Here is a 144,179-nt window from a genome sequence, read left to right on the forward strand (position 1 = left end):
TATCTTATATACTGGCACACATAGGGGGCACTATGGAGAATAGGGGAAAAGGAGCACTATTGGGGTTATTATATAGGGGCATTATACTGGCACACATTATGGGGGCATTTTATACTGGCACATTGTCAGTCACCATAGGGACAAGGGGAGGTGCACTTATGGTACACGATATAGGAGTATTTTATACTGGCAAATTATAGGGCACTATGGGGACTTTGGCTCAACGGGGGGGCACTAAGAGTGATTTTTGGGCACAGAGTAGGGGGCATTGGCACATATTATGATGGTACTATGGGGACATTGGCTCTACAGGGGGCACTAAGAGGAGGTATTTTTTATACTGCCACACAACAGGGCACTTTTATGTACTGGCGCACATTATAAGGGGGCATTTTTCTACTGTTACACAAAGAGTTATAAAGAGAATTATTACTACCGGGGGCATTATTGTGGGTTTTATTACAGTTGAGGTACTATGAGGAACTTGAATACTAGTATGAGCACTATAGGAGCATTATTACTTCTGGGAAACAGTGGGGAAATTATTACTGTAGGGGCACTATTACTACTATGTGTTGTCTGGTAGATAATTATTTCTATTGGTGGGATTTTGGGGAGCACTGTTACTTTAGTGGCCACCCTGGCACAGTATCAGCTTAGCGCAATTATTTTTGTGGAACATTATGTTTACATTATTAGTGTCAGGGACACTGTTTCCCGGGCGCAGTTATTTTTTAGGACACTGTGTGCCAATAATTATTGAAGGGGAACTATCTGTGTGTAACTAGCATATGGAGCACAGAAAGCACAGTATTAGAGGGGTGTTGATTAGGTGGGAGGATGATGGAAAACTAGGAAACTAAGATGTCTGTCTGTCAAACCCTGCAGAGAGAAGAGATGAAAAAAATCATCATGGCGGTGTGGTCTGAAAGGAGAAGATGAGGACAGAGAACATCTACATCAAAGAAGACATCTGAGTTAGTGATTCTGGCAGGCTCTTCTAACAGCCGGCCAGAATGCTCCAGCACTGCTGAATGCAGACAGAATATCTGCCGGCCCCATTAAAAGGGTTGTCTGGGATTGAGGACTTTGTTCCATTAGTACAAGACAGGCATACATATAACATACATCCATGTCCTACCTTTTCCATATGTTTCTGAAGCCCGTTTTGTTATAGGAAATTCTTCACCGGAAGTGACGTTTTCTGAGACTCGGTGACGTACCGGATCCCTTGCAGGAGCGCTGAAGCCTCTTCTTCCGGCTGCTCAGGGTGGGCTTTAGTGCTGCTCTAGCCAGTAAAACGGCTAGGGCAGCGCTAAAGCCCTCCCATCAGAGCGAGTGACGTCACCAAACACAATGCCGGGCGGAAGCCTCCGCCTGGCAGTGTGTTATTGTCAACAAAAGAGCCTTTGCCCTGCGCGATCTAGCGCAGCGCAAAGGAGAGCATAAGAGCATAAACTGCTCCTATGCTCAAGTCAGGGGGGCTGCCTGGGTGAAAATAGAGGTTTGCCCGGGTTCAGCTCTGAACCCGGACAACCCCTTTAACAGCCACAATCTTGCAAAAATGCAGAGAATCAGCGGGACACAAGCCGCTGCATGCCTGAGTTTGTGTACGGCCAAGTCCTTGCATTCTTTACCGGATCAGGTGGCCGGAGTGTAGTGCTGCAGGTGTGAAAGTGCCTTACCCTGTATGTTTTGTATTGCTATAAGTAATGTTAGGACGGAATTGTTTATGTTGAGAACTTGGCTTGGAGGGGAGGGGGCCCAGGCACATTCTTTGCATAGGGGCCCTCTGCTGTCTGTGTCCGCCCCTGGTGTAAGCGAACGTTAAAAATGGTCCCATTGATTAATAGGCTGAATGGGGTTTTAACATAGCGATTCATGATGAATTAATTTGTAAGGAATCAAATTTCTTGCCTAATCGAATTTTTCTAAACTTCGCTCATCTCTGCTTAGAATTGAAAACACGATCGCTTTATTCCAAAAATAGTGCCAAACCCTGTCTACAGAAAACTGTTTTACTACACTCAACCCATAGCGAGATGTGGCACTGTTTATAGAAGAAAGCAAGCAAGCCATGATCGTGTGCAACCTCTTCTACACGCAAGCATTCTGGCATCAAAGAAATCCGAAAACTGATACTTGCCTAGTTTAGGTACAGCTTTTGATTTGAAACAAAAAAATAAAATGCATACGCCTATATTAATTAACAAAGCATTAAAGAAGATGGGGCAGATTGGTATCTTCTACTGACTGCTCTTGACACAGAAGATCACACATGCGGAAATATGAGGTGCTACATTATCTGAAATATATGCAACAATTTCCCGCATCTAGACGTTGGCTGTGCACTTTATTATGTGTAGTCATAGAGAGTAGGTGTCAATAGCAAGTGAAGGTGACATGACTCATTGGCATGATAGAGGTTTGTTTGTTCCATGTTGTTGCTAGACACATTACTGGGTAAAAAATAAAAAATCTGCTGTTAATTTTGTCTATCTTTCTCATAGTTATTTAGTTAGTCATTTACACAATTGGTAGATCCATCAAATTCAACCATTTTATACTTACTAACCTAAGATGATCCAGAGAAATGCAAAATCCACTCTAGATGGAAGAGTCCCAATTCGTCATAAAATTAGATAAATTCAGCGTCCCTGGGCAGTTGGCATGATGACATCATTGTATAACTTCCCTGTGCCAGGAGGCTAACTGTTCAAAGGTGACTCGTCATGGGATCGAGGTATGGTGAGTGCAAGGTTTACATTTTTTTTCTGGTAGTAATTGTCTGTGTGGCACGGGGAGTATTATTATTTACTCTGGGAGCACAAGGGGCATTAAAATGTATTCAGGGGGCACAAGGGATATTATCATTTATTGAAGAGGCAGATGGGGCATTATCACTTTTTGGTAGGGACACACTATTTATTATTAGGGACACACAAAAATATAGGATGTCCGCACCCATCTTGATTGAAGAAAACCCGGCAAAGGACCTGTGGTGAGTGTGATGACGTCGCCACATGATCACGCTGGCCGCATGTGGTGACATTATCACTGATGGCGTCACCTTGCATGGTGAGCGTGATCACACAGTGATGTCATTACACTCACTGCAGGTTCTTTGCTGGGTTTTCTCCGCAGTCATTATTTTCAGCCATTATTTTAGGAAAAATTGATTGGTCATCATACAAGCTTTATCATTTTTTAAGGGGCACTCATAGGGTTCATTATTACTTTCTAGGGGGTACAAAAGTACAATATGAGGGAAACAGCAGTGATCATTATTATTTTGAGGGGACAAAAAAGTTGGCACTGTTACTGTGTGGTTCACTATAACCGTCTGAGGCACCACTATGGATCTGGCACTATAATTTGTGGGGGTACTATTGTTTTTAATAATGCTATCTATGTAGTATTATTTTTTGGAGGTAATTATAATTATTACACTATTATATCTGAAGTATGTTTGGGGCGCCATACCATGCAGCAGGTACAGTAATGGCGACAGATAGCATAGAAACTGGCACAAAATCAGCAAGTTGGGGAGTCTGTCCAGGTTTGAAAGTACTGGTGAATGCTAGAAAAGTGGGGAGCAAAAGATGTCTCTGTCGCAATCTCTGCAGACGTAAACTATGGATGGAGGAAGTCATCATAGTGATCCGGGCCAAAAGGAAAAGATGGGCAAAGTGAATTATTCCAATCAGAGGCTTCACCTGTAAGTCATTGTATATACTGTAACTGCACTGTAATCACTTGTTCTACAGAATACCTGTGTAAAAATAATATCTATCCCTTTATGGTCGCTGTATAGTGGTAATATTGGTCTTTCTATACTGTTTTCTTTAGCAACAGTATAGCGGTAATATTCATTCATTCTCTAGGATACATTTGGGGAGATTTTTCAAACTGGTGTAAAGTAGAACTGGCTTAGTTACCCATAGCAACCAATCAGATTCCACCTTTCATTTTCCAATAGAGATGTGAAAAATAAAAGGTGGAATCTGATTGGTTGCTATGGGCAACTAAGCCAGTTCTACTTTACATCAGTTTGATAAATCTTCCTCAGTGACTTCTAACCACCCAACAAGTTCCAGAACTGAATAAATACAGTCGTGGCCTGCAGGTAGTGTTTCCAGCAATGTCTATCTTACCATCCTTTGTCATTGTGATGGTGGTTCACAATAAAGCAGCATTCCCCTCTCTCCTTGGTGCATGTTTCTCTGTAGTATGCCCTTCTCCTCCTGGAACACATTGGCTGATGGTTGGCATTTCAGCATTCCTCTGAAACACTCCCATACTCCTGGTCAGATATACTTGCGCCCATTCAAAATGAAGCAGCTCTCGTGCTTTACATCTTCCATATTTTTACATAAGACACACCGTTAAACACCTATATCTCACTCAGATCCCTGTATTCCATACAATGAATTTCAAAAGTCTTCATTTTTTTTCACTTTTTTTCACATTTATTTACGTTCCTGCTCATTCTGGTCTTTGTCCTGCAGGAGGTGGTCCTACCACTTTGGTGTACATATGACTTTTTGACCACTTTTTATTCAATTTTTTTAGGAGGTGAGGTAGAAATGAAATGCAATTCAGTGTTTTTTATTTTTATTATGCTTATACGGTAGTTTTATTCATCTTTTACTACTTTTGCATCACAAAAAAAATCGCCTTTTTATATATATTTTTTTCTGGCGCTATTATTTAAGACCCAGAATTTTTCCATCAACTTAGCTGGGTGAAGGCTTGTTTTTTGTGGGACTGTCTGTAGTTTTTCTTGGCAATAGTGATGAGCGAAGTTTTAAAAAATTCATCAAGAAATTTGATTTGTTACGAGTTACTTCATCACAAATTGCTTTCAATTGTATGGAGCAGGTGCAATGACGGGGAATGGTGATCGCGCCGTTCCCTGTCATTTAACCCCTCAGATGCTGCGTTCAACGTTGATTGTGGCATCTGAGACTCACATTCAGGTGCTCAGGAGGTTAATCTGGGGTTAAAAAAAATATAGGATGTCCGCGCCCATCTTTATTGAAGAAAACCCGGCAAAGGACCTGTGGTGAGTGTGATGACGTCACCACATGATCACGCTGCCCGCACGTGGTGACATCATCACTGATGGCGTCACCTTGCATGGTGAGCCTGATCACATGGTGATGTCATTACACTCACTGCAGGTTCTTTGCTGGGTTTTCTCCGCAGTCAAGTGGATGAGGTCACTATATATATATATATATATATTTTATATTTTTTTATTTTCAGCCATCATTTTAGGAAAAGTTGATTCGTTAACCCGAAGCGTGAAGATGCTTCGATCCGCTCAACACTAACCATTTTGGGACATATATGGCTTGTTGGTTGCTTTTTATATCATTTTTTGGGAGATAAGTTGACAAAAACAGCAATTCTGTCAATGTTTTTTAAAAAAATGTATGCCTTTCACTGCACAGGATATGCAAGTATTGTGATCCTTTTATAAGATCAAGTCATTAAAGATGTGGAGATACCAATTGTGTGTAATTTCTTTTCTTTTCTGTTTTTTTTAACCAATTAAATGAATGCATATGGGAAAAAGCTATTGAAAAAATATAATTTTGACGATTTTCCAACTCAGAAACTTGAAGATACAGTGGTCTGATTGCTTGTATAATACACTGCAATAGTCATTTCTTGCCGTGTATTGATTGTTTTACATGGCAGGCCCAGAGGCTTTTGTAACTCCCCTGACTGCCATAGCAACCATCGGGTCCCTCTAATCTGTAAACTCCTTAGATGCTGCGATACTGACCGTGAAGGGGTTAAATGGTGGTCATTGGTGGCAATAGCACACAGTGGCAAACAGTCTCTCTTAAGGCAAAATATAACTTGCAGCACATCCAACAGTATTAAAGGCTATGTACAAGTTCGGGGGCACATTTTTTTTTTATGATTGCATTTTACTCATATGGGGCTAAAAATCTATGTTTCAATTGGTCTTTTTTTTAAATATTGAGCCATTCTGTCACAAATGGTTAACTGTTTTTCTAGATTTATTGAATCATACTTCCACTTTCACTTTGTGCCAGTCATCTAATAACTCTTATCTTTAAATTACTATGAGGTCATAAACACTTATTTAAGGCTACTTTCACACTAGCGTTAATATTTTTCGATATTGAGACCCATCATAGGGTCTCAATACCGGAAAAAAACGCTTCAGTTTTGTCCCCATTCATTGTCAATGGGGGCAAAATGTAACTGAACAGAATGGAAAGCTCCAAAATGCATTCCATTCCGTTTTGTTGCATTCTCAAGCTGCTGCGTTTTTCTTTCCGTCGTGGCATGCAGAGCAAGACGGATCCATCAATACCCACAATGCAAGTCAATGGTGCCAGATCCGTTTAACTCTGACACAATAGAAAACGGATCCGTCCCCCATAGACTTTCAATAAGGTTTGTGATGGCTCCATCTTGGCCATGTTAAAGATAATACAACCGGATCCGTTCATAATGGATGCAGATGGTTGTATTATCAGTAACGGAAGCGTTTTTGCTGAGCCCTGCCGGATTCTGCAAAAACGCTAGTGTGACAGTAGCCTAAAACAGACTAAACTGTGTAAAAATTGTGTTTTATTTTATTTTTTGTATCAAGACAGAACCTCTTTCTTTTTATTTATTTTTTATTTATTTATTTTTTTGTAGCGGAAATCGGAAAACGCAAATTTCCTTCATTTTTTGTAGTTTAACATATTTAATGAAGTATCCATGTGAAACCATCTCCGCAGAGTCCTACTTTTTAACAAGTCTTGGGATAAGACAAGGGATAATTAGTTTATATAATCAAATCTATATCACAAAATAATCCTGCCCATTTAGCATTTATTCTGTGATATGGACACATTACATTATTAAATATGATTTATGTCCATGTAAATTGTTGCAATGACACAGGGAATAGCTCATGACAGTGCTGTGTTGGAGTTGATGTCAGAATGTTATTTAATAGACTTTTATTTATTTATTTTTAAATATTTTTTTGATTGTTTAATTTATTTATTCGTTTTTTAGTTTTCTGTTTGTCTGGAGGAAGCAGGAATAGCAAAGTCTGTGTTACTCCGGCATTCCTCTGTATGCAGATTAGAGATAATAGATATGTAATGGCTTCTGGCCATTAGATCACAGCAGTGATTTGTATACAGAAGACGGCTTGGAGAACAGAGATCATGACCTCCTAACATGGTCCTCTCAACAGTCAAACAAATAAAAGCTTGTAATCTCATCAACTTGTTGCAGGTTTCAATGGCAACATTGACCAGCCCAGTATGGAGATTCACTGGAAGTGCTCCATGGTATTGGCAATGATCCATGGGAAAACAGTAAGCAAAGAGATATCTCCCGAGGAAAGAGAGCTATCTTGTTAGCGCCACCCTAGCGCTAGCTAAGCCAGATATCCATCTGTAGACAACTGTTCCAGGGTGCGTGCCCCTCATCAGTACCGAGTAGCTCGGCTATTTTCCCTTGTCATATCCCAAGGCTTGTTAAAAAAAATCTGACTCTGACTCATAAGGAGCCCCTTCCACAAGGTGGTGCTAGCGAGATGGTTCTCTTTCCTTGGGATATACCTCATAGCTCTCTGCTTTCAGGCTTCCCTGCAGAGCACAGTGCCTGTTGCTTAGCATATTTCATGACAGTTACATGATCATTCCTGTCCTCTGTCACTTCAGAAGGATTGGGCTGACACAGTGTGACTATATGCTGCAACAGTGTCAATTGATAGCTTGGTAACATGAGAGGGTTAATGGATGGTGAAAATCACTCCCTACTTAGAAGGCATGTGTGTAGACAATGAAAGATCCAAGTATTATGGACGAATATGGAAGCAAACACTCATTAAAAGGAATTAGTTTAACCTCCTAATGACTGTGCAATTTTAAATTTTTTCATTTTTGTTTTTTACTCCCAGCCTTCCCATAACTATTTTATTTTTACATTCACATAGCCGTATGAGAGCTTGTTTTTTGAGGGACAAGTTGTGCTTCCCATTGGCACCATTTACGGTTAGAGATGGCTTTACGGTTGGCCCAGCGGTCATTTCGCGGCGAACTTTACTAGTTCGCGATTCGACGAACATGCGAACATATAGCGATGTTCACATGCGTCATATTCTTTTGCATTGCACCGAACTTTGACACATGACACATTTATCAGGTGGGACAGGACAGCCAACTGAGAACATTCAGCACATGGACACACCCCCACCCTATAACAGAACCCTATCTGGCAGCCATTTTACATTCTGTGTTTTGCCAGTGTAGGAAGAGGTTGCTGTGTGGAGCAGGGACAGACTTTTAGGGACACCAAACGCTAGCTAATAGGGCCACAAAAGATCTTTTAAGGACTGGTATAGGTGTGCTATCGATAAGTGTGACATACTGAGGGGTGTGATATACTTATAATATACTTTCTAACATAGAAAGTATATTATAGCGCATTTGTATTGTGCAGCAGTTGTGTGCGGTTCTGCTGCGATACCGCAGCTATATAGAAGGACAAACGCTATTGGAATAACTTATTGCAACTAGTGTGATATACCTGTTGCTCCAAAAAAAAACTGATTGAGGGGTGTGAAATACCTATAATATACTTTCTAACATAGAAAGTATATTATAGTGCATTTGTATTGTGCAGCAGTTAAGTGTGGTTGTGCTGCGATACTGCAGGCATATAGAGGGACAAACGTTATTGGAACAACTATTTGCAATAGGTGTGATATACCTGCGTCCACAAAATACTGATTGAGGGTGGGATATACCTGCTTCTACAAAATACAGAATAAGGGGTTCTATATTCTTGCTTCCATAAAATACTGATTGAGGGGTGCGATATACCTGCTTCCACCAAATATTGATTGAGGCCTGCGATACACCGACTTCCACAAAATAATGATTGAGGGGTGCGATATACCTGCTTCCACAAAATAGTTATTAAGGGGTTTGATATACCTGCTTCCACAAAATACAGATTGAGGGGTGCAATATACCTGCTTCCACCAAATATTGATTAAGGTGTTCTATATACCTGTTTCCACAAAATACAGATTGAGGGGTGCGATATACCTGCTTCCACAAAATACTGATTAAGGGGTTTGATATACCTGCTTCCACAAAATACAGATTGAGGGGTGCAATATACCTGTTTCCACAAAATAATGATTAAGGGGTTTGATATACCTGCTTCCACAAAATACAGATTGAGGGGTGCAATATACCTGTTTCCACCAAATATTGATTCAGGTGTTCTATATACCTGTTTCCACAAAATACTGATTGAGGGGTGGGATATACCTGCTTCTACAAAATACTGATAAGGTGTTTCTATATTCCTGCTTCCACAAAATACTGATTGAGGGGTGTGATATACCTGCTTCCACCAAATATTGATTGAGGCCGGCGATACACCGGCTTCCACAAAATACTGATTGAGGGGTGCTATATATCTGCTTTCACCAAATATTGATTCAGGGGTTCTATATACCTGTTTCCACAAAATACTGATTAAGGGGTGCAATATTCCTGCTTCCACAAAATACTGATTAAGGGGTTATATATACCTGCTTCCACAAAATACTGATTGAGGGGTGCGATATACCTGTTTCGACAAAATATTGATTAAGGTGTTCTATATACCTGTTTCCACAAAATACTGATTGAGGGGTGGGATATACCTGCTTCTACAAAATACTGATTAAGGGGTTCTATATTCCTGCTTCCACAAAATACTGATTGAGGGGTGCGATATACCTGCTTCCACCAACTATTGATTGAGGCCTGCGATACACCGGCTTCCACAAAATACTGATTGAGGGGTGCGATATACCTGCTTCCACAAAATAGTGATTAAGGGGTTTGATATACCTGCTTCCACAAAATACAGATTGAGGGGTGCGATATACCTACTTCCACAAAATACAGATTGAGGTGTGCAATATACCTGCTTCCACAAAATAATGATTAAGGAGTTTGATATACCTGCTTCCACAAAATATGTCTGTCGTCAGACCGCTGGGTGGTGGCCATTGCTACCTCCTCTTCCTCATCCGATGCCAAGAATGGCTGCACATCGGTAAGGTCTGGGAATGGATGGGAAAATTATTACTCTGATTCAAGTGGTGGGGCTATAGAGGTGGTGGTGGTCCCCGCTGTTGCTGCCTACTCCGAGTCTCTAACGTCAGTGGTGGTAAAGGTGACGATGATGACGTGTCGATGGACGTCACATGGGTGCCTACAAGAGAAGAAGAGGAGGGGAGTTCAGAGGGAGAGTCGGAGCAGCAGATAGGGAGGAGAAGCAGGCAGAACTCGCAGTGCACAGGAGGCAAAAATCAGACTGCAAATGTATCTGGAGCGAGCCATCCACCATGCACCATCTTGCGCTTCCAGGACACCGGCACATGGCTCCGCAGTGTGGGCTTTTTTAACGTGTCAGCTGCTGATAATAGTGTTGCCATCTGCAGTCTGTGCTGTCAACGCATAAGTTGCGGTAAGCCCAACACTCACCTAGTGACGACCGCCTTAAGAAGGCACCTTGCCTCCCATCACCGAGCCCAGTGAGAGCAACGCCGTCAGAACCCACAAAGCCACACTCCCGGTGCTCCACGTCCTGCCTCTTCTCCTCTCTCCTCCCATTTGTCCTCCACTCCACCTTCCACCGTGCCGTCGTCGTGTTCATCTGGCAGAAGGCAGGCTTCCATGGTCCAAATGTTCGAGTGTAAAAAGTGGATGACGCCGGATACCCTTCTTGCCCAATGGCTGACAGCTGGCTTGTCAGAACTGCTAGCCCACCAACTACTGCCATATAAACTGGTAGACTCGGAGGCCTTTAGAAAATTTGTGGCCATTTGCACACCGCAACGGAACGTCCCCGGAAGAAAATATTTCTTCCAGAAGGGCATCCCAGATCTATATGGCCACGTTCAGCAGCAATTGAATATATCTCTGGCACGGGGCGTGGCCTGACCGGGTATGTGAACGGACGTGCGGCTCAGAGCTCCAGGCCGAATCTCCTACAAAGATCCTGATTACCCACCGGCACTACCAGCCAGTGGATGTGTTCCCCCTGCGCTTCGCCATCTTTTCACAGTGTTATGACAAGCCAGAGGGCCAAGGAGAAGGAGGGAAGGGAGTGTGGTCTCACCACTCCGGTGAAACAAAATGGCGCCCCGCACGCTGCAAAACTCTCTCATGTTGGCGGCTTGAGAAATTTGCCAGCTCATCAGTACCACCAGTGCACGCTCTGGTCCCAAAAGATGTTAAAGAGGTGGACCCTCTGGTTACATCTGAAAATAATACTCCTGGTCTGGTGTCAGAAGTGTAGAAGGAGGTTAGTGCAGCGCAGGACGGAGGGGCAATTCTGGAGGCAGAGCCCACCATCAAAGATGTATATGCAGCGGTGGCACAGTGTAGCATGGCGCTCACCACATTAAACACTCACATGGGGGATCTCAAAGAGGACATTCTGATCATATGACAAGATATGAGGCAAGTAGAGGAGCATGTTGGCAAAAAGAAGGGCCATGTCAGTGCTATGGAGGATCAAATGCCACCAGTAAAAAGGGATCTACAGCATGTAATACATAATGTCACACTGCTCATTTCTAAATCAGATGATCTTGAAAACAGGTTGCGGCGCAAAAATGTCTGAAAAATTGGTGTGCCTGAACATACAGAAGGAACGGATGCTTTGTCGTTCTTTAAAAAATAGCTTGCTGACAAAATTGGGAGAGATAGATTATCTCCACTTTTTGCTATTGAGCGGGCTCACCGTGTACCATTCCGCCCACCACCACCAGGGGCGCCGCCGAGGCATGTTCTGATTAAAGTTTTGCATTTTAGAGATCAAGATACAATCCTGAAAGGAGCAAGAGACTGTGTGGATCTTACTATAAATGGAAACCGTATCTTGCTGTTCCCTGACTTCTCTGCAGCAGTCCAAAAGAGGAGAGCACGCTTCCTAGACATCAAGAAACGACTGAGAACCCTACAACTTCCATATTCCAACCTGCGGGATTGGGGGGACTTTGAGACAGAGTATATGCTTACTATTGGGCCATATGGTGGCCTCACGGGGGTGAGCAGCAGCAAGCGCCTATTTTTCTGGTTTTGGTTTGATAATAGGTTTCCTTAGGATCATTGCCTGGAATTTGAGGGGAATGGGTTAGACTTATATCTTACATTTGACAAAATTCATCTGATACACAAAGCATGGATGGCGCATGAGTTTCATTCTACTAATTCTACCCATGCACGTGGTGTTAGTATCTTAATACATAGATCTATTCCCTTTGTCGCTAGAGACACGTGCATTGACCATAATGGAAGCTATATATGTGTAGACTGCTCTATTTTTAGATTGATCTGGGTGGCAGTATACATTCCCCCGCCGTACTCCAGCAAGGTTCTGACAAAAATACTAGTGTTCACGGCCAGGTTCCCTGGTGTCCCTGTGCTGATGGTGGGGGACTTTAATATGTTCATGGACAAGTCTCTGGATAAGTTCACTTTAAATGCTGGTGTGTTGGGCCCCTCACCCTCAGCATTGGCTAGATTGATATCAGAGGTACATATGTGCAATCTCTGGAGGGCTAAGCATCGGGAGGAAAGGCAATACTCTTGCTAATCTTCCTCACATAATTCCTTGTCCAGAATTGATCTAGTATTGGGATCCCTGTCCTTATTGGAACTTGTCCAAGAGGTCTCTTACCTCCCTTGGAGTGTATCTGACCACTCTCCCATCCTGGCGCAATTGAAGTTAGGAAACCTGGGGCAAAATTTAAGACCTATTTGGCGTTTGAATCCATTCTGGCATCAACTCATGGATACTGGCGGTACCATCTCTAATGCACTGGTGGAATTTTTCACTTCCAATATTGTAACTGCCACTATACCGATAGTATGGGATACGATGAAGGCATATATAAGAGGTGTCTATATTAAGAGTATTAGTGCCAACAAGAGCAAAAGTAGGGCTCTCTCTGTAGAGCTATCCAATAGAGTATTGACCACTGAATCGAAATATATAACAAACCCAACGCAGGAAAATGCAGCTAATTGGAGGGAGGCGCAAGGGCTGTTAAAGGAACATCTAATGGAAAAAGTCAGGGATAAACGTTTTTTTACGACCCAGAGGTATTTTATGGAAGGTAAGTGCTGGTCATTTATTAGCCACTGTTATTAAAGCATGGAATACCCCCAAAATATCCTTATCCTCGGTAATTAGGTCCCCATGTACATCCTTAATAGAAGTTACACAGGAGGGGCCACCTCCTGTGTAACTTCTATTGAGGATGTACATGGGGACCTAATTACCGGGGATAAGGATATTTTGCGGGTATTCCATGCTCACTTTAAGGACATCTATCGGTCTAGACTGACAGTTAGCCCGACAGAGAGAAGTAAAATTTTGATGGATATTTCCTTGCCCATTTTAACTGTGGAGCATAGGGAGCCATTGGATGGAGATATTTGGCTAGAGGAACTTGAGCTGGCGTTGAGATCTTTTCCTAATGAAAAGGCACCTGGGGGGATGGCTTGCCGGTGGAATTTTATAAGAAGCACCAGGAGTTTCTTCTCCCGCACCTACTTAATGTTTTTATAGACTCATATTGGGCAGGTACTTCACCCAGTTTGATGAGGGAGGCGATTGTGGTAGTGCTTCCAAAACCAGGCAAGGATTCTACACAGGTAGATTCTTATCATCCTATTTCACTGTTAACGGCAGACGTAAAAATATTGGCCAAGGTTCTAGCTAATATACTATTAAATGTTGTTAGTACTATTATTCATGAAGACCAATCTGGCTTCATGCCTAAAAAAATCTACATCCTTAAATCTTAGACGCCTGTTCCTGAATCTCCAGTTGGATAAGGAGGAAGGAGGGAATTGTGGGGCTGTGATCTAACTCGATGCTGCCAAAGCTTTTGACAGAATCGAGTGGGATTACCTTTGGGCAGTTTTGTCCAAAGAGGGATTTGGGCAGTTTTGTCCAAAGAGGGATTTTTAATGGGTGCAACTGCTCTATAACCAACCTAGAGCTAGGATTAGAGTAAATGGAGGGTTTTCTCCAGCGCTGGCACTAGAAAGGGGGACAAGGCAGGGCTGCCGACTGTCGCCTCTCTTATTTGCTATAGCGATAGAACCGTTGGCTTGCCTCCTTAGAGTCACACCGATTTTCCATGGCCTTAAAAGGGGGGACTTGGAGGAGAGTGTATCGCTATATGCAGATGATATGCTGCTATATGTAGGTGACCTGATCTCTTCCATAGACCCTATTATCTCACTTATCTCTGAATTTGGCAGGCAGTCTGGACTGCTTATCAACTGGAATATGTCTGTGATACTCCCATTGTCCCTGGTCCCGGAAAATGTCTGTCTTGATCATACTAAACTTGGGGTAGTATCCTCATTTAAGTATCTGGGAGTTGACATCTCCATCAATCCCCATAGATATATACCAGATAATTTACTGCCTCTACTAAGTAAGTTTAAAACTAAGGCTGCCTTGTGGCATAAACTGCCCATATCCCTAGTGGGTAGGGGTAACCTAAATAAAATGGTGCTGACGCCGCAACTCTTATATGTGCTCCATAATTCTCCAATATGGATCCCTGCACATTATTTTTACAAAATATAGCAAATATTTCCGTTTCTGTTTTGGAAGGATAAGAGAAGTAGAATTAAATATGAAACTCTACAGAGGGCCAAGGATGCGGGTGGTTTGGCGCTACCTAACCCCTTATTATACTTCCTTTTAGCTCAGCTGAAACACTTTAAGGGATGGAATACGACAGGGGGAGTAAGGAGAGGAGGTAGGCTAGCTGCATGGGCATCTGGTTGTTATTCGCCACTAGCAGTTCTGGAGGGGGATGTAGACCCTAGGTTTAAATTTGCTCCAATTCTGGGGCTTATGAGGAGGGTGTGGACTAAGGCTAGAGAGATCTTGGGTATCTCAGGACTGTTGAATATCTCTCCCATCTGGAATAATCCTCTTTTACCTGAACTATCCCAATTAACGGGGTTCTCCCAATGGGGAAGGAATAGAATTTGGAATATTGGCCAGTTATACTCCCAGGGACTGTGTTCTGAGTTTGGCCTCCCCTCCACGGATTTCTATAAATACTTGCAGCTGAGGCACGCATTGGATGCACAATCCAGACTTTTCATTGCGTTAGGACTACTTGATAAAATTCCCGACTCAGATTAAAGCAAAATGGAAAAAGGATGTGGGAACAATTGCTGACACCCAGTGGGAAGAAGTGCTCGCATTAACCTCACATGTATTCCTTAGGGAAGCAGCCAGGGCTGGCCAACCTGTGGCTCTCCAGCTGTTGTAAAACTACAATTCCCACCATGCCCTGCTGTAGGCTGATAGCTGTAAGCAGTCTAGGCATGCTGGGAGTTGTAGTTTTGCAACCGCTGGAGAGCCGCACGCAGGTTGGCCATTTCTGAGCTAGGCTATCGCAGCTGTTTATGCTATATAGAGTATATAAAACCCCGGTATTTCTCTATAAAATCGGATATATAACTGATTCCTGCTGTCCGAAGTGTGGGGAGGCAGGGGCTGACTTACTTCACATGTTGTGGAGCTGTGATAACCTGAAAGTATACTGGCATGGCGTTGTACAACTAATAAATAAAACATACAGTGCAAACTTTTCCCCTGATCCTAAAAAATGTCTGCTTGGTATCTTTGATGCGGACAGCTTACAGCCGCCTATTATCATAGGTATTAATAGAACGCTATGCCAGGCACGTAAAACACTGGCAGTGAAGTGGATACAGCCGCTTCCTCCAGTTATAGCAGAGTTTATTGCTAGGTTGAATGTAGTGATTCGATTGAAAGGGGGGGTATATTTGAAATGAAATTGTCTTTCAAAATTTGAGAGTATTTGGGGTCTATGGATAGACAGATCCGGAGTGAGTAGTCCTTGGCTGGCTCTTATCAGAGGCATAGTACGCATTATGGGATAACATTGCTCAATGTGTTAAGTGAGTGGAGGCTATTGATGGAATGCTGACGCTGCCCCTGGGGGGCGCCACCGCCTGTGTTTTCTCATTAACTGACAAAGAAATGAATGCTATTCTAGCCTGCTGCTATTTATGTACGGGTTATATTGGCTAAAAACTGTTATGTTTTGTGTCTCAGCGGGCAGGGGGGGAGGGATTGGTTGTTGTTGTGGGATTGCACTCACGGTTTATTCTTTGACAAAGGCCTCATGCACACGACCGTTGTGTGCATCTGTGGCCGTTGTGCCGTTTTCAGTTTTTTTTCGCGGACCCATTGACTTTCAATGGGTCCGTGGAAAAATCGGAAAATGCACCGTTTTGCAGCCGAGACCGTGATCCGTGTATCCTGTCCGTCAAAAAAATAGGACCTGTCCTATTTTTTTGATGGACAACGGTTCACGGACCCATTCAAGTCAATGGGTCCGTGAAAGAACACGGATGCACACAAGATTGGCATCCGTGTCCGTGATCCGTGGCCGTCTGCATAAAAGCTTTTTCATAGCTGAGTTTTCACTTCGTGAAAACTCAGATCCGACAGTATATTCTAACACAGAGGCGTTCCCATAGTGATGGGGACGCTTCTAGTTAGAATATACAACGAACTGTGTACATGACTGCCCCCTTGGTGGCAGTGTGCGCCCCCCCTTCCTCCCTCTATTCTTTTAATACATTGGTGGCAGTGTGCGGCCTCCCCTCTCCCCCCCCCCAGATCATTGGTGGCAGCGGAGTTCCGATCGGAGTCCCAGTTTAATCGCTGGGGCTCCGATCGGTAACCATGGCAACGAGGACGCTACTGCAGTCCTGGTTGCCATGTTTACTTAGCCTTAGCAATAGTAGAAGATTCATACTTACCTGCTGGCTGCTGCGATGTCTGCGTCCGGCCGGGAGCTCCTCCTACTGGTAAGTGACAGCAATGCGCCGCACAGACCTGTCACTTACCAGTAGGAGGAGCTCCCGGCCGGACACAGAGATCGCAGCAGCCAGGTAAGTATGATGCTTCTACTCCGCTGCCACCAATGATCGAGGGGGGGGGGGGAGGGGAGGCCTCACACTGCCACCAATGCTATTATTACAATAGAGGGAGAGAGGGGGGGGGGGCGCACACTGCCACCAATGCTTTTATTACAATAGAGGGAGGGAGGGGGCCAGCACACTGCCACCAATGCTATTATTACAATAGAGGGAGGGGGGGGGCGCACACTGCCACCAATGCTATTATTACAATAGAGGGCGGGGGAGGGGCGCACACTGGCCACCAACAAGTTAACTACAGGGGAGGGAGGGGGGGGGGCCCACTGGCCACCAATGAGTTAAAAACAGGGGGGGAGGGGTCTGCCCCCTGCTGCCTGGCAGCACCTGCCAGACAGCAGGGGGCAGTCATGTACACAGTTTTTTTGTATATTCTAACCTGAAGCGTCCCCATCACCATGGGAACGCCTCTGTGTTAGAATATACTGTCGGATCTGAGTTTCACGATGTAGCTCATATCCGACAGTATATTCTAACACAGAGGCGTTCCCATGGTGATGGGGACTCTTCAAGTTAAAATATACCATCGGATTGGAGAAAACTCCAATCCGATGGTATAAAAGAACTCCAGACTTTACATTGAAAGTCAATGGGGACGGATCCGTTTGAAATGGCACCATATTGTGTCAACGTCAAACGGATCCGTCCCCATTGACTTGTATTGTAATTCAGGATGGATCCGTTTGGCTCCACACGGCCAGGCGGACACCAAAACGACTTTTTTTTCATGTCTGTGGATCCTCCAAAAATCAAGGAAGACCCACGGACAAAAAAAACGGTCACGGATCACGGACCTACGGACCCCGTTTTTGCGGACCGTGAAAAAATACTGTCGTGTGCATGAGGCCTAAGGCTACATGCACACGACCGTGATGTTTTTGGAGGTCCACAAACCGCGGATAGGCAAAAAACGGAAGCCGCCCGTGTGCCTTCCGCAATTTGCGGAACGGACGGCCCATTGTAGAAAGAATAGGACATGCTATATTTTTTTTGCAGGGCCACAGAACGGTGCAACAGATGCGGACAGCACATGGAGTGCTGTCCGCATCTTTTGCGGTCCCATTGAAGTGAATTGGTCCGCAACCGAGCTGCAAAAACGGCGGACCAAAACAATGGTCGTGTGCATGAGGCCTAATTATGATTGAATTGTCTACACAATGTCTTTTTGAATCCAAATGACTTATATATTGTGATCTGAAGTGCACTTGTTTTGTACATGTTTTATAAAAAAGAAAATATTTTAATCAATAAAAATTATCTGATTAAAAAAAGAATATATTTCTCGCTCACAGTGTCGGTGCCAAGATACATCTGACCACAGACACGTGGTCTTGCAAACACGGGCAGGGAAGGTACATAACTTTTACTGCCCACTGGGTGAACCTTCTGAAGGCCGTCAAGCATAAAACCCGTGGCACTCGTGTGGATTTGGTGTTACCACCACGGATTGCATGCTGGCCTGCCTCTTCTTCTCCTCCTCCATCCTCCGTCTCCTCCTCGGCTGACTCCTCTTTTTTCACTGCTACCGCCTCTTCCGCTGCGCCCCCCCAAGATTCCCAGAACCTATTCGACGTGCCAGGTGAGAGGTTGCCATGCTGTGCTGCGTCTGTTGTGCCTGGAAGCCAAGAGCCACACCGGTCCTGCACTGCTTTCAACTCTGTGTTCACAGGACGATCAGTGGCTAACCCCGCTCAATTTGACAGTTGGTAAAGTAATGTGCAACAATGGTGCCAATCTGCTGAGCGCGCTGAAACAGGGCAAAATGACACACGTGACATGCATGACACACATCCTGAACTTAGTCGTGCAGCGATTCGTTGGCAAATACCCTGGGGTCCAGGACATCTTGCGGCAGGCTAGGAAAATCTCTGGCCATTTTAGAAGATCTTGCAGGGCCATGGCTCGCCTTGCTGACGTTCAGCGGCGACACCACCTGCCCGTCAGACGTCTGATTTGTGATAGCCAGACGCGCTGGAGCTCCACCTTGTATATGCTTGATAGGCTGTTCCAGCAGCAACGTGCCGTTAACGTCTACCTGTATGAACTCTGCAGCAGGACAGGTTCTGGGGAGCTTGGTTTCTTTTCACCGCCCCAGTGGCTGCTCATGCGCGACGCATGCAGACTTCTGCGGCCATTTGATGAGATCACCAAACTGGTCATTCGCAGCCAGGGCACCATCAGTGACATTGTACCTTATGCCTTCTTTCTGGAGAGTGCATTGCGCTGTGTCATTGATCAAGCCGACGAGGAGCAGGAGCTGGAAGATGAGGAAGTCGCAATGCTGAATGAATTCCCAGGGGGGCTACTCCATCTGAGACAAGTCAGCAGGAGTCTGAAGATGAGTCAGAGGAGGATGGTGGCTGGGGGGAGGAGGAGGAGCAAGAAGAGCAGGTTTCGAGGGGATCCCTGGTGTTGTCCGTGGCTGGGGGGAGGAGACCGAGGACGACATTCTCCTGGGCGATAAGCAGGAGCCAGGGCGCTTCACTGCTTCCAATTAATTGAAAATGGGGGCCTTCATGCTCCAGTGTTTGAAGAGGGACCCCCGTATAAAAAGCATAAAGGGCAAGGACTAGTACTGGGTGGCAACATACTTAGATCTCCAGTACAAACACAAAATGGCGGACATGTTATCAGCATCACAGAGGGCTGTTAGAATGCGATTTCCAGGCCTTGCTGCAAGAGATGCTGAATTCTGCTGTTGCGGGCGCTGGTAGAGAAATTTCCACCCACATCGAAACAGGTGCGGGTACCAATCCTACCGCGCCTGCAAGAAGATGATGGTTTGAAGATGTGTTGGTCACTTTGGATATGAGATCATTCTTGCAGCCAACCCATCGAGAGCCGCCCTCCGGATCCAGCCTCAGGGAATCCTAGACCAGACATGCTCAACCTGCGTCCCTCCAGCTGTTGTAAAACTACAACTCCCACAATGCCCTGCTGTAGCCTGATCGCTGTAGGCTGTTCAGGCATGCTGGGAGTTGTAGTTTTGCAACAGCTGGAGGGCTGCAGGTTGAGCATGCCTGGCCTAGACCGTCAGGTGTTCGACTACATTGGGTTAACGGCCGATGTGGACGCTCTGAGAAGCGAGGAACCCCTGGACTACTGGGTGTGCAGGCTTGACCTGTGGCCAGAGCTGGCACAATTTGCCATGGAACTCTTGGCTTGCCCTTCGTCGAGTGTCCTGTCCGAAAGGACGTTCAGCACAGCAGGGGAGATCTTGACCGATTAGCGCACCCGCCTAGCTCACGACATTGTGGACTACCTCACTTTTCTAAAAATGAATGAGGCATGGATCTCAGAGGAATTCAACACCTGTGACGACCGCGTGTAATTGAATTTACTCATGCCAGCCCACACATATCCGCCAAAACCCAGAACAAAGAATGGTCCTTCTCTTATGTATATACAGTGGCATAAAAGGCCTTTTCTGTCAGGTGAATGCCTATTTTTTGGGGCCTCTACTCCAGTGGCCTAAAGTAAAAAATTTATCCAGTGACCACCTAATGTACCTCCAGACACATCATCACAAGTTCTTTTCTGTCAGCTGAATGCCTATTTTTTGGGGCCTTTACTCCAGTGGCCTACAGTAAAATTGTTATCCACTGACCATCTAATATACCTCCAGCCACAAAATCACTTGTTCTTCTCTGTCAGGTGAATGCATAATTATTGGGGCATGTACTCCACTGGCCTACAGTAAAATTGTTAGTCAGTAAACGCCTAATGTACCTCCAGCCAAATAATCACTTGTTCTTTTCTGTCAGGTGAATGCCTAATGTTTGGGGCCTGTACTCCACTGGTCTACAGTAAAATTATTATGCACTGACCGTCTAATATACCTACAGCCACATAATCACTTGTTCTTTTCTGTCAGGTGAATGCCTAATTTTTGGGGCCCGTACTCCAGTGGCCTAAATTAAATTTTCCTAGGCTCCAGCAGGGCACATTTTTGAGAGTTTCCCTTTGAGACGCATAAAACTGGCCCCTGATTAAAATACATAATTGCTGCCACTGATCCCGCTCTGGTATGTCACTGTCCATGTTGTGGGACTATTTGTGCACTTCTAGTAAGTATTCGGTGGCTGCGAATATGACCTGAAGGTTTTTCAGGTTTGCCTGCCATTAAAGAGAATGGGGCCCGCCGTGAAAGCGCGATTCGTGAACATTTGATCGCGAACGTGTGTTCACGAAACGTCCCGGCCGATGTTCGTCCATCACTATTTACGGTTGCATATAATCCATAACGAAAAAAATTCTAAATGGGATGGAATTATAAGAAAAACCCAATTCCGCCACAGTTTTATGGGTTTTGTTTTACAGCATTTCCAATGTGGTAAAACTGACCTGTTACTTTAATTCTATGGTTCAGTACGATTGCAACAATGCAACAAATGTATCGTTTTTCTTGTTTCGTAATACAGAAAAAAAAAAAAAAATTTTTTTTCTTTGCATCAACTTTTTTATTTTTATGTGTACGGAACTGTGTGATGGCTAATTTTTTGTGGGACGATCTGTAGTTTTTATTGATACCATTGTGGGTTGTGAACACCTTTTTGACTTTTTATTTTTTTGTGGGCGGCAAAGCCAATGATCTGTAGTTTTCATTTATACCATTGTGGGTTGTGAATTACTTTTTGACTTTTACATTTTTTTGTGGGCGGCAAAGCGACCAAAAAACAGCGATAAATATTTTTACATTTTCAGTTTTCGCACATGGCGATGCCCATGTTTATTTTTTTAATTGTTTATGTATTTTCATTTTGGGGAAAGGGGACATTTTTATATATATTTTTTTTTAATATTTAAAAACTTTTTTTTTTTACACTAGTAAACTACATGCCTGTCCGAAAAAAAAAGTCACCACCTTGATTTAACTAAACAAATAGTTATGAGCCGCCTATTGGATAATTACTGCATGGACAATTATCTTTCAGCTGGCAACAAGTTATTTAACCCCAACTGGTGCAATGAGTTGCTTCTCATTTCTTAAACAACCATGTCGAAAGACACATCTCGTGGTCGTGGAAAAGATGTTAGTCTGTTTGAGAAGGGTCAAATCATTGGCATGCATCAATCAGAGAAAACATCTAAGGAGATTGCAGAAACTACTAAAATTGGGTTAAGAACTGTCCAATGCATTTTTAAAAACTGGAAGGATAGTGGGGACCCATCGTATTCGAGGAAGAAATGCGGCGGGAAATAAATCCTGAATGATTGTGATCGGCGATCACTTAAACTTTTGGTGAAATCAAATCGAAGAAAAACAACAACAGTAGAACTCAGGGCTATGTTCATTAGTGAAAGTAAGAGCATTTCCACACGCACAATGCGAAGGGAACTCAAGGGATTGGGACTGAACAGCTGTGTAGCCATAAGGCCTCTTTCACACGGGCGTCAGTTTTTTTGCCCGGATAAGAGCCGGGTGCGTTGCGGGAAAATGCGCGATTTTCCCGCGCGAGTGCAAAACATTGTCATGCGTTGCACTCGCGTGAGAAAAATCACGCATGTTTGGTACCCAAACCCGAACTTCTTCATAGAAGTTCGGGCTTGGGATTGATGTTCTGAAGATTGTATTATTTTCCCTTATAACATGGTTATAAGGGAAAATACTAGCATTCTGAATACAGAATGCATAGTAAACCAGCGCTAGAGGGGTTAAAAAAAATAAAAAATAATTTAACTCACCTTAGTCCACTTGATCGCGAAGCTGGCATCTCCTTGTGTCTCCTCTGCGCTGAGCGGCTGAACAGGACCTGGGGTGAGCTGCTCCATTAAATACAGGTTAAGGACCTTCGATGACGTCACTCCGGTCATCACATGGTACGTCACATGATCTTTTACCATGGTGATTCACCATGGTAAAAGACCATGTGATGACCGGAGTGACGTCATCGAAGGTCCTTAACCTGTATTTAATGGAGCAGCTCATCCCAGGTCCTGTTCACCGCTCAGCGCAGAGGAGACACAAGGAGATGCCAGCTTCGCGATCAAGCGGACTAAGGTGAGTTACATTTTTTTTTTTTAACCCCTCTAGCGCTGGTTTACTATGCATTCTGTATTCAGAATGCTACTATTTTCCCTTATAACCATGTTATAAGGGAAAATAATAATGATCGGGTCTCCATCCCGATCGTCTCCTAGCAACCGTGCGTGCAAATCGCACGGCATCCGTACTTGCTTGCGGATGCCATCCGATTTTCACACACCCCATTCACATCTATGGGGCCTGCGTCACGTCAAAATCGGACAATATAGAGCATGCTGCGATTTCAACTGAACGCACAAGTGATGCGTTAAAAACAACGCTCATGTGCACAGCCCCATAGAAATGAATGGGTCAGGATTTAGTGCGGGTGCCATACGTTCGCCGCACGGATCGCACCCGCACGGAAAACTCGCCCGTGTGAAAGGGGCCTAAGAAAACCACTAATCAGTGAGGCAAACCAGAAAAAAAGGCTTCAGTTTGTTAGGGAGCATGAAGATTGGACTCTGGAGCAATGGACGAAGGTCATGTGGTCTGATGAGTCCAGACCTTAACCCCATTGAGAATCTTTGGGATGTCCTGGAGAAGGCTTTGTGCAGCAGTCAGACTCTACCATCATCAATGCAAGATCTCGGTGAAAAATTAATGCAACACTGGATGGAAATAAATCTTGTGACATTGCAGAAGCTTATCGAAACAATGCCACAGCGAATGCTTTTTTTTGGTGGCGACTTTTTTTTGGGACAGGCAGTGTATAACAAGCAATTATTAGATTGCTTCTCTCATAGACTCCAATGCATTTTTATTGGAGTCTATGAGAATTACACTATGGGCTCTTGCACACAAACATGTGTGCCCTGTGCCCATGTTGTGGACTGCATCTCTTGGATCTACATTCCGCAAGAGATGGTCCGCATCACAAAAATATTGTACATGTTCTATTGTTTGTGGTGTGGAGGCACGGACCGAAATCCCACAGAATCGCTTTGTAGTGCTTCCGATGGAATTTGATCCGTACCTCTGCTCCGTATCTTGCGGATTATGGACCCATTCAAGTAAATGGGTCTGCATCCGTGATGCGGGGTGCACAGGGCCAATGCCTGTATATTGTGGACCTGCAGTTTGTAGGCCGCGATACGGGCATGGGGAACACACATTCGTGTGCATGAGCCCTAAGTTTCTATGGAGCCCTGCCACAGACAGACCCACCTTAGGAACTAGCAGCCTTGTGTCACTCAGAAGGACCGAGGCTGCTGCACACTACATCCAGCTCCTAATATTTTCTAGGCAAGGAGCACGTGCTACCGGATTTTATCCTCACAGATGCTGTGGTTATATTTGACCACGGCATCTGAGGGGTTAAATGTGTGCGACGAGCGTTATCGTTGATCACATAGATTTTAAACAGAAGGCACCCGGCAGCTTTGGCCCCCCCTGTGTTTGCAAGCGGGCACCATATTTAAAGTCCCGACTGTGGATGTATATAGTCGTAAAACGTTCGGGAACAGGTTAAAAGGGGTTACTCGAGTTCTTGAAAAGTTTAACCAAGAAAGCAGATGTTATAAAATAATTAAAAAAGGTCTACTGATTGGTTCAGATCCCCTAATTTCCGCTGCTATCATTGTTGTTCTTCCTATTGTTCTTTGTTTTCCTGGCTGTGGCAGTGATGTTGTCACAGCGGGAGTCCATGTCCGCTGCTGTCTTGCTGGCCCGGGCAGGCGCTGGTGTTACTGTGCTCTCCCTGTTTGAATTGGGTCTAGTGCTCAGTTAACCTTAACTGTCAATCCTTTCCTCCTGCCCCTGTCCAGGTGCTGGTTAAGTTGCTGATCAGCCTCCCTATTTATCTGGGCTGTTGTCCCACCTCCTTGCCTGCCCTTGAGGTTGTCTAGTCTCTAGTAACCAGCAAAGGTGGGATCTCTTATCTGAATACCCATGCACAGAACCTTGCCTGTCTGCCAATTTTGCTCCTTGCCACCTGCCCCGACCTTGGAACTGTGACCTGGCCTACTCACCACATACTCTGCCTGCCCTGACCTTGGAATTGCTATTTGGAATACGCAAGTACTCTGCCTGGCCCTGACTTTGGACTGTGTTCCGAGTACACTTTTTTTCATGAGTCCTTGGTGCTTCGCACCAGGGTCTCTGGCCTCCATGGGTTTGCCTCTATCTACCCGAGGACTACTTCAGGAGGTAGCAGCCTGGTTGTTTCCCTGCGGCGAAGTCCAGATCCCTGTACAGGGTTTAAAGGGTGAATACCAGGGAACTGCCAGGACAATGCCATACCCCAGTTAACCTTCTTTTATTACTTTATATCTCCCCAGCTCGGGCAAATTTTATAGGAACTCAAAAAAATGCATTTAAAAGAAAATATAATATTTAAAGGCGATACACACATATGGTATGTCCTTCCCTGAACTACACTATTAAGCCCATCTATCCCATAGCTTGGTGGCTTGAACTGATTTCCACTTGAGATGGGGTCAGGAGAATTTTGACATCTCTGAAGGACAAATTCAAATGTCTACTTGCAATTGTAAGGAACCATCCTAGAGGAATTATGTGAAATGAGAAAAGAAGCACCACACTTGACCATGGGCTATGTCTGGTATTGACTCTCATGAACTGCAAAATCAGACATGACCCATGGGCAAAAGTGGGGTTGTTTCTTCTGACTAAAAAGCATTCTAATCTCATACAATCCCTTTAGGTATGTGAGCTTTGTAAATGTTAGTGTGTAAAGATACATCTCATGTGGGATGAAGGTCAATGTTTTTTTTAAAGGGGTTGTCCCAGAATCAACACTTATTACCTACAGTACCCACAAGATAGGTGCCAACTAGCTTATGATGAGTTGTCGTCCCATCACTGAGCTCCCCACTGATCATGAGTCTGTGTCACTCACTTGAATGGAGTGACAGTTGTACATTTGGGCTGGTGCTCCATTCAAAGTTTTTAGGAATGAATTTGCAGCACTCAGCTTTTTTATTCAGTGCCCATTCTAATCACAGCAGGTGGTAGTCCCAATGGTGGGACCAGGGGTCGATTGACCATTAACATAGTGATATGTGGAGCAATAATACTGCTCCACATATTACATAAGGCCTCATGCATACGAGTGCATGTACACGGATCCGCAAAGAATACGAATGACGTCTGTGTGCATTCCGTATTTTGTGGAACGGAACAGCTGGCCTCTAGTAGAATGGTCATATCCTTGTCTGTAATGCAGACAATAATAGGAAATGTTCTATTATTTTGCAGAACATACGGACATACGTAAACGGAATGCACACAGAGTAACTTCCGCATACGATCCGCAAAAAAACCCCAGAATGGACATGGTAAGAAAATACATTTGTTTGCATGAGCCCTTAGGCTGTATATGTGTATGTAAATATATATATTTTTTTTTTCTGGGTTCCATATATACTATAGGACTCTATATATAATAATAATGCTCCTTGTCTCACTGTAGGACAATGGTGCTCCTTGTCCCACCATAGGACTATATAAGCAATGACTCGGTTCCATATATCACTACAGGGCTATATATAAAATGGCGGTGCTTCAAATTTCATATTTCACTAGAGAGCTGCGCATAAGGTTCTGGAAGTGCAATCCTATATTGTTAAAGATGTAATCTACTGTAGTTTCACACTGGCCCCACCTAACACCAGTAATGGCTACAGCATGCAGTTTGCGGAGTCTGCCTACTTGTGTTGGCCCCACCTGCTGCTAATTTAGAACCACCTATAATATGGGGCAACTTTTAGATTTTTATTTTTTTGGGTCCCAAACCACCCTGTGTTGGGATCAATCAGAAACCTTTCACCTATCCTGTGTTGATTTTGGAAGAACCCCTCGTAACTGACTTACTCCCCAGGGTATGGTTATGTATTTTATAACAATGCTATGTCTTTATCAGTGTTCAGTAAGTAGAATGAAGTTTTTTAGAAGCAAAGTCAATGGGAAGAATTGTCTAACTGTCTGACATAGTTGGCTTCTAGCAAGAAGGCAAGTACATCAACCGTAAAGACATGATATAAACAGATTATATCCGTCTGGTATCACAACGCTAAGTGCTCCCTGTCGGTCTCACCTGCAATAGTTGTTTGATGCTTTTATAAATAGAAAAGTGGTGGAAAAACTTTATAAATTAGTTGAACAAGGTGAGGCTGTGAGTCTCTGCCCACTTTTTCGACACAAGCATGTAAAAAAAAATATTACAAGTATGACCATGTTTTTCAGTGAATTTGCACCAGAAAACTGATAGGAATACACATAGGGCCAGATTTATCATTAGCTCAGGTCAGAATAATGGAGTGAAAAAGTCCCCCAAAAAGTCCCAAACGCTAAAACTGCGCACAAATTTGCAACTTTTTTCTGCTCTGCACTATGCTCGCCAGTTTTCTGAAAGTGGGCGTGTTTTCTTATGTAAATGAATCTCTAGACAGATTTACTATTGGGACTATTTAAAAAGTCGCTAAAAAGTCGCAATTTCACTCCAGTGAGGACCATGCTTATCTTATGAGACTTTTTAATAGAACATGCGACTTTTTCATAAAAACGTGCAACTTTTTCGTAAAGATGTGCGACTTTTGTAAAGCTGCTTACTGACGGATAAACTGCTACCGTCAAACCACATTTATTACAGCCTTAAAGGGCCGATCATAAATCTGACTTGGCTAAAAGTGACTTTAGCCATATCAAGATAAATCTGGCCCATACAGTAGAAAACCTAATGCGATTGAGCTGAGATTCACAAAGAATAAACTTATGGCAGTAGAAGCTGTAACAGAGGCTGCTGTGCGTCGCTGTTCCCCTGGTTACCGCTGCGGTCCTGGGTGCCGTGGTCAGTGGTGATCTGCGGCCGGTGCTTCCCATTCACCGCTGCAGTCCTGGGCTCTGTCTGTGTGGGTGCTGTTGTTCTGGGATTCACTCCACAGTTTGCTCTCCGCCCTGGCCACAGCATGCTTGCTGCTTGTTTCCTGCAGCATTTCCTTAAGGGCCGGCACACGTCACTTCCTGGGCTTTATGGGTTAGGCCATGTGACCTTGCTGACCTATCCTAGCCCTCCTGCGCATATATAAGTGGCTCAGCCCCCTTCTTAGATGCCTCAGTGTCAAGGTCCTTGTGCCCTGCTAAGGTACCTTGTTTCAGCTTGTGTTTCTGACTCGTATCTGTATTCCTGGACTCTGCTACCTGTTATATTTCTACCTGCTTGCCTTGACTCTCCTGTTGCTGACCAGGATTGCCTGACCTGTACCTGTGCCGTCTGCCCTGACTTTTTGCCTGTCTGACTACGCCTCTGCCTCATCCTTCGGTTCTGCGCCTCTGGTACCTTTCTCAGGTACCTCCTGGTCTGCTTGGACCAGCTGCCTCGTGTGCCTTTCCTCCTCAAGAGGTAGTGACCTGGTGTTCCCCTCATGAAAGTCTATCCCCACCATCAGGGGTACTGTGAAGATCCAGGGGTTCACTTAGACAACGCCCTTAGAGGATGTAGGACACGTGGTACAGTGGGTTCACACCCGCTGGTTCGTCACAGGCGCTCTCCAATCCCCCCAAGCTCTGATGCGGCCATCAATGGTAAACAATAGTGTTCAGTGATGAAAGCAGGTTCTGGCTTGGTACTAATGATTTCCACATCAGAGTTTACAGAAGGTCTGGACTCCTACTGCCATCATGCATAGTATCATCACCAGGTGTCAGGGTGTGGGACACCATTAGCTACTATGGCTGTTCCAATCTGGTATTCATGGAGGGAACATTGACCAGCCTTCAGTATGTCCACGACATCCGGGAACCAGTCCTACTACCTTTTTAGACTCAGTTAGGAGACGTGGTGTTCCAACATGATAACGTCTACCCACACTTTGCCCGCACAACATAACATGCTCTTCATTTATCCAGCAGCTCCCCTGGCCAGCTCAATTGCCAGATCTGTCTCATATTGAAAATGTCTAAGATTAGATTGGGTGACGTATCTCTCATGCATAGGAGCCAACAACCACCTTGGTTGAACTACAGGTCTAAGTTGAAAGAGCTTGCAATGATGTATCACAGGAGAATATTAAGGCTGTCTGGACCCTCCTTCTGCTGTCTACTTCCCAGAGGGTCCAACCCCCTGGGTCTGCTGTGCCCCTCTTCGCTGGCTGCGGCCTGCTTGCCGGCAAGGCCTCATCCCCTTTGCCAATAAGGCATACACATGACATTCCTCTGTCTCTTAAACGCCTAGTGTGATTGCATCCTAATCTTCACCTGCCAAACACTGGCAACACTGTGGTACTTAAAAGAGTTATCTGAGACTAACAATTGATTCCCCATATGCTGGGCCCCTTACACTGAATCTACTTACCTGGCTCCCTTCGCCGCTCCTGGTCCCCGCACCACCGCAGCTTCTTCTGCCCGTGCACGGATGACTGTGATCTGCCCATGTACTAACTTTCTGCCCGTTTACTGGATTCTGACCCTCAATTGCCTCCCCTGACCTCAGTGTAGACGCCTCCCTGTCTGCCCTGGCCTTGGACCTTTCACCATATAACATGCATTGTACTATTCCAGGCCTGACCTCATTCTGTCCCGACTACGATTCTGCCTGAACCCTCAGTGCCCTACACTAGTGTCTCTGACCCCTGTCAGTCAGCTGTCAATCACACAGAGACTATTCCAAGAGATAATAGTCAGGTGGTTTGCCTGGAGCAAAAACCAGATCCCTGTACCAGGATTTAAAGGATGAATACCAAAAGACTACCAGGATAACGTCCTTAGGTTTAACCCAAAGTCACATTTGTTGGTTGATACAGTGGTTCTACATTCACTGCCATAATATCCAGCGTCTGTATGACCATTACCATGCCAAAGTGGCAACCTATATCACAGCAAGGGGAGATGGTCACCCAGTATTAATAAAGGGTGCACCACCTTGGTTGTGTGATCATTGACCAAACACCACTAGCAGCTTATACTTTGTCAATCTTAGCTCAATTACATTAAAGGGGTTTTCCAAGACTTTAATACTGATGATATAGCCTTTGAATAGGTCATTAGTATCTAATCGGTGGGGGTCCGACACCTGGGACCTCCGCCAATCAGTTTTTTGAGAAGGCACCGACACTTGCAATAGCGCCGTGTCCTTCTCTCAGCTTTTCCTAGGCCAAGTGAGGTCACGGTCATCGGTCACGGTCATCGGTCACATGGCCTAGGCACAGCTCAGTCCAATAGAAGTGATACCAAGAACAGCCACTATACAGTGGATGGCGATGTGCATGGTGAGCAGGCAGAAGGTGCCCCCTCAAACAACTGATCGGCGGGGGTCCCAGGTGTCAGACCCCCAGATACTGATGACCTACAGTATCCATAGGATAGGTCAGTATATAAGTTTTAGAAAAACCTTTTAAGTTTTCCAGATGTTCTTTTTTCATATAGATAAAAAAAAACTAAAGGAATACATATCTTCATAAAATCAAGTAGAGCTTATTAGCCTTGTGTTTGCCTCAGCAGAGGACATCATACACATGGACTTTGTATGTTCTTCCTGTGCACACTAAGGCTACTTTCACACTAGCGTTTTTGCTGGATCTGGCAGAGTTCAGACCAAAACGCTTCCGTTACTGATAATACAACCATCTACATCCGTTATGAACGGGTCCGGTTGTATTATCTTTAACCACTTCACGACTGCCAATTTACTATAAACGTCCTATGGGCGGTCGTTTATCTCTGAATAGACGTTCTGGAACGTCCATTCAGAGATGGCAGCTGCACGCTAATCGTGCAGCTGCCGAGCGGGGGGCCCGCAGTCCCTGCCTTCTAGATCGCTGTATAAATAAGAAAAAGTATACATATTAGGTATTGTCACATCCGTAACGATCTGCTCTATAAAAATGTCACATGACCTAACCCCTCAGGTGAACGCTGTAAAAATAAATAAATAAAAACTGTGCTAAAACAACCACTTTTTTGGTCACCTTGCCCAACAAAGTGTAATAATGAATAATCAAAAAATCATATATACCCAAAAATAGTACCAATAAAAACATAGAAACATAGAATGTGTCGGCAGATAAGAACCATTTGGCCCATCTAGTCTGCCCAATATACTGAATACTATGGATAGCCCCTGGCCCTATCTTATATAAAGGATGGCCTTATGCCTATCCCATGCATGCTTAAACTCCTCCACTGTATTTGCAGCTACCACTTCTGCAGGAAGGCTATTCCATGCATCCACTACTCTCTCAGTAAAGTAATACTTCCTGATATTACTTTTAAACCTTTGCCCCTCATTTAAAACGATGTCCTCTTGTAGCAGTTTTTCTTCTTTTAAATATTCTCTCCTCTTTTACCTTGTTTATTCCCTTTATGTATTTTAAAGTTTCTATCATATCCCCTCTGTCTCGTCTTTCTTCCAAGCTATACATGTTAAGGTCCTTTAATCTTTCCTGGTAAGTTTTATCCTGCAATCCATGTACCAGTTTAGTAGCTCTTCTCTGAACTCTCTCCAAAGTATCAACTCTTCCTGCAAAAAACAAGCCCCTACACAAAACGATCGGCAGAAAAAAAAGGGCATTCAGAATATGGAGACACAAAAACATAATTTATTTTTTTATTATGTAAAACTGACACAAACAAAGAAAATAGACATATTTGATATTATTGCATCCACAACAACCTGCTCTATAAAAATAGCACATGATCTACCCTGTCAGATGAATGTTGTAAAAAATAAAAACAGTGCCAAAATAGCCTTTTTTTGGTTACCTTGCCTCACAAAAAACGTAATATAGAGCAATTAAAAATCATATGTATCCCAAAATAGTACAAATAAAATTGGTACCCTATCCCTAGTTTCCAAAATGGGGTCACTTTTTGGGAGTTTCTACTGTAAGGCCCCTTTCACACGGGGCTGTGCACATGAGCGGTGATTTTACCGCATCACTTGTGCGTTGCGTGAAAATTGCAGCATGCTCTATTTTGTGCGTTTTTCAGGCCCCATAGAAGTGAATGGGGCTGCTTGAAAATCGCAAGCATCCGCAAGCAAGTGCAGATGCAGTGCGATTTTCACGCACGGTTGCTAGGAAACGATCGGGATGGAGACCCGATCATTATTATTTTTCTTTATAACATGGTTATAAGGGAAAAAAATAGTACAATAGGGTTGGAGGGGTTAAAAAATTAAAAATAATTTAACTCACCTTAATCCACTTGTTCACGCAGCCCGGCTTCTCTTCTGTCTTCATCTGTGAGGAATAGGACCTTTGATGACGTCAGTGCGTTTATCACATGGTCCATCACATGATCCATCACCATCATCTTCTACACAGAGCAACAATTTTCAAAACCTCAGTCATTACCTCACCTACCAGATGAGTAACACACAATCTATACCTCCCCTTCACCAAAGGGAAATTAATGAGTAAAGAGATAAAGAAGACCTGTCTCTTCTCCTGACATGTCTGTTTTATAAACTACAGTACTTGCATCCTCCATTTAATACCAATTCTGGAGCATCAATTCTTATCATGATATGTTGTACAATTCCTCTATTATTCCTTCTAGAAGTTATGAATGAAGTGTCACCAGTTGGAGGTGTGTCCCTGCACAGTCTAACACTATCCCGTTAGTGCTGCCACTGTAAGACTGTAAAGGTACACACCCCCAACTGGTAACACCCAGCTGGACCTTTATTGCAGACTGTTGGCAATTAATTCATAAACTTCTAGAAGGAACAATAGAGGAATGGCACAACATAGAGTCATAAGAAAAGATGCTCCAGAATTTGTATACCAAGATTGCAAGTAGTTGTTAAAACAGACACATCATGAGAGTTGACAGGTCCTCCTTATAGGGGTTATACAATTTAGAAATCCCTTTTCACACGCCCTTAGGGCTCATGTACACAAACCTATTTTCTTTCTGTGTCTGTTCCGTTTTTTTTGCGGACCGTATGCGGAACCATTCATTTTATTGAGTCCGCAAAAAAGTGGAAGTTACTCCATGTGCATTCCGTATGTCCGTATTTCCGTTCCGCAAAAAAATAGAACATGTCCTATTATTGTCCGCTTTACAGACAAGGATAGTACTGTTCTATTAGGGGCCAGCTGTTCCGTTCCGCAAAATACGGAATGCACACGGATGTCATCCGTATTTTTTGCGTAAGGCAAAATACATGCGGTCGTGTGCACGAGCCCTTAGGCCCCTTTCACACGAGCGAGTATTCCGCGTGGGTGCAATGTGTGAGTTGAACGCATTGCACCCGCACTGAATCCTGACCCATTCATTTCTATGGGGCTGTTCACATGAGCGGTGATTTTCACGCATCACTTATGCGTTGCGTGAAAATCGCAGCATGCTCCTCTTTGTGCGTTGCGGTGCGATAATCCACGCAACGCAGGCCCCATAGAAGTGAATGGGGTTGCGTGAAAATCGCAAGCATCCGCAAGCAAGTGCGGATGCGGTGCGATTTTCACGCATGGGTTCTAGGTGACAGTCTATTCACTGTATTATTTTCCCTTATAACATGGTTATAAGGGAAAATAATAGCATTCTGACTACAGAATGCATAGTATAATAGTGCTGGAAGGGTTAAAAAAATAAAAAAGTTAACTCACCTTCTCCTCTTGTTTGCGTAGTTCGTTCCCGGTCTGTTCTTTGCTAGCTGTGGGCTTGGGCTAAAGGACCTGTGGTGATGTCAGATCACATGCTCCATCACCATGGTGATGGACCATGTGATTGGAGCATGTGATCTGACGTCACCACAGGTCATTCAGCCCACAGCTAGCAAAGAACAGACCGGGAACGAACTACGCGAACAAGAGGAGAAGGTGAGTTAACTTTTTTATTTTTTTAACCCTTCCAGCACTATTATACTATGCATTCTGTATTCAGAATGCTATTATTTTCCCTTATAACCATGCTATAAGGGAAAATAATACAATCTTCAGAACATCAATACCAAGCCCGAACTTCTGTGAAGAAGTTCGGGTTTGGGTACCAAACATGCACGATTTTTCTCACGCGAGTGCAAAACGCATTACAATGTTTTGCACTCGCGCGGAAAAATCGCGCATTTTCCCGCAACGCACCCGCCTCTTATCCGGGCAAAAAACATAACGCCCGTGTGAAAGAGGCCTAATAGGGAACTCTAGATATAAGGGTGGGGGGCCTGTTCAGGATCCTCATTTCTTGGCCAGAGTGGAGCACGGTTACAAGGAGCATCTCTCACTCTGGAGGAACAGCCCTTTGATTTGGATAGACAGTGTGCAATGCTTCATTTACCCTGTGGTGACGCTGCATCGAAATTAGTTATTTCCAGCTTTCCCCACAGAATACAGCTAATTGCTGGGTGTCCGAGCAGGGGGATACTTTGTGTATCATAAAGGCACCCTTCTAATAAGCAATGGTCATCTAAAGTGAAGAACCCCTTTATGGAAACAATCTGGTTTCAGCAAATAAAAGTTATTCTTTGTCTAAAGAAAAGTTATAGAAATTTCCAATATACTTTCAATTCCTCATGGATTTTAAGATCTCTGCTTGCTGTCTTTCAATGGGAACTTTATTTGCGTACTTTCAGTGGTCACGAGATGGACATGCAGGTATAGGACTGAATACAGTTACATTAAATACTTCAGGGCTGTGTTTTGTAACCATTTGTGACACTGTGTGTTCCTCCCATTACCAGGACAAGAATTTACCCCTAGGGCATTGACGCATAAAGGATTCCTGTTGGATGACTACAAGCAGAGATCTTGAATACTGTGAGGAACTGATACATTAAAAGAAACCCATCGGCATGAAAATGCAGTGTAATTTCCAGGCAGCCTGTTACAGAGCAGGAGCTGAGCAGATAGATATAGGCTTATAGGAAAATAATATAACTTGTACTTCATTTCTTTAAATTCTTGCTCATTCTGGGGTTAGGAGTCCAGGAGGCGGTCCTATCAGTTTCTGACAGCCTTCCCTCTATGACTGTGTATACAGAGATAGCTGTCAATCACTGATAGGACCGCCTCCTGGACCCCTAACCCCAGAATGAGCAGGAATTTAAATAAAGGAAATAGAAGTTATATTGAATATTTTCCCATAAAACGATATATTATTCTGCTCATCTCCTCCTGCTGTATAACATGCTGCCTGCAGATCAGATACCAACGTGACTGTTTAATATTGGAAAATTATACAACTTTTCATTAAGTAAAAATTAACATTTATTGGCTGAAATCCGAATCACCCTTATCGAGTATAAATAATATAATATATAATTTATCCTGCATAGTGAATACTGTAATAAAAAATATTCAAAAAGTTGCCTGTGCCACAAAATGACACCAATAATAACTCAGTTGACGGGTAAAATAAAAGCTATGTGCAAAGCAAAGTTTAAATTAATTCTTCATTTTTTTTAAAGAAAAATATTAAATATCATAGAAAGTATACATATTTGGTATGGGCATAATCTTACTGACATGCAGAAAAAAGTTGTCTTGCTATTTTTACCGCCTAATGAACCAACCAGTGAAAATGAAACTCAACCAATGGTGAATTATTATTCACCCCACAAATCATTTGATTTACAATTTTAAAATACTGTGATAATGTGAACATTGAGGTGTGCAAGTCCCGGGGAAGCATGATAAAAGGAGTGTTGTTTGCACCGGTAGCGTGTCACCAAGGGGCCCGGCCTTGGTGGAGTAAAGGGGCCTAGATAGGTGGACACTAAGCTAGGTGGTGGACACCAATATAGTTAGAATAGTCTGGGGCGGGCTTTTACTGGGAACAGGCAATGTGCTGGGTGGGTGCCTGTTCCCCATGCTCCAGTCCGGGACTTAGGGCATGCTCACGTCCAGGGATTCCATTTAATCTGGTTGCTGGAATTGGGTGGGTCTCACTCTGGAGAGTGTGCAGACAGAGGCCTGGTGAGGCTCTGTTAGTGTGGTCTCAGCTAGGCAAGGCTGAGGGGCCACTAGGCTATGCAATAGCCTAGACTTTGGGGGACTCAGCGACGCCCGCGAACAAGCGTTGAAAGGTCAGAGTCAGGAGGATTGCTAGACCACAACCCCCTCCAAAGGTATTGCACTTGTTACAGCCTGAGGGCTGGTGGACTGTATGTCTGGGGTAAGCCGCACCTGGTTCCATGTGGGAACACTATCGTATAAAGCTGTCAGTATGATTCTGTAGAAATAAGGTCAAGCAGAGGCATTATAAATCATGACAATGCCGTGTGCTCCTGCAAGTGCAGAGCAGAGGATCACTCTCACACACGGAGCGTGATTCCCGCAATGGACTCGCTCGTGTGAAACAGCCCTTAGGAATATGATGTTTATTATGTTTAGGTAGAGGCCAGACGGGCAGGATTTTGTTTTATGCCATGCTGTGTATGAAGAGTGTCAAATAAATTGCACTGTTTGGACCTGAAACCCAGTGGTTATGAAGATAATTCTGTCAGAATGACCCCTGAATGAGACAATCCCTACATATGGTGGAGGATGCGGGCAAGTTGTCCATGAGAGAAGAGCAAACGGTCGGTTGCTAGGGGCAACGGTGAGACTGCAGGTGCTGCTAAAAGCAGTTATTTTTTGCAGTGTGTGGAGTTAAAGGGCTGGAAGCCTTTTTTTTTTGTCCAGTGGAGCAGGTGCTGCTCATAAGAGTGTGGACTATTTTGCTGTGGTGCAAGTAAAACTGCAGTGAATTAAAGGGCCAGTAGCCCAGCAAAAGTGGACTTGTGGCTGAAAGTTTTTCCTGCTACCATGGGTCTCGGGGAAGAGTACGTCCTGCGGCGCTGGCGCATACAGCAGGCAGAAGAAATGGCCATAGCGATTGGCTACACTAAAAATGAATTGGCGAAATTTGATGCAGAGCGAGAGGCTTTGGAGGTGCAGTTGCAGCTGGCCTTGAGAAATGGGTTCTCAACGCTGTATGGACCCTGTACAAAGTTCCAAGAGGTTGGTAGTGTGCCGGGACTATTGGGGGGGAAAGCAAAGATATGCCGTTGCCAAGGGCAACCGCCGGGAAGATAAAGAGGGGAAGAGCGGTTCGGCTCTAAGGAGGTCGACTGTTTCCTACCAGTGGAGACAGAGTCATAGAGAGGATGTGCCGAGGATCTGCGAGGCTGTTGCTAAGGGCAACAAACCACAACAGTGTGCGGCTGCCCAGCAGCTATGGAGCGGAGCAAGTGGCTCATATTCTGTGGCTGGAGATCCCAAGGACAGGTCTCCCGAGAGTGTGACTCCACATCTGGAAGGAGGATGGAGTCACGTCGTTTCTCGTAGCAAACACTGCAGTCAGGAGTCTGCAGGTGATTTTTGTAATGAAGGATCTTGGAGAATCTTTTGCTCCTAGGACTGCCGAACCTGTGACATCGTTGGGTAAGATCGCTCCTGTTATTAATTATGTGGCAGACCCAGTGACAGTGAGCCGGCGGCAGGGGATACCTGCTGGGACAGTGAGTGATAAATCACTGAGGCGAGGAACTGTCTCAGAAGTTTGTAACATTGGTGAAAATGCAGTGTCTGAACAGGCGGGTAAGCCTGTTGCGGTTGCTCCCTCGTAGGATTTTGCTGGGTAGAAGGTTGTTGTGTTGCCCAAAATGCCCGTGACCAAGGCTAGGCATGGGGTGGTGAAAATTAGAGACCCTATGATGGCCTGGGTAAGAGGTAGCACAATATGGAAACCTGAGATTAATAAAGTGATAAATATGCTGGACAGACATGAGGTCAGAAGGACTGTCAGGTAGTTCTCACTGAGTGTGAGGCTATAGTGACAACTGGGACTGATAGACTTGCTGCCGTAAATTTGCACGTACATGAGAGAAGGTTGTTCCGTGATTTGTGGGGTAGAAACACTTCTGCGGTCGGTCACATAACTCCCGCAGAACTGATACCTACTTTACCTAGCACTTTAAAGGAAGGAACCATTAGAAACAGTGGAGCCGAGAAGGTGCAAAGTGATGGTACCATGTTTGCCGAAATGCATAATGAAAATATCAAGTTATGTGAAATATGTTATAATGACATGCTTTTTCCGCTGCAGGGTGTCGACAGGGGAATAGAGCCCCCTGCGGGGAAAATTATAAAACATGCAGAAGTGTTTAGAAGTGTTGAGAGCACGGAGTTGAGTGAACCCACTGTAGTGAATGTGCAGGAAACTGTGGCAATGCTGAGGGGTGTACCCCACGAGCCAGAGGTGGATATGCAGTCTCCACAGGTTTCTACGATTAATAAAATTTCCCAGGTGGAGATTAGCTCATCGGTGCCCCTAGAGGTCAGCGTTAATAATGACATGAGAAGTATATGTGACATATGTGCTGTGACCGATAGCAACTGAGAGAGGGAGGATGCCATGTCAAGACCCTGCGAAACTAAGGTGGTTACTAGTAGCGACCAGATGACAGTTATACCTGACGTGGCGAGAGCTGAGTGGGGAGACGGCAGCCTAGTATCTGAGACCCATACCCAGGCAGGGGTAGATGACCTGACAGGTCAGTACAGCTACAAACTTGAAGATGTTTTCGCTCGCTTCGCACAGTCCCTAGATGCACTAGAAAAGCGACTAGCGGTTCTCGCAGAGCAACTGCAGAAAGCTCCAGAGGAGTCACAGGAAGCGACTCAGAAAGAGATGAATGAACTGAAGTATCTAGAGTCACAAATAGAAGCGGAAATTCTCAAATTTCAAGAGCAAATTTGCAGCTTCTGAGCGATCCAGACGTCATGCAGAGCAGGAAAGGGATGAGCTGGCTGATGAGGTCTTCAACAGCGCCTCAGAAAAATCTGCTCTCTTGGAAGAGAAAAGACATTTGGAAGCCAGGATGGCTCAACTTGATAAAGAGTTGTGTGATCGGATGGTGGACCTGGACCACCAGAGACAAACTGTGTCTATATTGGAGAAGAAACAAAATAAGTTTGACCAGCTCCTGGTTGAAGAGAAATACATATCGGCTCGATATGCCGAAGAACGTGACCGAGCGAAAGCTGATGCTCGGGAGAAGGAGACCAAGGCCCTCTCCTTGGCTAGAGCCAGGGCCGTCTTTAATATTGATTGGACCCTGGGCAAAAATTTACTTGGGCCCCCTGGATCCCGCCTTCCCACACCTTAGCAGGCAATCACGCCCTCCACCACAACACACACACAAAAAATCCACACATCTGGTAGAGTACAGTGAATGACTGTAAATACTTCCAGTTCTGAAGACTCCAGCGGCTCAGGATCAGTGTTCTGGGCAGCTGGGCTCAGGCTGGAAGTGGGCACCGCTCTACAGGAAGGAGACCAGGGCTCGGCTCACCCTAGTGTTACAGTGCACCCCAGCACCCAACAGTATGCAATATAGCACCCTATAGTATACAGCACCACACAGTATGCAGTTTAGCACCCCACACTATACAGTACCCCACAGTATATAGTAGAGCAGTATAGCAGCCCACAGTATACAGCACCTCACGGTATACAACACCTTACTGTATACAGCACCCCACACTATACAGTACAGCAGTATAGCACTCCACACTATACCGCACCCACAGTATACAGTATACAGCCCCCCACAGTATGCAGTATAGCCCCCCCCCCCCCCACACTATACAGGCCACCACACTATACAGGCCCCCCACAGTATACAGCCCACCACACAGTATAGAGCCCACCACACAGTATACAGGCCCCCCCCACAGTATACAGGCCCCCCCACAGTATACAGCCCACCACACAATATACAGCCCATTACACAATATACAGCCCACCACACAATATACAGCCCACCACACAGTATACAGCCCCCCCACAGTATACAGGCCCCCCCACAGTATACAGGCCCCCCCCACAGTATACAGCCCACAACACAATATACAGCCCATTACACAATATACAGCCCACCACACAGTATACAGCCCACCACACAGTATACAGCCCCCCCCCACAGTATACAGGCCCCCCCCACAGTATACAGCCCACAACACAATATACAGCCCATTACACAATATACAGCCCACCACACAATATACAGCCCACCACACAATATACAGCCCACCACACAATATACAGCCCCCCCCCCACAGTATACAGGCCCCCCCACAGTATACAGCCCACAACACAATATACAGCCCATTACACAATATACAGCCCACCACACAATATACAGCCCACCACACAGTATACAGCCCCCCCCCCCACAGTATACAGCCCCCCCCACAGTATACAGGCCCCCCCCCACAGTATACAGCCCACAACACAATATACAGCCCATTACACAATATACAGCCCACCACACAATATACAGCCCACCACACAGTATACAGCCCACAACACAGTATACAGCCCACCACACAGTATACAGCCCCCCCCCCCACAGTATACAGGCCCCCCCACAGTATACAGCCCACCACACAATATACAGCCCATTACACAATATACAGCCCACCACACAATATACAGCCCACCACACAGTATACAGCCCCCCCCACAGTATACAGGCCCCCACACAGTATACAGCCCACAACACAATATACAGCCCATTACACAATATACTGCCCACCACACAATATACAGCCCACCACACAGTATACAGCCCACCACACAGTATACAGCACCCCACTATACAGTAGTTTACAGTATATTAACATAACAGCCCCTGTCACCTTTTTCTGATGTAATCTTTACACAAAAAAAGCTCCACAGTTAACTTCTGCAACACTCAGTAGGACCTGTGATGACCTCATAGCCATGTGACCAGTAATTGCTAGGTTACTGGTCACATGGTGATGATGTCATTAAGGTCCTAGATCCCAACTCATTAAGGTCCTAGAATCCCTAGATCATTAACACAGTACGATCATGATGCCTGTGTAGCCGACAGCCTGACACCCGGGGCAGTAGCTAGCAGGGCTCAAGAGGCAGCTGCCTTGGGCCCCCCAGGAGCAACTGGGCCCAGGGCAGCTGCCCCTTTTGCCCCTTGGTAAAGACGGCCCTGGCTAGAGCCCTTGAAAAGGCACTTGAGGAGCGAGATAAATTTGAGAGGCTGAACAGGCAACTCAGAGCAGAGATGGAAAATCTCATGAGCTCAAAAGATGATGTCGGGAAGAACGTCTGAGTTGGAGAAATCGAAGCGTGCTCTCGAGCAGCAGGTGGAAAATGAGAAACCTGAAAAGGAGAGTCCTCTGAAAGACGTCAAGAAGTCTAAGCCAGAGCCTGTTAAGAATGGGACTGGAGATGGTGGCGCCGACCAAGGCAGAGAAGAAGATGGGAGATGTATCTGCTGAACCAGTTGATGGGGCTGATGTGGATGCAGAAGACAAGAGACTTATGGCATTGTATGGCCAGGACCTGGTCATGAAAGACATTTCCTCTACTGTCAATGCCCTCCAGAAAGCCAGCAGTCTGCTGGGGAAGAAATACGGGGAGACGAATGACCAGTATGAGGATCCTATCTACTACGATGGACTGGCTCTCCTGAATTCTGCCCGAAAGGAAAACAATATCCTGGGTGAGCCTATGGAGAAAATACCAGAAGACGACGAGTCTAGTGAAGACCCTGGTGTCCCCAGTACCTCCAACCTTGATGAGAAAGAGGAGGAGGGGTTCAGATTGGAAGTATATGATGCCGTGTCTGAGAAGGATGAGAAAACTAACAAAGTAAATGAAGACTCTAAAGGAGACTCAAAGGCTGAAAAAGCTAAGGCCGATGAGTTGGAGAAATCCTCAGATATTCCAGAGACCAAGGTTAAGGCTGGAGAGGGGTCTGCTGAAGTGGGGAGAGCCACTGAAGAAGCAGAAGACTCTGAAACTGAAGCCAAACCTGAGGCAACCCCTATGGTGACTAAAGAAAAAAGAGAAGTGATATTTGTTGATAGAATAAAGAAACAAAGTGAGTTTGAACACCAGGGGACATTAGAGCGGCTGAAGGGTGGTTTAAAACTGACCAGCCAGATCTCCAACAAAAGGAGGAGATGAGAGCTCCCTGTGGAAAACGCGGCTGTAAAGGTTGTGGAAGTTAAAGGTTGTGGGCCTAAGAAAAAATCTGGAAAAGAATCAAGCCAGAAAGCTAAGTTCTCCAGCGAAGAGGAGACTGAGGAAGCCCTTAGATGCTGTAGTCTAGGTAGGAAGGCAGTGTTTATGACAAACCAAGCTCTGATGGCCTGGGTCTGGCAAAATAAAGGGAAGCGTGCGACGCTCTTCCAGTAGGAACGTTGAGCTGGAAGATGGCAGTATAATGCAGATGCCCTATAACGAGCATCCGGTTGGTACATGTGTTCACCCCCACAGGTTTGAATAGAGGGGGGATATGTGGTATTGTGAACATTAAGGTGTGTAGTAAAGTACCGGGGAAGCATGATAAAAGAGGTGTTTGCACCGGGAGCGTGTCACCAAGGGTCCGGCCTTGGTGGAGTAAAGGCCCCTAGATAGGTGGACACTAAACTAGCTGGTGGACACCAATATAGTTAGAATAGCATTTTCCAGCTAGTCCAGGGAGGGCTTTTACTGGGAACAGGCAATGTGCTGGGTGGGTGCCTGTTCCCCATGCTCCAGTCCGGGACTTAGGGCATGCTCACGTCCAGGGATTCCATTTAATCTGGTTGCTGGAATTGGGTGGGTCTCACTCTGGAGAGTGTGCAGACAGAGGCCTGGTGAGGCTCTGTCAGTGTGGTCTCAGCTAGGCAAGGCTGAGGGGCCACAAGACTATGCAATGGACTTTGGGGGACTCCGCAACGCACCGGGAACAAGTGTTGAAAGGTCAGAGTCGGGAGGACTGCTAGACCACAACCTCCTCCAAAGGTACTGCACTTGTTACAGCCTGAGGGCTGGTGGACTGTATGTCTGGGGTAAGCCGGACCTGGTTCCATGTGTGAATGCTATCGTATAGCCGAGTTAGGGATACTATGTTTATTATGTTTAGGTAGAGCCCAGACGGGCAGGCTTTTGTTTTATGCCATGCTATATACAGTATGAAGAGTGTCAAATAAATCGCACTGTTTAGACCTGAAACCCATTGGTTATGAAGATAATTTTGTGAGAATGACCCCCGAATAAGAGACAATCCCTACATACAGTACATTATATAGAATATTTATGGACTATTAATGGCACTGTTTAAAAATACATCTCTGTCTTGAAAACACAAACCCTCATATGGCTCTGTCAGTGGATAAATAAAAAGGTTATCGCTCTTGATAGGCAAGAAAGGAAAAATTTAAATGTTGTTGCCAATATTGGCCTGCTCCTGAAGGGGTTAAATGTGGTATTCTGGAACATTACAAAAAATGGAATAAGCATCTTATTGCCATCTGGCTGTGACCAATGAGTGCCTGAAATAGTCATGTAAGGCCGCTTTCACATGAGCGAGTTTTCCGCGGGGGTGCAATGCGTGATGTGAATGCATAGCACCTAGGGTTGTTTTGATACCAAAATTTTGATTCGGTTTCGATACCACAAAAAAGTATTGCGATACTCGATAACACGCCAAAAAAAGCTGTGTGCATTCCACATTTTATGGAACGTCCAGCCCATAATTGAACAGTCCTGTCCTATTTTTTGGGGGACAAGGTGACTTAAAAAAAAAGCGAATCGCGCAGTTTTTCTTTTTCTTTTTTTTTTTTTACGGTGTTCACCGCATATGAGTTTTTTTTATATTTTAATAGTTTGGACTTTTCGGACGTGGCGATATTTAATATTTTATTTATTTATTGTTTATATATTTTATATGTAAAATTGGGAAAGGGGGTGATTTAGGCTACTTTCACACTAGCGTTCGGGGCTCCGCTTGTGAGTTCCGTTTGAAGGCTCTCACAAGCGGCCCCGAACGGATCCGTCCAGCCCTAATGCATTCAGTCTGGCACCGTTTCTCCTCCGCTCAGCAGGCGGACACCCAAACGCTGCTTGCAGCGTTCGGATGTCCGCCTGGCGGTGCGGAGGCAAACGGATCCGTCCAGACTTACAATGTAAGTCAATGAGGACGGATCCGTTTGAAGTTGACACAATATGGCTCAATTTTCAAACGGATCCGTCCCCCATTGACTTTCAATGCAAAGTCTGGACGGATCCGTCTGAGCAACTGTCACATTTAGAATTTTTTCTAAACTATAATGCAGACGGATCCGTTCTGAACGGATCCCATCGTCTGCATTATAGGAGCGGATCCGTCTGTGCAGACACCAGACGGATCCGCTCTGAACGCAAGTGTGAAGGTAGCCTTATACTTAATATTTTGGTGCATTTTTTTTTTTTTACAGTTTATTTAATAACTATTTACCCCCTTAGGGGCTAGAACCTGGAATCTTGTCATCCCTTGTGTCCTATTCACCCTGATAGAGCTCTATCAGGGTGAATAGGACCTCACACTCTCCCTGCTGCCCTGCGCATAGTGCACACAGCAGCAGGGAGATTACCATAGACGGCTTCAGTAGCGTCCTGGCTGCCATGGTAACCGATCGGAGCCCCAGGATCACACTGCTGAGGCTCCGATCAGAAGCTGCCACTGTACTACCAATGAGAGGAGGTGAGGGGACTCTGTGGCCACTGCCACCATTGATTTTAATACTGGGGGGGGGGGGGTGCACTGCGCCACCAATGTTTTTAATACTGTGGAGGAGGGGAGGGCGAACTGCGCCACCAACGTTATTAATACTGGGGATGGGGGGAGGGCGCACTGTGCCTCCAATGATAATTAATGTTTAATATACAAATACAGTCGAAACACATGTAATGTGATAAATGTTAGTGATCATTGGTGGCGCAGTGGCCAGAGCCCAGCCCCTTCCCTCCTCTGCCCCTCTGCGCTCTCATTGAAGGCATCAGTGGCACAGGGGGGAGGGAGAGACTGCTTCCTTCTTCCTTGTGCTGCTGAGGGAACATGGCGCACGCTGAGAGCAGCGAGATCCATGTTCTCTGATACTGGGCTGTGCAGTAGCACAGCCTAGCATCGATAAAAGACAAATCCCGGTATCATATCGATACTGGGCGAAAAGTATCGATTGGGTATCGAAAGTTCGATACCCGAAACGACCCTAATAGCAACCGCACTGAATCTTGACCCATTCATTTCTGTGTACATGACCGTTTATTGAAATCTTGTATGTATTTTCCTCCTTTGCATTAATGATTCTACATTGGAAGCTTCTATCATGCATATCTAAAGGGATTGTCCTACAGAAAATATCCTACATTTTTCAAACCAGCACCTGGATCAAAATTCCTTTAGATTTGTATGTAATTTAAATATAGTAAAGCTATAGAGTTATTCAATAAAATGTATCTGTATGGCGCCACCTACTGTTTGTCCTTTTATATTATTTTTCTTTCCACCTTCCTGAGGTGGCCACACATGCTCAATTACATCCTTCAACTGCCACCAGCCATATCTACTCTTAGAAGCTATGACAGTTGCAGAGAAAGAGAGCTGCAGCAGAAAGGACATGCCCTCAGAGAAAGAACATGCCCCCTGAGCTGTCAGCCTGAAATAACTCTTGCAGAGCAATAAGAGCAAAGAATGGGATCTCTAGATCCATGTGAGGTACAGGGCTGGTTCTCCTTGTTAGAAAGAGATTATCATGTACTATGTGATGTTTGATTTTCATCTTTACATTACTCATGGGATAACCCCCTTAATATATTGCAGTGCTTTGCAATATATGGCCTATCTTAGCTTATCCTGGTCATTGATGCCCAATGTTGTCCACAAGTGTGTGCTATATGACCCAGAATGTGGCTGTGCACCTTTCTGGCTACTATTGATGAATGTGACTGGAAGATGATTATATGACACTTACTAATATAGCCTGTGTTGATCTTCTGCGCCATTGTCTATGTATCATAAGTTGTGCCCCTGTGTTTCCAAGTCTTTTGTGCTGTTCACATAGAGATCCTGTCCATGAAATGGCCTCTGATGGAGGATCATGTGACCAGGCAAATCACCTCCATGTGAGGTCTCCTCCATTCATCTGCCATCTGTACCTGCATCATTAGGAGTTTAGTGCATGTGTGGTGTATTAGAATGGAGGAGGCTGAGTGAAGCCAGAGGGTGGCCAACCCCTTTAAATATCAGGAAGAAACATTGCCCTATACCCAGCGCTGAATCTTTGTAGAGAAAACAGAGGGGCTGCCTAATCTTAATGATTCTTCCCCTATCCCTAGCACCGAAATCCGCGACTTCTCCCCACTCACGCCAGATCTAAATAAGTGGACGGGGAAGCGGATGGGCAGGCAGGCCCGTCTCATTTATCATTTTCTACGCCTGTTTCAGGCGTACAAAAAGGTCTGAATGTAAGACAGTAAGACAGCTCGGAAGCTTGGCTGAAGTTACGAAGAGGCCGGCGCCTCTTTATAACTTTCGGCGATCCACTGCTTTATTAAGGGCTTTATTATCCACTGGTTTATTAAGGGCTTTATTAAGACCGCCGTCTAAAATGCTGGTCATGATAAATGTCCCCACTGTCTCTGCTCCCTCTGTGATAGGAGGGGGCATAAGAAGAGACACTTACTGCTTGAAGAGGACAGAATGGAGTGGGAGCAGTTATATGTTTCCATGCAACTGACCCTTATGGGGGTACTGTGGCAATTGTTTTCGTTGGGGCACTTTTGTAACTGGCACAGCCTAAATTTGTCCATCTCTTATCATTTCCAGTGGGGTGCGACCAGGAAATAAAGCCCACCGGGGACCCAATAAGCATCAGAATGGCGGTGACGAGGGATCTGTGTGGGTGAGGATTCTATTTTTGTTTAAACCATTTTACCCGCTTGTTCCAAAAATAAAATAAATTCCCCCAGACAACTTTAGGCCTTGAATTTGTGGATGTTTTTTTGTCAAGATGGAGAATATCATTGACCCTTTCCATTATTTACATGTATATCTGCGTTCATATTCAGTATACACCAGGACTACTTTGTTCAAGTCAAGCTACGTGTCTACTTTTGAGCAGTAAAACCATTTCTACATTGGAAATGGAACCGATATCACGTGTAGGTTTTCAGATCTTAAATATGTGAGTATGTGAGGGCTTTGTTTCACATCTAAATCAAGTTTCTCATAACCGATATGTGACAAGAGTCATCTTAAAAGAAGTAAAATAGAGAAGGTTTGAGGTTCAGTGAAGCATGAAGCCCCCACAGGTGCTTCCTTACAAAACTAATGTCCTTAGGGGCATGATTCAAAAACAAAAAGAAAATAAAAAGTGAAAAAAGCATAAAAAATTTAACTAAATTTAAGAACTGTTATATAGTTTACATAAATAATAAGATATCCAAAGTTATTGCTTAGTTTACATGAAGACCCTGTTGAATGAATGGATTTGGGTTGTGCTCTCTGCTACCACATCTGCTGATTTCTGAATCCTTCAGAAATAATAAGAGTTCTCCATCTGCACTATAGTTATTACTCTGAACCTGCAGATTTTAGTTTACAGAAGCCACATGGACTAAGAACGAAGATGATTTCCTTTCAGGTCTGTCTTTTTTTTTTTTTACACATTTCTTGTGGTCACGTGATGATGACATTTACGAATCGGGCACTGCTAGTTATAAAACCCTGAAGGAGACATCCTCTCTCTTAATTGTTGAACTGCTATTAAAGGTGAAAAAGGTTCCAAACTGAAAGCCCTCAAACAGTCAAACTGTCTACTTCAAAGAAGAAAAACTCCAACTTGCTGTCGCAGAACATGCACTGGCAAAAATGTAAGTTTCTATTTTTTAATGCTAAGACAGCGGAATATTATAAACCTCCTAATAGTGGAAAAAATGTAAAATCTCTGTTGGGTAAGATATGACCAACTCATAATCGGATTATAAAAAAATAAAATAAAATTCTTCAATTTTTGTTAAGAAGTTCTAATGCACTTTGTATACATTATACTGCAGAATTCTGCACTTAAAAAAAAAAAAATCTGCCTCATTGACTCGTCCATTCCTTTTATGTTTCTTCTATCCAATAAGGGATGTTAAATATGATTTATGTGAAGTAAATATGTATTAGAATATGTGTAACCTTGTTTAATAATATTATAAGCAATGGAGGAACTGTAGAGGAGCGACTCTTACCCCTATAGCTGCACATGGCCCTGGTAAAACTGTCCCAGTGCCACTTTGCTCCATGTTTTTATTTTGGTTAAGTAGCACAAAAAAAATGGAAGATGGACGTGAATTTGTCCTTTCGCTTATTGCCTCAAAGGGAAGATGTCACCTATTGTTTAAATCAAGTTTTTATGTTAAACATATTTTTGAAGAATTTTTGATGGATATACAGTATATATTCCATCTCACTAAATTTAAAAAAAAAATCCTAAAGTCTTCGAAATGGTCTCAAAGGCTAATAATAGGCGTCACAGTTCACTTTTTTTTCACTCGTATCCTTATCATAACAGGCGGGATTACAATGACATATCACCAATACATAGATAACACAGGATCCACTATTCATAAAAAAAGATGATCTTATCAACTCCCTCCCTGTACAATGACCTCTGCACACGTCATGCCTAGAAAACTCTCCCAATGAGTCCTCTCCAGTTCATTGTGTACGGTCCATGGTGGTTGATGTAAAGCATATCTCAGGAACAGCTCAGGAAAGATGGCTGCCCCCGTAATCAAGTTTGAAAATAAGCAATTTGAAAATAAAAAACTGGTTAGAAAAAGGATACGTGTCGCTAACTGGAAAAAAGTATAGGTCATACATTTCCTTTACGTTTTTCCTTGGAAGAAAATAATGTAAATGTGGAGCCCATGATGATAAAATAGCAAAAAACAGAAGATGTAACAGATGAGGCTCTGTTCATATTTCATTTTTAGCTTGTATCTGTAATATACTGTAAGTCACAAGTATTGCATATGGTACACCTATGATGATATGCCTTGTCTGGCATATGCCTGATGCGTGAATGCCTATATGTCTGACATATTACTTGAGAGAGTTTGCGGTGCAAACATGGTTTTATAGGGAGTCTGTTAGCAGTTCTGATCATGCAAACTTACTGTTCTGAGGATAGGTCATCAATAAAATACTTGGAGAACCCCTTTAATTAGTTACAGATCAGCGATGAAAATATATGTGGCAGTTAGATGCTGGCTTCTGCTCGGCAACATACATTTTCATCACACTAATCTTGTAAGTCCTGTCCTTGCACTCGCAAGATCAACAGCCGTAGTCATACTATATTACATAGCCCTACTCCTCCTTCAACTGCCGGGACCAGAGATAACTATGATCTTTTCAGTTTAACTCCTTAGATGCAGCCGTCAATAGTGACTGCTGCATCTAAGAGGTTAGACAGAGAGAAAGAGGCTCTCTTTGTCAGTCCCTCAGTCCTCTGCCACACAATTGAGGGGTATGGAGGGACCTTTCTGGCAGCCAGAGGCCTAACAATGACTTCCATTTCTGCTATCTATGAAAGCCTATTAAACACTTCTAATACACTACTGTATAATACAGAAGTATTGCAGTGTATTATTTCAGTGATCAGTTTGTCATGTATGAAAGTATGAAAAAAAGTTACAAATATGAAAAATGTAAACAAAAAAAGATAAAACCCATAAAAAACTCTGAGTACACATTACTTTATTATGTAGAAAAATAAAACAACAAACAACCCTTTTTTGATAGTGTCAACTCCCCAAAAAATTGATAAATGATCCAAGGCATATGTACTTTACATCCAAGTGGCAAAAATTCATTTATCAACTGATCCAACAAAAAACAAGCCCGCACGCAGCTCTGTTGATGAAAAAATGTAAAATAGTACAACAGTAACAATATGATGACATAAAAATTATATAACAAAAGTATTCAAACAAAACAGAATAAAGATAATTTGTCATCTATACTGCATGGTGCATGCCATAAAAAGCAGACGTATAAAACAAAAAGACACAAACTTGAGTTTTTCATTCCCCTAGCAAAAATAAAAAATTAAATTAAATAAAACAAAATTTTGTAATTAAAAAAGAAAACTTGTCCTGCAATAAGCAAGCCCTCATATGGCTATACTGACCAAAAGATTTTAAAACGTTATGGTTCTAGGACTGAATACACCAATGGCGTTTGGGGTGGCAGCCCCGCCCTGATGTCTCTGTTTGGCCCATCGCTGCCCAAAATGCCCATTTCAAAAAAGGAGAGTTTCCCTCACTTCTTGGGGGTAGGGGGGGGGGGGGTCAGGGTCCATGCCGTCTGCTCACATTCACTGAATGTAAGCAGACAGCCTGGACCACTGCTACCCCATTTGATTTGCCATGCTGGATGCTGGTAGGAAAAAGGACCTGTGATGATGTGACCAGTAACATCGAGATGTCATAGAGATATATACATACTTTGGGGTGTTATATACCATATACTATGGGGTGTTATACTATATACTGCATGCTGTGGGATGTTCCACTGTATACTGTGGGGGTGTTATACTATATAATGTATATTGTAGGGTTTTATACTATATACTGCATACTGTGGGGGGTGTTATACAGTACTATATACTGTGGGGTGTTATACTATATACTGGTTATTGTAGGGCAGGGATGTTTAACCTGTGGCCCTCCAGATGTTGCAAAACTACAACTCCCATCATGCCTGGACAACCTACAGCTATCAGCCTTCAGCAGGGCATGGTGGGAGTTGTAGTTTTACAACAGCTGGAGGGCCGTAGGTTGAGCATCCCTGTTGTAGGGTGTTATACTATATACTGCATACTGTGGGGGGTGTTATACAATACTATATACTGTGGGGTGTTATACTACATATTACATACTAGAGTTGCACCTAAATCGATACTTTTAGACCTGCATCGATACGATACCGGGTTTTACTATTTAACCATACTAGGCTGCGCTGCTGCAGTTAGAGAACATGGCACGAGCCATGTTCTCCTCAACAGCACAGTGGAGAAGGAGGCATTCCCTCCCTCCCCTCTGTGACGCGGGTGCCGCTGCCACCAATGAGACCATAGTACTGAGGAGGGGGGGGGGAGGGCTGTGTCAACTGCACCACCAATAAAAATAATTCACACATTCATTCAAGTGTAGGCAGCGGGTGCCGGCGGCGGTGGTATCACATACCCAGCACCTGGCCTCAATAACTGAGCTGATACTGCTTGTGATGCTGTAGAATAAATAATGTCTTGCTTTTTCCAACAAGATGGGGCAACATGGGGCACCTCACAGAGGTCACTGGCAAGGGTTCATGAACTGTTTATGGAGGAGCGAACTGTGAGCGAGGGGTTATGGCCACCACGTTCCCCAGACTTGTCCACAAGCGATTTTTATCTGTGGGGAAATTTAAAACCGAAAGTGTCCGCTAACAATCCACATCCCCTGGATGAACTCAAGGAGAACATCACAGACACCATCCACAGCATCATGAGCAGTGTAGGCCTACATAATCCAACCTGACCAAAGATGCTGAGACCTGAACGGGGAGCACTTTCAGCATCTTTTGTGACAGTCCATTTGCGCGTTCATCTTGTCATACTATCTCTGGAGGCGGATTACTTTTTCGTGGGCCACCCTGTACAATTAATCCACCCCTGGAACACAGGGTGAAAAAAAATGAAAAATGTTACCTGGTCATTAAGACCAAAAAGACCTGGTCATTTAGCTGCTTAGTATGTGTTTCAGAATGCAGTGGCATTGTGCCAGTAGACATGTTTTCCAAATTTATGGTATATGTTATAGAATATTTGCATATTTGGATCAGTTGTCTTGCAGTTAGAATGACATAAAGGGGGTTGGCAGCTTTTTAATCCTCAGGATAGGCCATCAATATCAGATTGGTGTGGGTGCGACAACTCTGCCAGTCAGCTCTTTCAGAGTAGCTCTGGAACTATACAGCTCCCCCCATTGTGCAGTGGACGGAGCAGGCAAGTGCAGCAGTACTCAATGGCAGCAGAGCTGCAGTAACCAGATCCATCCACTACACAATGGATGGAGCTGTGCAGCTGATTGTGGGAGTGCAGTGTGTGGACCTACGCTGATCTGATATTGATAGCCTATCCTGAGGATGAGCGATCAATATAGAGGGTTATCCAGGAAAATATATTTATGATTTATCCTCAGGATAGTTCATTAGTATCAGGTCTGCGGGGGACTGCCGCCGATCAGCTGTTAGAAAAGGCCTTGTACATCAGTCATGTGGTTTAGTTGTAGCTCAGCCCCATTCAAGTCAATGCGGCTGACCTGCAATACCAAGCACTGCCAATATACAATGCCTGGAGCCTGCATCGCTCCGGTGAGTGCAGTCGCTCCCTAAAGCAGCTGATCCGCGGGGATGCCGGGACTTGGACCCCTGTTGATGTGATAATGATGATACAAACTACAAATTGGCGTGGTATTAAAAAACAGGAGGTGCTCAACCCCATATGCACTGGTGCATCTATACCGGTGGGGGGCAGATCCTGCACTTGTACCACAATGGACATCCTACACAGGATAGCAAATGTGTGGATGTGATAAACAGTAAAAATAATATAACAAAAACAAAGACAGGTGCACTCTGCGGTCTTACTAACACACGTACTGGTGTAAAATTGAGAATTAGCCAACATATCCTGCTTGGAGGACATGTCTGAGCCCGAGCACCACGCCAAGGTTTCTCAAGTAGCTCTTTGTTTTTGTTATATTATTTTTACTGTGATAATGATGACCGTTAACGAGGATAAGTCATCTTATCTTTTCGAGGATAATCCTTTTAAAATCCTGCATTTTGTCACCAACTGTTCATGTTTTAAACTGCTTATATTGTGTTCTTGCACATGCACTCACAATAATAATGGTGCCTTTCTTGTTTTGGTCTAATTCTGTAAAGCTGCTAAAGTGAGTTTATAATGTTTCGCAAATGAGGGCTTGCAAGTGCCCAGGGGCGGCGATCTAGCTGTAAGTGCCCAGGGGCGGCGATCTAGCTGTAAGTGCCCAGGGGCGGCAATCTAGCTGTAAGTGCCCAGGCCTCTAGGCGTTTTCCATGCCTAACTGCTCCGCAGTATATTGTCTGGCCAGCCCTTTTATGTAACATCATCATCTCCAATTCCCAAGATCCTGCATGTGCACACAGTATATAGTATAACACCTCATAGTATATACTATATAGTATTACACCCTCACAGTATTCAGTATTTAGTGTAAGGCCCCACAGTATATAATAGAACACCCCCACAGTATACAACACCCCACAGTATATAGTATAACACCCCACAGTATACACTATATAGTATAACACCTCACAGTATGCAGTATATAGTATTACACCCTCACAGTATGCAGTACCCCACAGTATAACACCCTACAGTATATAGTATAACACCTCATAGTATACACTATAAAGAATTGCACCCTCACCGTATACAGTATATAGTATAACACCTCATAGTATACACTATATGATATTACACCCCAACAGTATTAAGTATTTAGTGTAAGACCCCACAGTATATAATATAACACCCCACAGTATATAGTATAACACTCCACAGTATACACTATATAGTATTACACCCTTACAGTATGCAGTATATAGTATAACACCCCACATTACGCAGTACTCCACAGTATACAGTATAGCACTTCATAGTATACACTATATAGTATTGCACCCTACAGTATATGCGTAGTATAACACCCCACATTATGCCACCCACCCAGCACTTTGGCTGCTCCCAGTAAGAGCCGGCCCGGATCGGCTCTACAGCCATACTCAATAACGAATAGTGTCAGTCAGCACTAACTGCCGCTGACATTTAAAATTACTTGTGCTCTCATAGATGGTGCTAATGCCAAGTCGGGTCTCTCTTATCACTATTATCCTCGATAACAGGTAAGGTCTTTCTCACCGCAAATGTCCTCGGTCCCGTACTTGTCTTTCCTATTTAGTTGGCGTGCATGCGCAGTGTGATTCTCTCCACGCTGAACCTCACCACGCAGGCCTGGTATACAATTAGTATTGCTGTCTGGACATTAACAGTACACCAGATAGTGTATTGCAGATTAACATTTTATTTTTCTATTGGCCTCATTCACCAGACGCGTTTCGGAACAAAGTCCCTTCCCCAGTGGTATTAAGAAAAATAAAATGGAACCATTGTTATTTTTATATGCGTTCCAGGTCTATAATAAAACATGGATGGGACTCGAGATGGATCTGGATGGGACTCAAGACCTTCTACCTAGTTCAGATTTGGCATTTTTTATAGGCTGCGATTTTACACCCTCATTTAACTATTAGCTCACTAGGGAATATCTATATATATATAGTATATATAGTGTCCATCATATGCAAATAATCATACTATAAACAACCATGATAAAAACAATGTTAGAATAATAATAAAAAAAAGCAAAAATACAAATATACAAATAATATGGATTGATCTTGTTGATAGGAGGATGGGAGGGGGTGCGCAGGCCATATCGATGCCTGGTAAACAGCCTGGCATCGACATGACCTGCACCCTTCCCCGCCATCCCCATCAGTTATATAAAACCAAAAACTTCCAGTTCTGCATTCAAACCGTGTGGTATAAGGGACCCGAATTCAAAAATCTTCCTTGATTCCTGCCTGGACATTTTGCATATAAAGTCCCCTCCAATCTCCTTTAACCGATTGTATCGCACTATATTTCAGCTCCATTAAGACAAATTTAGCACCTATATAGGTATTGAAGAAAGTTATGCTGTAAGAAATATTATAATATTGTAAGAAAAATCCGATCCAATCTAGTAATCTGTCTGTCTCAAATTATGTGCACACTGGTGTTAAACTCAAATCAAAGATGTATCCGAGATATGAAATGGGAAAAGAATTGGCAGCGGGGGGCGGTGGAAATAGATATTAGAAGGTTACGTCAGAAACAGCATACAGAGAAGAATGTGAGTAATGAGGAAATAAAAGCCATCAAGCAACTACAGAAAAATGAACAAATAACTATACGCCCCGCAGATAAAGGTGGAGCGGTAGTTATTTTAGACACAGAGAAATATGTAGAAGAATGTAACAAACAATTGGCGGTTACTGAAACATATAGGGTTTTACAAAACAACCCAGTGGAGATATTTGATAAGGAATTATCTGGATTGTGTAAAGTAGCATTTGAAAAGGGTATTTTAAACAAAAGGGTGAAAAATATGATTTTATTCTAGGAACTCTCAAAAGACTTCCAGTATTTTATTGCATCCCCAAGATTCACAAAGATCCCAATAAAGCACCAGGAAGACCGATTGTGTCTGGCATAGGATCCCTGACTTCAAATCTCTCCCAATATTTGGACAGAATCCTGCAACCATATGTGAGAACATTTAATTATAGAAAGTTAGTGTGTCAGCCCCATTGGATTTTAGCTACATTATACGTAAGTTCACTATACACCAGTATAAAACATGATCAAGGTATAAAAGCGTTTAAAAAAAATTTTGACATAAGATAGTAAATTGGAGGAAGAACAGATACAATTTATAGTAGAAAGTATAGATTTTTTTGTTATCTCATAATTGGTTTTATTTTGATGCCAAATATTATTTACAGTTATTTGGTACTGCCATGGGCACCAGGTTCACCCCCAGTTATGCCAATTTATTTATGGCAGCTTGGGAACAAGACACAATCAACCCTAAGCTGGGGGCAGGCCTGGTGCTCTGGCGTCGTGCTACTGATATGGGATAGACCCCATTCTGAATTGTTGGAGTTCATAAAGCAAATAAATTGCAATGATCTAAACCTCAAATTCGTACCACAAATCAGTACCGAAGAGGATGAGTTCCTAGATCTAAATTTTTTTTTTAGAAGATATAATAGTTGTCACCTACCCAGATGGCTACTGGGAGTACCAGGGAGTCGCTTAAAAAGAAACTGTACATATAACACACAATTTGAGATAGAAGCACAGCAAATGAAGCTTCAGTTTCTAGAGAAGAAGTATCCTATAGAACACCTTGAGGAATCCTTAGAGAAAGTTAGGCATTTAGACAGAAAAACTACAAAAAACTACAAAAAAAATACAGTCGATGAGAAGACAGAAGTGTCAAAAATAATTATACCATTTAGTACTGCGTATAAAGCTATAAAAAAAGTAATTAATAAACATTGGTATTTATTAAAAGAGGATAAAATCTTAAATTCCATATTACCAGACCAACCTCCGATTGTATTTACGAGGGCACCCAGTTTGGCACTTCAGATAACCCCAAAGATAAGAAAAAGAACGAACAACCCTATGGGCAAGGTTTATCATGACTGTGACAGCTCACTCCACTTTAACATATGGCTAAAGTCAGTTTTAGCCAAGTCAGATTTATGATCGGCCCTTTAAGACTCTAATAAATGTGGTTTGACGGTAGCAGTTTATCCGTCAGTAAGCAGCTTTAGAAAAGTCGCACATCTTTACAAAAAAGTATCACGTCTTTACGAAAAAGTCGCATGCTCTATTAAAAATTCTCATAAGATAAGCATGGTCCTCACTGGAGTGAAATTGCGCATTTTTTTGCAACTTTTTAAATAGTCTTAATAGTAAATCTGTCTAGAGATTCATTTACATAAGAAAACACGCCCACTTTCAGAAAACTGGCGAGCATAGTGCAGAGCAGAAAAATGTGGCAAATTTTTGCGCAGTTTTAGTGATTGTGCAAAAATTTGCGACTTTTTCACTCCATTATTCTGACTTGAGCTAATGATAAATCTGGCCCTATCAGTGTAACATGGATGACTATGAATGGGTTCCATAGATGTGGCATGTGCGCAAATTGCAAAGTAACAGAATTCCCAAAGAAAACCAAGATTAGTAAATCGACAGTTAACAACTTTAACTTTGGGAAAGGTTGGGAAATAAAGGAGATTTTAACATGTAATACGAAATGGGTCATCTACATTATTGAATGTCGGTGTTTCAAACAATATATTGGCCGTACAGGAAGAGCCTTAAAGATTCGAATCGCAGAACATATAAACAATATAAGATATGATATGAGAAACACTCTGTATCACATCATTTTACAACATCACATGCTAGTAATCCAATGGGGCTGAAATATAGTGCGATACAATCGGTTAAAGGAGATTGGAGGGGACTTTATATCCAAAATGTCCAGGCAGGAATCAAGGAAGATTTTTGAATTCGGGTCTGGAAGTTTTTGGTTTTATATAACTAATGGGGATGGAGGGGAGGGAGGCACGTCATGTCGATGCCAGGCTGTTTACCAGCGCATCGACATGGCCTGCGCCCTCCCTCCCATCCTCCTATCAACAAGATCAATCCATATTATTTGTATATTTGTATTTTTGATTTTTGTTTTTATTATTCTAAAATCATTGTTTTTATCATGGTTGTTTTATAGTATGATTATTTGCATATGATGGACACTATACGTATATATAGATATACCATTAAATGAGGGTGTAAAATCTGAGCCTATAAAAAACGCCAAATATGAACTAGTTAGAAGGTCTTGAGTCCCATCCAGATCCATCTCGAGTCCCATCCATGTTTTATTATAGACCTGGACCGCATATAAAAATAACAATGGTCCATTTTATTTTTATTAATACCACTGAGGAAGGAACTTTGTTCCGAAACGCGTCTGATGAATGAGGCCAATAGAAAAAGGAATTTTAAGCTTTTAATGTCCATGCAGCAATACTAATTGTATACCTGGCCTCCGGAGGTTCAGCGTGGAGAGACTCACACTGCGCATGCACACCAACTGAATAGGAAAGACAAGCACAGGACTGAGCCGAACGGCCGAGGACATTTGCGGTGAGAAAGACCTTACCTGTTATCGAGGATAATTGCAGTAAGAGAGACCCGACTTGGCATTAGCACCATCTATGAGAGCACAAGTGAAAGAGTAACTAATAGTATCAGATATAAACCACCTGGAGCCTTTCTATTTGGTGTTACCGCAACCTCACCGCAGCGGTTTTAAAGCGCCATAGCTCCAGTGTCGGCAACATAGTGCAAGCCGCATTTGGACAGCCCTACTTGCATAGGTCTATGTGTTATAAAAGGGAAAGTTTGCGAACATTCATGCTCATATATAAAGAAATCACACAGCTGTAATATATACCCCATTGGATACAAAATAAGACATTTTTGTAATATTCATAGAGGCAAGCATTTGTCACAAATTCCTTTTGATACAGTGCAAAAGACTGACACAGTGTAAGATACATGGAAAAACATAACATATGTAGTAACCAATACATACTACTTTGTACTGTTGTGGAACATACGAAACTAACAGAAACGCGAACAACAAACGAACAGTTTTAGTGTTGTCCTCAAAAATATAAGTGTATCACACAAATGTATTATACATGCGAGAGCTCCGCATGTTATAAAAGTGGATGGGACCAAGACATTAAAGTATTTATTACATATAGTATATAGTGTTTATCACATGTAGTGAATTTTATTTTATTTTATTGTAATATAAATTTTTATGAATTTTGTATTAACCATGTGGCAATATATGTTTAATTAATGTATTTAATAAATATAATATAATTTATTTTTCATGAGCCGTTGTCTATATAGTATAACACCCCACAGCATACAGTATATATATATTATAATCCCCCACAGTATGCAGTACCCCACAGCATAACACCCCACAGCCTACAGTATATACAACCGGATTCCAAAAAAGTTGGGACACTAAACAAATTGTGAATAAAAACTGAATGCAATGATCTGGAGATGGCAAATGTCAATATTTTATTTGTAATAGAACGTAGATGACAGATCAAACGTTTAATCCGAGTAAATGTATCATTTTAAAGGAAAAATACGTTGATTTAAATTTTCACGGTGTCAACAAATCCCCAAAAAGTTGGGACAAGTAGCAATAAGAGGCTGGAAAAAGTAAATTTGAGCATAACGAAGAGCTGGAAGACCAATTAACACTAATTAGGTCAATTGGCAACATGATTGGGTATAAAAAGAGCTTCTCAGAGTGGCAGTGTCTCTCAGAAGCCAAGATGGGTAGAGGATCACCAATTCCCACAATGTTGTGCAGAAAGATAGTGGAGCAATATCAGAAAGGTGTTACCCAGCGAAAAATTGCAAAGACTTTGCATCTATCATCATCAACTGTGCATAACATCATCCGAAGATTCAGAGAATCTGGAACAATCTCTGTGCGTAAGGGTCAAGGTCGTAAAACCATACTGGATGCCCGTGATCTCCGGGCCCTTACACGACACTGCACCACAAACAGGAATGCTACTGTAAAGGAAATCACAGAATGGGCTCAGGAATCCTTCCAGAAACCATTGTCAGTGAACACAATCCACCATGCCATCCGCCGTTGCCAGCTGAAACTCTACAGTGCAAAGAAAAAGCCATTTCTAAGCAAGATCCACAAGCTCAGGCGTTTTCACTGGGCCAGGGATCATTTAAAATGGAGTGTGGCAAAATGGAGGACTGTTCTGTGGTCAGGCGAGTCACGATTCAAAGTTCTTTTTGGAAATCTGGGACGCCATGTCATCCGGACCAAAGAGGACAGGAACAACCCAAGTTGTTATCAACTCTCAGTTCAGAAGCCTGCATCTCTGATGGTATGGGGTTGCATGAGTGCATGTGGCATGGGCAGCTTGCATGTCTGGAAAGGCACCATCAATGCAGAAAAATATATTCAGGTTGTAGAACAACATATGCTCCCATCCAGACGCCATCTTTTTCAGGGAAGACCTTGCATTTTTCAACAAGATAATGCCAGACCACATTCTGCATCAATCACAACATCATGGCTGCGTAAGAGAAGGATCCGGGTACTGAAATGGCCAGTCTGCAGTCCAGATCTTTCACCTATAGAGAACATTTGGCACATCATGAAGAGGAAAGTGCAACAAAGAAGGCCCAAGACGATTGAACAGTTAGAGGCCTGTATTAGACAAGAATGGGAGAGCATTCCTATTTCTAAACTTGAGAAACTGGTCTCCTCGGTCCCCAGACGTCTGTTGGGTGTTGTAAGAAGAAGGGGAGATGCCACACAGTGGTGAAAATGGCCTTGTCCCAACTTTTTGGGGATTTGTTGACACCATGAAATTCTGATTCAACATTTTTTTCCCTTAAAATGGTACATTTTCTCAGTTTAAACTTTTGTTCCGTGATTTATGTTCTATTCTGAATAAAATATTAGACGTTGGCACCTCCACATCATTGCATTCAGTTTTTATTCACGATTTGTATAGTGTCCCAACTTTTTTGGAATCCGGTTTGTAGTATAACACCCCACAGCCTACAGTATATAGTATAACACCCCACAGCATACAGTATATATATATATATATATATATATATATATAAAATCCCCTACAGTATACAGTATAACAACCCATATTATGCAGTACCCCACATTATAACACCCCACAGCATACAGTATATAGTATAACACCCCACAGCATCAGTACACAGTATAACACCCCACATCATACAGTATATAGTATAACACCCCACAGCATACAGTATATAGTATAATACCCCACATCATACAGTATATAGTATAACCCCCCACAGCGTACAGTATAAAGTATAACACCCCACAGCATCAGTACATAGTATAACACCCCACAGCATACAGTATACATATTATAATCCCCCACAGTATACAGTATAACACCCCACATTATGCAGTACCCCACAGTATAACACCCCACAGCATGCAACACATCAGCATCTCCACATTAAACTTCAGCAACACTTCCCCTGAATGCTGGTAGGGGAAGAACATGTGGTAACATCATCCATATGTTACTGTTCACATGCCGATGACATCATCACAGGTCCTTTCTCCTAGCAGCATCCAGCACTGCAAGTGAAATGAGGCATTGGTGGGCCGTGGTCCAGCTGTCTACTCATATTTAGTGAATGTGCGCAGACAGCCTGGATCCTGACACTCCTTACTCAAGCTCACTTTCCTTGAAAATTGGCATTTTGGGTTGGTGGTGGGCCCTACAGAGACAGTGGGCCTGGTCTACCAACCCAAATGTCCCTATTATAATCCACCATTGAACATCATAGTTTATATCCAAGACTTAAAAACGTGTCCTAGTTATGTAATTGTCACACAGGTACAGGGTTTATTGCAGTAACAGTACACCTATCAGAACTCTGCCCCAAAGGGAGCCCATCACCAGTGAGATCATCACAGGACCAAGGCAGATTTTCACCCCGTCTCAAACTAAACAATGAGAAGGCTACTATTTCCTGACAAGGTGAGATCTCGGCCCTAAATCATGTATAGAAGATAGAATTTAAAAAACAAAGCATGCTTCATTTCAGTAGAGATGTCATAACAAAACCAAAAAATTAAATCTGTCCCCTTTTATGTGACTTCTTTGCATCTGAGTCACTGTGATCGATGTGTCATGAGGATCTGGTTTATGTTTTTGCCCGAATTTGCAGTGTAGCGGTGTAGCACTCTTTTGTTTAATAGTCTACATGATGATTCATGGAATAAACTTCAAATCTTTCATATACAGTATTTAGTATCTATTTGAACTAACTCCAGTTGTATTTATCAAAATCTATGTCAGGTTGCAGTTCCCACAGAGATAGCATCAGTGTATAATGATATGTGCTAATTCACAAGGTACAGTGATCTGATTTCCACTTATATTTTCCTATGGGCGTGAGGTGTGTGAAAAATAAATCTCCCCACGTTCAAGTGTTAACTTCAATACTTCTTCTTTCCTATGTACGGTAACTCTTTAATGGTTTGGCGTACATTGATGAGCCAGTGCTTAGTACCCACCACCACCGTGCAGTTGTGACACTGTAATTGCACAATAATTGACTGACAGAATCCACCACTTTGCAGTAATGGCCAAGATAGGAGAAAACTAAAGATGAGTGAATGAATTGAACCCAAATCTTCCAAAAATTCAGGTTAATACCAAATCCAAATTTTTGGCAAGTTGCTCATCACAAAAGAAAACACATATCCTGGTTATTAGCGTCACAAGGGAGGTGGGTTTGGTTTGCAGCATCATCTACAGCCCAAGCAATAGTGATTGCCATTGTGGACATTTATAAGGGATATCCTTGGAATAAACAACTACTGTCCTATCTGAGTCCCTGTTAGAGCCTTCCTGAGGTATGCCCTAACAGTTAGCAGAGCATTTTGCATGCACAGACACAATTTTTGGGGTCACAAAGAAACATTTTCGTTTCATAAAATAATTTGTTACAGAAAACTTGCAAAAGATTTATGAAGAATGAACACAATTGCATTTGAATTTTGGTTGTTTGGAGAAAGCAAAAATAAACACATAAATGAAAAACATTAAAGATATACATTTTTTGTATGTATTGCAATATAAGGAAAACAGTTTTGGCTTCTGGAGTAAGGTTGTATCTGGAAGGCCAGAATTAACCATGTCCATGAGATGCATCTCTTAAGAACATGGAAATGTTGCCCTTTAGGATGCATCTTATTTCTTCACAGTGGAGAGGAGACAACTTCTTTAATATGTGGCATTTTTGGAATATTGCAGTTGTTTTCTGTGAAGTATTGGAAAAGAAATGATTTGCTGTGGTAGATTTCCTACACTATGGGGGGAATGTACCTTATGCTGGGAGCAACACATTTTTTTAACTGCTTCACAATGTTTATGTCTAGAGATGCTCCTTAAATTTTTACTTAATGTGCCTGCTACATTGTACTATTTTTTGTCAATTGGCCTGTATTAAACAATTCAGCCCCTTTCTCATTAAGAGTCTGTAGTAAAGGCTCAGTGTTTACAATGTGTCCCATCAAGGAACTCAGCTGATGGCTCATGTGAAGCCTTATCTCTGATCTCCTGACAGCTCATTCAAAGCCTTATTTCTGATCTCCTGGCACCTCATGTGAAGCCTTATCTCTGATCTCCTGACAGCTCATGTGAAGCCTTATCTCTGATCTCCTGACATCTCATGTGAAGCCTTATCTCTGATCTCCTGACATCTCATGTGAAGCCTTATCTCTGATCTCCTGACATCTCATGTGAAGCCTTATCTCTGATCTTCTGACATCTCATGTGAAGCCTTATCTCTGATCTCTTGATAAGAATATTGCTTAAATAAGTATTTATGAGCTGCTAGTAGTTCAAGGATAAGAGATATCAATAGCTGTCAGATGAGAGCTCAAATTGAAGGTAAGATGCTCACAGCTAGGCTAAAACTTAACACTAGCACAAAAACTGCTGAAAATTTGGAATAAAGTCGAATAAGAATAAAAAGATTTTTAGCTCAAAACGAGTAAAATGCAATCATAAAAAAACATTGCCCCCGAATGTGTCCCTAGCCTTTAACTAGGCTATTGATAAAAGAAAATGCTTAGACCAGCACCATTAGAGTCCAGCTACATGGGCAGTTTTTATGCAGTTTCTGAAGCTAAAATCAGGTGTGGGTCTTAAAAACAGAACAAGTATTAAGGACAAACACAACTTCTCTTTTTTGAATCGACTACTGGTTTCGGGTTAAAAAACTGCATCAAAAAGCCTGAACGTGTGGTCGTACCCTTCGTGCAATCTGCTGAATTACAGTACTAGAAAATGGATGAAATTTTACAAAATCTCATCCACTCTCTGGTGAAAAGTAGGAATTGGCCTTCAGTCTACAGCATGTCAATTTGTACTGCAGATTTCACCCTTTGCAATCCATAGCGTAAAATCTTTGACAAATTTGCAGCAAGTTCCGTGACCAATTCGCATGCAATTCACATTGATTCACTGTGCATTTTGCTACGGAATCTTCTAAAACGTGCCTTGAGCGGCCATACTCTTGAGGGGGTTGCTCATAAAGACAACTCCAGTCCATAAGCCCTGTTAACCCAGAAACCAGAATGGACACCTGGCTTCATGAGGCAAAGCCTCCAGTATGAAGATATAGTGGGGAATCCAGATCTCACCCAGTCACCCTCCATACTGTATGGGACTTGTAGAGTATATAATGCTAGCGTGGTAGTGCAAGTTACTGTAACAGCTTCATACTGTACAGAATGCGATACCACAACAGAAATTTCACAGATTTTAAAAAAGGGTGTGCAACCAATATGACCGCTTTGATATAATCTGTTGAAGGAAGAATTCTTCAGATGTCTTTACTAATTTACTGGTTGTTGTAATTTTCAGAACAATGTGGTTTAGGTGTTTGCTAAATTAATTTCAATGTGAGCTGTCACTTTTCTTTGTCTTTAAAATCATTGATTAAATGGGTTTTCTGGGCTGTTATATTGATGGCCCTTCCAAAGGATAGTCAATGTGTGACACAGAGAGACAGGCCTCCATCGTGAATAAGATGAGACGTGTTGTGTTCCAAATTGTCAGAATCTGCAAAAAATGGTGGATTTCAATGGTGGATGTAGTTCCCACAGTCATCCTCATTCCTAATCCACGTGTTAAAATCTGCACCTTTGTTTTTTTCTGGTGAATTTGTGAAATTGCACAAACTATTGACACCCTGCAGATTTTAATATCCACAGAAGAGGTCAATTTCCACAAATAAGAAAAAAGCCAAGTGTACAGTGCATGAGGATTGTCTAATTGACTTTGCTGGTACTATATTATGCTGCAGTTTGTCTGCACAAAATCCATGCAGTGGGACTGAGCTTGCAGTACCTTTCCTGGCCACTAGACGGTGTGCAGAGCTAGTGGTCGGGGGTGCTCCACTGATGGAATATGGATGACCTACCCTAAGGAAAGGATAGGTCATCAATATTTAAGTGCCATAAAACAATTTGTCTAAAACCTGTACATTCCTAAGTTCTGCCGCATATTAACACTTTTAGAATGTGGAGGTAAGCTTTAAATCCTTTCAAATACCTATGCCTGACTTCTATGTCTGTAAAGGACTAGAGGGAACGGTGTTCTGGCAACCCTGGGAATTTCCCCTTTTGTCCTACCTATAACACTATATTCACAAGAGGCGGATTTGTTAAAGACATTTCTGCAACTGAAAATCTATGCCATCTAGCTGAATGAGTTTTTTAAACCAGGCACATGCAAGCCCCAACAGGACATTATCGGAAATACCCAGCCCTAACTCGCTCTAACTATGGCCAACAGAGGAGTTGACCGCCTGGTTCACTAATACATTTGGCTCAGGGCAAAACAAGGGAGTGGAGATTAATTAATTAATGCAATGTACATTCTTTACCCTTGCAAGGAGGTACGGACTTTCCCATAAGCATTCCACAGGTTGCTACCACCAGAGTAGTCTCAGTTAGCAAGTGGACGACTCAAAGTTGAAGTTTCCAGGTCACCACACATGGCAGAGAGCAGGAATGGTGCTCAGGTGGACCAGTGGTGGTCATAAATGGGGAAGAGGGAAAGGGCACAGAATACCAGTGGGCAAGGTCATGAGTAGGGATGAGTGAATTGACTTTGGATGAAACATCTGAAATTGATTTGCATAAAACTTTGTTCCAATCTCATTGCACATTTTGCCAGTGATGGACAATTTCACCCGGCTTGGCCAATGTTTGAAAATATCAGACTAATGCTTATTTTGTCCCACAAACATCTGACACCCTAAATTCAATGACAGCTGATGTATAGGTTTATGGTGTTATAAATTAGTACGGTATATGACTGTGTGTGTCTAGAGGGATCTCTCGGAAAAGGCTTGGACTGGCCCACAGGGGTACAGGGTAATCCCCCGGTAGGCTCCTGAGCAAGGTGGGCCCCTAGTCTCCCACCCCCTGCACATTTGGCACATAACACAGTAGTCTTACTGCATTACATACATATATTCAATGTACAGCACCTCAACCAGTCTATATTCATAGAAAAAACTTGATAGATGATTAAAGAAACTCCCCAGTGTATTATTATAGACACGATCAGAGCTAAGATGACTTCTAGGTATAGAGGAAAGCTACCAGTGTCCTCTTCTCCGCAGGACCTACCTTCTCAGAGTTCTTGCAGGGGCCCCCATATTCAATCATCTGGTAGCATCTTGCTGCTGTGTGAGCAGGTAATATTTGAATGTATCCATAGGGTGGGATCCAAAAATGCACCCTAGTCGGACGCAGACTAGGAGCCTCTAAACAGGAGATCTGCTACTATATGATATATTACAAATTCTTTTTCACCTAAATATGAGTTTAGAAACAGCCAGTCAAACTTGCATTAAAAATGGTCTTTAGCATCGGACGGTCTCAAAGAAGGTTGCAAATATGCATTGTCCAAATGATGAAACTGATAACGTCAAAGGGAATACAGTCAGCGTAAGGCATCATGCACACGACAGTTGTTTTTCTCAGGTTCCGTTTTTTTTGCGGATAGAATGGGGACCCATTTATTTCAATGGGTCAGCAAAAGAATGCTGATAGTTCATCCGTTTGTGTTCCGCGTCCATTGTCCGTGTTTCCCTTCAGCAAAAAAAATAGTGCATGTCCTACTTTTTTCGGACAAAGATAGGCATTTATTACAAGGGATCTGTGGGAAAAAAATGGATCCTCCCCAAAAAAAAAAAAACGGATGCCGCATCCGTTTTTTTGGGGCAGACGCACAATTTGCAGACACAAAAAACAACTGTCGTGTGCATGAGGCCTAAAGTGGTGGTCCTCTAAATGAGGTTTCAGTGTCTATGAAGCGATCAAATACTAATTATGTAACACCCAAAACTGTTACACCCAGACCAGTGCAATCTTCTCCTTGTAAACAATTTGGGACTTCACCACTCAAAATAGAGACCCCATTGAATTGACTTTTATATTATGTGAATTTTAGACCATCTCGCAGTTTAGCTATCTATCTTGTATCTATCTTGTATCCATCTATCTCATACTGTATCTATCATTTTCTTTATTTTCTGCTCTTTCTTTTCCTGTAGTAACAGTTGGAGTTAATATCCTCTTTTTGTACAAAATGCATATTCCCTGCAAACAACTCATAAACACGTGACCAAACACATACAGAACTATATATATATATATATTTTTTTTAAACGGCATTTGTAGAGAGAAGTCATAACACGTACAATAAAAACGGAAGATGGTGGTTCACCCAACACTCCTTAAGCGCATTTCTCCTGCGACTTCCTCTGAAGTTGTTGGTAAATCATGCTTCCAGAATTTTAAACACACAAGGACCAATCAGATAAATGATGAATCTTAATTAATGGGCAGAAAAAGCTGACATAAACTGCCATTGGAAAAGGCATTAAGATGGGTGAGCCACTTGCAGCGTGCGAGTGTAGAGACTCTGGAGAAAAATGGACTTGTCTCATGATTGGCGTCCTAGACTCTTAGGTGGGATTCAGTTGGCTGTTCTGATTTCCATCCTCAAAACATGGACGTATGTAGACATTTGTATGGCGGACAGGTGCGTCCGTTCTTTTCTCTACCCATTCATTCAAATAAATGAGCCTCAGATGGAAAAAGGCCAAGACTGGTGCATGGATCAACGGTTTGTCCGGAAAAACTGAAGTGTGAATTGGACCGTTTACTTTAATGCAGGCATGCTCAACCTGCGGCCCTCCAGCTGTTGAAAAACTACAACTCCCAGCATACCCGAACAGCCTACAGCTATCAGTCTACAGCAGGGCATTGTGGGAGTTGTAGTTTTACAACAGCTGGAGGGCCGCAGGTTGAGCATGCCTGCTTTAATGGGTCAGTGCGATATGCCGGTGCAGTCGGGAAAGCACAAGGACAGAAGTTAGTGAGGAGTACGCTGCTGGATGGGGGAGGGGGGTACTCCTCACTCATATTGCTGCAGATGACACTTGACAAAGGTCATCTCAACTGAAACGTCGTCATTTTGTTAATCTGAAATCACAAATCTCTACAGCTGGTATAAAACGCAACGGAGACCTATATGTATAAATAAACACTATAAGGATGCGTGAATAAATACGAAAACTCATAGATGCTTGTGCAATTAAGGCTGGGTTCTTTAGCAGATACGTCATGGATCTGCAAAAACGCATGCATCCGTCATTAACGGATCCGGTTGTATTAGGTCAACCCCATTGAAAGTCAATGGGGGACGGATCTGTTTTCTAGTGTGCCAGAGAAAACGGATCTGTCCCCATTGTCTTACATTGTGTGCCAGGACGGATCCGTTTGGCTCAGTTTCATCGGACGGACACCATTACGCTGCAAGCAGTGTTATGGTGTCCGCCTCCAGAGTGGAATGGAGACTGAGACGGAGGCAAACTGATGCATTCTGAGCGGATCCTTATCCATTCAGAATGCATTAGGGCAAAACCGATCCGTTTTGGACCGCTTTTGAGCGCCCTGAACGGATCTCACAAACGGAAAGCCAAAACGTCAGTGTGAAAGTAGCCTTATATGTGAGTTTTGATTGGGTTGAAGAACCAGTCTACTTCCGCCACGACCTTAGATTGGTGTGCTATTTCAATGTATATACGCTAGAACGGATTTCATGCCACTTATACAGCGGGTTAGTGGTTTTAAGGGCAAATTTGGATGAATGACTCCCTTTAATCTTTCTCTTAGTTCCCTTTCGCATATGCAGTAATACTGACAAGCAGGTCGAAAGTTTTTGAATGATTCATGTTCCACAAAAGATAGTCATACTCCTGGGTAAATAAATTGTTTTTTTAAAATTTTAAGTAACTTACCTAATAAAGGATTCAGATATGTAGTAGACAAAATGATGGCGGTCAATTTGAGGAACACAACATAAACAGTATATTCCCTGTGTTGCTGGTATGCCGACTAGACTGCTGATCAAAAGATTTGAAGACTACTAAAGCAAAGTACATACGAGCAATATCCACCCAAAATCCACTTTAAGCTGCATACATTGCCTGCTATCATTTAATGGAAACGTTCCCAAATTTCTTTTTCTGCCAGTTACCAGACAGTGACACATTTCCCTTTTTCGTGATCTGTTTTTATCATCTGATTGCAGATTTATTCTATTTTCTGACCATGATTATGGGGGCGGCCATCTTGCCCGAGTTGTTTATAACAGCATTTAGAGCATTACTTTTCGGCTGCCCCATGCTTCATAGACAGAATCGTCAGGAGGCGACCTCATTGACTTATATGGGAGAGTTTTCTACGCATGTTCTGTGACCTGTACAGAGGACATGAGGGAGAAGATAAGCTTTGACAATCACCTATTGTGAATGGTGGATCCTGTGTTATCCATACATAGTAACATAGTACATAAGGCCGAAAAAAGACGTTTGTCCAGTTCGGCCTGTCTTCCTGCAAGTTGACCCAGAGGAAGGCAAAAAAATAAATAAAAAAGTGAGGTAGAAGCCAATTTTCCCCACTTTAGGGGAATAGAAAATTCCCTCCGACTCCAATCAGGCAATCAGAATAACTCCCTGGATCAACGACCCCTCTCTAGTAGCTATAACCTGTAATATTATTACACTCCAGAAATACATCCAGGCCCCTCTTGAATTCCTTTATTGTACTCACCATCACCACCTCCTCAGGCAGAGAGCTCCATAGTCTCACTGCTCTTACCGTAAAGAATCCTCTTCTATGTTTGTGTACAAACCTTCTTTCCTCCAGACGCAGAGGATGTCCCCTCGTCACAGTCACAGTCCTGGGGATAAACAGATGATGGGAGAGATCTCTGTACTGACCCCTGATATATTTATACATAGTAATAAGATATTTCCTCAGTCGTCTTTTTTCTAAAGTGAATAACCCTAATTTTGATAATCTTTCAGGGTACTGTAATTGCCCCATTCCAGTTATTACTTTAGTTGCCCTCCTCTGGACCCTCTCCAGCTCTGCTATGTCTGCCTTGTTTACAGGAGCCCAGAACTGTACACAGTACTCCATGTGTGGTCTGACTAGTGATTTGTAAAGTGGTAGGACTATGTTCTTATCACGGGCATCTATGCCACTTTTCATGCAACCCATTATCTTATTGGCCTTGGCAGCAGCTGCCTGACACTGGTTTTTGCAGCTTAGTTTGCTGTTTATTAAAATTCCTAGATCCTTTTCCATGTCAGTGTTACCGAGTGTTTAACCATTTAGTATGTACGGGTGACTTGCATTATTCCTTCCCATGTGCATAACTTTACATTTGTCAGTGTTAAACCTTATCTGCCACTTATCTTCCCAAGCCTCCAATCTATCCAGATCCCTCTGAAGTAGTATACTGTCCTCTTCCGTGTTAATTACTTTACACAGTTTAGTGTCAGCTGCGAAAATTTATACTTTACTATGCAAGCCTTCTACAAGATCATTAATAATATATTGAAGAGAATAGGGCCCAATACTGACCCCTGAGGTACCCCACTAGTGACAGTGACCCAATTTGAGTGTGTACCGTTAATAACCACCCTCTGTTTTCTATCACTGAGCCAGTTACTTATCCACTTTCTCCTAGTCCAAGCATGTTATCAGAACCCACATAATCTAAGAATAATTTGTACTAATCTGCTGCCATGGTGTTAATCTAAAAAAACATGCAGTAGTTTGTCACAATTGAGACAGTAAGTACATTGTCTGCTTTAGTTACAGATCACTATTGTTTCTTCCACTGGCTTCCCAGGAAGCTGCATTACCGCCTATTCATGAAACTTTCCACACCTACACACGTCATTAAAAATAAGGCCCTTTTGAAGATATTGATCTGCGCTCTGAACACTCCTGTTCTGAATACTAAGAACTGGAAAATGAAAGTTGAGCTAATGAGCACGACAGATGGATGAGCCGAGTACAACTGACTGAGCAAGTAGTTTAGTTATTAGCGCTTTGGGTTTAGCTCCTCTCTACTGCATAAGATGACATAATGAATATCTTACATGTATTGTAATTTCTTTTAGGTGTGGTCAGGTAACTAATAAGAATAATGATGCAGCCAAAATTTATATAGATTTGTGATGATTTAGTACTTTTACAAAACAAAAAAACATGTTATAAAAATTACTTTCTTTTTTTGGGGAACCTAAAAGCATGTTTTTTTTGGTTTTTATACCATGTTTATTGTGTGGGATGTTATAATAGTCAGCCATAATACCATGCAGTCAGCCAATCTGCAGGTAGCCATGCCCTGTGATGTCACAGCCCTATAAAACCCTCATCCGGCACAGACCCCGCCAGTGTCCTGTGAGCTGAGCATAGGGAGAGACATGGCAAGCGCTCATGTGCTAGGGACAGTGTTGCTAAAAATGATTAATGGGGACTTCCGGTTCCGGGGCCAGCATGGTGAGACGCAGCTAACCTCGGCTCCGTACAGTCAAGCCTCTGTGGATTATTTCTCCCCCACATACCGGACACGTTTCGGGAATACCAATACCGCTAACTTAGCGGGAGTCTATGAATCGTTAGATACTAAATATGGGGACAAGAAGTAAATCAAAAGGCCAGATTAAAGTTCTGAAGTCCCCAGCGTGGGAAAGTGAAGGAGAGGAGGAAAGCGCGCTCATGTCTGTGCAACAGGCAACAATGGAAGAAAAAGCAGCGCCAGATGAAACTGATCTCAGAGGAGACGACGCTGGCATTGATTATGTAAAGCTGGCAATAGAAGTGGCTAATCAGATCCTACCTGATTTGCAAGAATCCCTGGCCAGTACGGTGGGACACACTACAGTCCCTACAAGCAACTGCAGCAGAACACGGGTCAAAGCTAGAGAACGCAGAGACACGTATACAAATGTTAGAAGAGTCGTGTTCCGACTTACGCATGCTGCTGGAGAAGGCAGAAAGGGAAACAACGTCCATAAAAATGAAGGTGGACGATCTGAAAAATCGCTCACGTAGGAGCAACCTACGAATACTGGGACTGAAAGAGTCTATCCCTTCACAAGATCTGATCGCAATCTGCGAACAAGAAGTACCTTCGGTTCTAGGGCTTGAAAAATCATGCAAGGTGGAACAAGCTCACCGTATAGGCCCAGATCTGAGAACAGGGGTAGATCGTACCTCAAAGGCTGCTTCAGCTTTACAGCAGAGACCAAGACCCGTCATAGTAAAGTACTTGGATTTTACAGACAAGACGGCCATACTGCGACGGTACAAGCGGCAGGGATCCACACTTGAAATCCGAGGCCAGAAAGTGCTGATATTCGGCGATTATTCCGTAGAAGTGCAAAAGAGGAGAAGAGAGTTCTCAGGGATCTGTTCAGAACTGTATGAGAGACATACAAGGTTTGCACTCCTATACCCAGCAATTCTTAAAATATTCAATTCGGATGGTACGACGTCTACATATACGTCAGCAAAAGAAGCGATAAATCAACTGGATCTAAAGCATCTGTCATTAAGACCCACTGGCCGATTCAGACCACCAGAGAAGCCAGTTAAGTCCAAGGAGAGTGACATAGAAGCTGCTGCATCAAATATGGACATAGGGGGTGAACCGAGAAAGTGGCCCTCACGTTGATAGGGGTAATTGTATGATAAACTGTCATGGTAATTAATTACTTTCAGAAGAGCACATAGACTTAATGTTTAAGCGCAGAAGGCTAAAAAAACTTGAAAGAAAAAACAATTGCGCAGTTAGGCACGGTGTATGCCATAGTGAATTTCACACAATCACACAATTGGTCACCATCACCGCTGTAGCAGTATATTTAAAAACACATAATTATGACTTAATCGTCACACAGATGATCGTCGCTTTTTAGTGTCCAATCTCTCTTTAATGGGAGGTAATAGGAGATATATATAGTCCTATTATATCCACATATTAGAAGAGCGCACCAATCAATGGTGTTAGCGGTACTGTATTGCCGTAGTGTATGTTGTTTCCTGTTAGTTCAGTTCGGCATGTTACAATATTCACACTGTGACATATTTTCAGCTGAATTGCAATATAATGATTTGGGTGAATTTCTGCCAAGTTCGTATTCATTGAATTGTACTATAAGCTGTATAATGGCAGTCAGGTACTTTCATATGCCTCCTGTGGCATCCCACATGGCATCGGTACACGGACTGCTGTTACCTTTAACCTCGTCTTCACAGACTGCTCCACTTTTGTGTGTGGCCGATTTTCGATCTCCGCTCTGCAGTTGGCGTCCCACGTGGTTGTATCGCCACTGGCTTGGCGTCACACATGCAGATGGAGAGACAGATGAAGAGGTAATAAGAGATCAAGATATGGAAGCGCTTCCCAAGCATCAGATGCTGTCCATCATGAAGTGGGGTTTGCGGGTACGGTATTGATTTGTGATGCCGATTAATTGATAATTATGTGTTTTTAAATATACTGCTGCAGCGGTGATGGTGACCAACTGTGTAACATAGTAACATAGTACATAAGGCCGAAAAAAGGCATCGGTCCATCCAGTTCGGCCTGTCATCCTGCAAGTTGATCCAGAGGAAGGCAAAAAAAAACAAAAAACTGTGAGGTAGAAGCCAATTTTCCCCACTTTAGGAGAATAGAAAAATCCTTCACGACTCCAATCAGGCAATCAGAATAACTCCCTGGATCAACGACCCCTCTCTAGTAGCTATAGCCTGTAATATTATTACGCTCCAGAAATACATCCAGGCCCCTCTTGAATTCCTTTATTGTACTCACCATCACCACCTCCTCAGGCAGTGAGTTCCAGAGTCTCACTGCTCTTACCGTAAAGAATCCTCTTCTATGTTTGTGTACAAACCTTCTTTCCTCCAGACGCAGAGGATGTCCCCTCGTCACAGTCACAGTTCTGGGGATAAATAGATGATGGGATAGATCTCTGTACTGACCCCTGATATATTTATACATATTAATTAGATCTCCCCTCAGTCGTCTTTTTTCTAAAGTGAATAACCCTAATTTTGATAATCTTTCAGGGTACTGTAGTTGCCCCATTCCAGTTATTACTTTAGTTGCCCTCCTCTGGACCCTCTCCAGCTCTGCTATGTCTGCCTTGTTCACAGGAGCCCAGAACTGTACACAATACTCCATGTGTGGTCTGACTAGTGATTTGTAAAGTGGTAGGACTATGTTCTCATCACGGGCATCTATGCCCCTTCTGATGCAACCCATTATCTTATTGGCCTTGGCAGCAGCTGCCTGACACTGGTTTTTGCAGCTTAGTTTGCAGTTTATTAAAATTCCTATGTTCTTTTCCATGTCAGTGTTACCGAGTGTTTTACCATTTAGTATGTACGGGTGACTTGCATTATTCCTTTCCATCTGCATAACTTTACATTTGTCAGTGTTAAACCTCATCTGCCACTTATCTGCCCAAGCCTCCAATCTATCCAGATCCCTCTGTAGCAGTATACTGTCCTCTTCAGTGTAAATTACTTTACACAGTTTAGTGTCATCTGCTAAATTGATACTTTACTATGCAAGCCTTCTACAAGATCATTAATAAATGTATTGAAGATAATAGAACCCAATACTGACCCCTGAGGTACTCCACTAGTGACAGTGACCCAATCTGAGTATGTACCCCTAATAACCACCCTCTGTTTTCTATCACTGAGCCAGCTACTTACCCAGATACAGACGTTTTCTCCCAGTCCGAGCATTCTCATTTTATATATGTGATTGTGTGAAATCCACTATCAACACATCTGGCATACACAGTGCCTAACTACGCAATAGTTTTTTCTTAGCAGTTTTTTTTAGCAGGTTTATTCATTTTTTAGGTGGAATTTATGCTATCTTATTTGTTATGTCAATTTATTATATGTCAGATTTTATATATTAAAGTAGGTATTAATCCATTTACCTCTTTCTCCGTTTGATGCCAGATGAAGAGTGCCTGTCTCTTCATTAGTTACTATACACATTGTTGGCGGGGTGAGTCATATAGACATAGAGCACCTTGCACGTGATAGCAAACAGGTGAGCCACTATATCATTGGATTTTCATACCTAACAATGAAAAAGGACTATACAGTGCGGTCTTCATTATTTAATGAAAGGCAGCTGCGGGCTAATTGGCCGCGCAGTTCTACACTGATGCATGGCCGCAACCCACGCGCAGCACGCTCCATGTGGATATATAGCCTAAGGCGGAGTTAGCTGGGTATACCTGATTTATATCGATTTGTGACATTCGTAACTAGTGATGAGCGACAGGGGCTATATTCGAATTTGCAATATTTCACGAATATTTGGGCGAATATTCGTCAAATATTCGCAAGTTTGAGATTATTTTCTTGATCGTGAAAAATCGGCGTGGGTCACTTTTGCTACATTTTCCAAGCTGCTAGATGCTTACTGAGACTGGAGAAAATGGTTGGCACGGCAGAACATTACAATAGCTTTATATGCAGATAGAGGGCTCCAATATATTCGCGATTGCGCAAATCGGCACTAACAATACAGATATTTTGGCGCAATAGGTGAAACTTCACATTTTAGCAGGTCTGCATGTATGTATAGAAAGCAGAACCTATCAGCTACACTATATCAGGATATAACCTACACTGACTATCTCCCACTAACTATTTGTATTAGGCCTCATGCACACGACCGTTGTGTGCATCCGTGGCCGTTGTGCCATTTTCCGTTTTTTTCGCGGACCCATTGACTTTCAATGGGTCCGTGGAAAAATTGGAGAAATGCACCGTTTGGCAGCCGCATCCGTGATCCGTGTTTCCTGGCCGTGAAAAAAATATGACCTGTCCTATTTTTTTCACGGCCAACGGTTCACCGACCCATTCAAGTCAATGGGTCTGTGAAAAAACACGGATGCACACAAGATTGTCATCCGCGTCCGTGATCCGTGTCCGTTTTTTCCTATCATTTCAATGGCAAACTTGACTTAGATTTTTTTTACATTTTTCATGTCCGTGGATCCTCCAAAAATCAAGGAAGACCCACAGACAAAAAAACGGTCACGGATCACGGACCTACGGACCCCGTTTTTGCGGACCTTAAAAAAAAACCGGTCGTGTGCATGAGGCCTTATATATATAAGCTATATAACTATCTATCTACTGTAGTGTGGAAAGCACAGAGCTCAGCGATAACACTGCTGTTCTCTCAGATCTTTAAAACACTGTAGAAAATGGCTGCTGAGGAGGTTCTTATATAGTAAGGGGCAGGCAGCTTTCCTATTGGTTGCTAGGGATGTTGCTAAGCTCAGACATAGACATTGCAGCCTTCTCATTGGCCCACAAGCAAGAAGGGAGGTTACTGATGAAAAAAAAAATCTAGAATATTCGATATGCTGATTATATATCACTATATTCTAAATATTCGTGAATTCTCGAAGTTCCGATATTCGCGATTCGAATACTGGTGATCAACACTATATTCGTGACAAATCACATTTTTTGGTGAAGTTTCCGAATCAAATTTTTCAAAACTTTACCCATCTCTAGAGTTCACCATGCAAGATACTTTTATATTTTAATAGTTCAGACATTGTTTTATGCATTGATACCAATTATGTTAATCTTTTTATTTTTTATTTTTATATATAAAGGTCCCTTTACACTGACAGATGAGGCTGATGATTCCTGAGAAGGAAGCTTTCCTTCCTGACAATCGCCTGCTCATCAGCAAAGATGAGCGGTAGGGGCAATATTCGAATTCGCAATATTTCGCGAATATTTGGGCGAATATTCATCATATATTCGTGAATTCGTGATCTCCAGTCATTATTTTCTTGATTGGGAATATTGGAAATTGGAAAATTCACGATAATATTTGCGATACGAAAATTCGCGATCAACACTACTCCTATAGGCAACTTTCCTATTGGTTGCTAGGGATGTTGCTAAGTGCAGATTTTCACGATAAATTCACAATTAGAATATATGTGAATACAAATATATAGCACTATATTCAAAATATTCGCAAACTCTCAAAGTGGCCATATTCACGATTAAAATTCGCGATTCGAATATTCGTGCTCAACACTACTCATCATCAGTGGCAGAGACAGAGGTTTACGGGCAGCGATCCTTCCCCACAGTATAGGAAGGAATGATTGCTAATGCCATCCCTCATCGCCATACAGAATCATTGTTTGCTGGCAGCAGAGTACTGTTTAGACGGCACGATTTGCTGCCGACAAACAATGATTTAGGTGTCCACACCAAAAATCCTATTACCCGATGAATAAGAGTTTTGCTCATTCATCGAGTAATCAGTGGCACCTTTACACCAGCAAATTATCACTCTTGTTAGCGATAATCTGCCCCGACTTCGGGCAGTGTAAATGAACCTTGTTTTATATTTTGACATTTTTTTTGTACTTTTATGTTTAGTCCCCCTAGGGGACTTGAACATGTGATTGTACATATGAATGTTTTTGTACCATAGACTTTGGGCAAAGCTTAACAGACAGTTTACTATGGCAGGCCTGAAAGCCTTCACAAGACTCCAGGCTGCCATAGCATCTGATCAGCACCTTGCGATCTGAGAGGGCTGATTGGAGGTCAGAGGGAGCCCCTTCCCTCTGACTAACAACATAGATGACATGGTTGGTATAGACTGTGGCTTCTGAGGGGTTAAATGACTGGGATTGGAGTTAGCTCTGATCATGGGCACTGTAGGTGTATTACAGACTGTGCTCAGACTGAGCTCAGGTAGTGACCCTGGTTCATACACTGCCTGTATTGCCATATTATATAGACATAGCATATCCTGGCGATATGCTATGACTTTATGACTGGTAGAGATCCAACCTCTGGGAACCTCAATGAATCCTGATAATGAAGAGGCCACAGCCCTGATTTAGTGCTTTCTCTGCACAGTGGGACCCCTGGCCATAAATATGTTGAGACTCTATTCAAGTGAAAGGGACTGCGCAGGGAACAGAGTGCTACACCAGAGCTGTGGCTTCTTCATTCTGAGGATCAGTCGGTATGACATAGGTTGAACCTCCACAATTATAAAATAGCAGCCTATCATAGTAATATGCCAGCACGATATAAAATGGGAAAACCCCATTCATTCCGAGCATTCTCTGATAAAATCATATGATCGTGTCTGCAGAAGAATTCCCAGTACATCTATGTACAGAGCTGCATTCAAAAGTCGCACATATATCACTTAAATGTCTGTAGGGCAACTTACCTCTTCATGAGTCACTTTGATCTCAACATGATCAGGAATATTTGAAACAATATAACACTATTTGAAACAAAATATCAGTTTCCTAGTGAGTGTTTGCAGAATAACCACAAACCAGATGCTCAATTGTTCTGTCTAATAAACGCGAAAAGACGAGAAATGAAAGTAACATATGTAGTGATATATCAGGACCACCAGAAATGACGTGCTGGTAATACTAAACTAGCAAACGCGAAACTACAAATCTGTACGTGGCAGCGGCTGATGGGCTCAATGCAGGCAAACAGGCTTATAAAAGAGGTGGCGAGAAATAGCACTATCATTTCTAGTAGAAATCATCTCTATTTTTTGACAGATGGACCAATGTGATATGTAAAACTCTGCAAAATTACAATTTCCCCATGCAGGATCTGGTTTATAGAAAACGGAGCCCTGGGTGACAAGCAAAGTAGAGCTCTCCATTTTGGACAGTATATTCAGAGCACGTAATATCGCCATATGGTGCCAAGTAGTTATGAGCGGATTTCCTGAAATTCTATTTGGATTTGATTCAGCTGAATCGATTCAGTCGATTCAATTTGGGTACGAATAAATTTGACCTGAATCAAAGTACCCCAATTGCCCTAACAAGTTTTGGATGACATTCTGGGGTCTCCTAGGACTGTATCTAAAAACGTTCAAGCTTTTTAATGCCCCATCGTCTAAGGGGCCCCCTGCTTCAGTGCTGCTGTACAGCTGAAGGTCGGTAGGAAGGAGCCCTCTATGCTGCATAGGTTAGAGGGCCTGGCTGGTACAGTATTATGCTGAGATTGCTGGTGCCTGTATATATTTTTTTTTTACCCAGAATTCCAGCTGCTTAGGAGTCGGTGCACTGACTCCATATATGGCTTGGGAGTCCTTGCTCTATGTCCATATATGGAGTCAGTGCTTCTGGGAGTTCCTGCTCTATGTCCATATATGGAGTCAGTGCTTCTGGGAGTTCCTGCTCTAACTCCATATATGGCTGTGGATGTATTATAATGGATAAAAACACAAGTAATAATTTTCCATGTATTATGTATTCATATACAGCAGAAGTATCATTTTATATTTTTTTAGTAATTGCAAAAAATAAATTAAAAAAATATGGCACAAAATACATTTGGAATTACTAAAAAAAAATACGCAATTACTAACTGCCTTCCGATTGGAGCCCCCGAGGTGAAATTGCAGGGCTCTGATCGGTTACCATGACAGCCTAGGGCCTTGTGAAGTCTCTCAATGCTGTCATAGCGAACTGCCTGTAAAGCCATGCCTGAGACACAGCGTGACAGACAGCCTGTGAAAACCCCATAGACTGCAATAGCATTCTGTTGCAGTCTATGGGAAAACCAATCATAAGACTACATGTTCAAATCCCCTAAGGGGACTAAAAAGTACAGTAATAAAAGTGTTTTTTTAGAAAATAAATAAACACAAATATATTAAAAGTTTGAATCCCTCTCCCCCTTTCCCAATATTACATATAAAATAAATAAAATATAGAAAAAAACATAATAGATATTGCCATGCTCACAAATGTCCAAACTATTAAAATATAACAATATTTATCATGCGTGGTGAATGCCATAGCAGATTTTTTTTTTTTAATAGCCGATTTGCAGGTTTTTTTTTTATCATGTTGTTTCCCAAAAAACTGGATAAGAAATGATCAAAAAGTCATAGTACCCCAAAAAGGTACCAATAAAAACTTCAGCTCACCAGAAAAAATGTGCCCTCATACAGGACTGAAGACCAAAAGATAAAAGAGTTTTTGTTTTTATTTTCTTTAAGCAGTAAAACATAATAGAAACTATCTAAATTTGGTATAAACGTAATCCTGCCGACCAGCAGATGAAGCTCATCATGTGTTACATTTCAGTTTCACCACAGATTTTTTTTTTTTCCAATATTGCGAAAAAAGTTATGGATCTTGAAAGTTATGGCTTTTGGGGAGGAAAAAAACTAAAAAGGAAAAACAAAAATGGCCCGGTCCTTAAAGGGGTTGAATAATAATGATCAGAGGATTCTATGGCATCTCATGCAGCCAACCAGTACCCTGCTGTGTACTGTTGAGGAGCTGCCCACAGGTGGGTGCTCCTTGTTTGCCACTTAGGTGCTAATTTGATTGAAATGCATCTACAGCTTCACCAGGCTGCCATGTATGAAACTAGCCCTGACCTGAAGGGCTGATCAATCATCACAGTGCAAACTCAATGCATTATTATTATAAGTCTACACTTGATACTTGAACCTTCATCATCACTCCTAAGCCTCAGTCATGATTCATCAACGTCACAGGAGATTGTAGACCACAGGAGGAGATTTTCATGGCCTGCTATAAACAGAAACCACAACGCTGTATTGAATTGCACCACAAAGGCCAATGGCGTCTTGTAGTGGGATCCATCGGATTCTATCATGAGATCTGTCATTCTGACAGGTAAAATAGCGCTGCATGTAGATGTTGGAATCTGAAGTGAAGTCACAGGTGTGAACACAGCTATAGGGGTTGTCTGGATAAAGTTGCCATGTCAAGCACAGCCGCCACTATAAGTACCGCATGCTGACTGTACTGAACAGTATAAATGGGAGCAACAGACTCTGATCATTGGGGATGTCAGATGATGGATGGCCTATCCTAAGAATAGATTAGCCATATTAAAATCCCAGAGATACCCCCTAAATCACCTAAGTTTAGTTTAATATAATATAGAACCATGAGTGGAGCTGGGTAAAGCAAGAGTAATGCAGATATAAAAAAATACAGTATCTTAAGCTTATCGCTAATTCGTTAAAATAAATCAGAGGATTACCATATAAAATCCTCTAATTAACACCATATTCATTAAAGTAAATACATTAATTTCATAATATATTCTTTATAAGGGTCAAAGCCATATTTTTCTCATAAAAGGCTCCTTATCTGTATAGCCATAGAGTTAAAGAGGACCTGCCATGTCTCCTGACATGTTTGCTTCAGTAAATACTTGCATTCCCTGTTAAATAGCAATCCTGTAGCAACATTTCCTAGAATCCTACATTGTGATAATGCTCTTTTATTCATCCTGATAAAAAAATGACAAAATTGACAATAAGGTGTTACCATTCATGTCTGTATGGTATGCCCCCATAAAGTCACACAGGAAGACTCTGGTTTAGGCTTCTATTGCAAGCCATATTCTAAGGCCCATATAAAAAGACCAGATGTTGACTTATAGGGTAGCCATTCCATAGCCGGCGCTGGAGAGTCAGCTTATGTCCTCCTTGATTTTAGCTTATTTACATTAAAGGGGTTATCCGGGAATTTGATATTGATGGATTTTCCTCGGGATAGAATAGAATGTTCTATGGCACTCCAGGAATATTTCTCAAATGCTTTTAATCAGAGTCATATCATTTCTATACAGTGTAATCATATCCAGAACAATCATAAAGGCCACTCATAATTTCTGGACATTTCGGTCTAAAATGGACCTTTCTCAATGGAATCAAGAGGAGAGGAAGCAGTACAGAGTGGCGATACAGCCGCTGGATTTGAGTGGCGTCTAGCTTACCAGGCACAGTGCCATACATGGCATAGTGGCTATGACTGGTATTGCAGCTCAGCCTCTTTCACTTGAGCGAGACTGAGCTGTGCCTAGGCTGTATGACTGATGTCACTAGCCTAGGAAAAGTCCTGAGTGGTCACGGACCGCCGAGGCCTCATCCAGCACCCGATTGGAGGGGGTCGCGGGAGTCAGAGCCTTATAATGATGACCGATCTTGAAGATAGGTCATCAAAGTCAAATGCCCGGATTACCCCTTTAATATACTAAAATGCAGTAATTCCTTTTACTGAATCTTTTTGTGATAGGAAGAGGTCATTCTTATAAATAACCACTGCATGGTTTGATGTTCTTGTGGTGGATTTCACGTCCATAAGATCATGACAGTGTCATCTTAAGCTAACATAGTTTGGAAAAGACAGCACAATAATGGTTTGTTATCTGCACAAATTGTATAAACCTAGAGCCAACAAGGAAATGGATCGAGAAGCGGTATGACTAAATCAGTATTGAGTCATCCATGTTGAGTCATTACAGTGTCTCACTAAAAGTTCAAAAAGACTACAATATAATGTGGCCTAGCTGCTGAGATGAAATGATCACCGATTTTTGCCTATTTTAAACACATTTGTTTAAAACTATGAGAACAATTCTCTTGCACCACAAATGTTCTCTTTAGTTTGCCCCAGGGGCGTTGCTAGTTTAAAACATTCAGGGCCTGGGCCCCTGATGTTTTGTCCCAGGCCCCGAATGTACTGTCTGCCAGGTAGATACAACTGTAGTGCCATCCTCAGGACGGCAATACAATTTAATCTAATGCCTTGCAAGAGCTAAAGGACTTGTGATGACATCATAGTCCATGTGATCAGTTCTTAATGCAGTAGCTGAAAAGGACCTGCGATGATGTCACCATCATGTGACCAGTGCAGGAAAGGACGCTCAACAGTGAAGAGAAGTCCTGGGTAGAAGCTGAGGTGAGTTCTGCTACATGAGGAGAGGTAAGTGAAGAGAGAGGCAGAGCAATGCTGTGAGTTCTAGTTATTTAGCTGGGACTGTATGTTAGCGCTGAAGGGAGGAAAGTTATTTACATGGGACAGTGAAAGTTGAGAGGGTGATGGTATTTACATGGGACTATATGTTGAAGCCAGTTGTGGGAGGGAGTGATATTATTTACATGGGACTGCATGTTGGAGGTGGCTGAGGAGCTGGTGTTTTTATTTACATGGGACTGTATGTTGAAAGTGGCCAGGGAGGAGGTGATGTTATTTACGTGGGACTATATTGGAGGGGGCAGGAGAGATGGTGTGATGTTATTTACATAGGATTGTATATTAGAGGGGGTTGGAGAGATGGTGTGATGGTATTTACATGGCACTCTATGGCGGAGGAGGGAAAAAATATTATTTACATGGGACTGCATGATGGAGGGGCTGAGGAATTTTAGCTTCTGAGGACAGTAAACGGAGGAATATAACTGCAGGGGGCATTATAAATACTGGGGGCGCTTCAGGGCGAGCATTATACAGTAGGGGACAATATAAATACTAGGGGCACTTCAGGGTGAGCATTATAACAGTAGGGGACAATATAAATACTGGGGGCACTGGGGGGCATTTTAAATCCAGGAGACATTAGGCGTCCTCATTACTACTGGGGGCTTTATAGGAGGGACTTATAGATCCACATTATTTCTACTAAGAGCACTATGGGGGGCCTTATTACTACTGAGGGGTCTGCAGAGAGCTTTATTACCACTGGGGGAACAATAGGGGGCCTTATTTCTACTGGAGGCTCTGTGAGGGTATTATTAATACTGGAGGGCTCTTCTACTAATGGGGGCACTCTTGGGGAGCGTTATCACTGTTGGGGGCACTGTAGGGGCCGTATTACTAATGAGGGCATTCTAGAAGGGAATGGTGGTACTATGAGGAGCACTATTACTATGGGGGGCACAAATCTTTCTTCAGGATAGTATTTGGGGGGTTCCAGAAAAGTGAGGAAGCTAAGATGTCTGTGTGTTACACTCTGCAGAGATGAGGCGCGGCTGAGAGAAGTTGTCCGGACTGAATGGAGAAGATGATGACAGAGAAGATCTAAATCAGAGGAGACGTCACCTGGGAGGTACTGGATGTGAAAGGTACGTGCTGCTGTATAGCTGTATAGCAAGTACAGTAAAATGTCTTCAGTGCTAGTGTTTGCAGGGGAGGGGGGGGGGGGGGTCGGTTCATCAACTTAGAGAATGCCGTATGCGTTGGGGCTTGTGCGCCAGATCTTTTGAGAACCTAGCAACGCCCCTGGTTTGCCCCATGATTAAAGGGATTCTGTCACCAGGTTTGGGGCTATAGAGATACGGACATGCACGGCTAGATCGCCGCTAGCATGTCCGCAATATATGTGTCCTATAGGGCTGTGTGGTTTTAATGTCTTTAAAAAAGGATTTTATAGATATGTAAATAAGTGTTGAATGTGTCCAAGGGGCAGTACGAATCTTACTTGTGCCCAGCCGTGCCCAGCCACGCCCACCTGTGAAGGAGCCGAGCACCGCCTATGTCTCCTCCTTTCATCAACGATAGATAGTCGTAATCTCGCGATGCGCGAGCTCGCGCATGCGCAGTGCTGGTATAGTGTTCCTTCCCTGTGCTGGCATCAGCCTCAGGGAAAGAACTGCGTATTAGAACTGCGATTACAGCTATCTATTGTTGATGAAAGGAGGAGACATAGGCGGTGCTGGGCTCCTTCACAGGCGGGTGTGGCTGGGCACGGCTGGGCACAAGTAAGGTTCGTACAGCCCCTTGGACACATTCAACACTCATTTACATATCTATAAAAAAAATTTAAAGACATTAAAACCACACAGCCCTATAGGACACATATATTGCGGACATGCTAGCGGCGATCTAGCCGTGCATGTCCGTATCTCTATAGCCCCAAACCTGATAATATTTTTATCCCTTAAAGGGATTCTATCAACAGCAGGGGTGTAATTTAAAGGGGTTGTCCACCTTTTACGTGATGATCTATTATCAGGATAGGCCATTACTAGCTGATCAGCAGGGATCCACCACCCCCATGAGGATATGTTCGGCAATAGCTCTTGGCACCGGAGGCAAACATCTCCATCTACTTTGTAGTGGACTGTAGTGGACTGGACTGGGCTGAGCTCATCATTTCAGTGACAAGCTCAGTCTACTACAAAGTAGAAGGAGTCGTCAGGTTCTGGTGCCAGACATACTGCCAAACAGCTGCCGACCCCTGCCGATCAGCTTTAGATGGCCATCACATGATAAAAGGAGGAGAGCCCCTTTAAAGCTCCTGGACACCAATGTAAAAATCTGTATCAGAGCCCTGCACATACCATATACTGTTCATAAAAATGTCTTTCTCCGTGGAAGAGGGTCCTTTTGGACCTCCTCAGACATCAAGGCCCGAATGCTACCTCTCACCCCCTACAGCTATTCCCCCGGGTATTTGTTAATTACAGACCTGAAAGCTCTTCTGACATCTGTTTTAGTAAATTTTTGTACTGTCCTGTGTCTCCGTTATTCCTCCCGGAAACATATCAACAAATTGACAGCTAGGTGCTGGATTCCTTGTCAGTGGGGAGTGTCCCTAAATATTCTGTCCAATGAAAGTTGACAGCATCAAACTATTTAGGAATGCACTCTTCACTAGGGGGCTGGTTGCACCCAATTGCCGATTTATCCATAACTTTCCAGGAGGAGTTACAGAAGAATAGCACAGTTCCCAAACGGCAGTTAGGGGTAGCTCTAGGCCTGACTGGCTGAAGAGGACTCAGGAACGCACGCAAGCTCTTACTATCATGCCTTAGACACTTACCCATTGTAGTGCAAACATTTGCACACTTCGGGGCTCTTACGTCCCTCTCAAAAAGCTCTCATTCACCTGATCCAATACAAACCTTAAAGGCATTGTTCAGGATTTTTCTATTGATGACATGTCCTCAGGATAGGCCATCAATATCTGATCTGTGGGGATCCGAGACCCCCTCAGCCCTAGTGCCAGCACTACACAGCTTTGTCCATTGTGTAGTTAAGGCTGATAACTGCAGTGCTGTTCCCATTCAGCTTAGGGCTCATGCACACGATTGTATCTATTTGTATCTATTTTGAGGAATACTGAACTCAAAAAATATGGATGACATCTGTGTGACATCCGCTTAAATCTGTTTTTGTTTGTGGAAAACGGACAAGAATAGGACATGTTTTTTTTTTTTTTTTTTTGTGGGGCTACGGAATGGGGGCTACTGTCCATTTCATTGATACTGCAGTTTTACCACCATCTGAGAACTACATAGTGAGGAGTAACACCTCATGTACAGGGCAGAGCCATGACCCTGCAATGGCATACCAATAAGACGTAGGTTGTCCCTGGGCTGCCATATAGTACCACTAGATGGCACCATATTATAGAAATACACCTCCCTGTAAGCTAAGCTTCTATGGAAGGTTTACTCTGTAGTACAGAATCTGCCACTTTATTTCTTCCGACAGCTTTAGAAAAAGTTCAATATACCTAAATGAAATTGGAGGTATGTAGAGGTACAGTAAAGCTCAATATTTCTCTATTGATACTTTCACTACAGCCCCGTACATACTTACTAAACCTTAAATCTCTTATTTGAATATGTAAGCTGTGCTAAATAATATCCCAAAATACCCAGTAACACCCACTTTTGCTGGAACAACACCTATTATGTTGTCCAGTTATGCCCAAATCAGGACTGTTTGTAAGTATGACATATCTCTGATAAGGCTAAAATACAGAAAATGACAGTATATTGGCCCTTACACCAGTTGTGGCCTAATGTAGTGTGAGAGTAATATACCACTTCGCATTCAGCCTAACAATACAACTTTGGCTTTATATTGCCCCTTCCTCTTTTGTGATTGTTTTTCATATAGTGTCCATTGTGAACATAACACTTACTGCATAAAAGATTGTGAACCAGAGGAAGGCAAAAGGAAACCCACAGTAGAGAGGGAAAAAAATTCCTTCCTGACCCCATATGTGGCGATCGGCTAATCCCTGGATCACTGCAGCAAGAACACTGGATAGGGCACTTTTATAGCTGTATTGGTAAGTATTGGCTAAAATATAAGTATAAATATAATAATAGAATTGGGGAGATAAGAAAGGATAAATGGTGGAGAGACATGGGGTGAGAAATAGTGACACAAAGGGAGGGGATTAGAAAAAAGATGGAGTAGGGAAAAGAAAGAGGAAGAAAAAGAAAGAGGACGAGAGAAGAAGTGAAGGGGAGAGAGAGAGGAAGCATGGCAAAATAAGAAAAGAGGAGTAAAAGAACGGGTGAGGAAGGGAGATATCAGAGAGAAGGGGAGAAAAAGAAATTAAGTGAAAGAGTAAGAGAGATAGAGAGGAGGAGGGAGAAAAATAGATAGAGAGATAGGGAAATTAGTTTAGGTGGAAAGAGGGAAAGAGAGATGGAGAGGGGAGTAGAAAGAGAGGGAAAGAATGACTAAGAGGGGAAGAGGCATCAATAAAGAAAGAGAGGAGGGAACAGGGACAGTGGGAGAAGGAGTGGAAGAAAGGGGTAAAAGAAAGAGAAGGGAAAGAAAGGTAAGGGGGAGATGGTGGGAAAAAAAAGGCAGGGAGCAGTAGTGAGAAAGAGGAGTAGAGGGAGAGTGGGGGAAGAGACAGATAGGATAGAGGGACAAAGAAAAGAGAGATGAGAGAAGTTGGAGGGAGAGTGGAAGACAGTGAGGGGGGGGGGGGGAAGGGGGAATATACAGGCAGAAAAAGAGAGAAAGTGAGGAAAGAGTTGGAGCAGGAAAAGGAGAATGAGTGGAGGAGATGGATAGTGAGAGTGAGAGGGGATATTGGGAAATGGGGAGAATGAGAAAATAGAGGGAAGAAAAGAGATAAAGTGGGAGAAAAAGGAGAGAGGAAAAGGGAAGAGAAATAAAGGGAAATCAGAAAAGGTAGAAGAAGAAAAGGAAGGGATAGATGAAGCAGAGAGAGGAAGGGGTTAGAGAGATAACGTGAGAGATAGAGAGGGAAAAAGGAAAAAATAAGGAAAAAGAAAGTCAGAGGGGGAAAGAGAAGAATAGTGGTAGAAAGGGGAGAAAAGAAGATTTGGGAAATGGGAATGGGGGCAGAGAGAGAGAGAGAGAGTATGGAAAAAAGAGGGAGGAAAAAGAAAAAGAGGTGAGAGGGAGCAGAGATAAATAGAGGGAAAAGGAGATGGGGAGAGAGGTGGACGGGGGAAGTAAAGGAGGGAGAGAGGGTGTCTGACGTGGGGGAGAAAGGAGGGGGTAAGAGGGGGAGAAAGAGAAAGCAAGAGGGGAGCGATACAGGTGTAGTAACACAGAGAGAGAGAAATCAAGAAAGGGGGACAAAAAGTGAGGGGGGAAATGGAAGACGAAAAAAGGGAAGGTGCAGCGTGGGAGAGAGCGTGAGGGGGAGAGATGGGGAGGAGAAAGCAGAGAGTTAGAGGATGAAAGAGAGAAAGAGTTACAAAGGAATTAAGAGAGATATTGGGATAGAAAGAAAGAGAGAAATGGCAATAGAGGGCCTGTGTAGCAACAAACAAATGTAGAAAGGAGGAGAGGTGATAACTGGGGAAAAGAAAACAAAACATAGGTTAAGGGGAAGAGGGAGAGATTGGAGCAGAGGGATGGGATAGGAAGGAGATGGGATAGAGAGTGGGGGAGAAAGAGAAATGTAAGGTAATAGAGGGAGAGAGGGGAAAAGATTAGGAGTAGGGATGAGCAAACCCGAACTGTATAGTTCAGGTTCGTACCGAATTTTGGGGTGTCCGTGACACGGACCCGAACCCGGACATTTTCGTAAAAGTCCGGGTTCGGTGTTTGTCGCTTTCTTGGCGCTTTTTGAAAGGCTGCAAAGCAGCCAATCAGCAAGCGTCATACTACTTGCCCCAAGAGGCCGTCACAGCCATGCCTACTATTGGCATGGCTGTGATTGGCCAGAGCACCATGTGACCCAGCCTCTATTTAAGCTGGAGTCACGTAGCGCCGCACGTCACTCTGCTCTGATCAGTATAGTGAGAGGTTGCAGCCGCGACGTTAGGGCGAGATTAGGCAGTGATTAACTCCTCCAAAGGACTTCATTCAGAGATCGATCTGCAGCTGTGGATGATTGAACTGCTGCTATTGAATTGCTCACTGTTTTTAGGCTGCCCAGAGCGTTTTTCAGTCACTTTTTTCTGGGGTGATCGGCGGACATTTTGTGTCTTGTGGTGTGCCAGCACAAGCTGCCACCAAGTGCATTTAACCCTCAATGGTGTGGTTGTTTTTTGGCTAAATCCTACATCAGGGTGAAGCTGTCACACCAAGTGCATTTAACCAGCAATAGTCTGTTTATTTTTTGGCCATATACTACATCAGGGGCAAGCTGCGCCTGTCACCAAGTGCATTTAACCCTCAGTAGTGTGGTTGGTCAAGCTGTCACACCAAGTGCATTTAACCATCAATAGTGTGGTTATTTTTTGGCCATATCCCAGTCTAATTCTGTCAGTAAACGTATACCTGTCACCCAGCGCCTAAATACTAGGCCTCAAGTTTATATCCAGCTAAATCTGTCGTTACTGGTGTGGCTGGTCAAGTTATTTAGTGTCCGTCAAAGCACAGTTTTTGTTCTGGGTTGAAATACAATTCCCAATTTAGCAATTTCCTAATTTAGTGGTTTCTGCTGTATCAGAGCTATTTTAAATCTATCCCTAAAAGGGTATATCAGATTCAAGGTGCACATAGGGTCATTCTGAATAACTTCACACACACGCTACTGTGCATTTCCAAGTCTAATTCTGTCAGTAAACCTATAACTGTCACCCAGCGCCTAAATACTAGGCCTCAAATTTATATCCAGCTAAATCTGTCGTTACTACTGTACTGTTGTGGCTGGTCAAGTTATTTAGTGTCCGTCAAAGCACAGTTTTTGTTCTGGGTTGAAATACAATTCCCAATTTAGCAATTTCCTAATTTAGTGGTTTCTGCTGTATCAGAGCTATTTTAAATCTATCCCTAAAAGGGTATATCAGATTCAAGGTGCACATAGGGTCATTCTGAATAACTTCACACACACGCTACTGTGCATTTCCAAGTCTAATTCTGTCAGTAAACCTATACCTGTCACCCAGCGCCTAAATACTAGGCCTCAAATTTATATTCAGCTAAATCTGTGGTTACTGCTGTGCCTGTATTAGTGTAATACGGTACCTAAATAGATAGCCAGATAGTGTTAGGTGTCTGTAAAAAAAGGCCTGAATTTGAATTCAATACATTGGGCCAAATAATATTTTTGTTGTTGTGGTGAACGATAACAATGAGGAAAACATCTAGTAAAGGACGCGGACGCGGACATGGTCGTGGTGGTGTTAGTGGACCCTCTGGTGCTGGGAGAGGACGTGGCCGTTCTGCCACAGCCACACAACCTAGTGTACCAACTACCTCAGGTCCCAGTAGCCGCCATAATTTACAGCGATATTTGGTGGGGCCCAATGCCGTTCTAAGGATGGTAAGGCCTGAGCAGGTACAGGCATTAGTCAATTGGGTGGCCGACAGTGGATCCAGCACGTTCACATTATCTCCCACCCAGTCTTCTGCAGAAAGCGCACAGATGGCGCCTGAAAACCAAGCCCATCAGTCTGTCACATCACCCCCATGCATACCAGGGAAAATGTCTGAGCCGCAAGTTATGCAGCAGTCTCTTATGCTGTTTGAAGACTCCGCTGGCAGGGTTTCCCAAGGGCATCCACCCAGCCCTTCCCCAGCGGTGGAAGACATAGAATGCACTGACGCACAACCACTTATGTTTCCTGATGATGAGGACATGGGAATACCACCTCAGCATGTCGCTGATGATGATGAAACACAGGTGCCAACTGCTGCGTCTTTCTGCAGTGTGCAGACTGAACAGGAGGTCAGGGATCAAGACTGGGTGGAAGACGATGCAGGGGACGATGAGGTCCTAGACCCCACATGGAATGAAGGTCGTGCCACTGACTTTCACAGTTCGAAGGAAGAGGCAGTGGTGAGACCGAGCCAACAGCGTAGCAAAAGAGGGAGCAGTGGGCAAAAGCAGAACACCTGCCGCCAAGAGACTCCGCCTGCTACTGACCGCCGCCATCTGGGACCGAGCACCCAAAAGTCAGCTTCAAGGAGTTCCCTGGCATGGCACTTCTTCAAACAATGTGCTGACGACAAGACCCGAGTGGTTTGCACGCTATGCCATCAGAGCCTGAAGCGAGGCATTAACGTTCTGAACCTTAGCACAACCTGCATGACCAGGCACCTGCATGCAAAGCATGAACTGCAGTGGAGTAAACACCTTAAAACCAAGGAAGTCACTCAGGCTCCCCCTGCTACCTCCACGGCCTCTTCTGCTGCTGCCGCCTCGGCCTCTTCCTCCGCCTCTGGAGGAACGTTGGCACCTGCCACCCAGCAAACAGGGGATGTACCACCAACACCACCACCACCTCCGTCACCAAGCATCTCAACCATGTCACACGGCAGCGTTCAGCTCTCCATCTCACAAACATTTGAGAGAAAGCGTAAATTCCCACCTAGCCACCCTCGATCCCTGGCCCTGAATGCCAGCATTTCTAAACTACTGGCCTATGAAATGCTGTCATTTAGGCTGGTGGACACAGACAGCTTCAAACAGCTCATGTCGCTTGCTGTCCCACAGTATGTTCCCAGCCGGCACTACTTCTCCAAGAGAGCCGTGCCTTCCCTGCACAACCAAGTATCCGATAAAATCAAGTGTGCACTGCGCAACACCATCTGTGGCAAGGTCCACCTAACCACAGATACGTGGACCAGTAAGCACGGCCAGGGACGCTATATCTCCCTAACTGCACACTGGGTAAATGTAGTGGCAGCTGGGCCCCAGGCGGAGAGCTGTTTGGCGCACGTCCTTCCGCCGCCAAGGATCGCAGGGCAACATTCTTTGCCTCCTGTTGCCACCTCCTCCTACTCGGTTTCCTCCTCCTCTTTTTCCACCTGTTCATCCAGTCAGCCACACACCTTCACCACCAACTTCAGCACAGCCCGGGGTAAACGTCAGCAGGCCATTCTGAAACTCATATGTTTGGGGGACAGGCCCCACACCGCACAGGAGTTGTGGCGGGGTATAGAACAACAGACCGACGAGTGGTTGCTGCCGGTGAGCCTCAAGCCCGGCCTGGTGGTGTGTGATAATGGGCGAAATCTCGTTGCAGCTCTGGGACTAGCCGGTTTGACGCACATCCCTTGCTTGGCGCATGTGCTGAATTTGGTGGTGCAGAAGTTCATTCACAACTACCCCGACATGTCAGAGCTGCTGCATAAAGTGCGGGCCGTCTGTTCGCGCTTTCGGCGTTCACATCCTGCTGCTGCTCGCCTGTCTGCGCTACAGCGTAACTTCGGCCTTCCCGATCACCGCCTCATATGCAACGTGCCCACCAGGTGGAACTCCACCTTGCACATGCTGGACAGACTGTGCGAGCAGCAGCAGGCCATAGTGGAGTTTCAGCTGCAGCACGCATGGGTCAGTCGCACTACGGAACAGCACCACTTCACCACCAATAACTGGGTCTCCATGCGAGACCTGTGTGCCCTGTTGCGCTGTTTCGAGTACTCCACCAACATGGCCAGTGGCGATGACGCTGTTATCAGCGTTACAATACCACTTCTATGTCTCCTTGAGAAAACACTTAGGGCGATGATGGAAGAGGAGGTGGCCCAGGAGGAGGAGGAGGAGGAGGAAGAGGGGTCATTTTTAGCACTTTCAGGCCAGTCTCTTCGAAGTGACTCAGAGGGAGGTTTTTTGCAACAGCAGAGGCCAGGTACAAATGTGGCCAGCCAGGGCCCACTACTTGAGGACGAGGAGGAGGAGGAGGAGGTGGAGGAGGATGAGGATGAGGCATGGTCACAGCGGGGTGGCACCCAACGCAGCTCGGGCCCATCACTGGTGCGTGGCTGGGGGGAAAGGCAGGACGATGACGATACGCCTCCCACAGAGGACAGCTTGTCCTTACCCCTGGGCAGCCTGGCACACATGAGCGACTACATGCTGCAGTGCCTGCGCAACGACAGCAGAGTTGCCCACATTTTAACGTGTGCGGACTACTGGGTTGCCACCCTGCTGGATCCACGGTACAAAGACAATGTGCCCACCTTACTTCCTGCACTGGAGCGTGATAGGAAGATGCGCTAGTACAAGCGCACGTTGGTAGACGCGCTACTGAGAGCATTCCCAAATGTCACAGGGGAACAAGTGGAAGCCCAAGGCCAAGGCAAAGGAGGAGCAAGAGGTCGCCAAGGCAGCTGTGTCACGGCCAGCTCCTCTGAGGGCAGGGTTAGCATGGCAGAGATGTGGAAAACTTTTGTCAACACGCCACAGCTAACTGCACCACCACCTGATACGCAACGTGTTAGCAGGAGGCAACATTTCACTAACATGGTGGACTAGTACGTGTGCACACCCCTCCACGTATTGACTGATGGTTCGGCCCCATTCAACTTCTGGGTCTCTAAATTGTCCACGTGGCCAGAGCTAGCCTTTTATGCCTTGGAGGTGCTGGCCTGCCCGGCGGCCAGTGTTTTGTCTGAACGTGTATTCAGCACGGCAGGGGGCGTCATTACAGACAAACGCAGCCGCCTGTCTACAGCCAATGTGGACAAGCTGACGTTCATAAAAATTAACCAGGCATGGATCCCACAGGACCTGTCCATCACTTGTGCAGATTAGACATTAACTACCTCCCCTTAACCATATATTTTTGGACTCCAGGGCACTTCCTCATTCAATCCTATTTTTATTTTCATTTTACCATTATATTGCGAGGCTACCCAAAGTTGAATGAACCTCTCCTCTGTCTGGGTGCCGGGGCCTAAATATATGCCAATGGACTGTTCCAATGTTGGGTGACGTGAAGCCTAATTCTCTGCTATGACATGCAGACTAATTCTCTGCTGACATAAAGCCAGATTCTCTGTTACGGGACCTCTCTCCTCTGCCTGGGTGCTGGGCCTAAATATCTGACAATGGACTGTTGCAGTGGTGGCTGACGTGAAGCTTGATTCTCTGCTATGACATGCAGACTAATTCTCTGCTGACATGAAGACAGATTCTCTGTTACGGGACCTCTCTCCTCTGCCTGGGTGCTGGGCCTAAATATATGACAATGGACTGTTGCACTGGTGGCTGACGTGAAGCCTGATTCTCTGCTATGACATGCAGACTGATTCTCTGCTGACATGAAGCCAGAGTCTCTGTTACGGGACCTCTCTCCTCTGCCTGGGTGCTGGGCCTAAATATATGAGAATGGACTGTTGCACTGGTGGCTGACGTGAAGCCTGATTATCTGCTATGACATGCAGACTGATTCTCTGCTGACATGAAGACAGATTCTCTGTTACGGGACCTCTCTCCTCTGCCTGGGTGCTGGGCCTAAATATCTGACAATGGACTGTTGCAGTGGTGGCTGACGTGAAGCCTGATTCTCTGCTATGACATGCAGACTAATTCTCAGCTGACATAAAGACAGATTCTCTGTTACGGGACCTCTCTCCACTGCCTGGGTGCTGGGCCTAAATATCTGACAATGGACTGTTTCAATGTTGGGTGACGTGAAGCATGATTCTCTGCTATGACATGCAGACTAATTCTCTGCTGACATAAAGACAGATTCTCTGTTACGGGACCTCTCTCCTCTGCCTGTGTGCTGGGCCTAAATATATGCCAATGGACTGTTGCAGTGGTGGCTGACGTGAAGCCTGATTCTCTGCTATGACATGCAGACTGATTCTCTGCTGACATGAAGCCAGATCCTCTGTTACGGGACCTCTCTCCTCTGCCTGGGTGCTGGGCCTAAATATATGACAATGGACTGTTGCACTGGTGGCTGACGTGAAGCCTGATTCTCTGCTATGACATGCAGACTGATTCTCTGCTGACATGAAGCCAGATTGTCTGTTACGGGACCTCTCTCCTCTGCCTGGGTGCTGGGCCTAAATATATGACAATGGACTGTTACAGTGGTGGCTGACGTGAAGCCCGATTCTCTGCTATGACATGCAGACTGATTCTCTGCTGACATGAAGCCAGATTGTCTGTTACGGGACCTCTCTCCACTGCCTGGGTGCTGGGCCTAAATATCTGACAATGGACTGTTCCAGTGTTGGGTGACGTAAAGCATGATTCTCTGCTATGACATGAAAACTGATTCTCTGCTGACATGAAGCCAGATTCTCTGTTATGGGACCTCTCTCCTCTGCCTGGGTGCCGGGGCCTAAATATATGACAATGGACTGTTACAGTGGTGGGTGACGTGAAGGCTGATTCTCTGCTATGACATGAAGCCAGATTCTCTGTTACGGGACCTCTCTCCTCTGCCTGGGTGCCGGGGCCTAAATATCTGAGAATGGACTGTTCCAGTGGTGGGTGACGTGAAGCCAGATTCTCTGCTATGGGACCTCTCTCCAATTGACATTGGTTAATTTTAATTTATTTTATTTTTAATCATTTCCCTATCCATAATTGTTTGCAGGGGATTTACCTACATGTTGCTGCCTTTTGCAGCCCTCTAGCCCTTTCCTGGGCTGTTTTACAGCCTTTTTAGTGCCGAAAAGTTCGGGTCCCCATTGACTTCAATGGGGTTCGGGTTCAGGACGAAGTTCGGATCGGGTTCGGATCCCGAACCCGAACATTTCCGGGAAGTTCGGCCGAACTTCTCGAACCCGAACATCCAGGTGTCCGCTCAACTCTAATTAGGAGAGATAGATAAGATAGAGCTAGAAACAGAGAGAGAATCAATCACAGTCCATGTCACAAATTTAAACCTGTACATATACAGCAGAGATTTAACAATATGTCTTTGTGAGATTAGTGAATAGCATTCAGGGCACAGAACAGATCCCTAACACATAATGTATAATGTTCTTACTGAAAATCAATCCCAAAATGAGATGATTCTGTAGACATAAAATGCAGCTGGAGGCTGGATAATTTGGTTTCCAGAACTTACAGCAGCCTATCATTCATAGTTTTATGTTGTGGTTTTTGGCAATGTGGCTTGTATAGGTGAAGCACATTGAAATCATGTGTTTTGCCAGTACAAGACACTCAGCCAAACCCACATAGTCAAACCTCAGTGTGTCAGGACTCCTTGAGAATTATTGTTTTACAAGAGAATGCAATAGATTGGGATCCACTGCTTAAAATAGTGCACATTTTAGCAAAGACTAGATCAAGCCCCCTAAGGGTACGGCCACAGTCAAGTTTCCTGATGCAGTTTTGAAAGCCAAAATCATGAGTGGATCATAACAGTAGAGAATTACCGAACAATAGTGGGGGGCGGTGGAGATTTGCCAGTTCCTGCACTCCAGAAGTCTAGCTTCAAAAAGCTACAAAAGCTTTGAGACTATTTGGTCTTATTTGCTCAAATTTTTTGACACATCTAACATTTTTACACCCTATTCACCCTAGTTTTGAAAAGTGTGTGGAAAAGTGTGTGATATCAACTGAGGCCTTTCATAAAGACCTAAAAATTGTCTAAATCTTCATCTTGTAAAGGTTGGCATAGAAAATGGAGTAACATCTCAAGACGTGTTACACTTAAAGATGCACTAAACTTATCAAACTTTATGCCACATTTGATAAATTAGGCCAATCTAACAGCAACACAGTCTCCTGGAAATTATTCTAAAAAATCCCCTCAAGATAAATTCTCCCCTTGGGCGTTAGGACTACTAAAATACACTAGAGGGGTTTTAGCATTGCCTTTGCACAAGAAAGCTGGCATCAAAAAGTCACATATTTTTGCAGAAGCATGATTTGCGCAAAAATTTAGCATAGGTAGAGATAAACAAATTTTGTTTTGTTTCATGTTGGGTCTGATCTAAAAATTCTACAAAACCAAAAAAATTCTAACAGAATCGAAAGTGCCCCATCTGCCCTGAAAAAAAGTGTATAGCACCATGGGCTTTTTTAGCACTGTATCCAGCACCCAGGGGCAGATTGGGAACTTAAAGTGGCCCTGGAAAAATACTAAAAGTGGTAGTTGGGTCCAAACTGATGGAAGGCAGGGCCAGTAATACCATATTGTGGCACATTATACCACTCCGACAGAGCGAAATACCACAGTCCATCACAAAATACTGCCAGCAGCACAAAATACAAAGATGTAACAACTGTATTAAGAGGCCTGTACCTCTTAATACATTTGCCACATCTTACTCCAGCACACTTTGGACTAAAATGGGCATATAAAAATGCTGGTCTTAGTAAATTGTCTACGCGCCTAATATTCTGGACTTGAGGATAATGGCCTTGGGGAATTTAAAGAGTCGTACTATAGTGAAAAATGCAGTTAAAGTTATAATAATAGTCTTGGACAAACGTATTATGTTCATTCAGAAGAACACTCTCAATGAGTAGCAAGGTGGCTCTTCGCTTTAATTTATGGTTTACGCTTGGCTCAGACCTGAATGTGCCTGATGCCTAAGCCAGAAATGAGATATTGGTGCTGTTTTGTATTTGTTCCACAAATTTGTGTTGGTTCTGTCCATGCAAATCTTAGTATACTGTAGAAGATTTAACCTCCAGGAATTAAGGGGGGGGGGGGGGGGGGGGGGAGGCAGGGGGTTCACGAGCATTGCCCTTGATGTGCAAAGTTAGGTCCATAATAAGGGACTGCACGTCATGACTGCTAATGGACATACCCCTGGTATATTGGACATGCCCATCTTGCTCCTCAGTCCTCAAATCCATCAGCCAAACATACATAGAGAGGGGTTATCTCCTTATTTTCATTGGATCATTAGTAAGCTCATCTTTTAACGAATCAGCAACACAAGTGGCCCAGGCTGTGACCATGATGAGTCAAATAGTATTATATAGCCATGACATAAATCTATTTCTAGTAAGCAAATCCCTTTAATGTTAAATTGTAATAAATTGAGAAATAAAGGCCGTTGGAGATATGTTTGTTCGTCTTCTAACAAGGTGCCAATTTGTGATATTTTCACATTCTTTGAGGTAAGCCAAAAATGTCAAGTACTGTACAGAAAAAAAGTCAATATTTGTTCCTGGCAATGGGACTTGGCAACACAGTTTTAGAAATATTTACCAAAGAGAATTAATTTAAAGGGGGTTTCCCATCTCAGACATACAGCTGGTTTGTAACTACCAAAGAGTTGGATGGAACCACCTCTCCATTCACAGTTGCAATGGGACAGGGTTTGATGATCCTTATTATGGAGATAGGTGTGGGTTCCAGAAGTGGGATATGCCATAAATGACTAAGGTGAGAATACTCGTTTAAGTCAGGTAACTGTCATTCAAACTATCTTCAGAATAAGTCTGAAGATGAAATATGGCCCCAAATCCTGGTGCAATTTGCTTAAAAAATTAATGTATATGATTTACTCCAGATTGATTGGACACTTTGCACCTTGTTAGTCAAGAAAAAATGAATGACACTTCTTTGAACAGCAGTACAAGAGAACCTACATCAGTAACTGAATCCCTTGTCCTTTAATGATAAGATGACTCTGCTAACTCTGTCTTAGTCTAAACAGAAAAGCCAAAAATAAGTTGGGAAAAAAACTGGAAATGCTAGTGTGTTATGTGTGCTACAGTGACCAGTGTGAACCCTGGAATAATTCAAGACATTTTTATAGGAGTAGTCACACAGAAGGAATTTTAATTTAAATAATATACAGCTTTTGGCTGGATTCACATGGTGAATTACTGATTTTTAGAAGACAAAAGAAATGAACTTCATGCCAGGCTGGATGCAAACAAAATAATCCTTTTCATTTTAAAGGGATATGTCACCTAGATAATCAATATTAAACCAAAATTATGTCCTTTCAGCACTTCATAATTTATTTCCATATGTTTTTCTTTTTCCTCACTTTATATCTTCATAAAATCCATATGCTAATGAGGTATTAAGGTGCCCAGAGGGGCATTATTTTCATTCAAAGGTGCCCAGAAATGCTCCTATTGAGTGCCCAGGCCCGTCCCGCTTCAGAGCCCAAGCACGCTTCTCCTCTGCTTATATACTATACCCCCAGCAGCGCCATTGCCAGATTCCCTTTAAAGGGGCTGTCTCACTTCAGCGAATGCCATTTATTATGTAGATAAAGTTAATACAAGGCACATACTAATGTATTGTGATTGTCCATATTGCCTCCTTTTTCCATCACTTTATACACTGCTTCTTTCCATGTTTACAACCACCATGTAATCCAGCAATGGTGGCCGTGCTTGCACACTATAGGAAAAATTGCCGGCCTCTCTGGTGGCTGGAACCACTGTGCAAAGTCAAGCATTTTTTTCTATAGTGTCCAAGCACGACCACAGCTGCTGGATTGCAGGGTGGTCATAATCATAGAAATGAGCAGTGCATAATGTGATGTAAAAATGAATCCATCCAGAAAAGGAAGCAACATTGATAACAACAATACATTAGTAAGTGCCTTGTATTTAATGTATTTACATGATAAATTCCATTTGCAAAGTGAAACAACCCCTTTAAGGAAGTCAGTAGCAAAGTTTCGAACTGTTGGGCCTTCATCAGGTTATAAAGATGGGATAGCCATTACTATAATGATTAATACATAACCCATGGGCATAGTAGCATATGCATGGAATAAAATACTGGTAAACATGCAAATGTGTGCCTGCAAACGTGGTGACGTTATCAAGATTTTGCGCTGGATCTTCAATCAAGATGGCTGCAGCTGGCTCTTTGCGAATGGATGAAGTAAGTACGATTATTATTTTTTTGGTTTTTATTATACACTTTAACATTAATGTCTGATTCCGCAATCAGCGATGAACGAATGTGGTACCTAAGGGGTACTATGACAGGGAGCAGCGCAACCGCCGCCTCCTGTCAGAGCACCCACTACTTACAAAGAAATGCACACACCTGCATATTTGTGTATTCTTTTGTAAAATTCAGTAAAGCAGCCGAATAGAATTTAGCAAAACTTTGCACATCATTAATGCCGGGCTTTGGTGGAGTGCAGCAGCGGGCACAGGCATGAGCAGCATTATGTGCTTGTGTCAGTACTGAGCTGACTACGGTGCCTCCTGTATTCCTGTACAGCTGTGGAATCCATAAAATGCATACATGGCAATGGTGGATGGATACTGTATGCTCAACAGTGATACACAGGCTGGAACTTTGGGGTGTATTTTGACAGGAAAATAATATAATCAATTAATAAAATACATCCCATTCCATGATTAATGTAAAAAATGAAAATCTTCCCCTCAAAAAAAAAAAAATGGCTTTATGTCACCGACATAATTAACAGACTGATTAAGGGCCCTTGCAGACGAGCGTTCCTCCCGCAGCGAGTCCGCAGCTCCCAGCCTGAACTCCCAGCACTGACGGAGTCACATAGCATTATATAATGCTGTCAGTTATATACAGTATATTCCAGAACTGTAAGGGTTACATAGCATCAAAAATCATAATGCTATGTGACCCCCGGCAGCGCTGGGAGTTCAGGCCGGGAGCTGTGCTGCGGACTCGCTGCGGGAGGAACGCTCGTCTGCAAGGGCCTTAACTCTCATATTACAGTGAGATGGATGCGAAGGCGGACTTTAGAACCACAAAAAATGGCTATAGGTCACCCTCAGACTCAACAGCCCGATTAACCGCTTGCCGCCACGCTAACGCTGAAAGGCGTCATTGCGGCGGTTCTCCCAGGTCACACTAACGCCGATTAGCGTCATCTCGCGTGAGCCGAGATTTCCTGTGAACGCGCGCACACAGGCGCGCGCGTTCACAGGAACGGAAGGTAAGAGAGTGGATCTCCAGCCTGCCAGCGGCGATCAGAGGACACAGGTAGCTGTGTAAAGTAGCACCAAACACCACTACACTACACCCCCCCTGTCACTTATTAACCCCTTATGAACCCCTGATCACTCCATATAGACTCCCTGATCACCCCCTGTCATTGATCACCCCCCTGTCATTGATCACCCCCCTGTAAGGCTCCATTCAGACGCCCGTATGTGTTTTACGGATCCACGCATCTATGGATCGGATCCGCAAAACACATACGGACGTCTGAATGGAGCCTTACAGGGGGGTGATCAGTGACAGGGGGGTGATCACCCCATATACACTCCCTGATCACCCCCTGTCATTGATCACCCCCCTGTAAGGCTCCATTCAGACGCCCGTATGTGTTTTACGGATCCATGCATCCATGGATCGGATCTGCAAAACGCATACGGACGTCTGAATGGAGCCTTACAGGGGGGGGGGGGTGATCAGGGAGTCTATATGGGATGATCACCCCCCTGTAAGGCTCCATTCAGACGTCTGTATGTGTTTTACGGATCCATGCATCTATGGATCGGATCCGCAAAACACATACGGACGTCTGAATGGAGCCTTACAGGGGGGTGATCAGTGACGGTGGTGATCACCCCATATACACTCCCTGATCACCCCCTGTCATTGATCACCCCCCTGTTATTGATCACCCCCCTGTAAGGCTCCATTCAGACGTCCGTATGTGTTTTGCGGATCCGATTCATGTATCCGTGGATCCGTAAAAAACCCTGGCCCTGGCATTCTAGGGGCCCAAATGTGTGGCAAGTAGTTTGAAATCAAAATCTGTAAAAAATGGCCGGTGAAATCCTAAAGGTGCTCTTTGAAATGTGTGCCCCTTTGCCCACCTAGGCTGCAAAAAAGTGTCACACATGTGGTATCGCCGTACTCAGGAAGAAGTTGGGGAATGTGTTTTGGGGTGTCATTTTACATATACCCATGCTGGGTGAGATAAATATCTCGTCAAAAGACAACTTTTCCCATTTTTTTATACAAAGTTGGCATTTGACCAAGATATTTATCTCACCCAGCATGGGTATATGTAAAATGACACCCCAAAACACATTCCCCAACTTCTCCTGAGTACGGTGATACCACGTGTGTGAAACTTTTTTGCAGCCTAGGTGGGCAAAGGGCACACATTCCAAAGAGCACCTTTCGGATTTCACCGGTCATTTTTTTACAGATTTTGATTTCAAACTTCTTCTCACGCATCTGGGCCCCTAAAATGCCAGGGCAGTATAACTACCCCGCAAGTGACCCCATTTTGGAAAGAAGACACCCCAAGGTATTTTGTGATGGGCATAGTGAGTTCATGGAAGTTTTTGTTTTTTGTCAAGTTAGTGGAATATGAGACTTTGTAAGAAAAAAAAAAACATATTCCGCTAACTTGTGACAAAAAATAAAAAGTTCTATGAACTCACTATGCCCATAAGCGAATACCTTAGGGTGTCTACTTTCCAAAATGGGGTCATTTGTGGGGGTTTTCTACTGTCTGGGCATTGTAGAACCTCAGGAAACATGACAGGTGCTCAGAAAGTCAGAGCTGCTTCAAAAAGCGGAAATTCACATTTTTGTACCATAGTTTGTAAACAACGCTATAACTTTTACCCAAACCATTTTTTTTTACCCAAACCATTTTTTTTTACCCAAACATTTTTTTTTTTTTAAAGACATGTTGAACAATAAATTTAGGGAAAAATTTATATATGCATGTCGTTTTTTTTTTGCAAAATTTTACAACTGATAGTGAAAAATGTCATTTTTTTGCAAAAAAAATCGTTAAATTTCTATTAATAACAAAAAAAGTAAAAATGTCAGCAGCAATGAAATACCACCAAATGAAAGCTCTGTTAGTGAGAAGAAAAGGAGGTAAAATTCATTTGGGTGGTAAGTTGCATGACCGAGCAATAAACCGCTAAAGTTGTGGAGTGCCAATTTGTAAAAAAGGGCCTGGTCACTAGGGGGGTATAAACCTGTGGTCCTTAAGTGGTTAAGTATTGTATTTCTGTGTCACTGGTGCAAACGAGGTGTATTGTGCCGATCACAAATGCCTACAGGTTACCCATAGACTGAACAGCCACATTAAAATATCCCTCACTGCAGGAGCCTCCTGTCCCTACATTAGTTAGAGCAGAATGGCGGCGCAACATGGCATTTATGCATGCATGGTCATGTGCTGCATCGGCCAACACTAGGCATGGCTGTGATGGCTTCCAAGTGCCCACAGCTGAAAAGCTTGTTGATTGGCTGCGCTGCAGCCTTTCATTGAGCTTTATTTAAAATCCGAACACTGAAAATTGATTTTTGCGCCAATGTTCAGGTGCCCGGACACCGTAATGTTCGGTACGAACCCTAACATTCTGGTCCTGGTTTGCTTATCCCTAATTGTAACTGATGACCTTTCCTCATGACGCTGTTATGAGCGCCAATGCCTTCTCAAGAGCTGATCGGTGGGGATCCCAGGTGTCTGACCCCCACCGATCAGCTACTGATGACTTATACAGGGTATAGGTCGTCAGTTAAAATATCCCAGAAAACCCCTTTAAAGACATGTCAACCACTAAATCATGTTATTGAATGACCTAGACGTGTGCGTGCTACTGCTACGGCTGTCCACTCATGATGTATTAGTTCTATACAGGAATGTTTAACAGGAATCACAGTAGCGTTAGCACACGGGAGGTGTCCATGGAAGGTGTCTATGGGCCTGTATTGTAGTTCTTTTCATATGTAGATATGATGTCCATTATAGTTCACATTGAACATTTATTTCCCGTGACTCAGCATGAAAATTGTGCAAATATAGGAACAGATCTCAAGCAGTGGTACTGTATGTCCTGCAAATAGTAAAGATGAAAGGAGGTGTTCGGCAAAGAGGGGGGAGATTCCCGGGTGCGTTTGGACTACAGTATAAATGTACTACTACCGCAATATACTGCATTGATGATGGGCATATGGGGGATTAGGAAGCTCTATGTCCTGAATGACTTAGGCATAGCTCCCAAGAGAGATGACAGATAAAAGTAGCCTCTAGCTTTTTTTGTGTCCCGTCTTGTGTCCCTCCAAATGCCAGCTGCAAGGTTCAAATAAAGTAACAGCCAGAAGTCAGCAGGCGAAACATGCCCCCATATGTAGTGATAGCCACAGTGCCAGCCTCATTCCATACAGAGTCCTGCTTGTCAATGGTCTTGCATTTTGGGGGGGAAATCCTGTGAGCTGAGCCACAAAGGGCAGGGCTTATGTAGACCATGCATACAATTGGGCTATTGGGGCATTCCTAGGCACATGGCCCAAAGAGGTTGTTCAACATTTACCTTATTTTTAAAGTACACCCCACCCCACTCCATTGGACCTGTAAAGAGAAGTATACGTGCCCTCCACCACTTTCTGGCTATGTGGATCCCTGGTCATAGTGCTTCTGGTCCCCGCATGTAAACTTCCTGTATGGATGGGGTCACATGCACCACTGCAGCCAATGACTGGCTTCAGTAGTGAAATGTCTCAAAGTTGCACATGACCCATCACTGAGGCCAGTCACTGGCTGCAGCACCATACATGACCCCATCCATGCAGGAACTTTATATGAAGGGAAGATAGGTTCGTATCCTCAGAACTGGAACCAAGCAGTGGGGAGCAGGTAAGTATACTTCATTTCACAAGTTCAGAAGAGTAGGGGTGTAACTTACAAATAAAGTAAACTTTAGAGTTTGGACAACCTCTTTAAGTGCCCCAATTTTGAATTTTTAAGAGTATGCAACGTGATAGCCATGCGAACCTCCCATAAAAAGAACCAGTCACATGCTCAACCATACTCAGTGCCACCCATGTGTCCCACCATACTATATAAACTGCCCCCATCTACAAGGTGTCTGTCACATGGTCTCCCACATGTAATGCCTGCTGATTGCCTGCTTCATGTCCTCTTATATATATTATCTGGGAAATGCTACCCCCCCCCCCTATATTTCATGTCACCCATATATCGCCCATAAGTGCCTGCCACATGTCCCCCATTATAGCATCTACATAACCTCCTGTAGTGCCAGTAACATATACAGTGCCAGCTACTCATTATAACCAGCAAAAGGGCAAGTAGACGTAGGAGAAACGACTTTCTAGAGCACAGCTGTGTGGCTCTAGGCCACTGAGGAAGGGGAGAGAGGTCCCCGAAATGCGTTTGGCGTAAGTTCACCCCTACAAAGAGAGATCTGGACTAATTGCAGAGGACCGATGATAATTTGATCCGTGAAGTGCTTCACAAGAATCTTCGAATTAATATTCGTAAGCAATACCGGACATAACAGGCAAATCCCGCAAGACATATACCACGTGACCCGGACGAGGACGAGGACGCCAAACGGGAGAAGAAGACGCCTGTACAAGGTGGTGAGTGGAGACTTGAGACAAGTCATTTCTAAGCGCCGTTCCTGATACAGAAGGGGTAAGAGATCAATTTTCGCCTTACTCACCACGTACAGTTTATACTAATATTTACCGGACTACCAAGGTCCCGTTTTTCGGACTCTACTACTGTCTTTATTGTCCCTAAACAAGGGAATACTTCGGAGAGAATATTGTGACCATTAAGGAAGTAACCGTCTTTTCAAAAAACAGTGTTGGACCCGGAATTTTCCAGTTGTTATGAACTATACGCATAACCTCAATCAATTGAAGGACATATAGTACACACTTTGATTCAGTGTTGCCAGTGTGTTTTTATCCTGCGGTTCCATCTTACAGTATTCATTATTGATTTTATTACCATTTTTTATGTGAGATTTTATTCTATTGTATGCAATTGTATTTTATTGTATACCCTTTCAAGTGTGATTAATTGCTGTAATAAATTGCCACATTCTAATATGACCCACATAATTGAGTGCCAGTCTCATACCATTTGTTTCTAATCTTTTTCCTATTTGTAGTGGAGATGAGTGGTACCCGGTGGGGTCTTCTGCTGTTGTAGCCCATCTTTCTTTCCCATTCTGACATTCAGTTTGGAGTTCAGGAGATTGTCTTGACCAGGACCACAACCCTACATGCATTGAAGCAACTGCCATGTGATTGGTTCACTAGATAATCGCATTAATGAGAAGGAAGATAAGTTATTTACATGGGACTGTAGGGAGAGGACTGGTGTTATTTACATGGGACTGCATGGTATAGAAGACTGAAGGGAGATGAGTGACGTTATTTACATGGGATTGCATGGTATAGAAGACTGGAGGGAGAGGACGGGCATTATAATTTATGGGGGCACTACAGAGATGATTATGACTCCGGAGGGTACGGCAGGAGGTATTATTACAGGGGGCACTGCAGGGAACATTATAAATACTGTGGGCAGTGGTGGAGGGCATTACTACTACTGAGGGATCTATAGAAGTGCCTTATAGATGATAAGAAGTGCCCTATAGGGAGGCCTTATTAGTACTGAGGGCACTGTAGGGAGCCTTATTACCACTGTGGATACTATTTGTTGGTGACTTCCACCTGGCGGTGATCCCGGTGATGTTACCGGCACTGATTGACATACTTTAGCGCTGCCTTAGCCTGTAAAATGGCTAGGGCAGCGCTAAAGCCACCCCTCAATGCCGGTCTGTGTTGGGCCAATGTTCATATATGCCTGCATTATTGAGAAAAAAAATAATATTTGAATATATGCAAATGATCCTCTAGGACCAACAGGGGCGTTACCATTACACCTAGAAGTGTAATTCTACTTTGACAGGGCCTGGCAGTGAAAATGTCATCCCCCCGGGCCATGTTAAAGTGCAGAGGGCACGGCAGTTACAGAGAAACGGAGCCTCTAGGTGTAATGGTAACGCTCCCGTTTGTATATAATAGAACATTATTTTTCTCAGCAATTCGGGCACATAAGAACATGGTACCAACATAGATGCCTTCAGCTGCCAAGAGCACACGTAACAGGTCAGTCCTTTAATTGTCCAAGTGTATGAGGGAGTACTGAGGGAAAGCTGAAGGCCTAGGGAGAATTTTACCATCAGCTATGGAATTCATTGGGGGGAGTAAGCTGGCACTAAAATGCCTAGGGCAGCATCAAATCTAAATATGGACCTGGCTCCACAGCAGTAGCAGGATGTAGTGTCACACATTGCTCTGCTGGTCTGTGTATGAGGAGGAGCGGTGCGGCCGGGAATCTGCTGTGCTCCTCCTCCTATGTGTGACACTACATCCTGCTACTGCTGTGTAGTGCCAGTGGCTGAACTGTGATCATGAGGAACTAGGCGAGTATATTTTTTTTAACTTCCTGTGAAGGGGGCACATATCTGACCATTACTACTGTGAGGGAGCACATATCTGGACATAACTATGTACTGGCACAAAGGGGGAATAATTACTATGTGGGGGCATTAAGGGTACTGGGTGTGTATAGTTATGCTTTGGGCAGAGTTAGAGGGGTGATCTACAGTAGTATGAAAAGAAGAATATATATATATATATATATACACACACACACACACACACATATACATATACATACACACACACACACACACACAGTCCTGATCAAAAGTTTAAGACCACTTGAAAAATGGCAAAAAATCATATTTAGCATGGCTGGATCTTAACAAGGTTCCAAGTAGAGCTTCAACATGCAACAAGAAGAAATGGGAGTGAGACAAAACATTTTTTGAGCATTCAATTTAATGAAAACAATAAATAAACTAAAACAGGCTGTTTTTCAGCTGATCAAAAGTTTAGGACCACACCTCCAAAAAAAATAAAATAAAAACTAAACCCCCCCCCAAAACAGAAATCCAACTTCCAAACATGAACTCAGTAATGAGTAGCTCCGCCGTTATTATTTATCACTTCAAAAATTTGTTTCGGCATGCTTGATGCAAGCTTTTCCATGAGGTGAGTGGGAACATTTCTTCAAGTGGTGAAGACTGCCGCCCGAAGGCGATCTACTGTCTGGAACTGTTGTCCATTTTTGTAAATTTCCCTTGCCATCAATCCCCAAAGGTTCTCAATTGGATTTAGATCAGGGGAACACGCAGGATGGGCCAAAAGAGTGATGTTATTCTCCAGGAAGAAGTCCCTTGTCCTCCGTGCATTGTGTACTGTAGCGTTGTCCTGTTGAAAAACCCAGTCGTTACCACACAGACGAGGGCCCTCAGTCATGAAGGAATGCTCTCTGCAACATCTGGACATAGCCAGCTGGCCGTTTGACTGCCCCTGCACTTCCTGAAGCTCCATTGTTCCACCTGAAGTAAAAGCACCGCAGACCATTATGGCGCCCCCTCCACTCTGGCGCGTAGAAAACATCTCAGGTGGGATCTGCTTGTCATGCCAGTAACGTTGGAAACCATCAGGACCATCAAGGTTAAAAATTTTTCTCATCAGAGAATAAAACTTTCTTCCACCTTTGAATGTCCCATGTTTGGTGCTCTCTTGCAAAGTCCAAACGAGCAGTTCTGTGGCGTTCAAGAAGACAAGGTCTTTGAAGACGTTTTTTGTTTTTGAAGCCCTTCAGTCTCAGGTGCCGCTTGATGGTTATGGGGCTGCAGTCAGCACCAGTAAGGGCCTTAATTTAGGTCGAGGATCGTCCAGTGTCTTGACGGACAGCCTATTGGATACTCAGGCTCAGTGCTGATGACATTTTTTTGTGTCTTCCATTTTACTTTTTTGTTCCATAACCCTTAAAAAAATTTTTTTGTCTCACTCATTTCTTCTTGTTGCATGTTGAAGCTCTACTTGGAACCTTGTTAAGATCCAACAATGTAAAATATGATTTTTTGCCATTTTTCAAGTGGTCTTAAACTTTTGATCAGGACTGTATATATATATATATATATATATATATATATTTATTTATTATACATACATACGCACACATATACACACACATATTGTAAACATATTCACAAGATGTTTTTTTATTTGCACATATACAGTGGCGGAAATAATTATTTGACCCCTCACTGATTTTGTAAGTTTGTCCAATGACAAAGAAATGAAAAGTCTCAGAACAGTATCATTTCAATGGTAGGTTTATTGTAACAGTGGCAGATAGCACATCAAAAGGAAAATCGAAAAAATAACTTCAAATAAAAGATAGCAACTGATTTGCATTTCATTGAGTGAAATAAGTATTTGAACCCCTACCAACCATTAAGAGTTCTGGCTCCCACAGAGTGGTTAGACACTTCTACTCAATTAGTCACCCTCATTAAGGACACCTGTCTTAACTAGTCACCTGTATAAAAGACACCTGTCCACAGAATCAATCAATCAAGCAGACTCCAAACTCTCCAACATGGGAAAGACCAAAGAGCTGTCCAAGGATGTCAGAGACAAAATTGTAGACCTGCACAAGGCTGGAATGGGCTACAAAACCATTAGCAAGAAGCTGGGAGAGAAGGTGACAACTGTTGGTGCGATTGTTCGAAAATGGAAGGAGCACAAAATGACCATCAATCGACCTCGCTCTGGGGCTCCACGCAAGATCTCACCTCGTGGGGTGTCAATGGTTCTGAGAAAGGTGAAAAAGCATCCTAGAACTACACGGGAGGAGTTAGTTAATGACCTCAAATTAGCAGGGACCACAGTCACCAAGAAAACCATTGGAAACACATTACACCGCAATGGATTAAAATCCTGCAGGGCTCGCAAGGTCCCCCTGCTCAGGAAGGCACATGTGCAGGCCCGTCTGAAGTTTGCCAATGAACACCTGAATGATTCAGAGAGTGACTGGGAGAAGGTGCTGTGGTCTGATGAGACCAAAATAGAGCTCTTTGGCATTAACTCAACTCGCTGTGTTTGGAGGAAGAAAAATGCTGCCTATGACCCCCAAAACACCGTCCCCACCGTCAAGCATGGGGGTGGAAACATTTTGCTTTGGGGGTGTTTTTCTGCTAAGGGCACAGGACAACTTATTCGCATAAACAGGAAAATGGACGGAGCCATGTATCGTGAAATCCTGAGCGACAACCTCCTTCCCTCTGCCAGGAAACTGAAAATGGGTTGTGGATGGGTGTTCCAGCACGACAATGACCCAAAACATACAGCAAAGGCAACAAAGGAGTGGCTCAAGAAGAAGCACATTAAGGTCATGGAGTGGCCTAGTCAGTCTCCGGACCTTAATCCAATCGAAAACCTATAGAGGGAGCTCAAGCTCAGAGTTGCACAGAGACAGCCTCGAAACCTTAGGGATTTAGAGATGATCTGCAAAGAGGAGTGGACCAACATTCCTCCTAAAATGTGCGCAAACTTGGTCATCAATTACAAGAAACGTTTGACCTCTGTGCTTGCAAACAAGGGTTTTTCCACCAAGTATTAAGTCTTTTTTTGTTAGAGGGTTCAAATACTTATTTCACTCAATGAAATGCAAATCAGTTGCTATCTTTTATTTAAAGTTATTTTTTCGATTTTCCTTTTGATGTGCTATCTGCCACTGTTACAATAAACCTACCATTGAAATGATACTGTTCTGAGACTTTTCATTTCTTTGTCATTGGACAAACTTACAAAATCAGTGAGGGGTCAAATAATTATTTCCTCCACTGTATGTGTATATTTGTATGTGTGGTTTGGTGGGGGGCCCAAGTACATCCTTTGCACAGGGGCCCTTTGCTGCCTGTGTCCGCCTCTGGCCAATGAGAAGGCTGCAATGTCTTTGTCCGAGCGTAGCAACATCCCTAGCAACCAACAGGAAAGCTGCCTGCCCCTTACTATATAAGAACCTCCCCAGCAGCCCTTGTATGCAGTATTTTGCAGATCTGAGAGAACAGCAGTGTTATTGCTGTGCTCTCTGCTTTCTTGTGTCATTACATTAGATAGTTAGTTAGGCTACTTTCACACTTGCGGCAGAGTGATCCGTCAAGCAGATCCATCGCCGGAACTGCCTGCCGGATATAGGCAGTCTGCATGCAAACGGACAGCATTTGAAGACGGATCCAGATGCGGATCCGTCTCTGAAACGCATTCCAAGAATGGATCCGTCTCAGTTTCTATTTTTTTTTCACATTTTTACCGGTCTGCACGTGCGCAGAGCGGAAGGTCGGATCCGGCATTGCAGTATTTTTCATGCTAGATCTGACTCTAATACATTTCAATCCGGCATCTGATCCGGAATCTTTGACGGAGATAATACTGCAGCATGCTGTGGCATTTCCTCCGTCCAAAACGCCGTTCAGGGACTGAACTGAAGACATCCTGAACTGATTGCTCTCCATTCAGAATGCATTAGGATAAAACTGATTAGTTTTTTTCCGGTATTGAGCCCCTAGGACGGAACTCACTGCTAGAAAAGAAAAACGCTAATGTGAAAGTACCCTTAGTATATATATATATATGTAGGTTAGATAGTGATATAGTGTAGCTGAGGTTCTGCTGTCCATACATACATACTACAGACATACAGGGAGTGCAGAATTATTAGGCAAGTTGTATTTTTGAGGATTAATTTTATTATTGAACAACAACCATGTTCTCAATGAACCCAAAAAACTCATTAATATCAAAGCTGAATATTTTTGGAAGTAGTTTTTAGTTTGTTTTTAGTTTTAGCTATTTTAGGGGGATATCTGTGTGTGCAGGTGACTATTACTGTACATAATTATTAGGCAACTTAACAAAAAACAAATATATACCCATTTCAATTATTTATTTTTACCAGTGAAACCAATATAACATCTCAACATTCACAAATATACATTTCTGACATTCAAAAACAAAACAAAAACAAATCAGTGACCAATATAGCCACCTTTCTTTGCAAGGACACTCAAAAGCCTGCCATCCATGGATTCTGTCAGTGTTTTGATCTGTTCACCATCAACATTGCGTGCAGCAGCAACCACAGCCTCCCAGACACTGTTCAGAGAGGTGTACTGTTTTCCCTCCTTGTAAATCTCACATTTGATGATGGACCACAGGTTCTCAATGGGGTTCAGATCAGGTGAACAAGGAGGCCATGTCATTAGATTTTCTTCTTTTATACCCTTTCTTGCCAGCCACGTTGTGGAGTACTTGGACGCGTGTGATGGAGCATTGTCCTGCATGAAAATCATGTTTTTCTTACCTTGCAGACTTCTTCCTGTACCACTGCTTGAAGAAGGTGTCTTCCAGAAACTGGCAGTAGGACTGGGAGTTGAGCTTGACTCCATCCTCAACCCAAAAAGGCCCCACAAGCTCATCTTTGATGATACCAGCCCAAACCAGTACTCCACCTCCACCTTGCTGGTGTCTGAGTCGGACTGGAGCTCTCTGCCCTTTACCAATCCAGCCATCTGGCCCATCAAGACTCACTCTCATTTCATCAGTCCATAAAACCTTAGAAAAATCAGTCTTGACTTTTCAGCTTGTGTGTCTTGTTCAGTGGTGGTCGTCTTTCAGCCTTTCTTACCTTGGCCATGTCTCTGAGTATTGCACACCTTGTGCTTTTGTGCACTCCAGTGATGTTGCAGCTCTGAAATATGGCCAAACTGGTGGCAAGTGGCATCTTGGCAGCTGCACGCTTGACTTTTCTCAGTTCATGGGCAGTTATTTTGAGCCTTGGTTTTTCCACACGCTTCTTGCGACCCTGTTGACTATTTTGAATGAAACGCTTGATTGTTCGATGATCACGCTTCAGAAGCTTTGCAATTTAAAGAGTGCTGCATCCCTCTGCAAGATATCTCACTATTTTTGACTTTTCTGAGCCTGTCAAGTCCTTCTTTTGACCCATTTTGCCAAAGGAAAGGAAGTTGCCTAATAATTATGCACACCTGATATAGGGTGTTGATGTCATTAGACCACACCCCTTCTCATTACAGAGATGCACATCACCTAATATGCTTAATTGGTAGTAGGCTTTCGAGCCTATACAGCTTGGAGTAAGACAACATGCATAAAGAGGAGGATGTGGTCAAAATACTCATTTGCCTAATAATTCTGCACGTAGTGTAGTGCTGTGATGTCAAAATTTCACAACAATACTTAGTGCACCAATCACTAATAAGTAGTCAGACCTGTTAAAATGTGAATTTGCACATATTGCGCCAAAATGTTTGCATCATTAGTGCTGATTTCGCAATTACGAATATATTGGAGCACTCTATCTGCATATAAAGCTATTGTAATGTTCTGCCGTGCCAACCATTTTCTCCAGTCTCAGGAAACTTATACCAGATTAAAATATTTAGCTATAGTGACCCACAAATGTATTTTGCGCGCATCACACAAATATTACATTGCCGATTTATTGAAAAAAAAAAAAAACTAATCTCGAATTCGCAAATATATGACGAATATTCTCGATATTTTGTGAATATTTGGTAGAATTCGAATATTGCCCCTGCCGATCACTAGTGGTTGGCACTGATGGGGACACTGTTGCTCTTAGTCATGGGGCACTTTTCCTGCCCCTTTACAACACTGGTGCATGGAGGATTGTTACGTTTGCTTTGCCTTTTCTACAATAGCTAATTGGTGGCTGAACAATGGCACTCTGGTCTACTGCAGAACTTTTCAATTTACCAACAACCTTGTCATTTGGTAAAGCATTACTGACTTTACCAACTAATTTCACGTAACCACATTTTGCATGAGCAACCTTTGCTCTTAAGTAAATAATGTATGAGTCCGTGTAACTTCAAAGACACCATCGCTCCACCTGCCCGGTTACGAGTGTACCCTGCTTTGTTATTTACACTTGTAACCTTGGTTTCAGGAATTTTTATGGCAATTCTGCAAGATTTTTCTACCTTTATTATATACTTTGTTTCTATTAGCATAAACTTTATATGAACAGGATAATGAGGTTTATGGGAATAGCTGCCTATTGTTAAAAATTGCAGTTCTAGTCATCTGAACTTTATTTCTGTTTACTTCATACCTCGTTTTTACTATATCTTCTACACATATCCACTGTAGGGGATCGTCTCTTTTCAGGGGAGGGGGGGGGGGGGGTTTACACTCACAGATATCTTCGCAAACACAATTATAATGTCCTAACTCTTGCTTTATTTCAGCAAAGCACAGGTTAAGAAGTCGCAGCTTCAACTTATCACGTGTGACATCCACCAAAATAACAAACCCTTGCCCGGCTAGGCTCTAACTAAACACATAAGTGTATCCCTGACTCACCTAGAGAGCCCTGTTCACACATGGAACACAAATGCGGCTTTCCTCAGCCATTCAGTCCAGCAACCTCCAGGCTTCGACACTTCAATACCTTTTGGAGGATTGTGGCCCAGTAGTCCTCCCGACTCTGGCCTCGTGATCCTTGTTTCACAGGTGTCACCGCGTCCCCCAAAGTTCAGGCTATCGCCTAGCCTCGTGGCTCCTCAGCCAACCCGGCTGAGACCACTCACACAGAGTCTCACCAGGCCTCTGTCTGCACACTCTCCAGAGTGAGACACACCCAAGATCCAGTAGCAGGATTAAATAGGATCCCTGGACATGAGCATGGCCTAAGTCCCGGACTGGAACCTGGGGAAACAACACCTCAATGTTCACATTGCCACACCACATATCCATATGTCTTTATATTCCTTATACCCATTGTCCTTACATTTAGTTTGCTTGCATACCAGGGCTATATCCCCAATCCGCAGCCCGATATACACGCCTGTGCACAAGCGCAACCTCTCCTAGCCTCGGTGCATTCCATAGCACCGACAGCAAATCGAGTCTTGACACGCATGTCTGTCGCAATGCGCTACCTGTACAGGCGCGCGCCTTTCAAAGGGACGCCGCTCTCCCTCTCAGGCGGTTCACCTTTCTCATAGTGCGGATGCACATTGCCTTTCTGAGCGCTGACCACCATATCTCCTTACTCTCCCACAGTGGCACCAGGTATTCCCGGACATTACTTATACCATTGTATACTGCCTACCCTCTGCCTAACTATATTCTGCTTGATTGTTGACACTGTACCCTGCCTATCTCATATGTTATTTTACCTTCATATCGCAGTGTGTATATCCCTGACATATAGAGATAGCATTGCATCATGCTACATCAAGCCTTACCTTTGGATCCTGTGGACCTAATTAATACGAATTGAAGAATCTACATCTGTTTTCATGTTATATTACCATGTGTTTGACATATCTATATTTTTATTTGCATTCATTTTTTATTTTTTGTCTTTTCGCTCTAAGCACCGGTATATTTACCATTGTGACTGTCGATACTGTATGCTGACCACTGCCATTCTGTATGTTTAAAATCATGACATCCATATTGTTTTCTTTATTCTGTTATAGTTTGAAAAAGGCCGAATTGGCCGAAACGTAGCAAAAAGAGCCGCAGATTAAAAAAACAACACGTATGATCAAATAAGCTACGTTTGTTCGTGATATTTCTGTGGATAGCTCTTCCTGTTCGTGATATTCCTGTGGCTAGATCTTCAATACTGATTGGTGGGGACCCGACTTCCGGCACCCTTCCCGATCAGTTGTCTGAAGAGCCCGGGGCATTCTGGTGAGTGCCACAGCCTCTTCCAAGAGCAGTGACGTCAAGTTCATTGGTCACATGGCCTATTTGCATCTCAGTCTCATTCAAGTGAAAGGGCTAGGGCTGCAATACCAAGCCCAGCCGGTATACGCTGTGCTTGGTATAATGTTAGAAAGCACAGTCACTTCAAACAGCATAAACGTGGTGGGTGCCAAGAGTTGGATCCCCAACAATCAGATATTGATGACCTTAGCCCCTTTAATTCCAAAGCAAATGAATGTAGGCCAGACGTATTGGGCAGACGGAATGTATTATCACTGCAGGATCAGACTACACAAAGTTTGTTGGTAGTCTGTAACAATGCGGACATGGATTTGCATAGGAGCTGTTTACACAGAATGATAGGACAATTCAAGATTTATAAACTTAGCCAGGTAAATTCCTTCACATATCCACTCTTCCTTTTTGTCTTCTAGCTGTGACTTCAGATCAGCACCAGCAGAACCAGAACCGACCTTACCTTGGTGTGCGGGTCAAGGAACCAGTCAAGGAGCTTCTGAAAAGAAAGAGAGGGAACTCAGCTGCTACTAATTCCATAACGCCCACGGTAATGTGACTACACATGTCATAGCCGATATACTGTATATTTATCATGTATTACCTCTTATAACAAGGCTGCATTCTTTAATGTAAGAGGTTGTTCTGTTTTATTATGTTACACATTTTAAAGGGATTTTCTAAATTAAAATGTTTATGGAAATTCAAGTAAATCAATGAATTTTTATGTTGATTATATCTAACTGTAAAATTGTATATATAGGTCAATGTAACCTTCGAAGTGGTTCTCCAGGATTTTGATATTGATGGCCTATCCTCAGGATATCAACAAAAGGAGAAAATCCAGCTCTTGAACAACAGGAGACACTTTATTTAGCAGTAAAACTTCCAATCCTCATAGGCAAGGGTATAGTCTTGCCTATGAGGATTGTAAGTTTTACCTCTAAATAAAGTGTCTCCTGTTGTTCAAGAGCCGGATTTTCTCCTTTTGTTGATTTGCTGTTCCGGCCGTGTCCAGGCTGGTACCGTGCTCACCACAGGTGCAGCAGGTGAGAGCTGCTCAATCTTCTCATTTACTCCTATCCTCAGGATATGTATTTAATATCTGATCAGAGGGGATCCGACTCCAAGCACCCCCGCCGATCAGCTGTTTAAAAAGGCCACGGCACTCCAGTGACTGCTGCGGCCTCTTCCTACGTCGGTGATGTCTCATCCATCGTTCACATGGCTAATGTGCAGCTCAGTCCCATTTGCTCATAGTTCATCTTGTTCATCTGTTTCTAGGTGTCGACATCTTACCAGACTCTCCCACCGTACACGTCAGTAGGTAATCAGTCACTGAAATATTTCTGTATGCTGATAGTTTTGTTCAGCATTTTTTAATCCATGTCATCATCATTGATTTCTAGTCTCAAACTCCACTGACCACCCGTATGTTGATTTGGACGCTACAACATCATTGCTGCCAATCCAAGATGAAGGCACATTCTACACTGGATGGATTTCCCAGCCGCCCTCTTTTCAGCCTATAACACAATGGACAGCATGCCCAGAGTACATCTCACACGAGACTGTCAGCTGCCCGTATACAGGTGACATGTATGTGCAGCCCATGTGTCAGGGCTACACGGTGGTTGGTCCACCTTCAGTCTTGACTTACACCTCACAACCTCTACTTACCAATTTCACAGTAAGTCAACGTGTGTTTAAATTATATTATTTTTATTACCGGTAGTTCATCTAAAAAAACATATGTTAAAGGGATTGTCTAGTATTTTTATATTGATGGTCTATCCTCAGGATAGGCCATTAATATCTGATTGATGGAAGTCTAATCTCCTGCATCACCCCAGATCAGCTGTTCTGCAGTAGCTTTGAACTACATATAGCTCCTTCCACTGTGTAGTGAATGGAGCTGATTAGTGCTACTTCCATTGAATTCATAGAAGAGCTACAGTAACCAGTAACCATTTTGTAGTGGATGGAGCTGTGTAGTCAGTGTCAGAACTACTGCAGAACAGCTGATGAGGAGGGCCGGGTGTCAGACTCCCACTAATCAGATATTGAGGCCTATCCTAAAAATAGGCCATCAATAATACAATCCTGGAATATCTCTTTAAGGTCTAGAACTCAATGCTGGACTATAAGACTCCAAAAATGGGAAATGTAGTAACTGATGCACCACCAGGGGCAGACTGGGAGCTTAAAGTGACCCTGGATAAAAACCTAAAATTGGCCCCGTGTTGAAGGTGGGTCCGAATTGACAGAGGGCTAGGCAACTGAAGTAGGTTGAGCCAGCAATACTGTAGTGAAGAACAAGATACCCTCCCAGCAGAACTAAATGCCATAGAGCAGCACAAAATACTTCCGCCCATGCCACAGCATGAAACTGTATCATTGTTCTGGGGCTATCGATACAGTTGAATTCAGGAGAACACCTGCGGCCACTGGCCAGGTACATAAGGGCCTGATGCTCCTACATTAATTAATACTGAAAATATCAGCTCTTTATGTACCTGACCACGGCCAAAATGAGGGCTTGGATGGCCCTTTGGGTGTCGACCCACCGGGAAATTTCCCTGTAGGGTCCATGATCAGGTGCACGATTAGGTATTTGCATGTTCTTGCTAAAACACAGTGTGATAGCCATAGCACATAATTTTTCTCAGACCTGAGAGATAACTTGTTTATAGGGATTTAAATGGGTGATTCCCATCTTATGTGGTCCTCATCCACATCTCCAGAACAGTTGCTCCTCTCTAGCGGTGAATGGAGAAGTGTCAACTTGATGACTTTTATTCAATTCTAGGGGAGTCATGGATCGTGGTATCCTGGGGAGAGGGAGGACTGTTGCGCTAGTTGTAGGTTGCATCAATATTAAGATATCTCCTCCTCTCCTCCACTGTGTCTAGAGAAGTTGAAATTTTACTTACTATAACTTACTAATCTTTACTTACTAAATATGACATGAAAACCTGACATAAATGCTGTGTGTGAATCTAGCTTGTAATTTCTTCTGTCTGTTTAGTGACTTCTGAACATATCAAAACTTCTTCCTGACAGACAAGAAGCACCACTCCATGTGTGGCCACCCAGTTAGAATATGCAGAGCAGCAAACACCACTGACTTACTTCCCATGGCCACAGACCATTCCAAACCTTCCTACTGCAACTCATTCAATACCATACCAAGCAACGCCACCCACCATTCAAAGCCAACAGTTTGTCACAGTACCAATTCCTGTACAGGATTCTGTGCCAGAGGAACTTAATGAGTCAAGAGTGAGACGAGACCTCAACAACCTGCCAATGGAAAAATTACTCCAAGGAGAGGAAGGAAACGATTCCTATGTTCTAAATCACACTTTATCTATTGAAGGCCTTTAAATTATGCGTTCCTTACCTAGTGTAATATTTAAGAATCTGTGATTTGAGTTTTTGTGAAGAAATTCTATGTACGGTACTACAATTAGAGGGATATTCCAACCAAAAATCAACCATGTAACAACTGTGAAGATCCAATTGCTGTAACCCCCCCCCCCCCCCCAAAAAAAAAAATTGCAGATAGCTGAAGGTCCAACTGCTGTAATCCTCTCCAATCACAGATCAGTGGAGGCCCAACTGCTTTAACTCCCTCCAGTCACAGATTGGTGGAGGTCCAACTGCTGGAATCCCCTGCAATAACAGATTGGTGGATGTCCAACTGCTGTAAACCGCTCCAATCAGAGATGGGTAGAGATCCAACTGCTTGAACCCCCTCCAATTGCAGATCCTTGAAGGGCCATCACCTGCACCTCCCTCCAATCTCTAGAACAGTGCTTAGCTGTAAGTGTTACTCCCATAGTGTTTGTATGAAGCGGCAGCTCACGTGCGCGACAACCAGTCCATTTAGACTCCTCTTTGCTATGGTTGTGCAGTTGAGGGGAGAGCTGAGGACCAATGTCTCCCATTCTACCAACTGGTTGGGATCTTGGTGGTTGGCTCCCACCAAATTAATATTTTTCTCTTTTGTAGTGCAGATTTTTTAGTTGGAGTATCCCTTTAAGGACACATTTCATAACCAAAAAGATGCATAAACCTATTGTAAATAAATGTCAGAACAGTAAAATAAAATTTACATTATGCTTCATCAAGATAGAATCTCTACATCCTTTATACATTTGTAGTAGTCACTACCAATCAGCTAGTTGTCCTGTACAGTAATATTCTATCTCAGTGATGTCACTATGGTTCTCCTTGTGGGGAGCAATGGTGTTCCTTGTGGAGATGCAGCTGGTGTAAGGAACAGAGGCAATGTCATCAGGTGGTAAGTATACAAATTAGCTCTCCTCCAAAAGAAAGAAAGTTCTCTTTTGTGCCAGCAATAGGCATCTACCCTGTAATCAATGTCCAAAACCTTAAAGGATCTTCAGATTTCTGTAGACCGCTGTTTCAGGTTTTTTGCCCCCTGTGAGTACAAAGCAGGTGTTGGTTGGCTCATTTTTCTCAGATCTTTACTCTGAGGGTACAAACACAAGGTGCGGTCATGCCACGGTTGTGACGTGGTAATGCTGTGGTTTAGCACCTCATGACTGTATGAGCTGCCGTGGGTCTGCATTGTTAATGGCTAAGCGATACCCACAATGCTACACGGCTATTAACATTGCTGCCGTGTCGCAGATGTGTCACAACCGTGCAGTGTGGTCATACTGTAAGTTCACGTCACAAAAATTTGCATGGTAATTCAAATTGAAATGTTATGGGATTTCGATGCGGAAGTGCGGATTTTGACGCAGTTTTCATTGCAAACCCCACGCATAAACCATTCTGTTTGGCATATTGGATATTAACATATCCAATCCTTTGTTCATGTGGGACATAAGGTGCTTCCAGGAGTCTGAACGGACACATAAAAGGGGAATTAGGAGGTATATCAGCAGCTTAAGGCCTCGTTGACATTTTTGTGTCCACTTGACTTCCACAGAAAATATGTACGTGTTTTATCCATGAAGATGCCCTTGTTGTATCAGTGTTTGGTCCGTGTGGCATTTTTGTCCCTCACCGTGTCATCCGAATTTCACAGACACTGCAATTAGCAGTGTTAGACACTTACACAATTAGAAACTTTAATGAGCGTGTTGGTCCTCATCATGAATCAAAGTAGTGCATGTCTCCATGACTCCTTTCACTGACCCACAGTCCGTGGAACATCACTGATGTGTAAACTAACATATTAAAATCAATGGGTATGTGTGCTCTCCGCAGAAAATACGTCCGGAAAAATAGAAATGTCAACGAGGCCTAACCCTGCACATAGTGATCTTAGATATTTAGGGGCACATTTATTAAGACTGGCGTTTTAGACGCTGGTCTTAATAAACCCCTAAGCTGGCGGTGGTTCTGCTGAAGTTATGAAGAGTCGCCGCCCCCGTCCCCACTTATGCCATGCCTACTTTATAATAATGCACGAACGCACGAACAGTGCAGACATACCTTTATTTCTATGTTGAATCAAAATGGCTGATAAATTTTAAAACAATCACCTGTGCTACAATGACCAACTTAGCACTGCTACATCCATTGATATGTCCCTACGACAGCAGCAATCAAAAAGAGCAAGGGAGGAATTTATCATTGTAGGTGTGCTTAAGGCTATTTTTTAAACTGGAGATGCTTTGCGCACCTCCGCCAAAATGATTAAGATGGCGTTTTGTTTTATTAAATTTGGCGCAAATGTGATGTGGTTTCGCCACTGTCAGTGAAAGTCTGCAAGGGGGAAGCATCTTTTTAAAAAGTTGAACATTCTAAATGAGACATAAAAGTGTTCTAATCTGTAATCCCAACCAACTTTTCACTCCACTTTAGAAAGTGGCGAAGCTTATCAAAAGTCACAAAAAAAATTGCACAAGATGTTGCACGCGACATCGCTTGCAGCTTTTTACTCCACGAAACTGGAATAGCAGATTTGATAAATATCCCCCAAAGTGTGTCAAATTTCAAACCTTCCTGGAAACATTAGAACTAAGCATTATTCTCTGACTATATTTCTTCAACTTTTATGTACATGTCTGTCTCGCCCAGGAACGCCCGTAACAAGGTATACACTAAAAGAATGGCACTGTTTTGGAACGCTTACAATGCTGATAACATATTATATAGTTTAATCTCCATTACTAACATCTATAGATAAGTCAGGAATGAAGAACCAATTCATAACTGTTATATATATGGCTCATATCTATGCTTGCACTATCAACAAATAGGCCGACAGGAAATATTAAAATGCTTCATTGTGTCCACGTTCACACTGCTTTGAGTTGTCCAGCCCACACCTTTAGACTACACAATTAATAAAAGAACATATTCACCAGTGGAGCTGTTATCAGCAAACACCCTCATCTAAACAGTTTGCATGGTTTACTATGTGTACATGTGTGCCTGCAAACACAAGGTGCATGCTTCCTTTTATTACTAATGGTGGCCATCTCAGCAGAGCTTTACAAAGCCACACAGACTCCCTGCTGCTACATAGTATGAAGCCAGAGGAACTCTGCCTGCAGCCGTATGGCACCATGTTACAGAGAGAATGCTTCTAGGGAAAATAATTACTATAATGCAGCATGGAACATGTACATGGGTTTTTGACGGCTTTATAAGAAATCTATTCCATTGCATATTTTCCAGATTATTTTAAAATCTGAGTTAAACAGTGCAGGGCTCAAAAGCAGCTACCTGTAAGCAAATACTTTCATCCCCCTCCCCCATTTTCACAGAAATCCTTTTTTTTGTGAGGTTCAATTTAATTAAGCTGCATATATACATCATTACTGCAGCAGTTCCCAAGGTGAGTCAGAAATCTACCTATATGTATTAAGATGAAATTGAGCGTCAAGCCTTAATTGCTCTCATAAATATATTCAGTTTCCACAGGGTTGCAATTAAATTTTTGGGGGGGTTTGTTAAATAAAATTAAACCAGTTGTGTGTGTATATATATATATATATATATATATGAAGAAACCCATGGCACACCTTCTGTAAAAGGTGAAAAATGTGTCTTTATTCACACATGTCACAGCAGCGATGTTTCGTTCCCCTCACGGAACCTTTCTCAAGCCACTGCACCGTTTACAGAAGGTGTGCCGTGGATTTCTTCTTATATTTATACACCCGGAATCAAGGGTTGGACGCTGGCACCCGGATTGTTGTATTGGAGAAGTGCTGCCTAGTGATGATCGAGCATGCTCGGCCGAACACCAGTTTGGCTTGAGCATCTCGATGCTCGGCACATGCGGTATTCGGCAAACTGAGCTAAATAGCTAAAACTTTACAGACCCAAAAGTCCTTAAAGGGCTATTATGTGTGGCAGCAATATCTATTTTTAGCGCATCCTGCGCTAAATAGCATACAATAGTTAGGCCGTTGCAGACAGTGACATTAGCTGTGCCACATCTCCAGTATAAAGTGTGTGCACCGAAAAAAAAAACTCTGTGACATCCAGTGTGCTTTTTCCGTAGACGGTGTTCGCTGCGGACAGCAACATTAGCTGCTCCACAATTCCTGTGCAAAGTGTGTGCATCCCAAAAATATCTGTGACATACAGTGTACTTTTTCAATAGACGGTATCCGCTTCTGACCCTGTAACGTGTGCGCTGAAAAAAAATTCTGACATACAGTATACTTTTTCCGTAGACGGTGTCTGCTGCGGACAGTGACATTACCAGCTCCACTTTAGCAGTGTAACGTGTGCGCTTAAAAAATGTATCTTGTGACATACAGTGTACTTTTTCAATAGACGGTGTCCGCTTCTGACAGTGACATTACCAGGGCCACATCTGTAGTGTAACTTATGCGCTTCAAAAATTTAGTTGCGACATACGGTGTACTTTTTTGCGTAGACGCTGCGGACAGTGACATTATCTGCGGGATATCTCCTGTGTGACATTTCCACATCCCAAATACCTTTCGAAATTTGTTTGCGCAAACACTTCCAAATCCTACGCGACTGTACGTGTGACAGACTTTCAATCATATATAACCTTTAATATGAAGAGCAGTAAGGGACGGGGCAGTGGCCGTCAGGGCCGATCCTAGGGTCACAGGCGCCTGGGTGCAGAAATATTTCTGGCGCCCCCACATGGGCGTGGTTATCTTACTAACTCCTCCCCTTTACAATGTTTCTATGGCAACAACTTCAGCCCCCAACTTCAGCCCCACCAATCGGCGGCTCGGCTTAAAAAAAAAAAAGTCAAAAAAAAAAAGTCAAAAAAAAAAAAGTCCCGGCGGCTCGCTCGGCCAGGGCCGGACTGTGGATAAAAACCAGCCCTGGAAAAAGTTGCACACCAGCCCCACAGCATTGCGTCATTATTTACTTGTTTATAATAGGAGAAAGCATTCATTTTAAAACACGTGTGTAAACACGAATATGAACTTTGCCCCACGATAGCTCTTTTGTAGAACCCCCATAAAAACTTACAGTTACTTGACTTGGCCCTTGGGGATCTCGGACGCCACTTCAACACTTTGGCCGGGGGCTCGGCGGAGCTGATGTTGTGCTTTAACCTAATGAGAAAGATTTCATAATAAGGATTTGGAGAAGGGGCAGAGGGATAGCAGAGCAGGGAGAGGCTGGTGCTGCTACTAGGGGGTCATACCATGGGGGAGTAATAAAGCCCACCATAATGCCCAGTAGTAATAATTCTCCTTATAATATGCAAAACATTTGTAATGCCCCCAGTTGAGCTAATGTTCCCATAATGTGCCAATATAAAATACCCCTTCTCAGTGCCCCCGTAGATGACCCCCATAGTGCCCCCCCTTCCCCATAGTACCCACCATAATGTGTCCCAGTATAAAATGCCCCTATACAGAGCCCCCATATAAAATATCTTCTTTTTTAGCCTCAGTAGATGCCCCTATAGTGCCCCCCAATAATCTGCAGTAAGATGTGCCCCCATAGATGCCCCCAATCATGTGCCAGTAATAAGAGCCCCCCCACCATCATGTGCCAGTAGCCAGAGCCCCCCCATATCATGTCAGTAGCCAGAGCCCCCCCATATCATGTGTCAGTAGCCAGAGCCCCCCATATCATGTGCCAGTAGCCAGAGTGCCCCCAATCATGTGCCAGAAATAAGAGCCCCCCCACCATCATGTGCCAGTAGCCAGAGCCCCCCATATCATATGCCAGTAGCCAGAGCCCCCCCATATCATGTGCCAGTAGCCCCCCTTATGTGCCAGTAGCCCCCCTATGTGCCAGTAGCCCTCCTTATCATGTGCCAGTAGCCCCCCTTATCATGTGGCAGTAGCCCCCTTATCATGTGCCAGTAGCCCCCCTTATCATGTGCCAGTAGCCCCCCATATCATGTGCCAGTAGCCCCCCATATCATGTGCCAGTAGCCAGAGCCCCCCCCCTTATCATGTGCCAGTAGCCAGAGCCCCCCCCCATATCATGTGCCAGTAGCCAGATCCCCCCCATTATCATGTGCCAGTAGCCAGAGTGCCCCCATATCATGTGCCAGTAGCCAGAGTGCCCCCATATCATGTGCCAGTAGCCCCCCATATCATGTGCCAGTAGCCCCCCTTATCATGTGCCAGCCCAGTAGTCCCCCCTTATCATGTGCCAGCCCAGTAGCCCCCCCTTATCATGTGCCAGCCCAGTAGCCCCCCTTATCATGTGCCAGCCCAGCCCAGTAGTCCCCCCTTATGTGCCAGCCCAGTAGCCCCCCTTATGTGCCAGCCCAGTAGCCCCCCTTATCATGTGCCAGCCCAGTATTGTACCTATATAAAAAAATAAAAAAAAATAATACACTTATACTTACCTCCAGCAATGCGATGCGATGCAGGCCGCCTCTTCCGTCTGTGTCCCTCGCTATACGGCTCAGGCGACGCGTCGCGATGACGTCATCGCGCCGCCTGCACCGGCCTGAGCTCTGATAGGCTGCCAGCACTAAGCCGGCAGCCTATCAGAGGAACAGGAGGGGACACACCTCTCCCTCCTCTGCCGCAGCACAGGCATCTGTATTGCCGTCCTGAGGACGGCAATACAGATGACTATGGAGATGAGCGCTTCCGCAATGGAGGCGCTCATCTCCTGCTCTGCCCTGCCGCCGGCCGCGGCCGCCCCCACTTGTCACCAGGGCCGCGGCCTTGCGGCACTCAGGCTTGCCGGCCCACCGGGAAATTTCCCGCTATCCCGGCAGGCCAGTCCGGCCCTGCGCTCGGCGCCTTTCGGGTGACAGCGCTGGGGTGCGGGGCACCCACTGCACCCCGTGTAGGATCGGCCCTGGTGGCCGTGATGCTGATGGTGCACGCAGAGGCCGTGGCCCTGGGCGCAATGAAACTGTGCCTGCTGCCAGAGCATAAGAAAAACAATCATCCACGATACCTAGCTTCATGTCCCAGTTTGCAGGGCGGCGCAGGACACCACTCTTGAAGTCAGACCAGTGCAACCAGGTGGTCGGTTGTATTGCAGCAGATAATGCTTCCAGTCCAGTGGCATAACTATCAGGGAAGCAGGGGAAGCAGCTGCTTCGGGGCCCGAGCTCAGAAGGGGCCCGGGAGCAGTCACTGTACTTTGTCACCCCGGGCCCCTGTCAGAGCAGCTGACTTCTCCTGCATCGGGTCCAGAGTCCTGCACTTGCACCTCTGCCACTGACCTGACATCAGTGAAATTGCTCCGCCTCTCCCCGCCTTAGTTCTTATGATGGACAGTGACCAGCAACAGGACGGCCCGATGTGGGCGGGGCTATGATAGCCCCGCCCCCTTTTCTACCCGCGATTCCTGCTGCCTGAAGTTGAACCTTCCCTGCCCAGCATGCTGAACACCAGTTGGATTGTCACCAGTTAACTGCACCAGTGATGTGAGTGGCAGGGGAACTGGGGTTATATTCAGCTTTCCCAGACTGTGCACATGTGACCTGCAGTACAGTAGGAAAGCTGGGTGAATTATATCATGAAATGTCATCCAGCTTCCCTGCTATCCTGCATGGCACAAGTACAGAGGCATTAGAGTATGGGGGAGAGGCACAGCAGGAAAGCTGGGTGTCTATATATGTGTATTGTATATGTGTGCGTCCATGTATGTGGTGACTGTGTGCATGAATGCATCTATGTATATGTTGAGTGTGTGTATGAGTGCATCTATGTATGTGGCAAGTGCGTCCATATATGTGGAGAGTGCGTGTATGACTGCGTCCATATATGTGGAGAGTGCGTGTATGAGTGCGTCCATGTATGTGGAAAGTGTCTATCACTGCGTCCATGTATGTGGAGAGTGCGTGTATGACTGCGTCCATATATGTGGAGAGTGCGTGTATGACTGCGTCCATGTATGTGGAAAGTGTCTATCACTGCGTCCATGTATGTGGAGAGTGCGTGTATGACTGCGTCCATATATGTGGAGAGTGCGTGTATGACTGCGTCCATGTATGTGGAAAGTGTCTATCACTGCGTCCATGTATGTGGAGAGTGCGTGTATGACTGCGTCCATATATGTGGAGAGTGCGTGTATGACTGCGTCCATGTATGTGGAGAATGCGTGTATGACTGCGTCCATGTATGTGGAAAGTGTCTATCACTGCGTCCATGTATGTGGAGAGTGTGTGTATGACTGTGTCCATGTATGTGGAGAGTGCGTGTATGACTGCGTCCATGTATGTGGAGAGTGCGTGTATGACTGCGTCCATGTATGTGGAGAGTGCGTGTATGACTGCGTCCATGTATGTGGAGAGTGCTTGTATAACTGCGTCCATATATGTGGAGAGTGCGTGTATGAGTGCGTCCATGTATGTGGAGAGTGCGTGTATGAGTGCGTCCATGTATGTGGAGAGTGCGTGTATGACTGCGTCAATGTATGTGGAGACTGTGTGCATGAATGCGTCCATGTATGTGGAGAGTGCGTCCATGGCTGCAGTATGAAAGGTACAGAGGCTAAAATACTTGTGGATATGTAAAGGTAAATCAGAGATGTCTATTACAATTGCAGCGCAGGTTTTAAAGGGGTTGAGTTGAATATAAACTCCGTCAGCAACTGTAAATGTTAAAAAAACAAAGTCGTGCTAAAAATGACAGTAAATACAGTAAATAAAAAGTCACAAAATAACCATATAAGAGGGGTTTGCACAGGAGGAGGCGGTTTGTGAAGAAGTGTGTGTGTGGGGTGCCCCGTACAAAAAGTTGCTGTGGGGCCCAGTCAGTTCTAGTTACGCCTCTGTTCCAGTCGGTTAAGCACCACCCTGTCTTCCACCAAGTCCAGTCTCAGAAGCCAAGAGTATGCTCAACCCAATCCGCACCCTGATCCTCCTTCTTCCCGCCATGTAGAGTCTGTGCAAACAAGTGATCCCACACTCGGATATTCCGAGGAGCTCTTTTCAGTGCCATTCCTTGATTTGGCCCTCTCGCCAAGCACGCTTGAAGAGGGACAGATCTTGTGCCCTGATTCCCAAACTCTTGAGCATCCACAATCACAAGAAAATGGCGGTGGGGAACGGCAATTACTGTTTAATGAGGTGGATTATGATGATACACAGTTACCAATACCTAAACGGCAATTACTGTCTCTGATGAAGATGATGAGACACAGTTGTCAATCACTGAGGTAGTGGTTAGGTCAACAAGTCAGGAGGATTTTCAGAGTGAGGAAGTGGAAGAGGAGGTGGTGGACGATGACCAGTCATTGACCCAACCTGGGAAGGTGGAAAACCGAGCGAGGACAGCAGTACAGAGGGGGAGGGATCTGCTGCACCACAACAGGCTGGAAAAGGCAGTGGGGTTGCAACAGGCCCTGTTTCCCGGAGCATCCCCTTGCGGAAATATCCCTTGCCAAGGGCAAGGTGTTCCGCAGTCTAGCGCTTTTTTGAGGAAAGTGTGGACGACAAAAGAATTGTAATTTGCAACCTGTGCCATACAAAAATGAGCAGGGATGTGAAAACTAGCAACCTCACTACCACCAGCATGATCCGCCACATGGCATCAAAGCACCGTAATAGGTGAGCCGAATGCCTGGGTCCACAATCTGTGTCTGCGGGTCACACCACTGCCTCCTCTTCCCCTGTGTTACGTGCTGGCCAATTCCCTGTCCAAGACACAGGCCCAGATGCCTCCCGCCCTGCACCTAGACCTTCGCAAGCACCATCAGCGACCACATCCACTTCCGTGTCCCAGCGCAGCGTACAAATGTCCTTACCCCAGGCATTTGAACGCAAGCGCAAATACCCAGCCACCCACCCACAGGCCATAGCACTAAATGCGCAGCTTTCCAAATTACTGGCCTAGGAAATGGTGCCATTTAGGCTTGTGGTTGGACACTGAGGCCTTACGCGGCCTGATGTTCGGCGTTAATCCCGCGTTACGCCGTCCCCAGCCATCACTATTTTTCAAGGTGTGCTATGCCCGCCTTACACTAACATGTGTCCCGTAACATCACACGTGCACTGACGAATGCAGTTACTGGGAAGGTCCACTTAACCACAGACACATGGACAAGTGCCTTCAGCCAAAAACGCTACATTTCCCTGACGGCACACTGGGTGAATGTTGTGGAGGCCGGGAGCGAGTCATACCCTGGGATGGTACAGGTGCTACCGACGCCAAGGATTGCGGGCCCTACATCGATCAGGGTTTCTGCCAGCACCTACTTTAGTGGCTCCAACTCTCACTTCTCCTCCTTCGTCCCTTCCTCCCCTTCCACCTCCGAATAATCCGTGTCCAGCACCAGTCAGTCATCATTTGGTAGCTGGAAGCAGTGTAGCACTGCAGTGGGGAGCAACAGGCCGCGCTGAAACTGTGGCAGGGGATAAGAGACCAGACGGAGCTGTGGCTCTCGCCACTCAACCTAGAACCAGGCATGGTTGTGTCTGATAATGGCTGTAACTTGGTGATGGCTTTGGAGCTCGGCAAGCTTGCACATATCCCATGCCTAGCCCACGTCTTTAACTTAGTGGTTCAGCGGTTTTTCAAAACCTACCCCAATTTGCCTGAGCTACTAGTGAAGGTGCGCCTCGTGTGTGCACATTTCCGCATTGATCGACAGCTTCAACTGATCTGTCAATGCTGCAGCAGAGCTTGAAATTGACAGCTCACCGACTGTTGTGCGACATGAGCACGCGCTGGAACTCCATGTTGGCCAGGCTTTGTGAGCAGCAGAGGGCAGTAGTGGAATACCAGCTGCAACATGGTTGTCGCCTTTCCAGTCAGCTTCCGCTATTCACAAGCGAGGAGTGGACATGGATGTCTGACCTCTGTGAGGTTTTATGAAACTTTGAGGAATAAACACAGATGTGAGCAGCGATGCCGATATTATCAGCGTAACCATCCCACTTCTGTGTCTACTCAAACGCTCGCTGCTCACAATTAAGGACGATGCTTTGTATGTGGAAGAGGTGGAAATTTCGGAAGACATTACACAGGGTGATAGCCAGACCATCCTCAGTTCGTGTTCTCTCATTCCTCTGGTGGAGAGGACGAGCAAAACGGTGCAATACAAGGAGATCATTGTTGAAAAATTGCTCCAACAGGGCTCCAGATGGCGACCAAAATGGTTGCCAATGCGACTTAGAATTTACAAATGGCGACGAGACTTTTTAGTCTTGTCGCCATTTGTGACTAGACCCGCCGCAGCAGCTCTGCAGTTAAATACAGCGGCGGGGCACAGAAGATTATAGTTCTCTGCCCTGCTGCCGATGTTCTTCTCAGCAGCGCAGTGGAGGAGTCTCTCCCTCTCCACTGTGCTGCTGCCGCCGCCGCCGCCAATAAGAGAGACGGGAGGGGGAGGGGAGGGGAGGGGCTGTGGCTACTGCGCCACCAATGAAGATAACTGACCGGTTAATACAAATACAGGAGGCGGGTGCGGTACCTGAGGGGTTAACTGCAGAAGATCGCAGCTCCCTGTCATAGAGGTCGGGTGCCAGCTATTTGATTCCAGCACCCGCCTCCTGTGTTTGTATTAACAGGTCAGTTATCTTCATTGGTGGTGCAGTGCGCCCCCCCCCGGCACCCCAGTATAATAAACATTGGTGGCGCAGTGCGCTCCCCCAAACACTCAGTATTAAAGTCATCGGTGGCAGTTCCGATCGGAGCCCCAGCAGTGTAATCGCGGGGCTCCGATCGGTTACCATGGCAGCCAGGACGCTCCTGAAGCCCTTGCTGCTATAGTAAGCTCCCTGCTGTCGTGTGCACAAAGCCCAAGGCAGCAGGAAAAGTGTGAGGTCCTATTCACCCTGATAGAGCTCTATCAGGGTGAATAGGACAAGGGTTCCAGCCCCTAAGGGGGCTAATAGTAAGTAACACAAACACTAAAATATTAAGTTTAAATCCCCCCTTTCCTAATTTTACATAAAAAATATATAAACAATAAATAAATAAACATATTACATAGCGCAGCATCTGAAAAGTCCAAACTATTAAATTATTAAAAAATATTTCCTATGCGGTGAGCGCTGTAGCAGAAATAAATAAATAAAAACCATGCGATTCGCCATTTTTTTGTCACCTTGTCACCCCAAAAATATTATAGGACTGTTCTATTATGGGCCGAACGTTTCATAAAATGCGGAATGCATGGTATTAAGTATCGCAATACTATTTTATGGTGTCAAAAGCAAATCAAAATTTTGGTATTGAAACAACCCTAAGCCAATCTGATTTGGGTAGCGTTGTCATGATAACAAAATTTTGATTCGGTTTCAATTTGGCGACTAAAAATTTAATTTGGCTCCTAAATTTTTCAGTTACGGAGCCAATGGCTACTAGGTATTTTATTTAGTCTGGAGCACTGTCCAATAATTTCCATCTGACTATGCTGGCGGCAGAGTCCGTAGTTCCTTGGCCAACCGAGGAGGGGAGACCAGGGGAACACACAGCAGTTCCAACAGAGGCAACGCAACACTCTCGCATATAATTTTTTAGAGGGTCAGCTCACCAGCAGGCCCTCACCTACAATGTTTTACAGGGTCAGCACACCAGCAGGCCCTCGCATATAATTTTTTAGAGGGTCAGCTCACTAGCAGGCCCGCACCTAATATTTAACAGGGTCATCCCACCTGCAGGCCCACACCTAAAATCTTTTACAGGTTCAGCTCACCAGCAGGCCCTCGCTTTTAATGTGTCACGGATGGTGTTGCAGAAAACAAGAAGTAACAAATAAAGATCCAACTGACTTGATCCCAAAACTAAGGAACAAAAGGGTGAGCCCTATTAAAGCCCTATAGCTCTCCTTGACTGCTCAGCCCATGCAAAGATCTCTGTGATAGAAAGTTGCATGTCCACGTACCTAGACTGAGTGACACCTGAAACCCCTATAATAGTGAGGGGATATGACCACCGGCTCCTTGCACTTAATACAGAGGGAGTCAGGGTCACCTAGGATCAAGCCAACAGGAAAACACAAATAAAGGAACAGACTTAACTGAAGAGCCAGCAGTAGCAACATCTAGCAGTGAGCACCATCCAGGAAGTTGTATAAACCACAAAGTGAGGCAGTATGGGAGGGGATATAAAGGGAGGCAATCACTGCTAATAGATGACAGCTGGGAGAGGGAGAAGAGATGTCAAAGTGAAATCAAAACAAAAGAACATCATGCAGAAGGTACTGAAGAACGTCTGTCAGAACTTCTCAGAGATCTGGCGGTGACAGTATCCCTCCCTCTACGAGTGGATTCCGGACACTCAGAGCCCACCTTCTCAGGCTGGGACCTATGGAACGCCCTGATTAGTGATGAGCGGCAGGTGCCATATTCGATTTCGACGAAATTCGCGAATATTCGATAGAATATTCGTTTTATATTCGTCGAAATCGAATATTCGTCATTATTCTTGTTATCGCGATTAATGTGCGATTTAAATAATCGAATTTCGATTTTAACTTAAAGGCTACTCTCCTATTGAAATCGCAATTCGATTTTGTCAAGTTATAATAATCGAATTTCGATTTTAACTTAGCACTGCTATATGCCATATTAGGCTAACTAATATGGCATATAGCAGTGCTAAGTTAAAATCGAAATTCGATTATTATAACTTGAAAAAATCGAATTGCGATTTCAACGTAATTCTCAAATCCGACAGTACATTCTAGTATATGGAGTCGTTCCCATGGTGATGGGGACGCTCCATAAGCATGGAATATGGCTTCAATGGCTTGGTAGAATTAGCGAATTGACGAATATATTCGTTATATTCCACAAAACGAATATAACGAATGTATTCGTCATATTCCACAAAACGAAGATAACGAAGTATTCTGCATCTTCATTTTAGCTACCTATTCATCAATTTCGCTAATTCTAGCAATGATATAGGAAAGTTGACTATAGAGACAGCTAAGTATAATTCGCTATGCGATTATATGACTGCTTTTTTTTATAAATAGTATAATTATAATAATTATCAGGTATTATAATTATTCTATTTATTTAAAAAAAAGCAGTCATATAATCGCATAGCGAATTACACTTAGCGGTCTCTTTCTGTGATTTATGATTATATTTTCATCCGCACAATGCTCCGTTTTGTGTAGGATGCCTTTGTGGTGCATGTGGACCGCGCCGACATCCTCCACCGTATGCAAAATATTTTTTGCTGGGGATAGTCGTTTGCTGCGGTCCACATGCGGTGGGGCTGCTCCCCCAATGAAAAACACGCCACAGTGTTAGGGGTTGAGCAGCTCCCCCAGATTTGCCACTATTTCTGTGTTTTTGTCTTGTTTTACATGTAGTGTATGTGCCTTCACCTGGCATTCAAACACTCTTTGCACCTGGTAGCCTCCATTACATGGTCTGATATGGGTGTGGCTTACAGTCTGGCTTTGTTCACATTGCACTAGTTGTCCTGCTAGGCGGTTGTGTGGAAGCTTGGCTGTGAGCTGGATTACATCACCTTCAGACCTTGTTCACACCATAGGTAGCGTAGTGGTAGGACCCCTTGCCATGCTGAGAACCGTGACGTGGTGCTTGGGGCTCCGATATCTTCCTGACAGGAATATATTGGCAAAAGTCTCAGCTTTTAATATCTGCATTTATGACTAGCCAGTATAGTCAGTGGCATATCCGTGTGGTGCATTTTTTCTGTGATTTATGATTATATTTTCATCCGCACAATGCTCCGTTTTGTGTAGGATGCCTTTGTGGTGCATGTGGACCGCGCCGGCATCCTCCACCGTATGCAAAATATTTTTTGCTGGGGATAGTCGTTTGCTGCGGTCCACATGCGGTGGGGCTGCTCCCCCAATGAAAAACACGCCACAGTGTTAGGGGTTGAGCAGCTCCCCCAGATTTGCCACTATTTCTGTGTTTTTGTCTTGTTTTACATGTAGTGTATGTGCCTTCACCTGGCATTCAAACACTCTTTGCACCTGGTAGCCTCCATTACATGGTCTGATATGGGTGTGGCTTACAGTCTGGCTTTGTTCACATTGCACTAGTTGTCCTGCTAGGCGGTTGTGTGGAAGCCTGGCTGTGAGCTGGATTACATCACCTTCAGACCTTGTTCACACCATAGGTAGCGTAGTGGTAGGACCCCTTGCCATGCTGAGAACCGTGACGTGGTGCTTGGGGCTCCGATATCTTCCTGACAGGAATATATTGGCAAAAGTCTCAGCTTTTAATATCTGCATTTATGACTAGCCAGTATAGTCAGTGGCATATCCGTGTGGTGCATTTTTTCTGTGATTTATGATTATATTTTCATCCGCACAATGCTCCGTTTTGTGTAGGATGCCTTTGTGGTGCATGTGGACCGCGCCGACATCCTCCACCGTATGCAAAATATTTTTTGCTGGGGATAGTCGTTTGCTGCGGTCCACATGCGGTGGGGCTGCTCCCCCAATGAAAAACACGCCACAGTGTTAGGGGTTGAGCAGCTCCCCCAGATTTGCCACTATTTCTGTGTTTTTAGCGGTCTCTATAGTCAACTTTCCTATATCATTGCTAGAATTAGCGAAATTGATGAATAGGTAGCTAAAATGAAGATGCAGAATACTTCATTATCTTCATTTTGTGGAATATGACGAATACATTCGTTATATTCCTTTTGTGGAATATGATGAATACATTCGTTATATTCGTTTTGTGGAATATAACGAATATATTCGTCAATTCGCTAATTCTACCAAGCCATTGAAGCCATATTCCATGCTTATGGAGCGTCCCCATCATCATGGGAACGACTCCATATACTAGAATGTACTGTCGGATTTGAGAATTACGTTGAAATCGCAATTCGATTTTTTCAAGTTATAATAATCGAATTTCGATTTTAACTTGGCACTGCTATATGCCATATTAGTTAGCCTAATATGGCATACAGCAGTGCTAAGTTAAAATCGAAATTCGATTATTATAACTTGAAATAATCGAATTGCGATTCCAACTTGGACTTGGTTTACTATATGGTTGGCTTCAATGGCTAGGTAGAATTAGCGAATTGACGAATATATTCGTTATATTCCACAAAAGGAATATAACGAATGTATTCGTCATATTCCACAAAAGGAATATAACGAATGTATTCGTCATATTCCACAAAACGAAGATAACGAAGTATTCTGCATCTTCGTTTTAGCTACCTATTCATCAATTTCGCTAATTCTAGCAATGATATAGGAAAGTTGACTATAGAGACAGCTAAGTTTAATTCGCTATGCGATTATATTACTGCTTTTTTTTTTAAATAAATAAAATAATTATAATACCTGATAATTATTATAATTATACTATTTATAAAAAAAAGCAGTCATATAATCGCATAGCGAATTATACTTAGCTGTCTCTATAGTCAACTTTCCTATATCATTGCTAGAATTAGCGAAATTGATGAATAGGTAGCTAAAATGAAGATGCAGAATACTTCGTTATCTTCGTTTTGTGGAATATGACGAATACATTCGTTATATTCCTTTTGTGGAATATGACGAATACATTCGTTATATTCGTTTTGTGGAATATAACGAATATATTCGTCAATTCGCTAATTCTACCAAGCCATTGAAGCCATATTCCATGCTTATGGAGCGTCCCCATCACCATGGGAACGACTCCATATACTAGAATGTACTGTCGGATTTGAGAATTACGTTGAAATCGCAATTCGATTTTTTCAAGTTATAATAATCGAATTTCGATTTTAACTTAGCACTGCTATATGCCATATTAGTTAGCCTAATATGGCATATAGCAGTGCTAAGTTAAAATCGAAATTCGATTATTATAACTTGAAAAAATCGAATTGCGATTTCAACGTAATTCTCAAATCCGACAGTACATTCTAGTATATGGAGATGTTCCCATGGTGATGGGGACGCTCCATGAGCATGGAAGTCGGCAGAAGCGGCAACGGGCACTGACTGGAGCAGCCAGGAAGCCAGGAATCCAAAGGACAGGTAAGAACAACTTTAGGGAAGTGGGAAAGAAAAAAATATAACAATAAAAAAAAAAACAAAAAAAAAAAAAAAAGAATATTCGAAATATCGAATTTATATCACTATATTCGAAATATTCGCGAATTAGCGAAGTGCCGATATTCGCGAAAAAAATTCGATATTCGAATATTCGCGCTCAACACTAGCCCTGATAAGACGAGTGGCCTTAATGTCCGCCACTGGAACCCACATCCTCTCCTCAGGACCATAACCCTCCCAATGAACGAGGTACTGACGAGAACCGCAGATAATACAAGAGTCCACAATCCTAGAGACCTGAAATTCAAGATTACCATCAACCATAATCGGAGGCGGAGGCAAAGAGGAGGGCACAGTGGGTTGGACATAAGGTTTTAATAGGGACTTGTGAAAAACATTATGGATCTTCCAAGTCTGAGGAAGATCAAGGCGGTAGGCAACGGGATTGATGACGGACAAGATTTTGTAAGGCCCAATAAACTTAGGACCCAACTTCCAGGAGGGAACCTTCAATTTGATATTCTTAGTAGACAACCACACCAGATCACCAACATTCAGGTCCGGACCAGGCACACGTCTCTTATCCTCCACACGCTTATATCTCTCACTCATGCTCTTTAGATTATCCAGAATCTTTTGCCAAATAGATGACAAAGACGAGGAGAATCTGTCCTCATCAGGTAAACCAGAAGACTCCTCTCCAGAGAATGTCCCAAACTGCAGATGAAACCCATATGCACCAAAAAATGGTGCCTTATCAGAGGACTCCTGACGACGGTTATTTAAAGCAAACTCAGCAAGAGACAAAAAGGAACACCAATCCTCCTGATTCTCCGCCACAAAACAGCGCAGATAGCAGATATGTCTCCAGATTCTGATTGACGCGCTCTGTCTGGCCATTCGACTGCGGGTGGAAAGCAGGAGAGAATAACAACCGAACCCCCATTCGAGAACAGAAAGCCTTCCAGAATCTGGAAACAAACTGCGTGCCCCTATCAGAGACTATGTCTGAAGGAATACCATGCAACTTGACAATGTGATCAATAAATGCCTGCGCCAGCGTTTTAGTATTGGGCAACCCAGGAAAAGGAATCAAATGCGCCATTTTGCTAACGTCAACCACCACCAGAATCACAGTCTTCCCCGAGGAACAAGGCAGGTCCGTAATGAAGTCCATGGACAGATGTGTCCAAGGACGGGATGGAATGGGTAACGGGAGGAGAGGACCTGATGGCCGTGAATGAGGGACTTTGGCACAAGCGCAGGTGTCGCAGGCTGCCACAAAACCCTCAACCGACTTACGAAGCGCTGGCCACCAGAACCTCCGAGCAATGAGATCCACTGTGGCTCTACCCCCCGGGTGCCCAGCAAGGACAATATCGTGGTGCTCCTTAAAAACCTTGTGTCGTAAAGCGAGAGGCACAAACAACCTCCCAGGAGGACAAAAATCAGGAGCCTCTGCCTGGGCTGCCTGAACCTCTGCCTCCAATTCAGGATAAAGAGCAGAGACCACCACCCCTTCAGCCAAAATGGGACCCGGGTCTTCAAAGTTCCCCCCTCCCGGAAAACAACGTGACAGGGCATCCGCCTTCACATTCTTAACCCCAGGGCGGAACGTGACAACAAAATTAAACCTTGAAAAGAACAAAGACCATCTGGCCTGTCTCGGGTTCAGACGCTTGGCTGACTCCAAGTAGGCCAGATTCTTATGGTCGGTAAACACGGTAATAGGGTGTCTGGCTCCCTCTAGCCAATGGCGCCATTCCTCAAAAGCTAACTTGATGGCCAACAACTAGAGTTGAGCGAACACCTGGATGTTCGGGTTCGAGAAGTTCGGCCGAACATCCCGGAAATGTTCGGGTTCGGGATCCGAACCCGATCCGAACTTCGTCCCGAACCCGAACCCCATTGAAGTCAATGGGGACCCGAACTTTTCGGCACTAAAAAGGCTGTAAAACAGCCCAGGAAAGAGCTAGAGGGCTGCAAAAGGCAGCAACATGTAGGTAAATCCCCTGCAAACAAATGTGGATAGGGAAATGAATTAAATTAAAAATTAAATAAATAAAAATTAACCAAAATCAATTGGAGAGAGGTTCCATAGCAGAGAATCTGGCTTCCCGTCACCCACCACTGGAACAGTCCATTCTCAGATATTTAGGCCCCGGCACCCAGGCAGAGGAGAGAGGTCCCGTAACAGAGAATCTGTCTTCATGTCAGCAGAGAATTAGTCTGCATGTCATAGCAGAGAATGAGGCTTCACGTCAGCCACCACTGCAACAGTCCATTGGCATATATTTAGGCCCAGCACCCAGGCAGAGGAGGGAGGTCCCGTAACAGAGAATCTGTCTTCATGTCAGCAGAGAATTAGTCTGCATGTCATAGCAGAGAATGAGGCTTCACGTCAGCCACCACTGCAACAGTCCATTGGCATATATTTAGGCCCAGCACACACACAGGCAGAGGAGAGAGGTCCCGTAACAGAGAATCTGGCTTCATGTCAGCAGAGAATCAGTCTGCATGTCATAGCAGAGAATGAGGCTTCACGTCAGCCACCACTGCAACAGTCCATTGGCATATATTTAGGCCCAGCACACACACAGGCAGAGGAGAGAGGTCCCGTAACAGAGGATCTGGCTTCATGTCAGCAGAGAATCAGTCTGCATGTCATAGCAGAGAATCAGGCTTCACGTCAGCCACCACTGCAACAGTCCATTGTCATAAATTTAGGCCCAGCACCCAGGCAGAGGAGAGAGGTCCCGTAACAGACAATCTGGCTTCATGTCAGCAGAGAATTAGTCTGCATGTCATAGCAGAGAATCAGGCTTCATGTCAGCCACCACTGCAACAGTCCATTGGCATATATTTAGGCCTAGCACACAGGCAGAGGAGAGGTTCATTCAACTTTGGGTAGCATCGCAATATAATGGTAAAATGAAAATAAAAATAGGATTGAATGAGGAAGTGCCCTGGAGTCCAATAATATATGGTTATGGGGAGGTAGTTAATGTCTAATCTGGACAAGGGGCGGACAGGTCCTGTGGGATCCATGCCTGGTTCATTTTTATGAACGTCAGCTTGTCCACATTGGCTGTAGACAGGCGGCTGCGTTTGTCTGTAATGACGCCCCCTGCCGTGCTGAATACACGTTCAGACAAAACGCTGGCTGCCGGGCAGGCCAGCACCTCCAAGGCATAAAAGGCTAGCTCTGGCCACGTGGACAATTTAGAGACCCAGAAGTTGAATGGGGCCGAACCATCAGTCAGTACGTGGAGGGGTGTGCACACGTACTGTTCCACCATGTTAGTGAAATGTTGCCTCCTGCTAACACGTTGCGTATCAGGTGGTGGTGCAGTTAGCTGTGGCGTGTTGACAAAAGTTTTCCACATCTCTGCCATGCTAACCCTGCCCTCAGAGGAGCTGGCCGTGACACAGCTGCCTTGGCGACCTCTTGCTCCTCCTCTGCCTTGGCCTTGGGCTTCCACTTGTTCCCCTGTGACATTTGGGAATGCTCTCAGTAGCGCGTCTACCAACGTGCGCTTGTACTCGCGCATCTTCCTATCACGCTCCAGTGCAGGAAGTAAGGTGGGCACATTGTCTTTGTAGCGTGGATCCAGCAGGGTGGCAACCCAGTAGTCCGCACAGGTTAAAATGTGGGCAACTCTGCTGTCGTTGCGCAGGCACTGCAGCATGTAGTCGCTCATGTGTGCCAGGCTGCCCAGGGGTAAGGACAAGCTGTCCTCTGTGGGAGGCGTATCGTCATCGTCCTGCCTTTCCCCCCAGCCACGCACCAGTGATGGACCCGAGCTGCGTTGGGTGCCACCCCGCTGTGACCATGCTTCATCCTCATCCTCCTCCACCTCCTCCTCATCCTCGTCCTCCTCGTCCTCCAGTAGTGGGCCCTGGCTGGCCACATTTGTACCTGGCCTCTGCTGTTGCCAAAAACCTCCCTCTGAGTCACTTCGAAGAGACTGGCCTGAAAGTGCTAAAAATGACCCCTCTTCCTCCTCCTCCTCCTCCTCCTCCTGGGCCACCTCCTCTTCCATCATCGCCCTAAGTGTTTTCTCAAGGAGACATAGAAGTGGTATTGTAACGCTGATAACGGTGTCATCGCCACTGGCCATGTTGGTGGAGTACTCGAAACAGCGCAACAGGGCACACAGGTCTCGCATGGAGGCCCAGTCATTGGTGGTGAAGTGGTGCTGTTCTGTAGTGCGACTGACCCGTGCGTGCTGCAGCTGAAACTCCACTATGGCCTGCTGCTGCTCGCACAGTCTGTCCAGCATGTGCAAGGTGGAGTTCCACCTGGTGGGCACGTCGCATATGAGGCGGTGAGCGGGAAGGCCGAAGTTACGCTGTAGCGCAGACAGGCGAGCAGCAGCAGGATGTGAACGCCGGAAGCGCGAACAGACGGCCCGCACTTTATGCAGCAGCTCTGACATGTCGGGGTAGTTGTGAATGAACTTCTGCACCACCAAATTCAGCACATGCGCCAAGCAAGGGATGTGCGTCAAATTGGCTAGTCCCAGAGCTGCAACGAGATTTCGCCCATTATCACACACCACCAGGCCGGGCTTGAGGCTCACCGGCAGCAACCACTCGTCGGTCTGTTGTTCTATACCCCGCCACAACTCCTGTGCGGTGTGGGGCCTGTCCCCCAAACATATGAGTTTCAGAATGGCCTGCTGACGTTTACCCCGGGCTGTGCTGAAGTTGGTGGTGAAGGTGTGTGGCTGACTGGATGAGCAGGTGGAAGAAGAGGAGGAGGAAGCCGAGAAGGAGGAGGTGGCAACAGGAGGCAAAGAATGTTGCCCTGCGATCCTTGGCGGCGGAAGGACGTGCGCCAAACAGCTCTCCGCCTGGGGCCCAGCTGCCACTACATTTACCCAGTGTGCAGTTAGGGAGATATAGCGTCCCTGGCCGTGCTTACTGGTCCACGTATCTGTGGTTAGGTGGACCTTGCCACAGATGGCGTTGCGCAGTGCACACTTGATTTTATCGGATACTTGGTTGTGCAGGGAAGGCACGGCTCTCTTGGAGAAGTAGTGCCGGCTGGGAACAACATACTGTGGGACAGCAAGCGACATGAGCTGTTTGAAGCTGTCTGTGTCCACCAGCCTAAATGACAGCATTTCATAGGCCAGTAGTTTAGAAATGCTGGCATTCAGGGCCAGGGATCGAGGGTGGCTAGGTGGGAATTTACGCTTTCTATCAAATGTTTGTGAGATGGAGAGCTGAACGCTGGCGTGTGACATGGTTGAGACGCTTGGTGACGGAGGTGGTGGTGGTGGTGTTGGTGGTACATCCCCTGTTTGCTGGGCGGCAGGTGCCAACGTTCCTCCAGAGGCGGAGGAAGAGGCCGAGGCGGCAGCAGCAGAATAGGCCGAGGCGGCAGCAGCAGAAGAGGTAGCAGGGGGAGCCTGAGTGACTTCCTTGGTTTTAAGGTGTTTACTCCACTGCAGTTCATGCTTTGCATGCAGGTGCCTGGTCATGCAGGTTGTGCTCAGGTTCAGAACGTTAATGCCTCGCTTCAGGCTCTGATGGCACAGCGTGCAAACCACTCGGGTCTTGTCGTCAGCACATTGTTTGAAGAAGTGCCATGCCAGGGAACTCCTTGAAGCTGCCTTTGGGGTGCTCGGTCCCAGATGGCGGCGGTCAGTAGCAGGCGGAGTCTCTTGGCGGCGGGTGTTCTGCTTTTGCCCACTGCTCCCTCTTTTGCTACGCTGTTGGCTCGGTCTCACCACTGCCTCTTCCTCCGAACTGTGAAAGTCAGTGGCACGACCTTCATTCCATGTGGGGTCTAGGACCTCATCGTCCCCTGCATCGTCTTCCACCCAGTCTTGATCCCTGACCTCCTGTTCAGTCTGCACACTGCAGAAAGACGCAGCAGTTGGCACCTGTGTTTCGTCATCATCAGAGACATGCTGAGGTGGTATTCCCATGTCCTCATCATCAGGAAACATAAGTGGTTGTGCGTCAGTGCATTCTATGTCTTTCACCGCTGGGGAAGGGCTAGGTGGATGCCCTTGGGAAACCCTGCCAGCGGAGTCTTCAAACAGCATAAGAGACTGCTGCATAACTTGAGGCTGAGACAGTTTCCCTGGTATGCATGGGGGTGATGTGACAGACTGATGGGGTTGGTTTTCAGGCGCCATCTGTGCGCTTTCTGCAGAAGACTGGGTGGGAGATAATGTGAACGTGCTGGATCCACTGTCGGCCACCCAATTGACTAATGCCTGTACCTGCTCAGGCCTTACCATCCTTAGAACGGCATTGGGCCCCACCATATATCGCTGTAAATTCTGGCGGCTACTGGGACCTGAGGTAGTTGGTACACTAGGACGTGTGGATGTGGCAGAACGGCCACGTCCTCTCCCAGCACCAGAGGGTCCACTAACACCACCACGACCATGTCCACGTCCGCGTCCCTTACTAGATGTTTTTCTCATTGTTATGGTTCACCACAACAACAAATATATTATTTGGCCCAATGTATTGTATTCAAATTCAGCGGGATATAAATTTGAGGCCTAGTATTTAGGCGCTGGGTGACCGGTATGGATTTAGTGACAGAATTAGACTTGGAAATGCACAGAAGCGTGTGTGTGAAGTTATTCTGAATGACCCTATGTGCACCTTCAATATGATCTACCCTTTTAGGGATAGATTTCAAATAGCTCTGATATAGCAGAAACGACTAAATTATGAAATTGCTAAATTGGGAATTGTATTTCAACCCAGAACAAAAAATGTGCTTTGACGGACACTAAATAACTTTCCCAGCCACAACAGGACAGCGGTAACGAGAGATTTAGCGGGATATAAATTTGAGGCCTAGTATTTAGGCGCTGGGTGACAGGTATGGGTTTAGTGACAGAATTAGATTTGGAAATGCACAGTAGCGGGTGTGTGAAGTTATTCTGAATGACCCTATGTGCACCTTGAATATTATATACCCTTTTAGGGATAGATTTCAAATAGCTCTGATATAGCAGAAACCACTAAATTATGAAATTGCTAAATTGGGAATTGTATTTCAACCCAGAACAAGAAATGTGCTTGAACGGACACTAAATAACTCGCCCAGCTACAGCACTAGGGACAGATTTAGCTGGATATAAATTTGAGGCCTAGTATTTAGGCGCTGGGTGACCGGTATGGATTTAGTGACAGAATTAGACTTGGAAATGCACAGAAGCGTGTGTGTGAAGTTATTCTGAATGACCCTATGTGCACCTTGAATATTATATACCCTTTTAGGGATAGATTTCAAATAGCTCTGATATAGCAGAAACCACTAAATTATGAAATTGCTAAATTGGGAATTGTATTTCAACCCAGAACAAGAAATGTGCTTGAACGGACACTAAATAACTCGCCCAGCTACAGCACTAAGGACAGATTTAGCGGGATATAAATTTGAGGCCTAGTATTTAGGCGCTGGGTGACAGGTATGGGTTTAGTGCCAGAATTAGACTTGGAAATACACAGTAGCGGGTGTGTGTGAAGTTATTCTGAATGACCCAATGTGCACCTTGAATATTATATACCCTTTTAGGGATAGATTTCAAATAGCTCTGATATAGCAGAAACCACTAAATTATGAAATTGCTAAATTGGGAATTGTATTTCAACCCAGAACAAGAAATGTGCTTGAACGGACACTAAATAACTCGCCCAGCTACAGCACTAAGGACAGATTTAGCGGGATATAAATTTGAGACCTAGTATTTAGGCGCTGGGTGACAGGTATGGGTTTAGTGCCAGAATTAGACTTGGAAATACACAGTAGCGGGTGTGTGTGAAGTTATTCTGAATGACCCAATGTGCACCTTGAATATTATATACCCTTTTAGGGATAGATTTCAAATAGCTCTGATATAGCAGAAACCACTAAATTATGAAATTGCTAAATTGGGAATTGTATTTCAACCCAGAACAAGAAATGTGCTTGAACGGACACTAAATAACTCGCCCAGCTACAGCACTAAGGACAGATTTAGCGGGATATAAATTTGAGGCCTTGTATTTAGACACTGGGTGACAGGTATGGGTTTAGTGCCAGAATTAGACTTGGAAATACACAGTAGCGGGTGTGTGTGAAGTTATTCTGAATGACCCAATGTGCACCTTGAATATTATATACCCTTTTAGGGATAGATTTCAAATAGCTCTGATATAGCAGAAACCACTAAATTATGAAATTGCTAAATTGGGAATTGTATTTCAACCCAGAACAAGAAATGTGCTTGAACGGACACTAAATAACTCGCCCAGCTACAGCACTAAGGACAGATTTAGCGGGATATAAATTTGAGGCCTAGTATTTAGGCGCTGGGTGACAGGTATGGGTTTAGTGCCAGAATTAGACTTGGAAATACACAGTAGCGGGTGTGTGTGAAGTTATTCTGAATGACCCAATGTGCACCTTGAATATTATATACCCTTTTAGGGATAGATTTCAAATAGCTCTGATATAGCAGAAACCACTAAATTATGAAATTGCTAAATTGGGAATTGTATTTCAACCCAGAACAAGAAATGTGCTTGAACGGACACTAAATAACTCGCCCAGCTACAGCACTAAGGACAGATTTAGCGGGATATAAATTTGAGGCCTAGTATTTAGGCGCTGGGTGACAGGTATGGGTTTAGTGCCAGAATTAGACTTGGAAATACACAGTAGCGGGTGTGTGTGAAGTTATTCTGAATGACCCAATGTGCACCTTGAATATTATATACCCTTTTAGGGATAGATTTCAAATAGCTCTGATATAGCAGAAACCACTAAATTATGAAATTGCTAAATTGGGAATTGTATTTCAACCCAGAACAAGAAATGTGCTTGAACGGACACTAAATAACTCGCCCAGCTACAGCACTAAGGACAGATTTAGCGGGATATAAATTTGAGGCCTAGTATTTAGGCGCTGGGTGACAGGTATGGGTTTAGTGCCAGAATTAGACTTGGAAATACACAGTAGCGGGTGTGTGTGAAGTTATTCTGAATGACCCAATGTGCACCTTGAATATTATATACCCTTTTAGG

At 44.0% G+C, this 144,179-nt stretch overlaps 2 protein-coding genes across 2 annotated transcripts; both read left to right on the forward strand.

The window, feature by feature from the left end:
* Positions 1–41,238: 41,238 nt before the first annotated feature.
* Positions 41,239–41,991, forward strand: LOC122926300 (histone-binding protein N1/N2-like). Its single transcript, XM_044277671.1, has one exon. The coding sequence runs from the start codon at positions 41,239–41,241 to the stop codon at positions 41,989–41,991; it is 753 nt and encodes a 250-aa protein (XP_044133606.1).
* A 5,519-nt stretch (positions 41,992–47,510) lies between these two features.
* LOC122926961 (POU domain class 2-associating factor 1-like) lies at positions 47,511–118,888 on the forward strand. The gene is made up of 5 exons (XM_044278489.1): positions 47,511–47,703; positions 115,186–115,316; positions 116,051–116,093; positions 116,176–116,456; positions 117,830–118,888. The coding sequence occupies exons 1-5, from the start codon at positions 47,688–47,690 to the stop codon at positions 118,151–118,153; spliced, it is 795 nt and encodes a 264-aa protein (XP_044134424.1). The 5' UTR covers positions 47,511–47,687; the 3' UTR covers positions 118,154–118,888.
* The last annotated feature ends 25,291 nt before the right edge of the window (positions 118,889–144,179 follow it).

Source organism: Bufo gargarizans, chromosome 2, assembly GCF_014858855.1.
Source record: "Bufo gargarizans isolate SCDJY-AF-19 chromosome 2, ASM1485885v1, whole genome shotgun sequence".
NCBI lineage: Eukaryota > Metazoa > Chordata > Amphibia > Anura > Bufonidae > Bufo > Bufo gargarizans.

Coding starts and splice junctions, on each gene's coding strand:
- LOC122926300 (XM_044277671.1), top strand. CDS start 41,239: ATGGGACTGGAGATGGTGGCGCCGACCAAGGCAGAGAAGAAGATGGGA.
- LOC122926961 (XM_044278489.1), top strand. Junction 115,317..116,050: donor CTAATTCCATAACGCCCACG/GTAATGTGACTA, acceptor ATCTGTTTCTAG/GTGTCGACATCTTACCAGAC. Junction 116,457..117,829: donor CTCTACTTACCAATTTCACA/GTAAGTCAACGT, acceptor TCTTCCTGACAG/ACAAGAAGCACCACTCCATG.